This window comes from Bactrocera tryoni, chromosome 1 (assembly GCF_016617805.1).
Source record: "Bactrocera tryoni isolate S06 chromosome 1, CSIRO_BtryS06_freeze2, whole genome shotgun sequence".
NCBI classification, from domain to species: domain Eukaryota; kingdom Metazoa; phylum Arthropoda; class Insecta; order Diptera; family Tephritidae; genus Bactrocera; species Bactrocera tryoni.
This window is the reverse complement of record NC_052499.1, coordinates 22,879,613-23,023,791: the sequence shown is the minus strand read 5'-3', so window position 1 is coordinate 23,023,791 and position 144,179 is coordinate 22,879,613. Positions and strand designations below refer to the sequence as shown.

Here is a 144,179-nt window from a genome sequence, read left to right as displayed (position 1 = left end):
CATTTCAAATGAGTGTTTAAGGTCATTTTTCGGAATGTTCTTGAGAATATCGGTCGTCGCCTTTTGGATAGCTGAAATGTCTTGAAACCAGTGTCCTTTCATGGGCAAATGAAGTTTTCCAAATAGGTACAAATCACAGGGTGCCAGATCAGGTGAGTTGGGTGAGTGATTAATGGTTAATATGGAGTTTTTTGTCAAAAAATCAGTGACAAGCGTCGACCGATGACACGGCGCATTATCGTGCAACAGGCGTCAGGACCCTGCCTCACGGTATTGTGGTCGAGCACGACGAATGCGTGACAAAAGACGCTTCTTCACACCAAGGTAAAACACAGCATTAATCGTTTGGCCAGGTGGGACGAACTCTCGGTGTACAATACCCTCGGAATCATATAAACAAATCAGCATTTTCTTTATTTTTGACTTCTGAAGACGACCGACTTCTGATCGTCACAGAGGACCTCACGACCTTCTTGGAATCGCTTAAACCACTCATGCATATTACTACGGGATAGGCACTGATCACCATAAACTTTTTTCATCATTTGAATTGTTTCAGTAAACGTTTTCCTAAGTTTAAAACAAAATTTAATATTTGCTCTTTGTTCAAAATGCATTTTACGACCGATGACCAAAAGCTGCTGCCACTTTTTGATCGATAACATCGATTGTAGTTATCCAATTGTCTTAAAATTTTTACGAAATGTCAACAAGAGATCAAACTTTTTATTTCATACACCCATCAATAGGTGGCGCCACCAGAAACAGTTATATTTAAAAAGTTCTGTTTCTTTTGCGACAGACCTTGTATATGCTACCAAGATTTTACCAGTCTTGATAACATTTAGCATAGGTCATTAGTATATATGTATGTACGTATATTTACAAATATATGTATATCACTCCCGATTATTGAGAAAACTAATTCGTTTTAGTCATTCATCATTTGTGCACCATTATTTTATGCCTGCTAGAATGTGAGGCATTAATGACGACTAATGACAAGGCAGAACCTTAACCTTTGATGTAGCAGGCGCTTGTGGTTGTATGCCTATGTTTAGGTAGGTAGCCAAGCAAGCCACAACCTTCAACCGAAGAATTTGATGAATTCTTGGTGGAGGCTCCCCTGTGTGCGCCCTTACTAGTGGCGCTGCAGGCAAGTGGACGCATTTAGCTGGGCACTTAACCTCACACCGTTGGCATATTGACTAAAAATACAATTATAACTCTAATACCAACAAGCAATACTGAATAAATGTGCGCGGTATTGCCTAAGGTCACTAGAGGAATAAAATAATGTAGAAAATTGCTTACACAACTGGACATTTTACAACACTTTTCCAAGATATGTTTCATTACAAATAACCCACATTTCTATAGATATTAAAAATAAAGTTAATGTACCCCTTGAAATATGCAATAGTTTATGTTAACTTCTTCTCCTTTAGCTACACCTTTGGATGAATTTTATTTTGTTGCATGTCTTTTTAACAAAACGCCGTTATACGGTGTTGCGGGAAGAATGCATGAAATATCTCATAACCATGTTGGTTGAAATAATTGGGTACAGATAAGCGAATATGCCTAACAAACCCTTACATAATTCAGTTAGTTGACCTTTAAATATCGTCTCTGATTGATAGATATGAGTCGATCTAATGGAAATTAGACGTGATATCTAACAGATGTGATACGTGATAGTGTGCGTAAGTGCGGAATTGACATTCTTTGATGTGGGTACTTGTAAAACAAAGGTTGCTGTCAAAGTAAGGGAAGTACCTCTTTCCGCATTTAATTATATTATGCGAACCTTTAGGATTAGATTTAATAGAATTATGAAAAAGAAAAATTAGGGTTAAAAAATTACACTAAGAGACATTTTGGTGGAAGAGTTGCCATCTATATTTTGTTTAGTTAATTCAATAGAATTAAGGAAAATTACAATGTGGGCATTTTGGTCTAAGTAATATTTATTTTCCAAAGCCATTTGGGAAGTCTTGCCATATCTTTATAAATTGTACTTCAATAAAATTAATGAGAAAAGCAGTTTATTAAAATATGGGTACAAAACATGTTGCAGAAGCACTAAAGTTCAAAATATTTTATGTGGCAGGTTGCCACCTTTTTAAATTATTGAATTAATAATTAGTTTGATAATCAATTCGTTATTATATTAAAAAAGGCTTAAGCAGACTTATGTTTAAAATTACTTTTGCGAAGTGTTGCCACATGTTTGAAAATTCGAATGCCATAAAATTTATAAAATAAATTATTTGCTGCCAAATGGTCAAAAACATTAAACCTGTTAGAAATAATTTCTAAAAAATAACTATTTCTATTACTTGTTTAAGTAAAAAAAAATTTAATAAGGCATCACTGCAATAAAAAAATGCTATTTTTAATAAAAATTAATTACTAATTAAGAAAATAAACTTTATTTAAAAATGAATGAGATTCAATTTCCGAAACCATTTATTTACTTTCTAAATTACCAGAGCTATCTATAAAAACCATCGCCTTAGGTAAAATATAAACAACTATTCTAAATAAATATTTCCATTTTTAGTTCAATAAATCATTGTAACATTGGCACGTTTCTTCTTATCTGCTAAAAAGTCATGAAAACATCACGAAATACATAAAAAATATTTTGATGTAATTTCAAATTTGTTTACTACTTTAAATGAAATATCGACAGTGATTTTCCACGAACTCGTTATCATGTTTATTCGTATAAGATATCGCGTAACAATCGTAAATATGCCTGTAGTTCTAAACCATAGGCGCTAAAGTCGTGTTAGAGTTAAGTAATTTTTATAAATTTTTTTTCAAAATTAAGTTAAGCTGTTTTAACTTAGGTTTATGATAGTTCAAGGTTAAGGGAACGTATTGTTTAGATATTGTTAATGAAACAAGAAACAAGAACAGAAACGAAAATAATAGTGTCGTGTTTTTTAAACAAATATAACGGTTATTAGTGGGTACGAGTATAAAAACAGTCATAAAATAACTCATTTACTTAATTACGTAATCGATTTATTGTACATACATACATAGGACTGTAGTCCGCTTCTGACTACTTTTCAACAATTGGAGGCCTCTCAAAGACATATGTATATGTATATCAGCGAAGAAATTTGTCAGAGCGTTAAGATCAAGGAACAAGAAATAATATTAGGAAAAGCCTTGTCAAACAATTTTTTCCTAAGCAGCTGGTATTCCATTAAACAAAAAAAGTTCTTAAACTGTCAGTATGTCACACATATTGTAATATTTCTTTAAACTTCAAATATTAATTGGATTAATTATTCTAAAATGGTGGCAACTCTCAGCAAAAAGCTTTAAACAAATAGTATGTTAGACAAATTGTATTATTTCACTCACCTTAAAATATTGATTGTACTAATTTTTGTAAAAAGGTGGCAACTTTCAAAAAAAAAGTTACACTTTCCTGAGGTCCTCAAGTTTTTAAACCACATTTTAGTAATGTTTATAATTTTTTTTTTTTATTTTACATTTTCAAACAAGTGGCAGCTTTTTACTTCTGATTTGCTTATACTTATATGTAAGTTAACAGCATAATTTAGTTATTAATTTTTTTTCCTTTGCTCCACCGTTCAAAACACGCAGCACAACCTAATCAACTCACCCTGTAAATAAGAAATGTTTGTATCGGGTGATTTTTTAAGAGCTTGATAACTTTTTTTTTAAAAAAACGCATAAAATTTGCAAAATCTCATCGGTTCTTTATTTGAAACGTTAGATTGGTTCATGACATTTACTTTTTGAAGATAATTTCATTTAAATGTTGACCGCGGCTGCGTCTTAGGTGGTCCATTCGGAAAGTCCAATTTGGGCAACTTTTTCGAGCATTTCGGCCGGAATAGCCCGAATTTCTTCGGAAATGTTGTCTTCCAAAGCTGGAATAGTTGCTGGCTTATTTCTGCAGACTTTAGACTTGACGTAGCCCCACAAAAATAGTCTAAAGGCGTTAAATCGCATGATCTTGGTGGCAACTTACGGGTCCATTTCTTGAGATGAATTGTTCTCCGAAGTTTTCCCTCAAATGGCCATAGAATCGCGAGCTGTGTGGCATGTAGCGCCATCTTGTTGAAACCACATGTCAACCAAGTTCAGTTCTTCCATTTTTGGCAACAAAAAGTTTGTTAGCATCGAACGATAGCGATCGCCATTCACCGTAACGTTGCGTCCAACAGCAAAAATACGGTCCAATGATTCCACCAGCGTACAAACCACACCAAACAGTGCATTTTTCGGGATGCATGGGCAGTTCTTGAACGGCTTCTGGTTGCTCTTCACCCCAAATGCGGCAATTTTGCTTATTTACGTAGCCATTCAACCAGAAATGAGCCCTCATCGCTTTGAACAAAATTTGTCGATAAAAAGCGGATTTTCTTTCCAACTTTTCTAGGGCCTCATTCACTGAAAATTCGACGTTGGGGCAGATGGTTCGGCTTCAGTTCTTGCACGAGCTGTATTTTATACGGTTTTACACCAAGATCTTTGCGTAAAATCTTCCATGTGGTCGAATAACACAAACCCAATTGCTGCGAACGGCGACGAATCGACATTTCACGGTCTTCAGCCACACTCTCAGAAACAGACGCAATATTCTCTTCTGTACGCACTGTACGCATTCGCGTGGTTGGTTTAATGTCCAATAAAGTAAACTGAGTGCGAAACTTGGTCACAATCGCATTAATTGTTTGCTCACTTGGTCGATGTGTAGACCAGGTACGGTTATACTTTGGAAATCCCCTAATTCCAAGCGATAATCTCAATAGCGGCATCTATGCCAGTAAAGAAGAAGAAGAATTTTCATGGCACTGAGCAAACTAAAACTCGAAGGGAAGGTATCGGAAAAAGCCAAGAAAAACATGTTCAATGTCCAACTGCCTTAAAGATATTCATTCATTCGATCTTTAAAATTGTGGCGTAGATTGCTTTGGTGGACTTTTGGCAATAACGTTCATTAATGCTTATATCGTATACTGTCAAACACATGAAAGGATTGGAATATATGATCCATTGTTCAAGACCTATCGACGCAAAGAATATTAGTGCCAATAAAGTCAAACAAAAACGTCGTGGTGGTAGTCCGTCTGTTGCAACTGATGCGCGATTAGGTATCTTGGAAGTACATTGGCCAATATTTGTTGAAAGACGAGAAACATGTGAGATGTGGCCTAAACAAGATCTAGGTCCAAACCGCATTGGAAAGAGACAAGAATGCGGCATATTTTACACTGCAATAAAAAGAGCTGCTTCGCCGAATATCATGCCATTAATATGTGCAATAAAAAATATTTAGGCTCCTCAAACCTGATGGTACATCTATGTAAGTACCTATATCCTTTTGTACACTGCGGTATCCTTTGAAATTTATAATTTTTTGTTTTTGTTAATAAAATACGTACATGAATGATAATATTGAAAAAGTCAAGTTAGAAAACATTAATTTTTCTCACCTTTGGTCAACTAAGGGTTATGGCTAGTGCATTTTGCTATCCATTAGACTTCACCTGCGCAAATAAAAGCTGAAGCTTATAGTTTTTACAGATCTACCATCACTATCGAACTCTTGAAGAGAGAGACAAAGCAATGAAAATCTCCACCTCTTAATTTTGTGCCGTGGTTGCCAATCAAATGAAATATTTTTATTAATTAAAACCGACATTTTCAAAATTCGTCTATTAAATGCATTGTTTACGGTTATGTTATTTTATCTAAAAATTTTACATTTAATTTAAACTTGCATTGTTATTTTTATTTTGTTGTTTTTTGTATGTTGCACATTGTGGCATTTCCACCTAAACAGCTGAATTCTGCATTTTTCATGCGAGAAAATTTATGGGCATAGAAAGCGCACTCACCATACATCGCGCACTCACGCACACGTGTTTGGCGCACTTAGGCGCAAAGACAAATGGCAAGTGCAACACTCAGCATAACAAAAGCGCACACGCTCACATACACATCAATGCGAACGCAAGTGAATAACGTGAAAAGCCCGCAAGCGTTTGAATGCGCTTACAACGACGAGGGCGTGTTTACATATAAAGGTAAGTGTGTAGTGTGTGTGTGTGTGTGTGAAGTAATTTTGCAATTAATTGCGCCCAATTTAAAATGTTGCAAAATTAATTCCAACCTCTTCACATACAAATGCATAATACAACGAGTGCACATGAAATGCACTTGCACTATACAAACACACACACACGCACACATTCACAGGCATTCATAGACGTGTGTGGGGAAACATTTGCAAAAACAAGTGAATGCTTTTTCCATACAATTTCGCAACAAGGAATGCAATGAAAGAAATGCAAATGCATAACAACATGTTACTGTCGCTGCACAACTGCACATTCACGCACAATGCACACATACATATGTATATGTGTATATGTAAATGCATAGATAGTGGCATGCAGCTTTGCAAAATATATAATTTGCATAAATGTTTACACATAAGGGAATTTTGTTTGTTTCAGATAATGCAACTGGTTACTTAACTCACTTTTTATGAACTAGTTTCGAACTAGTTACATTGAAAGTAGTTTATGAGTATACATTAATTATGGATTTTTCTTAATAAAATTTTCTTTTTGTAACTTACCAGTTAATTGGGTCGCAGAGGTCAGATCCCAGTTGAAACAAAGAAAAACTGCTTTAACTGCAGCCCGCGATGAAGATATAGTACCCTTCAAAGCTGCATTTTATAGTATAAAAGATATAAAAGATCTCGATTCTGATTTGAACGGTCTGTTTGGGATGACTAGGTGGTCCGAACTGAACAATATATTCGTAAAGTTTAACAATTTCATATATAATAATTTACGCCGAATTTCTTAGAGATACCTCATTAGAAATGAAACAGAAAGACAGACGCACGGGCATGGTTAAAAACGGCACAGCTCGTCATTACTGATCATTTATATATACTTTAGGATCTCCAATATTTCACTTTGAGTTACTACCAAACATGACTTGGTAAGCTTAAAAAGTGAATCTATACGGAGAAAAGCGGTTTGAGATCATTTCTATTCTCTTATTTAGATAAATTCAAGAAGTTAGTCTCTAGTCTCTGAGCCGATGCAGAGTCCTATGTCATACATATATGTGTACCTCAGTATCCACCTTGTAGTTCACACTCCTCATTCTTACCTTAAAACACGCTTGATGTCATGCAATGAGTCGGTAATTTCACCACCAATGAAGCGCATATTTCAATTTCTATTTAGGTCTTTGTGTTGTTATAGTCGAGTTTTACAACCCGTGCCAGTCGTTCTTTCCTTTTGCAGCTTGGCGCCAATTGGGAGATTCAAGCAAACCAGGTCCTTTCTCCACTTGGTCTTTCCAACGGTGTGGAAGCCTTATTCTTCCTGGAAGGTACTGCGTCGAATACTCTTCAGAACTGGAGTGATTTTTCGTAACCATTCTGACGATTAACACTAGCCAGCGTAGGCGCTGTCCTCCAATGTCGTCGTATATATCATCGTTCCATTGAATGCAGTGCAATGTTGTCATCATGCCTCGGCACCATATGATAATGATTGACTTTTTAGAGCTGGTTTTTTCTTCTTCAAGATGACTTTACTCCTCAGTGTCTACTCAGTCTGCAAATTTCCTGACATTGTTGTTGGTACTAATACTGATTACAAGATGACGAATGATATATGACTTCTAGTGATGAATATCAGGATAAGACTTCTCGCTTACACCAGACCAATTTGTTGGTTTCCATATCCGGGCTGGAAAGCAGAACTAACGGGGCGGATGTTGAAACAATGATATTAATATCATCGGTTTACGCCAGCAACTGTACACTTTATAAAAGATTGTACTTGCTCGATTACTGCGGCTCGAATTATTTTCTCCAGCAGTAGATTGAAGAAGTCGCACGACAAGAAGTCGTCTGTCTGAAACCTCGTTTGTTGCTGAGCGGTTCCGAGAGGTCCTTCGTTTATGACGGAGCTTCTGGTATTGCTCAATGTCAGTTTTTGGCCATACAGCCGTATTAGTTTTGCGAGTTACTTTGCAGACATAGCGGCATAAAGCAGTTCTTTTTTCGTTTGTCGGCTAGCTCGAGGCTGTTTTTCCTTTCACGGGTTTTTTCACCCATGCATAATCTTGTGGAGGAAGAGGAATGGTTCAAACCTCTCACTTTAGATCACCTTCAAACGGATGTTTTTACCGTCTGAGGATACTTGGTCTAAGACTGGAAGTCGTGAACCTCTTGAGCCACATGTAAAAGGATTGTTTCCGGTCACTCCCAAGTGAATGGCAATCAGAGAACTTTCCTCACTTACGTAAACTTCTACACATGACTCCATCCTCTGCTAGTCTACAAGTATCCACAATATTGAATTTAATTGAATCATTTGTTAAACTCCAAGTTCAAAGCATATTTCTTTTGGATAACTCTGTGAGATATTTAGTCTGACCGCTTCAGGATTTTTAAAAGAAATTGTATCAGTGACTGTCCCTTCTTTCGCTTGTTTGTCTAGATAGCACTTAGCTTTTAAGCATTTTTTTTACACCGCAGTCAATATAGGTTCTTCTCCTAGAAGAAATAAATGAAAAAGAAAGTGAAACATTGTTACTCAAACACCTCAGGTCTATACCACAGTCTTGTTGTGTAATCATCTGTGTGGATTGCGGAAATGTCCTCTTTCAGTCCCTTCTTAAAGGAAATTTCACTTTTTGACATTTAGAGAAGATAAGACCTGCCAAAATAACACCTGATCTTACATTTGCTATTGAGTGGTTAAGCAGGGGTGCCACCATGACCTTATATTTTAGTTCACAACCTGCTATCTTTTACGAACTGCATACAGAAGCGAACACGATTTCTGCACGGCTGCAACCTTCGCTCATATTTTAGCTCTCTGAAGATCAGATCTGTCTTTCTTAACTATCGTCGCTCCAAAGGAAGCCTAGTTTATAGAAGAAAGGCTTGATCTACGACATACGACTAACTTTGTTCGTTCAAATTCGATGCCGACTACTTTCCATTTTAAATTCAAAAATCTAATTGCGGCTCAATTTGGATCAGTAATATTTTAGTAGAAACCACGAGTCTCAGCTGTCGGGTTTACGTAAATGGCAATACAAAGGAAGTGAATGTGTGTGGAACGGTATGCGTGTCCTGCTGTGCGTGTGAAGCATTAAAATTGCAACGTTGAATAACACGACCACCAGCAACACATTTAGCAACAGCAACAGAAACAACAACAATGGCAACAAAATGACAATAACAACAAGCAAACAACTAGTGCCGCCAGCCGTGCAAAAGCGCATTAAAGCGACACATAGCCAACGGAAACGGAAAAGGAAAAGGAAGACGATGAGCAGCTAGTCGACGACCAGGACCAGCACCAGGCAGACCAAAGAGCAGCGGAGCCGGCTACAAATGCATAAGCATAAGCAGGAACATAAGCATTTTCGCGCAAGTATGAGGAAGAGGAGGAGCGACCAGCACACACACATACATACACACCTGCATGCATAGAGAACAAAGCATAAGAAAAGGGGAGAAAGAAGTGTTCGCCAAAGTAGGCACTTTTAGTTGCTCAATTTCAGCTTCACACTTCCGACAGCAAAGCCTAAGGCAGACGGTGGTGGCGAATAATAGGCGGAAAGAAGTGAGTGGGTAGCAATTGCTGTGCGTTGCGGAGGGAGGGTGCCTACTGCCTGACAGTGCAGAAAGTTGAAAAGAACAGGTGACAGTCGCAAAGTTGCCCGGAGCCGGAGCTTTTGTAATAAGACTTGGCCCATTAGGGGCTTGGCTCATATATTTTCCGCACTTTATGCGGCTATCTATACCGTTATATATACTCTCGTACATACAATCGGCCATATGCAACCAAATTAAAGAGCAGCAGCAGCAGCAGCAACACCAGAGACAAATAAAGAAGGACACAGAAAACGAAGCAGTCATCATTTAAATGCGCAGTCGAGCAATGCATGCACCACGAGGACCATGAGAGGAATTGTTAAAACAAGAAACTGCGAAACTCTTAAAAAGTGGAGGCGACGGAAAAAATTGCATTGCTGTAGAAAATAAACGCACAAGTGTCACTTGTCGGCGACACAAATGAATGAGCGAAATGAACAAACAGAAACTAACAAGCTCGAACTTAGCAAACTGCTGCGACTGCAGATGGGAAAGGCGGACGGACGCAGAGCACATAGTAAAATAAATAAATAAGGGTATACAACAAAAAAGATAATGGAAAGAAATGTTTAAGATGTACCATGAATTAAAAAGCGAGACTTTTCAAAACAGGAGAATTAAAACAAATCATTAAGCAAAATTAGGTTAGTTTAGAATACTGCAGCCTGCTTGAGGAACAAAGCTGTCGTAAAAGTTTTCGAACAGAAGATTTAACGGTAAATCGAACACGACTCGACGTTATAGCATTTAATTACTAGTGCTCGTAAGTGTGGTCCTCAAATGAAGTAAAACTAAGTCAAATATAACGGGTGAACCAAACAGACGTACTTCTTTAGAACAGCCTTACTGACAGATCATGCGTGTGTGGTGTCAAGCAGTCATGCTATTTTTGTTCAATATTGTTTGGGATTTCATCAAGACTTACGACTGAAAAACGTTCGCAAATTGTTATTGTTTATTACGAAACTTCCTGATCTGTTAAAAATGTGTTTCGTGCGCTTAGCTCAACTTATGATCAACATAATTGGCCCACAGGGCGTACAATTCGCAAAACCATCAACCATCTTGAGAACCTGCATTTCATTATTGGATAATATTCAACGGAATAGACCATTTCCAGCACGCAGTGAAGAAAAGAAAGCAGCCGTGGCTGGCAGTGTACAACTGGCAGAAACTCGGACTGACGTATAGAACGACTTCGCACATTTTACGTCGATTTTAAACCGAAAGCGCAAAAAATACAACTTGTGCAAGAACTGAAGCCGCTCGACCCTCACAAGCGACATTGCTTCGCTATGTGGGCGCTTGAAAAGTTCCGAGAAGATCCGACGTTTTCGAACCAAATTATATTCAGCAAAGAGGCCCATTTCTGGATTTTTGAGCCGGTGGAATCATCGATCCATATTTCATCAAAAATAAGGTCGGTGAGAACGTAACCGCCGTGATCTCGTCGAAATTTAGTTTCCACAAGACAGCACAACTTCTCACACATCGCATTATTCAATGGATTTATTGAGAGAACATTTGAGTAGATAACTTCACGATTTGGACCGGTCGATTGGCCACCAAGATCGTGTGATATTATCTTTTAGACCTTTTCTTGTGGGAATATGTAAAGTCTAAAGTCTATGCGGATACTCCGGCTTCAATTCAGGCCTTGAAAGAGATAATCTTCAAAAAGTAAATGCCGAGGTATGTTCTTTCGAATGATGATTAACACTTCCCATTAAATTTGAAGTTTCAGTGTTTTTTTCTTTAAAAAGTAGGGATGGATCACCCTTTATATACCCCAGGTGACATTTTTTTTGAAATAGGTTTTGATTTCTATTTCCCACAGGCAAGAATTCCCTGAATATAAATATTGTAGAAATATTGGAATTCTTATCTTCAGCTTTTAAAAAGCATGATTTTTCCTGATACAAATGGACCCTCAGTTTTCCTTATGAATATCAATACGAAAAAACTCCACAAATAGCAAACTTTAAAAAGAAATCACTTATTTTTGAGTATTGGAAAAACTGAAATTTTACTTGCAAAAGGCAGAGCCAAAAATTGCGTCGATTAGGTATACAATAAAACGTTGATCAAACCTATTTTTTATTTTCAGATTAATACCAAAATACCGTCGATGCAAATCAGCTGATTTCTACAATCATTAAAGCAAGACGTCTTCAGCATTACGAGGTAATTATAAACAACAAAGACATTTAATTTAGAATATTAAAAAAAATACTAATACAAAATTTATGAAAGCTCTATTATCATTCGAAAAACATTCTTTGGCATTTATTTTTTGAAGATTAACTCTTTCTCAAATGGTCCATCCGTTGAGTCAAATTTTCGACGAATCGCTCGAGCATTTCGACCAGTATTTATTCTTTGAAGATTATTTCTTTCTCAGACGGCTCGTATGATTCCAATTTTCGATAACTCGCTCGAGCATTTCAAATGGTAACCCTGATAACGTGTGAATGACACCCGTGATGTTTTGCTCCAAGGTATGAATCGAAGTGGGATTGTTCTTTATAGACTTTGGACTTTACATATCCCCACATGAAAAAATCTAACGTTGCGATATTATGGAGCGATAACGATCGCTATTGACGTTTAGGTTCACACTGGCAACATTTTGAAGAAATATGGTCCGATGATTCCACCAACTCACAAAGACAGACCAAACCATTGCTTTTTTCTGGATGAAAACTTTTGAATTCATTCAGGTTGCTCTTTCATTCCAAATGCGGTAATTTTGCTTGTTTATATAATTAAGTCAGAAATGAGACCTTATCGCTGAACAAAATCTGGCTCGACAACGTCGGATCTTCTTGGAACTTTTCGTCGCTCCGCTAAGCTCCTAGCCTTATACACATATTCTACTGCTTGGAAAACTAAATTCGTATCAAAAGAGAATACAAATATATTGTCTCGAATTTCTATATTCTCACTATTCACACACATCAACCCAAATGTAGTATTATAATAAATATAACGGTATATTTAGCTGCCATCTACTATGTGTGTATGTATGCGTATGAGTGTCTGCGCAATACAACCATTCACACACTCGGGTATTTCGTTCATTAAGTGCAAATCAACGGCATGTATTGCCACATGGGAACAATTTCAACAAGAATATGCATTTTTGCTTTTACAAAAAAAGCCTCGGAAAGTGAGCAAACAACAACAATAGCAAAAGTGGAGAAAGTAGAGAGGACACACACTAAAAGCTAAGGCTTAGTAGTCATTTAATGGGCTGCTGTGCTTTTTGTGGGCTAAAACAAAAAAAACACGTGGACACAAAGCACACAAATCTCATATGAGAGCAGCTGATTAACACACATGCAACAACAACAAAGGAAGTTATATTAACACATTGGAGTTTTTTGCTGTGCATTTGTATAACAGCGACTTAATTTTCCAACTAGGACAACAAATATAAACATCTTGCGCACACCAGCACACCCTGTATTTGGATTAAGGAAAACGAGAGTGTTTCGCCCGCGATTAAGTAGCTTATAGCATTATGAGAGGGCTAGCAAAATATTTGCAGAATAATTACTAAATAAACATTTGTGAGAGTTTATATTGGTAATACATAACAGTATTATGTATACATATATAAATAATCAATTAATTTTTTTTGCAAATCAATTGATTCATAATTATATCACTAACACGGCAATCATGGAAATAGCGAAACGAAACCGCGAATTTCGGCTTCATTGATTGTCATGTTTGCGCTCTGCTCTCTTGTCAAAAGTTTAGTAACAACAAAGTTAGCGAAACTCACTGATATCATAAGAGAATATCAAGCGTGTATATGTCATTTCTATCATTTCTATCACATTTAAAAGATATAATCGTTTCATTATGCCAGTCGTTTTGAGTTATACCAATTGTTTTTTTATACTCTCGCAACAATGTTGCTAACGAGAGTATTATAGTTTTTGTTCACATAATCGCGTTGTTTGTAAGTCCTAAAAACTAAAAGAGTCAGATATAGGGTTATATATACCAAAGTGATCAGGGCGACGAGTAGAGTCGAAATCCGGATGTCTGTCCGTCCGTCCGTCCGTCCGTCCGTCTGTCCGTCCGTCCGTGCAAGCTGTAACTTGAGTAAAAATTGAGATATCATGATGAAACTTGGTACACGTATTCCTTGGCTCCATAAGAAGGTTAAGTTCGAAGATGGGTGAAATCGGCTCACTGCCACGCCCACAAAATGGCGGAAACCGAAAACCTATAAAGTGTCATAACTAAGCTAAAATAAAGATATTAAAGTGAAATTTGGCACAAAGGATCGCATTAGGGAGGGGCATATTTGGACGCAATTGTTTTGGAAAAGTGGGCGTGGCCCCGCCCCCTACTAAGTTTTTTGTACATATCTTGGAAACTACTATAGCTATGTCAACCAAGGTCTACAGAGTCGTTTTCTTCAGGCATTTCCATATACAGTTCAAAAATGGAAGAAATCGGATAATAACCACGCCCACCTCCCATACAAAGATTATGTTCAAAATCACTAAAAGTGCGTTAACCGTTAACCGACTAATAAAAAACGTCAGAAACACTAAATTTTACGGAAGAAGTGGCAGAAGGAAGCTGCACCCAGGCTTTTAAAAATTGAAAATGGGCGTGGCGCCTGCCCACTTATGGACCAAGAACCATATCTCAGGAGCTACTAGACCGATTTCAATGAAATTCGGTATATAATATTTTCTTAACACCCTGATGACATGTACGAAATATGGGTGAAATCGGTTCACAACCACGCCTTCTTCCAATATAAAGCTATTTTGAATTCCATCTGATGCCTTCTCTGTATAATATATACATATATACACCAATGATGATAGCGGAATAAAACTTTACAAAAATACGGTATTTGAAAAATATGTAAATGACGTATAATGAAATCTCGATTATCACTTTATCATGCGAGAGTATAAAATGTTCGGTGACACCCGAACTTAGCCCTTCCTTACTTGTTTTTTTTTTAAGCTGAAACAGCTAGCTTGTTGATATGGAGAAAGATTGTTATATTTTTTCTATTCATTAGTCACTTATAGAAAAGGGAGTGTGATAATTTTTCGAAGAATGGTACTATTCTTCTCTTCTCATAATTTGTATATACGTAGTTATACAAATAAACCGCAAACACTACTAGAGCTATCTCAGCGAACCAATAAAACCTAATATAATAAAATAGGAAAGAGTCGAGTATTAATCATATAAAAGAAAAGTACTAAAAGTCCAAAAATTTTAAAGGCCGACTTTATCTAAAATATCAATACTTAAATGGCGCAAAGCGCTCAGCAAAAGTCGCAAACATTGCTTTAAGGCAAGATCAGGATCTTCTTCGTTATTGGCGAAGACATCGTTTACGCACCTCTTCTTCCTTTTCGCTGCTTGGCGGTCCTTCTCCACCTAGTCTTTCCAACGGAGTGGAGGTCTTCATCTGCTTCCCCCGGCAAGTACTAAATCGAACACTTTCAGGGCTGAAATGTTTCGAGTCTGACATTGTTGTTGGTGTTAATACTTCTTCCAAGAAAGACAAAACTATCTAAACCTTTAAAATTATGACGGTCAATAGTGACGCTCCACACTTGGCGAATGTGAAGGAGCGACTGCAGGCAACTGTAGGCAAAATACGACGGACTTTGAGGAGCGATTGGGGTCTCGGACGTCGTGCTGTCCGCACCATATATCGTGGCTTGTTTGTGGCCTGTGCCACTTATGGCAAAAACTCCTCTCAATCCAGCGTTGTATGATGCTTGCTTGTTTGCCTGTATGTCGCACCGTCTCTACGGATGCGATGCAGGTCTTGTTAGGTGCACCTCCTCTTGACCTGATTGTCATATAGCGGAATGACTGGATTTCCGACGACGATGTGGAGAGGGAGGGATATCTAGGGAGCAAGAGGCTCCTAGATGATAAGGTTAGGTGTAGGTGGCAAGAACGTTGGGACAATAGTCCTAACGACCGAGTGACGTACGAGTACATTCGGGACGTGGGGTTCGTTGTGGATAACCCAGACTTCAGATTTTGTCTGAGTCTAGGTTTCTTGCTTACGGAGCATGGGCCTCTGAATGCATTTTTGCATCAGAGGCACCTTTCGGATACGTCGGGGTGTTTTTGTGGGGCGGAGTCGGAAAATTGGTCGCATTTGATTGCGGAGTGCCCGATGTACTCGGACATTAGGGATTTGGGTGGTATGGGGATCAGCTGGACTGATGGACAATTAGATGTTAGTGGTGTGATCTCCACTAGTCGGAATACCGAACAGTTAGGGTCGTTTGCGTGTGAATTATTTAAGCGGCGAAGGCGGTTAGCTGGAAGTTAGGGTTAGTTTCTGTATGATTGGTGTGTGTAAGTGATGTGTGTATGGGGTCCAACCCCTGGCCACCAGTCCAGAGCCGTATGGAAGCTCACCTGGTAGTAGTTTCGGCTACGAGGTCTGACCGGAGACTTAATTCTGGTACCACGGGGACCAGGAGCCCTCCAGGAGTTCGCTCCAACCTGCTCGTGCGGACTGGCCCCTCTGGGAGTATCGTGGTGGTTGTGGTTAAAACCCAAATCGCGGGAAGAACTGACTTTGTCAGTTGAATGTGGAGTTGCATTGCAACCGGGTGCCGGACCCAAGGCACGGTAGAGGTTTTAGATGGGCCTCGAACCCTACCAAGAGGGTTAGTGTGTCCATCCCACACTGCCAATTGGTACTGAAAATGCTTAGCATTCTCAGGGCGCTGATCAACGCATTGATTTAATCCGCTGTGCTTTTGAGCGCCGTGGAGTAAAGCTGTCGTCAGCAGGTGCCCACGTAAAACACACCGGACGTTATCAATAGTGACGTGGGAGCCAAGTCGCGGGTGCGGCTTCTGTTTGTTTGATGACAGGCGATATTTCGTCTTGGCCTCATTCACTCCCAGGTCCATTTACTTTGCTTCAGGAAAAAACAGAACTACTTGCTGAGACCAATGTCGCCGCATCTTTTCATAGAATTTTCGAACATTACACGTGTCGAGCAGCTTGTCAAAGCTCTCTATACTCACGTATTTCGACATGCCTCTTTTTTTGTCTGCAAATACTTCACCTCTCTCTCTTCAGCTTTTGGTATCTATCCCATCCCGCAAGTGTTGTGGGCGATTGCAACGTTGCGAGGTAGGCAGTCTGTTTTTCCCCGCCGCGACACGGCACTGTTCTTTTGTAATTTCCGAAAACCAATGGTTTCGGCTGCAGCTGTACTTAAGGAGCTTGAAATGCCGTCCCACAGTTCAGTTATACCGAGTTGTTGACGAGTACTCTCAGAGAGCGGGAGTGCAAGTTGTGTAGTAAATCGCTCTGATGGCTATTGTGGTTGCAGCTTCTCATCGTCGAACCTTCCTTGTGTTTGTTGACGTGCGTTTTTCCTGCACAGAGGCGGGTGCGTATCTTGGCTGCAACAAGTTAGTGATCTGAGTCGATGTTAGGAGCTCGGAACGTACGCACGTCTAAAAGACTGGGGACATGTATTCCGTTTATCACAACATGATTGATCTGGTTGGTGATTTTTCGATCCGGAGACAGCAGAGTGGCTTGATGAATTTTCCTATGCTGGAATCTAGTACTGCAGGCGAAGTCGATCAGTCTCAACCCATTTGAGGATGCTTCCTCATGAACGCTGAAAGTCGGGTGCCACAGATGCCTTCTTTGCTGACCCTGGCGTTAAAATCGCAACTGGTACTCCTGGTAGTTGGGACGAAATGCACTCCTGGAAAGTATGACTAATGAGATAAGCGTGGCTCAACCGCTTCAAACCCACAAAATCTAAGTAATACATGATATTATTATAACAAAGCATTTAGCCTCTTCTCTGATTGTTGTCCAATGATGTACAAACGTAAGTATTATAAGCTTTAATGCGCTGCTTAAAAATATACTCATTAAATGTTTTTCCTTGACATACTCAAAGTGCTTTTTTGCCACAATACTTGTAAGCATATGTACATATGTATTCATATAAAAGTATATATTGAACAACCGACATTCATGGTTAGTGAGCAGAATCAAAATGCTAAAACACAATTTCGCTTTACTTTTTATAACAATTACCCTTTTGTAATTTTGAAGAATAATAGCTAGTAAGAGGCAAAGCTAAGAAGCTTAAACGCTTATACTGAAGTACATGCTAACGTACTTACTTGAACACATCAACGCTTGAGAACAAAATCTACCAAGGGTGAAGTGCGTGCGAGAATATCTCGAGCGAGTAATTTTTATTTAAAATTCTCTTGGAATTCTTTTAATCACAAGTGTGTGCAGAAAAACATAAGCATATGCGGATACAATAAGCAACATGCATATACCCAGTAGAAAATATCGCGAAAAGGAAATAGGCGCATTCGACTTTTTTGTAATGAGTTTCGTGACTAGTTGTGCGGCATACACTCTAAAAATTCAAATGAGGCAAATGTTAAATTTGAAGGCTTCAAAATTGAGAACGTGATTAAGATAAAAGATTAAGGAAATAAAAAAAAACAGATTAGAGATTAAAGACTAAGATTAAAAATTAAAGATTAAGATTAAAATTAACATTAAAGATTAAGATTAAAATTAACATTAAAGATTAAAGATTAATATTAAATATAAAGATTAAATATTAATTATTAAAAATTAAAGATTAAATATTAAAGACTATAGATCAGTATTAAAGATAAACGATTAACGATTAAGGAATAAGGAATCAAAATTAAAGGATAACTATTAAAGATTACAATTAAATGTGAAATTTAAAATTACACTTTAAAGATTGAGGATTGAATATTAAAAATTACGATTATAAATTAAATATTAAAGATTAACGAATAAAGAATAACAATTAAAGACTAAATACTAAAGATTGAAGGTCAGGGATTAAAAATTAAGGATTAAGATTAAAATTTACACTAAAAATTAAATATTATAATTAAGGATTAAGGATTAAACTTAAAGATTAAGATTACAACTAATAATAATTCTAAGATTAATATTAAATATTAAAATATGAAAATGAAATATTAAATATTAGGGATTAAGGATTAAATATTAAAGGTGAAAACTAAAGATTATAGACTAAGGATTAAAGATTCTGAGATACATTAAATATTAAAAACTAAGAATAAGATTAAAACTAACTTAGTACAAAGATTAAGATTAAGGATTAAAGATTAAATATAAAAGATTAAAGATTAATATTAAAGATTAAAGATACAAATTTAACAATAAAGATTAGGATTAAAGCTTAACATTAAAACGAAGATTAAAGCGTAAGCTTAATGTCAAAGATTAAATATTAAAAACGAACAATTAAATAGTAATTGATTATAAATAAGAAGTTGAAGAATAAAATAAGATTAAATCTTAAGACAAAATATTAAACAAATTGATTTTTCCGAGATATCAAATGAAGTCGTAAACTTATTTTTACTTTTAAATCTGAAAACAAATTAAGTACCAGTATTACTAGGTATTCCGCTTTTCAAATTCCTATGTAAAAGCAGTATTTAGTTGAGGATCGTGGAGTCGACACGCATCAATGTAACCCGAGAGACAAGCTTGATGAGACAATCTTCTGCCTGCTCAGAAGCTAAGACTGCTGGGTTAATGCTTGCAGCATACTTGCAGACCCCCATAGCCACTTAAAATGGGTTTTCACATAAATATACTCGTAGACAAATATGTCGACACACAATCCAACATACAATAAACAAAGCGGAACAGAGAGAGAAAGAGGAGGGAGCGTACAATGCAAGCTAGTCAACAATGTGGCGAATGCAAATGCAACTTTGAATTAATCGAAAGATAAGGGCGCAGCAAAGACGATACAACAGCAAGCAACAACAAATGCAAATAATACGAAAACAAAACACACATGTAATACAAATGCAAATGTTGGGGTAGCAACACTAGAAAATGGTGACCAAAGCGGAATGGTGAATGATTACAGAATGAGAGAGTTGAGGTGGGCTAAGGTAGGGGCGGCGAAGAGATGTAATATATAGGGAAAGCGAGAGATGAGGAAGGAGCTGTGAGGTTGATAGTGCTTAAGAGGTGTTAAAGGTGCAGAAAGCCGGCAGGATTTCTTTTTATAAACAATAATTCTAACGTAAAAGCTGATTTACAGACAGATATTTGAAAAAAGGAAGAAAATTACAAAAAATAGGCTTCAGAAAAGTGCACAAAAACTAAGCTGAAGTTAACGAAACGAAGTGCAGGGAAGTGCGGAAAGTTGAAGTGTCGCAAGGCAACCTAAGGCCTTTCGATACTGTAGCTTAATAACAATACAACACACAACAACAACAGGAATCACCACAAAAAGTGAAATAAAGCAATTTTACAACACAATCACTCTACAAAGGATGTGCAAAAGAATAATAACCAGGAGAAACACAGCAGACGACGTAAAATCCGGCAGAAAAATCAACGCAGTATGCCCACAGAGAGAACGAAGAAATGCTTTTAGGCAGCCGGCTGAGTTCCTTAGCGTAGCTGGAAAGTTTAGAAAGTAGAATGCAAGCAGTGTTAAGGAAAATACGGTTATTTAACTTGTTGTTACTTCACGCTGTGCCAAAGACTTTATTAGGGTGGTACTGCCAGAAAAATTTCAACAATTTTTTCATACCACCAAATTTGTTTTCTTTGTGCGGCTCAAACTTACCGTGCAGAATGACAGTTTATTAATTTTATGAATATGTTAGATTAAATGACTGATCAAACATCGCAAGTGCAGTTCTGTGAAGCCATAGAAAAGAAGAGCTCCTGTGTTCGAATCTATAACTTAGCAAAACGCTTAGTAGCCACCGCGAGTTCGGTGGGGGTCTGAAGATATCCGCTGAAAAGTGTTTTAGTCTCGACCTCCCAAGCACGGCACAATCAAGAAGGAAGTACTGAGTTGTTTCCACCTCATATCTTTCCACACAGCTTCTATATATGGCGTCTGGTAAGACCGCAGCCTTACAGCATGAACGCCAATAGCATGGCCTGTTAAAAGCCCCACAACTCGGGAGAGGCTAGCCTTACCAAGGACAAAAAGATCACTAGATCTACTACAATCGATCCAGGCCCAGCGCTTGCCAATCTTCCGTGAAGCTCAGCTATCTAGTAGTAGAAAACAGAGGGTTCGGTGTTCCTGCGACCACCTCCCATTCTACCGATAGCGGTTCTAAGGTGCCTTGCCTTGCTAGCTTATCAGCTTTGCAATTTCCTGCGATTCCGCTATGGCCCGGCACCCAAACCAGTCTTGTCACAAAGATACTCGATGCTATTTACATCTCGGTTAGCTAGTATCGCCGCTTTACTATCAGAGTAAATGGCCACTTCTTTGAAGTTAAGTAGTGACTCAAAAATCACCAACATGATCGAGGAAAGATGCGCAGTATTAGCTTGAATGTAGTCACTAGATCTTTGTTTTCAAAAAATCCAATCTTGGCTCTCATAGAATTGCTTTCGTGTAGTTAATAGACGCTTAGAGGCTCGTACTATGTTTCTGCTTGGTTAATGGTTGCAGTCGTACCTTTCTGAGCAGGTAGGCAGCAAGAGACTTCTCTGCATAATTTTCTTTTCTTTGGCAGATGCCCCAACGGCCACTACACTTTTAGGATCTCCTTTCTTCCCTACTTTGTAGCCATATAAGGTATAGTTCCGGCTGCCGCAATATTGTTGCCTTCCTGGAGCTTTCCTTAGGTTCTTAGCTCATTGAAAGCAGGGCTCTCTTCACGTAATAACTAGTTCCTTGTGGATTTTTTCCAGGAGAGATGGGCTGCATTAGCTCCGTTCAAGACCAGACTATTTGAGTGCTCCCAGTCAGGGTGATCGTGGATATGGTTCGCAGGGCACCTTGATCCTGCCTTTTTTGTATCACCATAGTCTTCTTTTTCTACCATGTGATCAAATTTGACCCGGACTGATAAAAAAAGAGCTGCACTTTTACGTATTTAAATACAAATTTATATTATTGCCTTTGAAATAGGGGAAAAAGTACATACGAGCTGAGCCAAATTATTCATGTCCGTATATCTGTCCATATATACGCGAATTAATTCCTCAGTCTTTGAGATATCGATATGTAATTTGGCACACCTCCTTTTCTTCTCACGGAGCTGCTCATTTGTCGGAACGGCCGATATCGGACCACTATAACATATAGCTGCCATACAAATTGAACGATCGGAATCAAGTTCTTGTATGTACAACTTTCACATTTGACAAGATTTATTAACAAAATTTGTTATATGTTATTTTCTAAGGCAACAATGTAATCTCCGAAGAAATTGATCAGATCGGTTAACTATAGCATATAGCTTCCATACAAACTGAACACATAGTTACTAACAGAAATGCACCTGTGAAGGGTATTTAGCTTCGGTGCTACCGAAGTTAACGTTTTTTCTTGTTTTTGTTTTTTAATAAACAGGCTCATGTTGTTGAGGGTATAAATGCTGGGGTTACACAAAAACTAACATTTACTCTTTTACGCCACTTTTTTTACACCCTTCTGCGTACATTTCACTTTTCACATTATCAATGTCGTAGTTGTTGTAATTGTTATTGTTTTAATTGCTTGCGAACGTTGCTGTCGACACTTTTTTCTGGTTCCGGGCGCCCAACATAAATTACTACTTAGCTGTAGAGCCGCTAAGCTCAACGCTATGTCGTTGCAACAATGCGCCACCATCTTTGTTGTAGCTATTTCAATTATCTTGTTGTTGGCAATTGCCTTACGTTGTTGTTTTTTTTTTTTTCTTTTTTTGTTGAGATGCTTACACGAGCTTTTATATAAAATTTTAAGTTTTTTTTTAATGTTTCTACTTTTTCTTAGCGGCCTTTTGCTATTGTGTCTCCAAAATGCTTGTGTCGCGCACGAACTCGCGCCGGCGCCAGCATACACTTCCCGTTCCCCTGCCGCATTCCGGGCGCTTAGTAAAGAGCAGCGGCATTTTTTGTTCGCAATCGCTGCATTTTTTCGCTCCACATTCTTTTGCATTGTTTTCAATAGCTCGTGATGTTCTTGTTGTTGTTGCTGATTTTTACATTTTTGTTCTTGTTGTTGTTTTCGCTATTGTTAGCTTTGTTGGGTTTTTTTGCTTCTCCGTTCTTTCATTGTTGTTGCTGTTTTGGTATTACTGTCGTTGTTGTTGTTGTTGTTCTTATTATTGTTACTACTGTTGTCGTTGTTATTGTCTCCACTTCGTGTTTCTTTGCGTTTGCATTTTTTCATGCTGTCATTGTACTTAATGTTGTTGTTGTCATTGCTGTTAATATTATTGTTGTTGTTTTCGTTGTTGCTGTCGCTTCATCTACGAACAATTTGTTTACACGCCATCCTGCATGCTGCCAACAAGAGTCGGCGATACAATTATCGTAATTGTTCTTTGTTGCCATGACTTTGTGTTGTTGCCGTTGTTGTTGTTGTCGTTGTGTTGTTGGCAATCGAGATTCTTCTTTCTAGTTGTTGCTGTCACTTTTTATTTTGTTGTCTCTCATGCCTTTATTTTCCTATGCCGCTCTGTTGCCAAAGTAAGTGCTTTGCTCCTAAAAGCACGCTAACATTTTTTTCCACTTTCTTTTTGCGACATTGCAAACAAATGGCATTAGTGTTGTTGCAGCTATTGTTGATTTTGCTGCTCATTTGCCATTGCCCAACATAGTGGTGCAGCGAAAACAAAAGTACGGTGCATATAAGCGGGAGGAGGAGAATGTATGGATGTGTCTATGTATGTGCGTGGAAACAACAATAGCAACAAATACAACAAGTATTACACACACATATGCTTTGCGCCTGCATTGCTTCTCGGTTGGTGTGAAAATGCGTCGCTTAACGCCAACTTCGCCGACTGCGACGCCGGCGGCGACGCTGGCAGCAAATCGGACGTGGCCCGAGTAATTGAGGCGCGCACGACCTGTGCACAACTTGCCCTTTGCCATTGTCCCTGCAGTTGTTACTCATTCGCACGCCTTTGTTGTCGCTATTCTTGTTATTGTTGTTGCTGGCATTGCACTTAGTTGCACGTGCTTGGCGGAGGCCAACACCAGCCAAGCCTAGTCTACCAGCCAGGCAGCCAAGCGCTAAACATAACTGCAAGCACGCGTGCATTTCTCTTTCTCTCTCGCCCCCTCGCTCTGAGTGTGTGTGTATGTGTTTGAGTGTGCCTTGCAGTGTTTATTTTAATTTAAATAAATGAGCTTAAGCAGCTGCGCACACAGCCGCGCACAAACGCACACACACACGCACAGGCATAATCATTTGCAAACAAATATGCTGTCACACAAAACAAGTTGACAAACAGTTTGCACAAGCCGGCCAACAACAACAACAACCAAAACACATGCATACACACCTTCGCATATGGTCGGGCAGCCTGCATAAATGCACGGGAATGCTCGTGCAGCTGCCGACACGGCGACAAAAAGCACTTGCAAGCTTGGCTGGCTTTGCTTGCCTACTTTTAGGCGCGCACACACGCCGCCCACTTGACGTTGGTGCTCATTTCGCTGGCTGCTTGACTAGTTGGCGCTTTGTTGTTGTTGTTGTTGCATACGCTACCGGTGTCATTGTCAGTGTTACACAGTCTTTTATTATTCCATGTACTTTGCCATTGTTGCTGTTATTGTTGGTAGACAGTTTACTTTTCGTAGACAGGCCTTTGCGCCACACCGACTAAGCGCTGCAACGGCGTTTGCTCGGCAGCATTGCTCTTTTGGCACAGTGGTGCAAGAAATTAATTGCAGCAGTTCACTTAGGTGATTTTCTGGAAGCTGCCCAAGTCATTGGCATCAACGGGGATTTGGCTGATTTAGAGCCGCAGTGCTGGGCTCCGTAGTTGGGTTAGAGAAAGCAAGCCACGCTTCTGCGAGATGTTGTATGTAGAAATTTGTCGGAAAATAATTATTGCAATAAACAATATTTTTTAAATTTTATTTGAAATTAAAAAGTGGTTGCCATATTTATGCAATTAGGCAGTTGTTAAATGAGAGTTGTTTAACATTCCACGTTAAGACGTTCAACGTATTTGATTTATTTAAGTTTATTTATTAACTAAAAAGCAATACGTAGTTGCCACCTATTTTAAAAAGTATTTGAAAATAAATAATAAGTTTAAAATTGTCGAACTTAATTACGTTCTATACAAATGTATGTATGTATTAAAAAAAAATAATGGAAAATAAATTTTTACACAGAGGTTGTCACATACATATGTACATTTAATTTAAAAAAAGTTATTAATACTCAAGCCTCTTTTACCTCCGAAAATATAAATGTGGAGTTGCCACCTGTTACTATTTAAAAATAAATGATTGGTGAAAATATTAACTTAAAAAGTTTACAGAGTTGCCACCTGACACAAAATAAAAATATTATTCTTCTTCTTTATTGGCGTAGATACCGGTTACGCGGTTATAGCCGTGTTTACAACAACGTGGCAGTCATTCTTCCTTTTTGCTGTCCGGCGCCAATTGGAGATTCCAAGCGAAGCCAGGTCCTTCTTTACCTGGCCTTTCCAACGGAGTGGAAGTCTTCCTCTGCGAGTACTGCGTCTAATATTCTCAGAGCTCGACATGACTTAGCCAGAGTAGACGCTGTCTCTCAACTCGGTGAACTTTGTCAATATTCAATATTATTTCTGATTCTTCTCGTACAGCTCATCGATCCATAGATAACCATAAATTTCGCAGAACCTTTCTCTCGAAAACTGGTAAGGCCGACTCATCAGATGTTGTCATCGTCCATGTCTCTGAACCATATAGCAGAAGGGGGATGATGAGAGACTTGTAGAATTTGTTCTTTGTTCGTCGAGAGAGGACTCAATTGATTAACCAGTCCGAAGTTGCAGTGGTCGTCATCAAAAGGCGGGTCTCTCATCCGAGTCTGCTTTAATCTTTTCATTGGTTGTGCTTTTTTACGTGTCTGGTCCTAAATCCGGCGCACAACCCTGGAATGTTCCGTCTTCTCAGTTTAGCTCTAGAGAATACTTGGTCTAAGTCGTAAGCTGCTTGAGGCATATGTAAAATAAATATTAATGTTAATAAATTAGAATGTGGATAAAAATTTTAAATCTTTTGAAATATTAAAGTCTACGCACAAGAATTAATAGCGTTGCCACCGTTAATAACTTTCTAAAAATTTAAATTTAAATATAAAGAATCGAATAAGAGTTTGAAATTAGTGGTAATCACATCGCTTTTTTCGATGAGGTTTTAAAGATCAAAATATGGCCGCTAAGTGTTGCCACCTTGTTTGAAATATAAAAAGTAATAATTCATCAACGAAAGTTTACTAACAAATGGTTACAAAAACTCACTAATTTTCCAAAGCTTTTTCCAAAGTATTAATTCTAACAAGGTTGCCACCTTTTAATTTTTAAATTAAGGCGTTACTTTAATTATAACAAAGAAATAAAATTGGTTTTATTAAAACATTACTACAAAAATATAACAAAATGGTGTTGCCACCTAATTAATATAAAATATTGAATTAAAGATAGAATTTCAAAAATATGCATAGAAACATTTCTTTTTAAAAAGTTGGTGAATCTTCCTTAACCTCGTCGTCAGATATCACGGAACCCTAGAATCAAATCTTATCGTCAACATTAGGTCTTTCGGTTTTCTCAGTCTTATAGATAACTTCAAAACATATCATGGATTTGTGACCACGCCGGTTTTGATTCTTACATGAACTACAACCTTAAAGAAATTTGTATCAGTTTTTGAGAAAGTATTCCAGTTTCTTCAATACCTCGGGTAAGTAAAAGTAGGGTGTTCTTAAAAAAGGTGCTTAGTTATTATACAAACCCAACGACGGCTCTAAACTGGTACTAAACCTGCCTCCTATAGACCTCTTCACTGAAAGCTGTGCAGCAAAATCGGCGAGTCGAGCACTGGCCGAAGGAGAATTTCCACATAGGACCTTCGGGCATAGCTCAGTGGGTAAGGGCGGTTTGGCAAGTACCGACTACATGATCCCACTGGCTGGCGTAAAGGTATGTTACAGGGTTTGTCCGGAAAGTAATAGGACTGAGTCGATTCAAAAAAAATTATTGCTAAAACACACCACTTAGTGCTAAAGCCATGCTGGGTAAGCCTGACCATATCAAACTTAGCTGCGCAGATTTCCCGATTTTCACACAGAATTTAATCGCGTACCTCTGCTCTTACGAACGCTGTTTGTTCTGACTCTCCAGGTGCTCGGATACAACTGACTAGCCGCTCGTTCATTAGCTAGTAACGCCCTCTACCGAATCCAGTCGGTGAGCGCACGCTGAGAAGTACAGTCGCGGTGGAAGAAAATCAGTTACTATACCTTTCTTTCCTGACCCCTGTTGATACGCGTAAATCTTTAAATTTTAAACGGATAGCTCGAAAATGGAGGGTGGAGTTGGTGTGGGGATATACAGTCCAGAGTTAGGCATAAGGCAGCATTTTGAGTTGCCTGACCACAGCGGTATATTTCAAGCTGAGGTCTTTGCTTGCCTAAGCCGTGAAGAGTGGTGCACTTGTCCCATGTTGGCAAGACTACGTTGTGGGCATCTGGGGTCCACACGGTATGATACACTGAAAGAGGTACCAATAGTGATGCCACAGAGTCTGTTGAAGTGGGCCTCAAGCGCACGCAGCCTAAAGAATGACTACTCCTCATAGACCTAGAAACTGAACTCCATCTGGTACCGCAAAGGACCAAAACTGGTCTATACGTGGCTCATAGGCCTATCAGACTAATCTAACCTACCCTCACCATTATATGGGAAGTGGACGGGATTATTAGCCTATTTCATTCAGTTTCATACTGTCGATAGGAGCTCTTTAATATTGGTGCTAGATGAATTTAGTTATTGTAGCTTAAGTGGCTTAAGAGATATATGTATGCATCCAACTTATTAGAGGGCGGCCACGTCCATACTTTTTCAAAAAATTTTGCCCCTTCCCACTGCGATCCTCTCTGCGAAATTAGTTTTGACGCTTTGTACGTTTTCGATTAATGGCGTTTTGTAGGCGTGGCAGGAGTCCGATTACGTCCATCTACGAACTCCTCCTTATTTTTTTGCCAAAGAACATGTATACCTAGTTTCACCGAGATATCTTGCGATACGTACAACCTTTAGGTGAACAAAACAATTATACTCTGTAGCAACATGTTGCAAGAGTATAAAAAACTGAAAATAAATTAGAGTAATGATAGAGTTATGAACCAAGATCAACTCAGCGACGAACCAAGATCATTTTTGTTCGAAGAATCCTATCCGTCGCAAGGTTTAAACGATTTCAATCAAATAAGATGCATTAAAGTTCTCTTAGTCACAATTTCGTTCGAAACTCCACCCCACAAAGTCATTGGAACTCCTTGCAGTGCAGATATTTCACAACCGAGTGATGGCTAATGAATTATGACAAGAACTATCAATTACACCAAAATTTTATGCTGAGAGTTCTTCATTTTATTTCCCTTTTGTACTTAAACAAAACAAAGAGCTTAAATAATTTGCTCTTGCGAAAAGTAAATATACTCAAATCTCCTTAAAACTAATATGCACTTAAGGGCAGACACACCACCGAAGTGGGCCACAAGCATTTACACGAGTGTACCAACTTTTATATCTCGTCTTACGTCACTGTATACAATTGAGGTTAGGTTGAAGCAGCCTGCATGGCGCCCACAATCTCGAGCGCTCTCTCAACCACCCTCTCAGCCCCTCCGCAACTCTCGTTGTATCACTACACTTGTTATTCTATACACTGTGTACTCTAGCGCTCAGCGTTGATTTTTCGCCCCCTCTTTTGTGCTTCTTTGTGCCGATTCCTCTTCACACGTTCTGTGTGCCAATATTTTAGTTTTTCTAGATTTTTTGCAGATTTTGATCAGAGTTATCAATAAAAAAGTTTAACTCATTCCCGAGTCGCTCGTCGCTTTTAATGCATTTTAAAATTTTCAAGAAAGCACCGAAAAATATTCACTTTAGATCGTTAAATATTTTCAAGCTAGCTCGTGGGTACAGAATATGTGAGTCTCAGACTCCAAAAAGCCGGACGAGTCGAACTTCCAAGGCAATATCGGCCCAGCCGCACGAATCAAACTCTTCCAATAAGTATTGAATGAAAAAGACCCATTTCATTGAAGTGCAGAGTTCGAGTACGAGACCAGTGCTACAGAGATTGGCCTGCAACCGATCGACTACCATAAAATCGAGTTGCAAACACTAGTCGTAGTAGTTCTTTTCTTCTTCTGTATTGACGTAGACACCGCTTACGCGGTTATAGCAGAGTTAAAAACAGCGCGCCAGTCGCTTCTTCTGTGGCGCCAATTGGAAATTCCAAGCGAAGCCAGGTCCTTCTCCACCTGCTCTTTCAAACGGAGTTGAGTTCTTCTTCTTCCTTTGCTTCCACCGGCGGGTACTGCGTCGAATACTTTCAGAGCTGGAGCGCTTTTATCCATTCTGACGACATGACCTAGCCCGCGTAGCCGTTGTCTTTTAATTCGCTGAACTATGTCAATGTCGTCCTATAACTCATACAGCTCATCGTTTCATCGAATGCAATAATCGACGGTGCTAATACGCAACGACCAAAAATCTTCCGCAAAGCCTTTCTCTCGAAAGCTTGTAACGTCAACTCATCAGATGTCGTCATCGTCCATGCCTCTGCATCATATTATATATCAGGAGGGAAATAAGGGCTGTCTTATAGAGTTTGGTTTTCGTTCGTCGAGAGAGGACTTTACTTCTCCATTGCCTTCTCAGTCCGAAATAGCACCTGTTGGCAAGAATTATTCCACGTTTAAGTTCAAGGGTGACGTTGTTGTTGGTGTTAATGCTGATTCCAAAATTAATGAAACTGTCAAAAGTGACATGCGATCCAAGTTGCCAATTGAAAGACTGTTCGATTGATAACAAGAGATATTTCGTATTGTCCTCATTCACAACCAGACCCATACGCTTCGCTTTCTTATCCAATCTTTAGATAGCAGAACTAACTGCGCGGTTTTTTTGTCAATGATATTAATGCCATCAACGTACACCACCAGCTGTACTCTCTTATAGAAGATTTTACGCCGTCTACTTAGCTCTGCAGCTCGTATTTTTTTCTCCAGCAATAGATTGAAGAAGTCAGCAGTCGCCTTGTCTGAAAACTCATTTGATATCGAAGGGCTTGGGGAGGTCCTTCACGATCCTGACGGAGCTTTTGGTATTGCTCAATGTCAGTTTACGCAACCGTAACTGAGGCAACCTTTGGGAGATTGGCAGCAGTTCTCTACACTTTAAATTATATCCGTTGTGAAATAAAGCCAGTAAGTGCGAAATCTTCTTACCAACTTTAGCCTCAAACTGATTTGTGTTTAAAATTTTGACATGAAGTAATATTGGCTCGGATCAAGTTAGTTTTAGTATGTATGTAGCCAGATATAGTTGAAACAAATAGTTCGATAAAACGGCCTCTCCAAAGGTACCCTATACTCTCTATCTACAATCTCCATGTCAATTAGTCTCTTTGTTCTCTGTGAATCAAACAAAACATTCTTACAGCTGAAGGAGATCGATGTTTGAGGCACTCTTTTCCAGTCATAGCACAAAATGTGCCACGCGAAACTCTAAAATAGTCGCTTTCGAATCCAACTAGCCCTGTATTTTGCATATGCACGTGTTCTGTGCTTGTACTTGTGTATCTTCCTCTTGCTCATTTGGATGTCCTTTCCTTTGTTTTCCACGACTATGTACTTTAACTGTTTTGTATTTTTGCATTTTCAACTCACACACTCATACATTCGACTAACATACGGACGTGCTAATGGTAAAGGCGTTGTCTTCCACCGCACAGGTTATAGTATTTACTCAAAGCGATGCGCTGGACTGCCAATCCAAAGACTGCGATGAAAGCAAATGAGCAGTAGACACCACGTCTGTTTGTGGATGATGCAGCGGCCGTAACCAGCGATAATGGCGGCAGCTCGCAGCTTGGCAACCAGGCAACCATGGGAGCCGACAAGTTATGTGCAACCACCGGCGTGGCTGCATTCTCGACTGTCAGCCTATCAACCTGCCGCCTGCCGCTCGGTCTCCAAACCTTACCTCGCTTGTTCTCCAATCAAGCCTTACCTCGCTTGGTCTCCATCCAAACCTTACCTCCAGAAAGCTATCCTCATATTTAACTCCCTTTCTTCTCTAGCTTCTTGTACAACACCTCGCTGATAGTTTTATCCTGCCCGCCAGGACATGCAAGTGTCGGGGATTTTCAGCCGCAGCTAAGCTAAATTGCTTTGTCCTTTGCTTTGGCTGCTGTCACAGTGTCTGAACTCCAACCTTGTTGCCTGTCATTCTTGTTGTTATTACTCTTACTCCTACTGTTGTTGCTGATATGCTTGTTGTTGACGCTTGTGTTGGCTGTCAATGCGTCAGCGGCGTGCTGCTGCTGTCTGGCATCTGTTGTCATCTACACAAGTGAACGAAAGCGCTTCGCTACCCGACATTCGGTACCGTTTTCAGGCATCTAACTCGGGAACGGCCTCCCTTGAAGTCTTTGCGCGCGCGATCAAATCTATTCTTGGGTATGCATATATGTAGTTCTTATCATTCCACACATTGCTCTGCTCAGCTTACATGTGTACACATGTGTGCACACATCCTGCAACTTTGCCACCATCGTCTCCGGCTCTGTCGCGGTCTCTGTGTCAGTGCTGCCCTTCGCTGCTGTCGACTTTTTCACCAGCGTGGCAACGTGTCATGCCATTAAAAAGTGGAGAAAATAGCTTTTCGTTTCATTTCGTTCACTTGGCATCGCCATCAGCGTCAACCGAAAAAATAATGTATCCCACCGTCTTTCTCCCTGAAAGGAGTTGCTAGCTTGGCAATTCCGACGTCTAGGTAAGCGGCAATTATTAGAGTTAAGAGTTGGTGGTTACGATTTTTTGCTGACTTGCTTGCCGCAGATGGCTCTCGTAATGCAGATGGCAGCTGCGAAAGGTCTTTTCAGTGACAATGACATGTCAATGCCAAATCTTAAACTCCGCGCAAACCAAATAGCATTAAGTAAATTTTGGCGAATTATTGTCTAATCAAGAAGAAAGTTGCAGTTAACGAACTGTGAGCACGCTAAGAAGGTCTTAAGATCAGAATGGCAACGGCCGAGTAATGTTTCTATGGTAGATTTATCTGTATACTTGCTGTAAAGTCGGATATTCTCCCTATTTACAATGGCGGTACAGCCAAGAAGGAAGAAGACGATTCTATCTCGTATTCTTATAGAAACCTTTTACATCTAGCATCCAATACGATCTAGACAACTAGTACAAAGCTTACTGAGTCAACTATTTACGATTTACCTCGTGTCAAAAGCATACTATGACTAGGCCCGGCTTCATAGTTGAGCCGCGCTCCGCGGACTCACGTCAAACTTCCAGTAGTGAAACGATCTGCTCTTGTTGCTCTCGTTGAAGTGCTGAATGATTAACTTTACTCAAACGACTGAGTCCATATTTACTTGGCTTCTTTACTATTTTTACACCTGCTTATGTTATCCAATATATAGTGTATGTATATATGCCTGCGGCGGTTGGCCACAATTGCTTGGTGCATAGCCCCTCACACACACTCTCTCGTTTGCATAAACATTCACTTTAAGGATTCTGTGGTCTCTTACGCACAACAACAAGCATATAAAGAGACAAAGTATTCACCTAAGCGTTAACTTGTGTATGTGTGTGTGTGTGTGTGTTTATGGGTTAATGGGCGCATGTGGTGCACGTCTCCAAACACACATGTCTTTCTGCCTTCCTGCTTGCCGTTGATGGCCTTTACAATGGCGTTGATGTCAGGTTTCTTGGCGCTTTGTTGCCTTTGGCTGCCTTCTCTTTTGTTGCCTCTGCTCTCCTTCTTTTTTTTGTTTTATTTAATCGCACAGCTATCTTCAGCCTTCTAGGCAGCCAACTCCGAGGCACAGCTGTGAGGCGTTAATATAACTTTACGCATAAATTCTTTGGCAGAGTTACCGTGACACCGACACAGTCCTTGCCTCCTTGGCTATTGTCCTTTTTTCAGGCATACGTGCTTGCTTGCTTTGCGTTTTTAATGTCCTTTGACTTTTTCTTCCTGTTTTCTTTACATTTTTTTCGATTGCTCTTTTTTGGTTTGGTCTCTCATTCCTATTTGTTTCTCTTTTTGTGCTTAGAAAATATCTGTTTCTTAGCACTTAGTTTCTTTTTCAAATTTTATTCCTTTATACCATTTATGTATATGAAAAAAATATTAAAAAAGATCTTAGAATGCTTTTTATTTCTCTTAAAAATTTGCAAAACCATCCTAGGTGTGTACTGCTCATATTATTTAGTTTTCGAATAAAATATTTTTCTCAAAACTATTAGCTATATGTACGTACATAAGTAACTACTCAACCTCTGTAAATACTGTAAACTTTAAATAATCTAATTCGGGCGATTTTTATTTTTAGCTTCTCTATGATATAGTATATTGTTCGAAAATGAAGCTTTTTGTAATAATTTGTTTAGTTATGCTGCTAAATACACTAAAATCAGTCAAATATTTTTTTATAACAACAAAAGCCTCCGCAGCGAAAATTATTAAAATTGGATGTATGTATATAACACATAACTCCCATATAAACGATATTTCAAAACCGCAATTTTGCATTATAACTATGAAAATAACACACTTAAGCACATCAAATTTCGTGAGATGTATACTTATTATAAGTTCAAGCATTACGCTGAAAAATATCAAAATCGAGCCACTATAACATATAGCTTTCATACAAGTTCGTAGTTCAAAAACGATATTTTGTATTATAACTACTTAAATAAAGCAGCTAAGCGCATCAAATTTCGTGAGATGTATACTTATTATAAGTTCAAGCATTACGCTGAAAAATATCAAAATCGAGCCACTATAACATATAGCTTTCATACAAGTTCGTAGTTCAAAAACGATATTTTGTATTATAACTACTTAAATAAAGCAGCTAAGCGCATCAAATTTCGTAAAATGTTTACTTATCATATGTTAAAGCAGTACGCTGAAAATTATCGAAATCGAGCTACTATAGCATATAGCTTTCATACAAGTTCATAGTTCAAAAACGATATTTTATATTATAACTACTTTAATTGAATAATTTGAGTTACCAAATTGTGCAAAACATTAAATTATAATAGAACCAGTACATGCATATGTTGTTTTTTTTTCTAAGTAAGTTATTATTCGTGCAGGGTATAAAGCTTCCGGAATAACAGCTTGCTTTTGGTTGTTATTATTTCTTAGCCCCTTTACCTTTATTTCTTCACTTTCTTTTCGAATTTCATTTGTTTACCACAAACGTGAGTGTTTTCTCCAGCAGTAATCTTATATGGTACATACACACACACTCCCGCATAGAATTATATTTTTGTGTGTGTGTGAATGCATGTTTGTGCTTTCATAATGCAAGAATGTTTCTTTTTATGCTTGACGCTCAACAAAAAAGGATTTGTGTATCTGGCTTTTTAATTTCTATGCAATTTTCGTTTATGAAAAACTTCTTTTGACTTTACTAAACGGTAGTTTTGGCAGTTTCATGCAAATGTAAATATGTATAGTATATGCGTGTAGTAGTAGTAGTTTTTCCATTTATTCTTCAGATTTTCCAGGGTTTTTCTTTTTTTTTTGTTTGAGTTGTGCGTTGTGCTCCGAAAATAAAGTAGTTACATGTGGGGAAGCTGGCGCTGATTTTTTGAATGCCTTCAATGCCCTCACACACCCGCCGGTGTACAGTGGTAGACACCCACGCTTCCGCTAACATCCTCGCTGGCTTTGTATGTCGACAAATGCGCTGGTTTTGGAGTTTTGTTGAATCTATTCGCAATTGCCTTGCCTTGCCCCAGCTGAATTGCACTTTTTTCGCACAGTTTGTCTTATGCGCGCATTCAGCACGGCTTCTTCCATGCGTACAAGCGTCGTTTTGCTCTAAAAGCCAAAACACAAGGGAGTAATTTGACTGTGCGGTGCTGGTCGGTCGCTTGGCCGAAACTTTTTTAATATTTGCGCTTTTACTTGAAGTTGCATGAAAAATTCAGCGCATTGCTCCGTTAGCCGCAGCCGCTAAGGCCGCTGCCGTATCCTCGGCTGACCTGGCTAGGCCACTGGCTATCGTTGCAAATCTGGGTGCTTGATTTGCTCCAAAATTGCCTTTTCTCTCTATTCTACACTTTTCTGCTGCATCAATCTAGTTGTGTGTGTATTTGTGTGTTTGCAGTTGGTAATTGTTGCTGCCATTAGGCCACTTGTTCGCTTTTAACCGGCTATGTGCTCCTTTCATCATTTTTACGCTATTTAACGGTATTTGAAATTTGAAATGAAAGCTGAAAGTAGCAAGAAAAACATATATTTCACTTGTAATAAAAGCGCAAACAGAAGAAAATTACTTTTTATTTGATTTTATCTACAACAAAATGACGTTGAAAAGAGTTCAGATGAGTACTTAGAAGACATTTTCTTGAAGACACGACAATTTCGAGTCACGAAATACTAATCGATATAAATTGTGGTTATCTAGTGAATTCAAAAATCTTTAATACTAGCCGGAAAAGTCCTTAATACCCACTTCAAGTCTCAATTGCTTCTACTTCGATCCCTCCTAAGTTCTACAAAACCATAGCTCTTCGATAAGTACCTAACATTGAAGAAGTACTATAAACTAACCAATCCGTATTGATCCGTCTTTCAGCATCTTTCATCGAAAAATAGTATTCGATGAAAGTAGGCCTCAAAGTCGAAGCTCTATTTTCAATATTTTCTTTTGAATAAACTATAATTATATAGAAGATGTTTTCTTGAAGACAGGTCAATTTCAAGTCACTGTCTCTCTACTCCTAACTCACTCTGTAGTAACAGTTTTCAACGAAAGATAAAGAAATTCTACTACCTCTCTTACAGAAACGGTAACACCATACCCCAAAAAAAACGGAGAAATATCCAGAAATTAACAGAGAAGAGAATTTTCCAAAACTTTCATTTGTTAAAGGTGTTTTTTAAGACTTGACGTCTTCAAGAAGAATAAAAAAGCATTCAATTTAATTTTAAAGCCAAGAATTGTGGTTTTATTTTAAACTAAGGGTTTGCCATTATCTTTCAAAAATGATTTTGACGAAAAATGATATATTCAAGCCGAGAGACCCAGTTTTCGAACATCTTTTGGAGCCTGCGGCCTTATGTCATCAATAAAGCGCCGAATAATCTCTTCCAAAACGTCAGTCGTCTCGGGCTTATCTGCGTAGACAAGCACCTCACATAACTTCACAAAAAATAGTAAAGCGGTGTTAAATCGCATGACCTTGGAGGCCACGCAACACGCCCACAAAGCGAGATAATGCGCTCACCAAAAGTGAGCCAAGAGCCTTCCACAAAATCTTCCCTTGAATGGATGGACACAGTTCAAATTGTTGCGCGCGTTGGCGGATGAACTCAATCTCGTCTTCTACGATACTCTGCTCCACAACAGCATTAGCGTCTTCGGTGCGCATTATGCGACGTCTCTAAGGATGCGTATTTTCCACTAGAGTAAACTTAGTGCTCGAATAACCGACTCTACTTGCCGATAATGGGTGCGATGCTTTGCTCGAAACGATCATTATTTTGGTAATATATTTGCACGATTTACTACCGTTGTTCCGAAGTCTAATTAAAAAAAAACAAAAAAGAAACACAGAAACTTCAAATTGAATGGGAATATTTATTATCATTCGAAAGAACATTGTTGTGCATTTGTTCTTTGAAGTCTACTTCTTTCAAATGTTGTGTTCTCTCAATAAATCCATTGATTGATGCGATGTGTGCGAAGTGGCGCCGTCTTGTTGAAACCAAATGTCGCCATGATCTCCAGTTCCAATTTCAGGCATCGAATAGTCGTTTATCATGACTTTTCAAGAGGGCATAGAGCGAAGCTATGTCGATTGGGAAGGTCGAGCGGCTTCAGTTCTTGCACAAACTGTATTTTGTACTCTTTCAATTTAAGCTCTCGACGTAAAATGCGCAAAGTCATATCATACGTCAGTCCAAGTTCCTGCGAACGGCGCTGAATCAACTCTCCACCATCTTCGTGTACACTCTCAGCTATGGCTGCTATAGTTTCTTCACTGCGTGCTGGACGTGGTCCATTCGTTCGAATATTATCCAGTAAGGAGTGCAGGGTCTCAAGATGAGTAATAGTATTGCGAATAGTACGCTCAGAGGTCAGACTATGTTAACTTTATGTTAAGCGAAGCGCGCGAAACACATTCTTTACAGAACGATATTCAGGTGTAAGTCTTTCCACGATGAAACAAAGCAATACTGAACCGAAATAACACAGCACTGTATTCGACGCACACAAATTAAGCCAAAACCAATTACAAACTCTTCGCCAAAAAAAGCTCAAAAAGCTCACTTCACATTAGAGGCTTAGAAGCAATTTTCAGAGCAATACGAGTATAAACTCTACTGAGGGCAAGGTATATTAACTCTATTGGAGCTCTTAATTTATGAAAAGACTTCTCAATCGCTCCTCTGAAAAAAGTTCCATAATGAAAATAAGAATTATAACAAAGAAGATTTAATTTTCTTTACTGGCGTGAACACTGCTTACGCAGTTAAAGCCGAGCTAACAACAGCGCGTCTGGCGTTCTTCTTTTCGCTCTTTCGAAGTTGGTATTTGGTCCAAGGCCGGCAGTCGTGAGCTGCTTGAGCCATATGGTCCAATGGCGCCCAGAGAACTTTCCTCACTTGCGTGAACTTCTACACATGACTCCATCCTCCAAAACGAGTATGTTTCAAAAGCATGAGCCCATTCAAATCGGTACAACATGTTCATTTCCATTTGGAAAACCCTGTAATAATTAATAGTACGAAAGTTTGAAATTCAACTCGCGATAATAATTGTGTTAAGATACTTTCTCGGGTCTTTTTTTTACATTCTTCGGGAAAATTAGCGCTCAATGCATAAAAGTTATTATGAAGTACTCGTATTGTTGGTGGTTTCAAGTAAGTCTCGCGTTGCCGTTGAGTTGAATGCGGTTATTTTAACCCTTGGCATGGCGCTGTTTGCCAACCTGTTGGTATAACACCATTTCTTTAATTTGTGTTAGTTTTTTTTTAATTGCAAATTGCTTTCAATATCTTTTACTTTTTGCAATTTTCTTCGCGCCAGCAAATTTTATACACAATTTACCTGCTTACCTTCCGCATACTTTAACCATTTCACTACTAACACTTTTCCACTATTTTAAACATTCACACACACACAAGCATGCATACAAATGCAAACACAAATCGCCACGCACACTTAAACACGCAAACGGTTTTATTTTTTAATTTAAGTTCATTAAGTTGGCTGCGGTCAGCTGAAAAGTGCTTACCGTTAAAACTTGCCGCACACAAGAGAATTGCGCTGGCTCACCAATACACACACACACATATATGTACATGTGAATGAATGCTGCTGAGCTTTCAATGTGAAAAAGAGGAAAAAAAACGCGAAAATTAAAAAAAAATTAAGAAGCAAAAAAATAAAAAAGGGAAAAATAAAAAAAAACCACTTGTCCCGTTGTAAGCTTTGCTCAATTTATTTAACACTTCTTACTTTCTTCGCTTTATTCATTCGTTACAGCTGGCGTTGCGGGCTTTCTTCTGGACTTCAATAAACTACTTGAATAATAACGGAAATGTTGCCGCTGTAATAAGTTGTGAAAAGTGTCAAACAAAAGGAGCATAAATCAAAAAAGTTTGAAGGAGTGCCGAAAGGGAGCGCATGGAAGAAAGAGTAGAAGAAACAGCACTACAAACACTAAAGGCACATAATAAATAGTTACAACACAAATACAAACGCTTAATTAAAAAGCATAAGAGAGCCCAAAGGAAGCTTTTCTAAAGCTCATAGAAAAATATTGTAAACAAAACTCGTTTATAAAAGAGATAAAGCGGCACAAACTAGCAGAAAATTTGCACAAATTTCTACAAAATATTTTCTTTTAATTTTAAAGCAAAAAAGTTTGATAAAAAGCTTAATTAAAAGTTAATAACTATCAACAAAATTAAGAATTATCCACAACTGTGATCGAAAGTTTACGTTTCAAAGAGAAAAAACCACAAAGGCACTGTATTCGACCCACACAAATTAAGCCAAAGCCAATTACAAACTCTTCACCGATAAAAAGCTCAAAAAGCTCACTTCAAACTAAGCACACTAGGCATAAGAGACAGCACTTCAAAAACAACGGACAAAAAATGCCACAAATCAAGCCACTGCTCATCATATTCCTTTTCGTGGCGACCCAATGTCCCAACTCAAGCTCACAGAATCTACATGGTAAGTATGACAACTCTAACTATGCCATCAAAGTTTGTTGAAACCACCGACTAACAGTAATGTAAGCTACTGCTCAATATTAGTTTACACTTATATTACAGAGCCGAATTCGCAGCTCGATCCGGATCCGGAATTCTTGGGCACCATTAGTAATGTCACATATCCGGCGGGACGTGAGGCGATATTGGCGTGTTCGGTGCGGAATTTGGGTAAAAATAAGGTGAGTTTGAGCGCTTAAAGCTTACTTACCAAGCCTAATTTTATGGCATTTTTTCGTAATTGGCTAAGTGAAATCTTAAGCATTATTTTATTAATTTTTTTCTTAATGGTGGAATAGAGACCAAGCTTGATCTTCTCATAGTAAGCGCTATCTTATTCTAGATAGATAGATATAAATTGAGGTTTGCACCGCGACCTAAGCTCTCCCCTCTGTCACAATGACTCACAAATAGTAAGTCCAGCAAACTGATGAATTCCAGTATACTGATGAGTGCTAATGACGCGATGTGATCCCTATTCGGATATATGGATTCAAGAGCCTTAATACTGCTTCTACAGTCTGCTATGCAATCTAGCATCAGGTGCTGGGGGCTTTCTGGCTTCATGGCGCAGAACCGACAGTTTGCAGAACTTTCTGCCAAACCATTCTGTTGGCATTTCAAGCATTGTATGTTCATCTGTTTGCTATTGGCAAGCTTTTGCTGTTTCGATGGTTGAGGTCCTACCGAAGTCTGCGGCATATTCGAAACTCAAGCCTTATATGTATAACAATCGGTCTCACGATTATGGTGTACTATATATCTATCTAATAATTCTTGGCTTGCAGCTCCAAGCCAATCCCAGCAAGCCGTTTGCACACCATAAGTGTTTCTGTAACCTTGACAATGATCAGATCCACATGCTGCTTCCACTGTAGAGAGCATCATATTGAGAGCAACATATATTTAAGCACACTACCCCCAAGGGATGAACCAGGGACCTTCTTTTATTAAACCCTTAGACTATAATTTTATAGATAAAATGATGGGTCAGATTTAGTGAGCTCAAAACTCCTATAAAGCTATAAAAAACTACCAAGTTTAATTTTATTTATAAAAAGGTAGTTTCACTATTCTTACACATCTAAAGTGCTGAAACCGAATTCTTCAATCTTAACATTTTAAGATTTAGTCGAAACCAATGAATATTATTTCGGAAAGCTTATTGGAGAAACATCTGGTTCTACACTGGTTTCAGAGTCATGATCTAACCAGAAGTCAATTCAGGCTATAAGACATTTGACGGACCGATAGAATGTGAATGATTTAAGGTTCTGCCGCTTTGCAAATGATATTTAGTTAAATAAGCCAGCGCTCAGTACTCTCAGTGGCCACTGAATGAAACTAGAAACTTTTGTTTGATTGACTTAGTTTATTTAGAAATGTTTAGAAGCAGATGTATGAGCACCCAATTTAACCCAACCAAGACTTGAAACCATTATTATTATTCTAATGTCGACGCCTTTTTGATTCTTTCTGTCTCTCTCTTTCTTTTTCCAACAGGTCGGCTGGTTACGCGCTTCCGATCAAACTGTGCTCGCACTGCAAGGTCGCGTTGTCACACACAATGCTCGGATAAGCGTCATACATGAAGATGCTCACACTTGGAAATTGAAGATAAGCAAATTGCGCGAAAGTGATCGCGGTTGCTACATGTGCCAAATAAATACGAGTCCAATGAAAAAGCAAATCGGTTGCATCGATGTACAAGGTAAGATAAAATGAAAAGGGTTATGGAATATTTTATGTAGAGTTAGGTTCAACAACTCACAGCTTCCGTCACTCTCAATGCTATAAGCATACAAAATTTACCCAGTTAGATCTCCATTGCCGTCATGCATTCGAGCACTGGACCAATGTGATAGCAGGCGCTGATCGATGATTTGCTCCTGTGAGACTGCAAGATCCTGGTGTAGATCACAGGAGATCTTCTTAGCAAAGATCATCTTGCTGCAATAGTAGCGGTTCTTACATGACATTTTTCAATAGGTATTCATGCTGTAAGGCAAACAATTTTAACGGACGCAAGTTATCAAAGTTGTATGGTAGAGACAGCCGTTGCTAAGACTGAAGCGAATCAGGAGGCAAGGCCGCAAATAACATTGCCCGTCTCAGCAAATATTCCTTAGGGCCAAAGCGCTTTGTCGATTTTTAAGGATCTTACGAGGAGTTGTATGTACTAAAGTGTAGTGGTGTTCCACAATATCCAAGTGAGATCGCTGTTAGCACCGATCTCTTAGTCTAACCTAACCTTAGAGGTTACGTGAGCTTTCACGGCCGAAAAATACCTTTTTTACACATTTTTTCTTCTATAATAAATTCATTAATTTATTACCACCAGCAGAGAGCAGCATTTCAATAATATTTTACGAATTTTTCATATTTTTTTTTTTGGAAATTCAGCCATTGGCAGTTGGTTCCCGGAGATACTGCCCAAAAAGTCTTTTCCTGGTCAGTATAACAGACGAAGGATTAATTTCAAATCAAATTTCATCGGTTAGGACATGAATGTAGGTCGTGGTTTGGAAAAAAAATAATAATTTTAGGTATAATTTTTACCAAAAATTGTCTTGAAAGTGGAAATCGGTAAAATATCTTCGATCAATTACGAGATCCTCTTTTTTAGAAGAACTGTGAAAATTTTCAATAAAATCGTTTCATTAGTTTCTGATAAATCGTGACCACCGACTTTGAAAACGATGTTTCATGAAAAATACGATCAAAGATTGAAGTAGCTGACCGGTCTAACCTAACGGGCCGCTCTCCTAAGAGGTTGAATTTACTTAGCAAATATTTTAGACATATCGTAGTATTAAAAAAAAATATTTTTTAAAATTTCAAAAGCCACCTAACTCCTAAAAATCGATTCGAGAAATCTACTCTTATAATTTCTGCTTCGAATAGAGCATTAAAGGGCCGATGAGCTCCACTAAAACAATTTTGAGTGACCTACGAACTTTTTGGATATAACTATATTCATGTTAGGTTAGGTTTGATTCTTTGGCTGATCCTCGAGCCAAAGAACACAATCTTATCGAGAAAACTATAGGTTAAAGAATTCTTCTATTTTTTAGGTAGAGTTAGCAACAGCGCGCCAGTCGTTTCTTCTTTTTGCTATTTGGCGCCAATTCGAGATACCAAGTGCGGTCAGGTCCTTCTCCACGTGATCTCTCCAGCGGAGTGGAGGTCTTCTTCTTTCTCTACTTCCACCGGCGTATACTGAATCCTTCAAAGTTGGAGTATTCTCTTCCATCCGGATAACATGACCTAGCCAGCGCAGCCGCTGTCTCTTGATTGACGAAATTATCTACGACTTCAAACTTATGACCGTCACCAGTGACGAGCGAGCCAAGTTGCGAATACGATCACTGTTCGTCTTGTCCTCATTCACAACTAAAACCATACGCTTCACTTCCTTATCCAGTCTTTAAAAACATAACTAACGCGCGAATTTTGAGGCCAATGATATCAATATCTTCGGCGTACACCAGCAGCTGTACTCTCTTATAGAAGATTCTACCCTCTCTATTTAGCTCTGCAGCTCGTATTACTTTCTACAGCAATAGAAAAAGTCCCTCCCGATCCTGATGGAAATTTTAGTATTGCTCAACGTCAGTTTACACAGCCGCATTAGTTTTGCGAGGTACCAATGTCAAGCATCCTGAAGATCTGGTCGATTTTTTATTTTCCAATCCGTTTGTTGATGATGGGCTTCAATCTTTCACACACTAAGCTCGATAAGACGTTATATGTGATATTAAGGAGGCTTATCCCACGGTGATTGGCGCAGGTTGTGGGGTCCCCCTTTTTGTGGATGGAGCAGAGCAAACTTAGGTTCCAATCATTGAGCATGCTTTCATCCGACCATATTGATACATGTTCTTTATCAATTATTCGCCGCCGTGTAATCCATCGGTAATCCATCGGCCCTGCTGCTTACTTGTTCTTGAGACGGGTAATTGCTATTCGAACCTTCGCCGTTCCAGATACTACACTTTCACTACCGTCGAGTAGGTTAGAGAAGCGTTCCCTCCATAATTTTAGTATGTTTGGATATCAATCACTAGATCACCTCTGGGGGTTCTACAAGAGTATGCTCCGGTCTTGAAACCTTTCATTAATAGCCCAATCTTTCGTAGAATATTCGAGCATTACCCCTTTCGGTCAGCTTCTCAAGCTCTTCATACTTACGTATTTTGACCTCTCTTTTTTTTGTCTACATATGCGTCTCGCTTCCCTCTTCAACTCTCGCTATCTATCCCACACCGCTCGTGTTGTGGTCGATGGTAACATTGCGGTAGGCCGTCTGCTTTTTTTCACTACGATACGACAATCCTAACGTACCAACTCTTCTTTCGACCTTTACGAAAACCAATGGTTTCGCCTGTAGCTTTACGTACGGAGCTTGAAATGCCGTCGCGCAGTTCCCTTTAACCTAGTTGCTGATGTCGAAGAATAGGTGGCGCTTAGTTCGAAATATTCCTTAACACTCTATTTTCTAACCGATTCCAAGCCGATTCATATTTGGGACCCAAATTAATCAAAATTCTTTGAAAATGATGTGTGTACATATGTATATAGGCATACATGTTGGTCTGGAGAATTTAAATGCAATAATGACGGAATTATAGCACAACAACCACAAAATTCGCATAATCTTTTCTTGTATAGACTTTTCTCTTTGTTGTAAGACCGGGAAACCTGTAGCTTGGTATTCACCATTTACATATGTATGTAGGTATTTCGTCCATTCATCATAGTGAACATAACCTAACATGAACAGCTCAAGTAATACGCCCTACGAGCGCCTTAATATCCTCAATAATGTTACAAATAAAAGTGAACACTCAATAAAAAATTTTGAATTACCCGAAAAGTATGTAAATTTGAACGCAACATAAATGGGCATAAATGAAAAATCTCATTCGCCAATTTGAAGCTCATTACGGCGCTGTCCTTCACAGCAGTTGGCAGCAAGCATTTATGCGAGTCCAAGCACGACAGCTTTATTTAATTATCTGCACAAGAAAAAAGAGAGAGGAAAAAATCGAGGAGCGCCATAATAATTCGTGCGCCATGAAGAGTCAGCAGTATCAGTGCCACTTCACTTTTGCAATGCGCTTAAGTCACGTATAATCTTGAGCATTTTTTCCGAGCAACTTAACCTTCAACGCCACTTTGTATACACTACACGTTCGTGTATGCATTTATCTATATATACAAACACATACAAATATATATCTTCATTGCCTCTTCATATATTGTGTGTTGGCTTGTCTTGCAGTACCACCCGACATCATCAACGAGGAGTCGTCTGCCGATTTGGCGGTGCAAGAGGGCGAGGATGCCACATTGACCTGCAAGGCGACCGGCAATCCAATGCCGCGCGTCATCTGGCGTCGTGAAGATGGTGATATGATTTTAATACGCAAGCCGGGGAGTCGTGAACTCATGAAAGGTATGTACGCGTGTTATTATTGTAGCTCGTCAACTCCTACTCGCACTCGTGTATAAGCGACGGTGGCAGAACGCCGTGGAGTTTGAGTTCGTAAGCGTCGTGTGCGCGAGTGCGAGTATATAAACGATGATTTATAGACACTTTGAAGTCAATAAATCATTCAGGTCGCACGATGTGAAAGTTCTTCAATCACTTTTATTTCAATTTGCATTTTTTTTTCGACTTCCTTTTGTCACTATCGCTCGCTTTTCTTCACTTTCTTTTTTAGTGGAATCCTATAGTGGCTCGTCGTTGCGGCTGGTGCGCTTGGAGCGGCGCCAGATGGGCGCTTACTTGTGCATTGCATCAAATGATGTCCCACCGGCAGTTAGTAAACGCGTTTCGCTCAGTGTACAATGTGAGTTTCAAAAAAAAAATAAAATAATAATAATAAACAAAATTGAAAATTATTTTTTATAGTTTATAGTTATTCAATTACTAATTGACTTTCAAAAAAATTACAATTAATTACAACTTGTACATATTTCCCTCTCTCAGTTGCCCCCATGGTACGCGCTCCCAGCCAATTGTTAGGCACACCACTCGGCTCCGACGTACAACTGGAATGTCATGTCGAGGCCTCACCATCGCCTGTCTCCTATTGGCTGAAGGGTGCCCGCACTCCCAGCGGCTATGCGAGCATCTCCAATTCGAATTTGGAATCGGGACAGCCGGGGCCGGAAATGCTGTTGGACGGGTAAATATTTAAAATGTTAATTTTTTATAAACTAATTTCGTTGTTGCTCTCAAAATATAGTATATAATATATAAAGAAATCTGTGTTAGGGATAGGTGCTATGACGGATTCATGTGTCTGGGTTTCCACTTATTCAGCTAAAGACAAATACTTTGTGATACCAGAAAACTCCTGAATCTCATTTATCGATAAAGTGACTTGAACAGTTGACAAATTATTTAGAGAATAATTTAAATTTCCGCTAGTGCAGATAAGTAGATAAGATGTACGGGAGATAAGAAGACGTGTTACCAGAGGTTTCCAGCCCTGATCCCGCTTAGGACAGACTCACTTCACATATGCGATTTCCAAGCATTGAAGTCGTAACGGAAGGCATTCTTCGGAATAGCCTTGAGAGCCGAGGTGCATGCTGCTTGGATCCCCTCTGTCATCTCAAAATGTTTGTCTTTCATCGGCCTTTTTAGGCAAGAAAACAAAAAAAGTTCGGTTGGCCAAATTTGGGCTGTAGGGCGTCTGCGGAAGCGTTCAAATGCCGGCCTTGGTTAAGTAGCTGTTCACAAGAAGGTGGTGTGAGCCGGCTCGTTGTCGTGGTGCAACTTCCAATCGGCTTGCGCATGTTCAAGTGTTCCGTCGTTAGTCGACGAACTGTCGGTGTTTGTGGAAATCGCATGTTTCCCAGCACGGTCTTCTTTAGCGACCTCTACCCGGCCCTCCAAAAAGGCCTCCTCCGAAACACACCGCTTCTTGCTAAAGCAACATCTGGGTAAGCCAGCTCGATCATATCAACCGCCTCTGTCCCAGATTTTCCGAGTTTCACCAAGAATTTAATTGCGTGCCTCTGCTCTAACGAGCTCCGCCATTTTCGGCTCACAGAAATACGTCGTTAGAAAATGCTCGGAGACAACAGACTAGCCGCTCATTCGTTAGCTAGGAACGCCCTCTACCGAATACAGTCGGTGCGCGCACGCTCCGAAGTACAGTCGCGGCGGAAAAAATTCAGTCCTATTACTTTCCCGACAAACCCAAGACAAATATCAGACCGTATAGCTATGTTTTGTCAATAAATCGGCTTTTGGTCGAATGGTTCGGTTCCACCCGATTCCGTGGTTTGATTCCGCCAGCTTTTGGAACCAGATATCTAATTATAGTATCAAAATTACATTGCGAGATTCATCAATTGAACGGTCACTGACCCAGAAACGAAAAGACAGGCCTCCCGAAATGGATTCTTAGTTCCCACAACAGTGAAGTGATCATGTGATGAGATATTGGATCGCGATTGGATTTAAAAAATTAAAATCTACTGCAGCTCGGTGCAATGTTTTTGCATCACACCCCACAAATTTATATCACTTTATGTGTTGTTGTGATGTGTCGACGTGACGTGTTACTTCTGCAATGATGTGATGTGATATTTTTGCACCAAACAGACATTTTCTATGAAGTTGTAAACTCAAAATTATATAACATGATATATTGTTGTGATATACCGACATGATATCATATCAGCATCATGTGATGTGTTATTTCTGTAATGATGTGAGGTGATATTTTTGCACCAAACAGGCATTTTTTATGGAATTGTAAACTCAAACTTACATCACATGATGTTTTGTTGTGATGTGCCGATATGATATCATATCAAGAGCATGTGATGTGCTACAACTGTAATGATGTGAGTGTGATATTTTTTTTTAGATAGGCATATTTTATATAATTGTAAACTCAAACATGTGTTAATAATTGCAATCACCTAAATTTATACACATTCAAGATACATATATACATACATACATATGTACATTCGTGTGCGAAAGACGCAAAAAACCATATTTACGCAATAAAAACTTTTCCCATAAAACAGTGACATATGCCCTTTACACTTTTTCTAGTCCCAAATATGGCATAACGGAAAAACGTGATGGCTACCGTGGCGTGATGCTGCTGGTCGTGCGCTCGTTCTCACCCTCCGATGTTGGCACATACCACTGCGTGAGCACGAATTCCCTCGGCCGTGCAGAGGGCACTCTGAGGCTCTATGGTAAGTATGAATATTATGATATGGCATTTATTTATGTGGTGATAGAGATGATTTAATGGAAATAAACGCTGTTTTAATGGGTAGTTTTATTAAAATATAAGAATTTTTTATGAGAATAAAGGCTAGATCGGATGAAGATTTATGATATTGTAAGTTACCAATGTATTACATATATAATATCTTGAAATCCATATACTCGTAAATACTTTCAAAAAGCATCATCCATGTACCACGTGCCTTCTATTGATTACAGTGGTCGACACAATTTTTGGGTCTGACTTCTACACCAAAAATAAGAGAGCAGCTTTTTTATTAAGATTTGTTTTTGTATAAATGTTTTTCGTATTTTTTTACTTTCGTATGAGCAAGTCAGACTCATTCGTATCAGACAAAAGCAAACTTTAAGAGCTGAAAATAAAAATTCCAAGATTTTTGAATACCCGAATCCATGTTCTTTTGAAGTTCTTTATTTCTACGCAAGTATATTCGATGCTATTATGTATGGAACTCGATTTCTTTTGGCCACTGCGGGCACGCTTGCAGAAGTCCAGAAGCTGAACCCAATTTTCGACGGTTTTCAAGCATAAATTGGCAGATACTGCTGCAATTACATTTTTGATATTCGTACGAAGTTCATCAATCGTCGCTGGCTTGTTGGTAGAGACCATAAAATTGATGTAGCCCCAAAAAAAAAATAGTTTAACGGTGTCAAATCGCCCTACCGAGGCGGCCATTTCGTGAGATAACACGTTCACCAAATTTAGTTTTCACTAAATCGATTGTGACATTCGCTGTGCGCCGTACGTGTTGGAACCACATATTGTCTAAGTCCATATCATTATCATTATCATTGAGCGGTAGCGATACCCATTCACAGTAGTCTTGATCATCACGGAAAAAGTACGGCACAATGACGCCACCGGCTCACAAACCGCACCAAACCGTAGTTTTTCGAGATGCAATGGTGACTTATGGAGTACGCGGGATTGCTGCCTGACCAATAACGCATATTTTACTTATTGACGAAGCTATTCAACCAGAAATGAGCTTCATCGCTGAAGAGTATGTTGGTCAATTCACGAACATCCGACGATTCTGGTGGTCAAGCTTCAGATCTTGCGTCAATTTGTTAATGTAAGAATGTAGGCCAAGATCTTTTCGCAAAATTCAGCACAACGACGTCACAGAGACACGTTTAGGACAACGTGTAAGAAACTGATTTGGGTCCTCCCCAATTGATGCGCTAGCGGCAGCAATATTCTCGACACTACAGGCACTTCTTTGTCTCACTGGCACGAAAACATTTTGTACTGTGCTTGTGGATTCAAATTTTCCCACGAGACGCTCAATTGTTGATCTGACAGGACGATTATGTTGATCATAAATTGGAAGTGGCGCTCTTAAAGTCAAGACCACTGATTCCGAATTTTGGTAGTAAATTTTAGTAATTTAGACTCGTTGTTGGATCGCATATCTTTCCGCGATGAAATGGTAAATCTGGTTGGAGAGAATTGTCCAAAGAGCAAAAGAGGAATAAAAAAACGTTATATGGAATTTTGGGTAATTCGTAGAATTTTACATATTTTTGACATTAAACTTTAGTATATCCAATATTATACGTTCAATTAATTTTGATAAGATATCTTACATATTGACCGATATAACCTGGTCTAAAGCCAATTGAAAGTTTAGAAATATTATATTAAATATATAGGACATAGATGTTGTACTAGCCCAGTATATTAAATATTAACAGAAACAGATGCTCTCTGAGTTTCATTAAGGTATCCTCACATACAGGGTTTGTCCAAAAAGTAATAGGACTGAGTCGATTTAAGAAAAATCATCGAAGCAATAGTTCCAATTCTTTAAAAACTTTCAAAATAGGCGTCTTCTGCGTCGATGCAGCGCTGCCAGTGCGATTTCCAAGCAGTGAAGCCATCACGGAAAGCGTTCTCCGGAATAGCCTTGAGAGACGAGGTGCATGCTGCTTGGATCCCCTCTGTCTTCTCTCAATGCTTGCCATTCATCGGCCTTTTCAGGAAAGGAAAAAAAACGTCCGGTTGGCCACATCTGGGCTGTAGGACGGTTGCGGAAGCATTGGGATGCCGACCTTGGTTAGGTAGCTGTGGTGTAACTTCCAATTGGCTGCGATGTCTTGTCAAACCCGATTGACCCTTCATTTGAGTCTCTTAAGGACTTCTACGTAAAATTTGTTGTTGACGGTTTGTTCAGGAGAAACAAATTCATGGTGGACGATGCCTTTGATGTCAAAAAAGACAATGAGTATCGTTTTCACTTTGGGTTTGCTCATTCTTCCGGTCTTCATCAGCGATCCCTCCTCGGCCCTCCAAAAAGGCCTGGTGCCACCGAAACACACCACTTCTTGCTAAAGCAACATCTGGGTAAGACTGCTTGATTATATCAAACGTCTCTGTCACAGATTTACTGAGTTTCGCACAGAATTTAATCGCGTACCGCTGCTCTAACGAACGCTGCATTTTCGGCTTGCAGCACTCACAGAAACACGTCGTGTGAAAATGTTTGTCCTGACTCTGCAGATAACTGACCAGCCGCTCGTTCGTTAGCTAGCAACGCCCTCTACCGAATCCAGTCGGTGCGCGCACGCTCCAAAGGCGGAAGAAAATCAGTCCTATTACATAAAATAAATATAAAATCAGCCGGAAGTTCGAAAACTTTTATATTAGGTGTTTGGTGGCTAAGCGAAATATTGACCTGATTCAACCCATTTTCGGCATACAGACATAATAGTTACTATCAGGAAAGAATTCTCTCCTAATTTTACACTTTGACCGATATTTCCGGTAAAATTTCAGCCTTGGTGTCTAGGGTCCACATTTCCGGTGCCTGGGGGCTTGAATAGTTATGTTCCGATTTTGATAATATTTAGATCTGAGATGGCATATCTTAAATTCACCATTCCGGCAAAGTTTTATCCGATATATGAATTAATGCTTGATTTGTATACTGGAAAGTGAAAAAAGTCAGTTGAATTTGAAAGTTTTGTTATGTGGGAAGTAGGCGTGGATTTCATCCATTTTCACACTGCAACATGGGAATGCCAAAATACTCATATGAGCCAATTGTTGAATTGATTGGGTATATTAGCTTCGGTGCAGCCAAAGTTAACGTTTTTTTCTTGTTTTTTATTCAACACATTCTTAACTCCATCTGCTTCAACACTAAAAATTAAATTTTCATTAAATTTATTATTATTATTTTTTTTTTCAGAAATCAAGTTGCATCCCGGCATCGCGTCCATAAATGATGATCATCTCAATTTTATCAGTGGTGAGTTCCTTTGCATAATCCAAAGAAAAATGTCTAACCCATTTCAATTTCTTTTACTTGCGGCTTTTTGACAGGCATCGAGGAGGCGGCGCGCGGTGGTGTTCCGGCGACTTCATTAGCCACAATTCTGAAGCTTCATTTGGCATTTTACATGGCACAATTGCTGTTTTCGACGTCGGTCACAGCACCGGCGGTTGGGCGGCGAGCGTAGTTTATGTTCAAGTTGCGAGACTAATGCATTTATTTAATATATATTTAGGTATATAGATATACGAGTATAAGTATACATATTTACTTAGCATGTTTGCTTGTTTGTTCGTTAGTTGGCTAACTATGTTAATACGATTAAGGCGTAATGGATGCATGGCGTTCAAATCAAAAAGTGATCTTTGATCTTCGAAGTTCTCAAACTTAACTTAACAGTTAATAATAATATGTTTTTATTCAGAAAATTTAGATCCGAAACCAGCTCTCAAATACCGTTGGTTAACTGTTCGAACGAAACTTTTTTTCAAAGCACAGCTTATTAATCGTACAAGTTATATAAGTTCAGGGGAACATTCTCTAAGACAACTCCAAAATTAAACCTTAAACGTTCTCAACGTTAAAATGGTAGAATTTTCAACAATCTGTTGAGAATAAATTATTATGTCTTTCTATGTAATGATTTTTTTTAGATTGCTAAAACCGCAAATATTGACGATTTGCCTTCGAAGATATACAATAAAGTTCGTTGCTTAACGAAGTTAGAAATTTTGATTTTCAAAAGCTTCTCAATAGTTTCTCAACAGTTAGTTAAATTTAGTAATGTCAACAAAAATGTATTTTTTAAAAAAGATATTTCTATTTGTGTCAAAAAGTTTAGCAAATCTACAAATATTCATTCTCAACAGTTTTTCAACAGTTTCTCAAAAGTTTTTCAACAGTTCGGGAAATTTATTAATTTGAACAAAAATGTATTTGTAAGCAATGAAATTTCAAGAAGTTTATCAAATCTAAAAATACTAAATCTCAATAGTTTTTCCACAGTTTTTCAATATTAATTCTCAACAGTTAGATAAATTTACAAATTTGAACAAAAATGTATTTTTTGACATATGATATTTACATTTGCATCAAGACGTTTACAAAATCTACAAATTTTAATTCTCAACAGTTTCTCAATAGTTTCTCAACAGTTCGGTAAACTTAGTAATTTAAATAAAAATGTATTTTTGACAAATTACATTTCCATTTGCAACAAAAAGTTTACCAAAGCTACAAATTTTAATTCTCAACAGTTTCTCAATAGTTTCTCAACAGTTCGGTAAACTTAATAATTTGAATAAAAAAGTATTTTTGACAAATTACATTTCCATTTGCAACAAAAAGTTTACCAAAGCTACAAATTGAATTCTCAACAGTTTCTCCACAGTTTCTCAACAGTTTCTCAATAGTTTATCAAAACCTAAGTGATATATTTTTCATCCAAAAATTATGTTTCAGCAAAATTATTTCAATTGAATAAATTTTTTTTTCATATCCTTTACTGTAGCTGCTTTATGATTTGATTTTGAAATTCCGTTATTATTTCGAAAACACCAATTATTTAAGGCTTAAACGTAAAAACAGAAAAAGCTTCGAAAACTTGTAAAATGTATCTAAAACCAGTAATTAAGGCAAAAACATATTATTTATGATTTACCGTAAGTTAGCTAAACAACAACAACAACTTCAAAGAGTGGCAGAAAGTGCATTTCTAGAAATGTAAATACAGCAGCCAAGGAAAAAAGCAGAAGAATGTAAAGCAAAAAAAACACTAATAATAAATAAGTGTTGCGTGTATAAGATGACTAAACGAAGAGCAAAAAAAAAGGACAAATAAAATTAAAACCAAAACGTATCAAAAATACTTATCGAATTCTTAATGTAAGCAAAAGCAAAAAAACAAAAACATATCTACATAAGTATATATAGTATGTGTGTATAATATATGCAACTAAACGAATTGAATTTAAGTTTGTGTGCTAATTATGTAATTGCAATGAATAAAAAATAATAATAAAATTTAAAAAAAAATTTGAAAAACGAAGATGGACCACAATACAAACGCCAATGTAAATCCACACACACACCCATATATACAAACGAGTACATGAACGAAATGCCAAATATATGCGCCAAATTGCATGAGCAAATATAACGGAACTATCAAAAATATCAACTGCAACGGTAAATATCATTATCACACCGCCAATACATGCGTACATACAAAAACATTCAGTAAATATATTCATATATACGATTATGTATATGTACTTATGTAAAACATATACATATGCATATATAATATGTATGAGTGCATAAGTTTAATATTTAAGTGTAATCAAGGCATACATACATAGTCATGTAAGTGCATATGTGTGTCTGTATGTACAAGCATAACATTACTTGGTAAATAATAATTAATTAATTACACTAAGTTGAGTGAAGAAATGTGCATAATAAATATTATTGCTAAAATAAACATATTGTAATTACTGGCAGATGATTAAGCAGAACCACGATGCTATAAAATAGTAGATAAATATAAAAGATATCGCGAGAAAGTCTGGCATAATAAAATAAAAGCATAACGCATACTTAAAACACAACAAAAAGTGGTTTTATTTTTCTAAATTCTTCTTGCTTAAGGCGGACTCTCATACAAGTCTTTATGTTGGCGCCTAAATGTAGGCAACAAAATATGCTTTCGTTTGTAAAGAGCAAATTTTCAGTGCAATGCGACAGAACAGATGTAAAGTTTTCATAATATCAATAATCCTAATGATGAAAATGAATAACAACAACAATAGTAAGAACAAAACAAACTGTATCGATTTTGAAGCTATAATACTCAACCCAATTAAAAAAGATTGCTTAGTACAACTTGATTCCGATCGTTGAGTTTGTATGGCAGCTATATGCTATAGTGGTCCGAACTGAACCATTCCTTCGAAGATTACATCACTGACTTAAGCAATAACCTTTGCTAAATTTCGTGGAGATAGCTCGTCAAATGAAAAAGTTTTCCATACAAGCACTTAATTCCGCTCGTTGTATGGCATGCTATAGTGATCCGATATCGGCAATTCCAACAAATGAGCAACGTCTTGCGGAGAAAAGAACGTGTGCAAAATGTCATGTAGACATCTCAAAAATTGAAGGACAAGTTCACATATATACAGATGGATTGATGGACATGACTAAATCGACTCAGCTCGTCATGCTGATCCTTTATATACCCACAGGCACAGCAAATCACGGTATATTTTCCGCCCTTTCGACATTTCTTTTCAGTAAGATTTGCCATTTCATCGTGGTAAGTTATACGATCCAACAACGAGTCGTAATTATAAAAATTTATTGCCGAAGTTCCGAGACAGTGGCCACAACTTTAAGAGCCGGTTTTTCAATAAGAACTCTACGAAATCTTTTTTTTTAATTAAACAAAAACGATTTGGCATATCACTGAAAATCTTTATTTTTGTGAAAGTACATTGGTACGTTGTCCAGGAGTCACCATTGCATCCCGAAAAAATTACGATTTGGTGCGGTTTATGGGCCGCCGGCGTCATTGGGCCGTACTTCTTCTGTGATGATCAAGACCGGCACGTTACTGTGAATGGGTATCGCTAGCGCTCAATGATAACTGAATATTTCTGGCCCGAATTGGATGATACAAACTTGGACAATATGGACAGAATGGCGCCACCAGTCACACAGCGAATGTCACAATCGATTTATTGAAAACCAAGCCTGGTGAACGTTTTATCTCACGAAATGGTCCAGCTAATTGGCCACCTCGGTCATGTGATTTGACGCCGTTAGGCTATTTCCTATGAAGCTACGTCAAGTCTACGGTCTATGCCAATAAGCCAGCGGCGATTGAGGAACTTCGTACGAATATCGAACATGAAATTGCAGCAGTATTGGCCGATTTATGGTATTATAAATGATTTCAACTAACTTTTGAATACATTGCCTTCAAGTCTTTCCACTGGAACTGGCACTGTATGCCTTTATGCGTCACCGCAAAAATTACCATCTTGACGGTATGGCGATGATTTCGACACGAACGGGTGTGTTTGAGATCGTCAATGGTCGGAGGATTTCAGGCATAAACTTTATTTTCGCTATAACATATCATATCTACAAAAGTAAGTTATGGAAACTTAGATTTGAAGATCTAGGTGGCCAGCCAATATCATCTATTTTTGATCTCGCAAGTAGGAGGGAAGGTTGGAGCGGGAGTTTTCTGTAAGGAGCTCTTTGTCAACCTTAACTTTCTGAGCATATAAATATATATTCACCGTTGGTGGTTATGAAAAAATATGACCCAGTATCTCAGATAGATTTACTTACTGATCTAATACCTGTAGATAAGGTCCCGCTGAAATTATTGGGGACTTCGAGTTCATTCATGATAATTCCGATGACTAAGTATGTCGTGTCGAGTTTCTTTGTCAGCTTTTTCTTGATGCGTCAATTTTTTCCAAGCTTTTATCTATTCTTTTCATCGCAATGAAAACACTAACACTAGCAAACTTCAAGATATGGAGTGGACGCATTCTTAGGGATGTCTATTCAGGACATATGTACGTATGCGCTTTGTTTTAATCTTCTTAACTGTGTTGTAAATATTTTTAGCATGCTTTAGGTTAATTTACCTAGGTCTCAAGTTGATTCGATGATTACAAATATTATGTTTGAGACAGTTGGACCATCGATTTTTATTCCATTCAATTCGGTCAGTTCATCAAAGTTATGGTATCCAAAATTTTTAACCTCTGTCTATCGAAAGTTGTTCAGTCGAGCAGAAAGTGTCGTGGATGTTTCCTTCCAGTCTTCTCCCGACAACTGGCGTTTGATCAAATTTTTACCTTCAACTCCTTCAGTATAATAGGAACAAGCTGAATCTTGTTTATTTGACCTCTTGCGTTCCACATCTGGATAGAAGTATCTCACAATGGTACAAGTACTTATTGTTGACAAGCGCTCATCGAACTCTGGCGAGACAATTTCGACTAGCAGTACACTGCAGGAGCTCGGACAAATTCCCTGCTATGAATGTCCTTTCTTAAAACTTCATCGACTTTACAGTTTCCATTGACTGGGCTTTGGCCAGGCATCGCTGGTCTTACCTTGAACGCACAACCATCGGAACAGGTTTGATGCTCGGCTTCCAGAGGCTGCATTTCGCGTCCATATACATACATATGTATAGCTTCTTTGACGACAGCCAACATCTGGAGGTTGGTAAATTTATATATACACTAGAAGATCCGTCCACGCTTCACTGTGGCTGACACATAGATAATACTACTACCACCATCTATATGATTTCTATTAGTTGGATTATAACTATTAGTTAATGAGATATAGCATTTTTGCGAAGCAACCTGTGTTAGTTCACAAAAAATGGATCATAAAGCATTTCGTGTGTTAATAAAGCATTGCTTTTTGGGTGAAAATACTGTTGAATGTGGGCTCTGGGAAATCCACCGTTGAAAAGATGTTTGCTAAGCTGAGCACCGAGGACAGTGATGCTCTAAAGAGACGAAAGCTCTAAGTGGATGTCTCGCAAGGCAGTGTTTGAGTGCTCTTTAATCGTAATAAAACCGAATTTTTGCGTCAGTGTGTGATAAAAGAGACATAGCTCCATCATTTCCCACTGGAGTCCAATCGATAGTCATTCTAGTGTACTGCACATGATGAAATGGTTCTCAGGCGTGGAAAGACGAAAAAATCGGCTGGAAAGGTTATGACATCAATCTTTTGGGATGCACCTAGTATAATACGTACTCAACGACTGATTACTGAGCCAGTTATAATTGCACTGCGGATTTAAATACTTAGCAATAGTATTATTTTTAAGGAAGAATCTGTTTAAAATTGTAGGCGTATGTTAAAATGATTCCTACAAACATGAATTTTGAACAAATGCTTATGATTTAAAATAAAAGTTTTGTATTTATGAGTTGTATTAAGTTTTGATATAAAGAGATAAAAGGTATGCTATGTCCTTACCCTGCTTCTAAGCTACCTCCTCACCAATTTTCAGCCAAATCAGTTCAGCCGGTCTTGAGTGATAAATGGTGTAACTAACACAACCTTCTTGTATATGTATAGTATATATAGTACATACATAGATATATGTAGATCCATAAAGCAAACCAATGTGTTAATTTACTAGAAAAAGGAAATGCAAATTTCGAGAGATAACATTGATGAAAGGCTTCCTGCTCCTAAAAATAAAATAAGCTTATAATACAATATATACACCTACCAAAATTCTCCAATTTTCAAAAATACCGGTTATATTTCATTCTCTCCATTTCCAATTCGTAACTACGCGTGCTGTGAACACTGCCAACTGGCGTTTACAACCTAAGTACGATTACCTAATGGAACACACTCCACTCGGAATTCCGTCAGCAAAGAGAAACGCCACAATAACCGCAGCTAAGCTCACATTTTGCATTCTACTTTTTCGCTTTTCCCTTAAACGTATTAATGTATCGTGCGTGCGTTATTTTCCGCATATTTATATAGAAAATGTCATAATTAATTAATAAAACTATTGAAAAAGTGAAAAACAATCACTAAAGTAAGTGGGTGCAGTGAAAACGGCATGAAAACCGTGCAGGAAGTGTATCAAATCAACGAATGAAAATCGAAAAACCTGCTTAGAGTAAAGGTAGTGAGAAAAATTTTTCATCTTTCGTATACACGAGTAATTTAGTGTGTTCGTATGTAGCGAGAGTGCGTGTAGTTGTGTATATTTTTGTGAGTGAATTTTCGGTTTGCGCGAATGGTAACAGCGAGAGCGCACAGCCAACGAAAAAAACGAAAACAAACTATATAAAAAGGTAAATGGGTTGAAAATGCGAAACGGTAGTGAAATATGATAAATATAGTGAAAATAGTAATATTTAAAGCGAATATCAATAAAAAATTAACATAAAAAGGTTGACAACAAATAATATTTGAAACTTTGCAGACAAAAATAAGTTCCAACGCTGCAACAAAGACGGAAATCTGGATTTAAGCAGAAGGTAAGCAAATACAACAACGATGTATACAGGACAAGTATGTGTACAAGAAAATATATGAGAATATCTGTAAAAATCGCAAATAGCTGAAAATCGTAATAAATGATGAAAACAACATATGAAAACAGTGAATGCGAGAAATGAAATGTTAAAGCGTAACACAAAAAACCGAAAGCGAAAAATGTTTTGAAAACAAATGCGCGCGCATAGCGCTGCAATTGGCGGTGAATTTGTAGTTTGTTTTGATGGCTCTTGCCTACTGTTGCTCCCATACAGTGTGTCATTTGTTGATGCTGTTATTTCGTAATTTCTTTTACGAATTCTTCGATATTATGTATTGTGTACAGGCGGCTAACCGCGTTGTAAATAATTGTTTAACTCGGTGTAAAGTTATTGGTTAAATAGAATTTGTTGCTGCAAACGGGGTTAGATTTCACAGATTGGTGTGAAAAATGCTTGCTTCATGAGAACGTGAGAATTATTATAACGAGTATGTAGAAAAACATGCACTGATACCATCTGCATTTTATATGCCTGCATGCACACCATGAAAACCAAAAACAAATAAAAGAGTAAACCAATTCAATATTAGATTTTAACGCTCAGCGCACATTCTATATTATTGGTATTTACCGAAGCACAATAAAATCGCTATCTAGAAGTTCACGCTGCGTCACGTTTACCCTTATTTTTTGTTTACCCTTGAAATGAAGCGAAAACAAGAACAAATAAAGCGAAATATACATACATATGTACATATATGCAAGTACGCAAGTAAATGCGTATGTGTATGCTCGCGCAATGTAGTCGACATCAGCGCAGCGACGACAGCAATTACCATTACCTGAATATGTAATTATCCTTAAACGCAGCCAACCTTTTTCGTTGGCTTTGTTCAACGCTGCTTGCAACGTAGCTTCGACCACTATTGGGGACGACATAACGAGTTTTCTTCGTGGTGGTTACCTTTTTTATACCTTGTTATTGTTTTCGTCGCGCCGTATGCGTTGTTACAGCTTTTTTAGGTATATTCATTTAATTTAGCTCTTAATCGGACAGTCGTCAAGCATGCGTTTAGTCAACTATTGGATAACAACCGGAAAGCAAAAATCAAAAATCGAAAAGTGTAAAGGAATATTAAAAATGTTGAGCAAACGCTTGTATGTGTAGCAATATTTGTACGATACGAAAAATTACGTTAGCTGTATAAAAATAAAGTCCTAGCTGTATAAACATAAATTCCAATAACAAATTGAAATACGACAAAAAGTGCAAAGTATTATTTATGCAAATTAAATTATAATTGAAATTCGTGACAGCAATAAAAATTTGCTTTAAATTGAAGGTAAAGTGACGATAAAGTGTGAGCAAATAAAATACAAATAATAAATTATGTCCAAAAAATCTATAAAAATCGAAACGAACACGCAGCAAAGCGCGCTGAATAAATACGAAAAGAGAATTAAGCAAACAAATAAAAGCAACGTAAATTTTATGAAACTATAACAGTGGAAATACCAATTAAGTCCATAAGCATTGAAAAATATTGAAAAAAAAAACGACAAACAACGTATAAAAATTATAAACCGCAGGCTGTGCTGACATTTAAAGCGATTTATATGCATAAAACAAGCTGAAAAGTAGCACTATAAAATTTTGTGTGTGCATAAGTGTGTGTATATACAATGCATTCGTGCGTGTGTGTGCCTTTAGACGTGTGTGTTGTTGCGTGTGTGGCTACAGCATCAATAAATAATAAATTCATAAGTGAATGGCTACAAAAGCAGCAACAAATCGCTAAAATAAATTAATGACAACAACAATAATAGTAATTGTAATTAAGCGGATATTATGGCTGCTCTCGACTGCCGTTTTATTATTGTTGCGATTGTTGAAACTCGCTCTATAGATTTTTTTGCAATTAAAGGGGTTTCTTCGCAAAACGTACATATGTACATACATATGTATGTACGTAAGCCTATCTATAAATTTATATAAGTCATAATCGGTTTGTGCTTTATTATGCTTTTAATTTTTACTTTTTAGCCGTTGGCAGATTCATGTGATTAAAAAACTTAAACAAACGCACACAATATAATTCCTTTTTCTTCAATTTAATATTTGTGTATGTATAACAAAAGCCGAACTAGTTGCCTATTTAATAAATCGTATAAAAACACTTTTGTGGTAAAAACGGCAAAACCGACAACATTGAAAATTATAGCAATTGTGGGAGAAGAGCGCAAATAGACAAAACGCCTTTTTAATATGTATGTATGTTTTTAACCGTATGCATGGGTGTAAATGTGCGAAGTATGACATACAGTGTTCGTCATAATTATTGCGGCGTGTTAATTGATATTTTTTAAACGAGGGTTTACTTTAGATTTAATTAAAATAATACTTAATTAAATTCTGTTAACTAGTTAAATCTCTTTATTGTGATTTATAATCGATATCTTGCTTAAAAATGCTTTCATCACAATTTTATTAATTAAAAAGGAAAACAAAATTATAATTTTACTCTTTATCCACATAAATTTATAGGCGACTTGCGAAGATACTTCACATTGACTTAAAGTGTTAAATGCGCTTGTGAATTATATCGAATGTACATGCATACATATTTTTAATATTTAAGGTATTTTATTACTTTTTGAGGAAATGTATCTAATTAATTTATACATGTATATTTTTATACCACCAAAATTTAGATATTTCAATGAACATAGAGTCTACTGACTTTTTAAAAAAATCTGAAATTTTGACATCAGAATTTTGATTGAAAATAAGGATTTTTTCAATATATGTAGATATTAGCTCAATATATGTAAGTCGAAAAGATATATATTTTTAATTAAAAAATACAGTGTATTTGGGGCTTATGTTTGTCATTTTGTACCAAATTATGTAAAAGAAACATTTTTTTTTTTTTCAAGATAAAAATAAAAAAACAAAACTTGGTTATTTAAATTTTTTACAAAATTTTTCATGTTATGTTAAAAAAGAGTTTTAGATCTTTCCATTAACTAAAATATTTTCATATTATCCTATTTTCTATAGGCCTTATAATTCTGCCGAAAATCGAGTTATATGTACCTTTTTTTAACTATTAAAAATTCCGTCAACAGATCGCCTGTAAATAATTTTTTCTTTAAAGTTTTCTTGTTTTATCTTTCGTTTCCGATGGGTGTCAAACTACTATAAATTTCTTTCTTTTTCATCATTTTCAAAGGCTTCTTACTAGACTAAAAGAAGAAAATCTTACCTTTTTCGGGCTAGGGTGCAAGAATCTAATGACAAACATGAGAAAGTTTATAAAATAATGAACGAAGGCGCAGTGTGCACTTTATATCCTTAAAAAATTAAATAAAAAATATTTCAGATAGAAATTCGTTTCAATTTTACACATCTGATTTATTTTTTTAGTATTTTTTATGCTTTCAAATATATATATAAAATTCAATATAACTTTTTAACTAACTATTTTTGTAAAAAAAAATATGAAAAGCTTATATAAAAATCTTCCATACAAAAAAAATTTGTCTACTTAATCTTTTCATACGTTTTTTTTTATTCCTGCAAAAGAGCGTTATTTTTTGTGACAAATTCTGAATTAACTATAAAAATAATAACTATAAAATTAAAACAGTGTAATGTTTTTAATATCAATATTTTTGTCACTATAGAGCCAGAATGCTGCATTATTTGCAAAATACTTTTCGAAGCAAATTTAAAATATTTTCAAATTCGTTGAAAATATTCTTTTGGATTATTTACAAATATGTACATATGTTTCGAATTATTTGAAATTTATTTTAAAAATATTTAAAAAAAAAAAACCATATCTACTAAAATATTTTCGAATAAAACAAAAGCTTACTTTAACGCGTGAGTGTTTTTTTTTCGCCACCATTGTATATCGCATATTTATAGATGTATGCGCGATTGTCGCTTAAGTGTAGAAAAACAAGTATTTTGCATTGTAGTTTGTGTAATTTGTCTACCTTATGCCCCGCGCACTTGATGTTTGCGCCTATTGTCTTCTGAGCGAAGATTTGTTTTGCGAAGATATATCGTGTTTTCAGCAGCGATAGGTAGTGATGCGAAATCGAGCGAATATGCGGGTGTGCGATTGCTCGTGCAGAAGCAACACCACATCTTTTTATTGTTGTACTTGTTGTTGTCATTTACACACATTTTTTCATCTGGCCTTTTTAGTTTTTACTACATATTAGCGATTCGTGTACGAGTTTGCCATGTGAAATACATAAATGCATACACATGTATCTTTTAGCGCTTCGGCTGGGCAAGAAATATGAATTTCGTTAAATTGATTTTGTGGTGGTTGTTGTTGGTGCTGAGCACTTAATTTGTTGCTCTTTTCGGTCGTAACGAGTTTTGTATTGTCGCTGACACTGCCGATGACGAATAGATTTTTCCGCTACACGATTTTTCACTCGTCAAATAAAATTTACATGCATACCTACACACCCACACATACATACATACAAGCATGTATACACACAGTGGTGTATTTTTGTTCTTAAAACGATTTTTGATTGTTTTTACTTATTGTTTATTCACTAAAAATACGACAAAATTCGCAATTCGCAATCGGTAACCCCTTTCCCAACCTGCCGCGCTTGGGTAGTAATGCTCCAGCCTGCTATTGTTGTTTCGTATTATATTTATTATATTTCGCCGCGTTTTATCTGGCTTCAATCGGCGTAACCTTATTTTTATTGCTGTTTATCTCATGTCGCCCGCTTTAATTTGTTAGTTCGTTTTTTAATATTTTTTTCTTTCTCCTGTAGTCCACTCTCTCCATAATCACATATTTGCTTTAGTTTGCTATTCGCGCATTTTTCGTAGGGTTTGTGAAATTTCCAAATGCGCATATTATAAATAAACACATACATACATATCTTACTAAAACAACTACAAGAACACCAACAGAAAATAAGAAAATGAAAACCAAACAACAAAAATTATCCTCATATTTGCTCGGACCAAACACATTTTACTCATTATTTGGTTAGGTATGTCGAGATAGTCAAATATAGCTACATACATACACACATGCATACATGTGTATGTTCATAGTATAGACGGTAGGTAGGCTTATACATGTACTAACAACAAATACAACAGCAATTACTGCACCGTTGACAGTCATCTTAATGCGGTCTCAATATTTGTTTGCATTATTTGCAGCGCAAACGAAGAGAAAAATAATAGGAAAAATATAAAAACGATAAAAGTAAGGCAAATAGCAGTGTCTATATGTATGCAGGCACATATGCGCATACACGAGTGCTGGTTAGGCAAACAAACGCAAATCTCGTAAAAGCGGAAAATCGAATTTCAATTTCAATTGCCATTTTTCTCAAAGTGCTTTTATTGCCATTATTATTATTATTTACACATTCGCCTGGCCGATTGCCTGCCCACACATGCCAACAATGTCGTTTGTATAAAGATACTTGCATGGCTATAGATGCAATATTTACCGTTATGACACTCCCCTGTCTACACTGCTATCAAGGTAGTCGCACAGTGTGCCGTGCGTGATAATTTTTTTTTTTAAATTATTAAACAGTTAAACATTTGCGTCGGTTGCATCGTAACTATTAATCATTTCACAAATTCAAAATACTCCATACGAGAATGTGATTTTGATCGGTCAGTTTGTATGGAAGCTATATGCTTTAGTTAATCGATCTGAACAATTTCTTTGGGGATTTGGATGCATTAGATAATTAAATATCCATGCCAAATTTTGTGAAGATATCTCGTCAATTAAAAAAGTTTGCCCCATAAGGTCTTGATTTTGATCGGTCCGTTTGTATGGCCGGTATAGGTGCTTCCGACTGGGTGTGAGCAGCGACTCAGTTCGTTAGGTTAATCATTTATATATCTTCTTCTTAATTGGCGTAGACACCGCTTACGCGATCAATATCATCAGCATACGCCAGCAGCTGTACACTCTTATAGAAGATGGTACCTTCTCTATTTAGTTCTGCGGCTCGAACTATTTTCTCCAGAAGCAGGTTGAAAAAGTCACACGATAGGGAATCGCCTTGTCTGAAACCTCGTTTGGTATCGAACGGCTCGGAGAGTTCCTTCCCGATTCTGACGGAGCTTTTGGTGTTGCTCAACGTCAGCTTACACAGCCGTATTAGTTTTGCGGGGATACCAAATTCAGACATCGCGGCATAAAGGCAGCTCCTTTTCGTGCTGTCGAAAGCAGCTTTGAAATCGACGAAGAGGTGGTGTGTGTCGATTCTCCTTTCACGGGTCTTTTCCAAGATTTGGCGCATGGTGAATATCTGGTCGGTTGTTGATTTTCCAGGTCTGAAGCCACACTGATAAGGTCCAATCAGTTTGTTGACGGTGAGCTTTAATCTTTCACACAATACACTCGATAGAACCTTATATGCGATGTTGAAGAGGCTAATCCCACGGTAGTTGGCGCAGATTGTGGGGTCTCCTTTTTATGGATTGGGCATAGCACACTTAAATTCCTATCGTTGGGCATGCTTTCGTCCGACCATATTTTACAAAGAAGCTAATGCATGCTCCCTATCAGTTCTTCGCCGCCGTGTTTGAATAGCTCGGCCGGCAATCCGTCGGCCCTTGCCGCTTTGTTGTTCTTCAGGCGGGCAATTGCTATTCGAACTTCTTCATGGTCGGGTAATGAAACGTCTGCTCCATCGTCATCGATTGGGGAATCGGGTTCTCCTTCTCCTGGTGTTGTGCGTTCACTGCCATTCAGCAGGCTGGAGAAGTGTTCCCTCCATAATTTAACTATGCTCTGGGCATCGGTGACTAGATCACCTTTAGGGTTCTTACAAGAGTATGCTCCGGTCTTGAAACCTTCTGTAAGCCGCCGCATTTTTTTCGTAGAATTTTCGAGCATTACCCCTGTCGGCCAGCTGTCATCAAGCTCTTTCGTACTCACGCATTTCAGCCTCTTTCTTCTTCTGTCTGCAAATGCGTACTCGCTTCCCTCTTCAACTCTCGGTATCTATCCCATCCCGCACGTGGTGGTCGATCGTAAACGTTGCGAGGTAGGCAGCCTGTTTTCTCCTCGCTGCGACATCGGCACTCCTCGTCGTACCAGCTGGTTCTTTTGCACTTTCCGAAAACCAATGGTTTCGGTTGCAGCTGTACGTAAGGAGTTTGAAATGCCGTCCCACAGTTCCCTTATACCGAGTTGTTGACGAGTGCTCTCAGACAGCAGGAGTGCAAGCCGAGTAGAAAATCGTTCGGCTGTCTGTTGTGATTGCAGCTTCTCGACGTCGAATCTTCCTTGTGTTTGTTGGCGTGCGTTTTTTGCTGCACAGAGGCGGGTGCGAATCTTAGCTGCAACAAGATAGTGGTCCGAGTCGATGTTAGGACCTCGGAGCGCACGCACATCTAAAACACTGGAGACGTGTCTTCCATCTATCACAACATGATCGATCTGGTTGGTAGTTTTTCGATCCGGAGACAGCCAGGTAGCTTGATGAATCTTCTTATGTTGGAATCTAGTACTACAGATAACCATATTTCGGGCCCCGGCGAAGTCAATCAGCCCCAACCCATTTGGGGATGTTTCGTCGTGGAGGCTGAATTTACCGACCGTAGTGCCAAATATACCTTCTTTGCCCACCCTGGCGTTAAAGTCGCCAAGCACGATTTTGACATCGTGGCGGGGGCAGCTCTCATAAGCGCGCTCCAAGCGCTCATAGAAGGCATCTTTGGTCACATCGTCCTTCTCTTCCGTCGGGGCGTGAGCGCAAATCAGCGATATGTTGAAGAACCTCGCTTTGATGCGGATTGTGGCTAGACGTTCATTCACCGGAGTGAATGATAGTACTCGGCGACGGAGTCTCTCTCCCACCACGAATCCAACACCAAACTTGCGCTCCTTTATATGGCCACTGTAGTAGATGTCACAAGGACCTACTCGTCTCTGTCCTTGTCCCGTCCATCGCATTTCTTGGACGGCGGTGATGTCAGCCTTTATTTTTGCGAGGACATCAACCAGCTGGGCAGCGGCACCTTCCCAATTAAGGGACCGGACATTCCAGGTGCATGCCCTCAATTCGTAGTCCTTATTTCGTCTCTCATCCGAGGCTGTTTGCTAATTTTCATTGGTAGAATTTTTTACGTGACGGGTCCCAAACCCAGCGGACAACCCTGCGGAGGGGATGTTTCGCCTTCTCACTTTAGCTCGCCTTCAAACGGATGTTCTTAGGCTACCCAGAGGATACTTGGTCAAAGACCGGAAGTAGTGAGCTGCTTGAGTCATATGTAAAAGAATCGTTTCTGGCCACTCCCAAGTGAATGGCGATCAGAGAACTTTCCTCACTTGCGTGAACTTCTACATATGACTCCATCCTCCAACTTCTACATATGACTCCATCCTCATTTATATATATGTATGTATATATGTATGAATGTATGTATATATTTTATTTTTCCGACGTTTCCCCCAAAATCCAAATTCAAATAATAAAATCAATAATTTTATGTAAACATAGGAGACAATTTCATTTCTTCTATATACCAGAATGAGTCTCCTTGTTGCTGAAAATTTTTACCGCCTTTGTTCTATCGCCAGACTTAGTCTTTAAGTTGGCAAAAATCCAATTTCTTTCCGATAACGTCTCGACAGCACTAGGAATTTATTTTCATCGTCGGTCTATATGTTTTTGTTGCTTTTTGTAATGATATATTTCTTATTTGTTGAATGGAATGCATCACCTATCTGACTGTCCCCTATAGCGAAGGATTGTCCATGAAGTTTTTAGCGCCAGATGAGATCTGAACTCATGAAGCCCTCTGGATTCTGATATTCAGCCATGCATTTGTGAAATGAAAGTACCATATTGAACATAACTGTATCAATCCAATTCACTCTCACTCTCCTACGAGCGGACTTATAACTGACTGTTCCAGCTTGAGTTACATAAAGTATTCGGGTGATACAGGTTGTGTTCGTTTGGATTGTGATATCACGCGGTCCCGTTCAACGATTGCTAGATCGCTACGGAAAAATCTAAGTACGGTACTATCAACTCAGATGGTAAGGGATCCTAAAATTAATGAACCAATAATCAACACGTCAATATACTTTCTCATGTTTGCTTCAATGTTTTTTACCAAAATTAATGGTGAGCTTGGGTTGAAAAAATTCCGACATCGAAAACCGTAGACTTTTGTTACCAGTAATAGAAGGAGGTTACAAAAAATTCTTTTATAACGGGGAGAACCTCGATTGCTTTTTAGAGAATTCTGTAAATACTTAAACTTAAAATAAAATAATATATGTGACCTGGTCTACCGAAAGGGGGCTTAGGTGTCAAAAAATCAATTTTCACTTTTTAGTTGATTCGGATGGAAGATGAGATTTTTAACAGCTGTTTCCCAGAAAACTAGTTTTCGCACGTTAGCTCCCTTTTCCCTTTTCGTAGACCAGGTTACATATAGCCACTGTTTTTAGTACAGCAACCCGAGTTGAAATTCGCAAGAAAGGAATTTTTTTTTTTGCTCCAGAGAACTTTATTTCATGCTAACTTTGCTTAGGCAGATTACGTGACATCGTAATACTGCTTATATGTATGTATGTATGTATTTGATTCCTGGTGATGCCCGAAGGTGCCATTTTTGTTATCAACTCTGACAAAGGTGTATTTAAATTTTATGGATTGACTTCCCCAGTTTCAATCTAGAGTGGACCCTCAAACCGCATAAATAAGAGCAGCGCCATTGCTGCTTTCACTCTATCTGAGTCGTGCAGCAAGCAGCCTTGAAACGGTAACTACTACATACCCATAAGCACCACTATACCCAACGCACCCCTACCATGAAACTTCGTGGTAACAATGAGATTACCTTCAAAGCTCATTATATCTTGAGCGACTGTAGCAACTCTACACGCTAATGCGGCACGTAGACAACTCTTCTAAGTACTTATCTACAAATAAACTAATCGCTCTTTACATTTGTCTTAACTGACGGTTAGCGTAGCAACATTTGCAATCAAAACAAATGACAAAATACCAGAAAAGTATGTGGAAAACAACTAAAAGCATATTTACACTTTATTTCTTCGCTGACAAGTCAAAGGCGCAACCCCGCTAAGCTCCACACACACACACACATACACCTTAAAGGCCTCTACTGACTTTGTTACTTGTGGACCCATAATACAGTTCTACATTTGTAGTTTGTTCCATTTCTCAGTTATCTCCACATGTCCGCAATGTGACAAGTTTGTCAAGGGATTCATATCTAACGCCAAGCGCAGTTGCCTTACGGAACTCAACCCGACGGACGATTAACTACTACTTACCGCACGAATCTCGTAAATATATTCAAATGCATGTGCACAATGTAGATTGTTATTTGCGAAGCAGTTCGGTAGCTATCGCCAGCAATGGGATTAACTGTGATTGACACTGCAGATAAGGCTTTTTGACAATCTGCTCATCATCAAGTTCAGCCGACGCCGTCTAGCGTTTTCATGAATGTGTAGGAAAACAACCCAAATACGCACCTACCTGTGAATGCAGAGAGCCTTATCATTCAGAGCAGGTTTTGAAACCCACGGCTTGTTGGCTCAAGAAAATTTTAGATTTGTGCAGTTAACAGTAGTTGTTAGAAACTTAAAAACTTGGTAATACTATGATGATAACATGAAGAGAGTCGGACAATTACCACGCCCACTTTTTATATAACGGTATACTCGAATATTGCCCAAAGGGTGCCAAATTTCAGAGTATCTTAACCGAAGGTATACAGTAATGTATGTATAGAGCATATCAGCCTTACAAATGTAGAAACTTAAATAGCCACGCCTACTGCTCATTTAAACCTTTAAACTTGGAACAACGTGATTTATTACTTGAATCTTATCATAATATTTATCGTTAGTACAAAAACGACAGCGCTAAAGAAAATATAGTGATCAAATTCAGCTACCCATCATATCATATATGGGTTTATGTCAACACTAGAGAGTATCTGGTCTTATTCTTCCCTTAACCTCAAACTATGTATAATTATCTACAATGCTCTTCATTCGACTTGGGCACTTTGTTTCGTATACAGCGGTCAGTTGTTTGTATATTAGTTAGTTAGTTATAAGTGCATCATATTTCTAACCGAGAGTCTCGGTTAATGTCGATCTAGATCGTCCAAGTCGAGTTGCTCTAATTTGACGCAAAATAAGGCCATTAGTTCCTTTGTTGACCGAAGTGACTTATACAGCGGCGTATTCCAAGAAAATGTTGTAAAAATTGCAAAACCTGAAACTAACTATTTCACTCCGAAATGTCTTGACTTTTGTATTACCATGTTCGGTTGTTCCAATCCCCAGATGTCATGGTTTTTGACTGCTTGAACTGTAAATGCGAAACAATTCTGATGAGTAGAAAATCCACAGATTACTCATGAATACATTCACCTAAAGTGTCAATTTGGTGGTGTTTTTTGGTCCGTACTTCCTTCGAAATGAAGCTGATCACACCGTAACTGTCAATGGTGAGCGGTATAGGTCGATGATAACCAACTTCTTATGTCTGCAATTGGAAGAAGTTGATCTAGACAACATCTGGTTTCAACATCCGAATTATTGCGAGAAGGTTTATAGATTATTTCAAGAAATTGTGTCAGGACGCATAGTTCTTCAACTCATTTTTGGGACACTTGGTGCCGCGAAGGCCTACAATTCCGGAAACCGTTCGAACATGTAAGAAAATATTGCGACTTAAAGCTTTGTTCCTTGTAATCGGACCCGCACCCAGACCTATATCCAGATTTTTATCTGGTTAAGGCTTTGTTAACGCGCTAGCATTCATCGAAATTATTTGCAGAATGTTTTGTGCCGCTACAATAACAAAAACCGGTGGCTCTTGTAGTCCGTTATAGCTAGCTAGCAACCTTATTCGATTCCACCCGAATTTGGTCTTATCTTTCTTTTAATTTATCTCTATTTTGTGGTGCAGCAAAGTTGGATTACTATGTCAATTGCACAACATGAGGCCACAAATCTCTAATCAAATAACCATCAACGGCATTTTTAGGTTATATGTGTGTATTTTTTTTATTCTTTGCTGTTTTCGTGTTGGTCTTCATTTATATCTTTGGTTCGTGACTAAAGTAGCGCGCGAACCCCAAAAAAATGTAAGGAAAATCCTCATAAACCTGTCAATTTGACAATTCGGCTTTTCTTGCTGATTTACTGCCGACACGAGTGTGACGATTATAACGCTAAAGGGAAGTATACAATATATGTAATATGTGTATTTATTTATGAAATAATGCGTTTGTTAAACGACCACATCAATCTGGTGCTCGCAACGATCTCGCTATAAATCATACAACGCACGATAGCACATACATATCTAGCTACCCCCGACTATACATATTTCGGTTGTACAGTTACTGATAACAGAATATTTGTTGATTCTCATATCTTTTGCATTTATAATTAAGCCACTGTATTTAGCCGGGTTGCCAAGTAAATATTTATGATGAAATTTATGCGCATATCATGTGTTATTATTATTATTGTTATTTTTAAATCCATAAAACCCCATTTGGTGGCGGTGATTGTCAGCTTAATGCATCGACTCTTATGCGGTGCACAGACGCTGCGAATTTCCTATTTATTTATGACAAAAAGTTAATTAGTTAATAGAGGCTTCGTCTACAGTGAAGCCTTTAAAGCGCTTAATGTTGATTATTATTTTGATTTTTATTTACAGCGCCATTCCCGCTGCGCATTCGGCGCCTTTATCATTTGTATACGCCATAAAATTCATGCCCATTTTCGACATAAAAGGCGCTGTTAAATGTTTATAAACTTAAAAGTTATAAAGTTATTAACAGCGCCTTTCCATTGTCACACAATTGGCAGTGTTTGAGTTTATTTAAATTTATATACTCCGTAATTGTGCATAAGTCCGCAGTTTATACTACCAAATTGGTACTATTTATGATGGTAAGATAGTATTAAAAATAATTATTTACGCTTATAATCACTTATCGAAGCAATAAAGTAAGAAAAAAGTAATTAAGGGAAAGTTTTTATTTCCAGTATTAATCAGCAGTGATTTATGAAGTGAAAAAAACATTTTTTTTTTTTGGAGATGCCAAGTGTAGCCAGGTCCTTCTCCACCTGGTCTTTCCAGGAAGTGTAGGTCTTCCTCTTCCTCTGCTTCCCTCGGCGGCTAATGCGTCGAATACTCTCTGACCCGGAAGGTTTACATCCATTCAGACGACATGACCTAGCCAGCGTAGCTAGTGTCTCTTAATTCGCTGAACAATGTCAAGCTCATCGTTCCATCGAATTCGATATTCGCCGTTTCCAATGCGCAAAGGACCATAAATCTTCAGCAGAACCTTCCTCCCGAAACTTGTAACGTCGACTCATCAAATGTTGTTATCGTCCATGCCTCTGCAGCATATAGCAGAACGGGAATAATGAGTGACTTGTAGAACTTGGTCTTTATTCGTCAAGAGAGGACTTTACTTCTCAATTGCCTACTGAGTCCGAAGTAGCACCTGTTGTCAAGAGTTATTTTGCGTTGGATTTCTACGTTGACGTTATTGTTGGTGTTATTTCTGGTTCCAAGATACCTACGACTTCGAAGTTATGACTGTCAACAGTGTCGTGGGAGCCAAGTCGGGAGTGCGACGACTGTTTGTTTGATGAATATGATGACGATGATGATGATGATGACGGAAATATTTCGTCTTGCCCTTGTTCACTGCCAGACCCATTGGTTTCGCTTCCTTATCCAGTCTGGATAAAGCCCAACTAACGGTTGTTGAGGCCAATGATATCTATACCATCGACGTACGCCAGCAGCTGTACACTCTAAGCGCCAGTCACTTGCCCCGTCCTAGACTTTTTTCTTCTTTTCATTGGGGGGCGTTTTTTACTGAAGGATTCCATACTCAGCCTCGAAACGGATGTTCTTTGGCTACTCAGAGGATACTTGGTCTAAGACCAAATGTCGAGAGCTGCTTGAGCCGTATGTAAAAGAATCGTTTGTGGTCTCTCCCAAGTGAATAAGACTCAGAGAACTTTCCTCACTAGCGTGAACACAAACACATGACTCCATCCTCCATTTGACATGAGTTATTACCTAAGATAATGGTGCAATCCGAAGAAATTTTTCAGATAGGACCACTATAGCATATAACCATGCCAACTGAACGATGGGAATCAAAAAGAAACTTTTGATATAACGAGATATCTTCCCGAAATTTTACAAGGAATATTGTCTAATGCAACATGATCTCGAAAAGTGCCTTTTAGCGAGTTTTTCTCACGAAAGTTCGACGGTTCTTCTAGTTTGAAGTCGCTTCTAAGGTGCTGACCTTTTGTCAGGTCAGATGTTTGACAGTGCCTGCCAAAGAGCGACATCTATTTGTAAAAAATGGTTTCAAGAATTTACAATTATATAATAGACAAGGCTTGGAAAATATTAAATCCTCGCTATTACGCACTCCCTGTTTTATAAAAACACTATACCTTCAGGTGCCGCCAGTCTGGCAGTGTATCGAATATCATGAGACTCAGGCATGGCACTCAACTACTAAATTGTACAAACCGGATTTATTTATTTTTTTTTTTTAAATATTACGCCATCTGCGGCCTTGAAGGCGACAACCCACTGTGCGCGTATATCCTTTGCCATATGCTCTATTGCTGCATACATACTCATCGCTATTTATATACTGTATATCGAAATAAATTTTATTTAACTATTGTATATCCGTGCACATGCTAGAGGGCTGAAGCCGGCACTTAGCCACCCCAATTTATGGAAAATGTACGTGTGTATTTGGCAGGCGCCGTGTTTTTGACGAAAGCGCCGCCGTAACGTAGCCACACAGCCGTCAATGTCGCCATGGCATTTGTCATAGTAGTCGTCCGTATTGTCGTCCTCGATGCCGTCGTCACCCCGGCCATTTCACCCACCCCGATTTCCGTAATATTATTTGTTTTTTCCTTTGTTGCTGGCGTATACCATGGCACAATGCCCTCACGAGCCTCACACCGCCGCGCGCATAACAATAAGTAACATACATACATATGTATGTATGTATGTATATCTTCTTATATATTTATTTCTACCACTCCGGGTAGTTATAGTATCTGCTCTAAGCGCACGTTTGACCCCACACCCGCTATTCGACATCCGCCATCCGCCATCCGTGATCGCCCATCACCGCCACTCAACGCAAATCGCTTCAACGCGCATTAGTCAAAAGCCGAGTAGTACTTGGCAGCGACTTGTAGCCAGCCACACGTTTGCCGGATTGTTGAACTGTGTTGGACGCTTGTTAATGGCAAATGCTGCACACACACACACACATACCTGGTGTATATTTATAGTTGCTGCTGCTGTTGTTGGTGGTGGTGGCGCTGCCTGGCTGTGTGCTGAGGCGACAGCAACGGCGGTGGCGGCGGCAGTATTGGTGCCCGTCAGCTGCTGCGACAAAGGTTAGGCTGGAGTATTTGATTTGCTGCGCACATTCATTTCGCTGCGATTCGCTTGCGGCGGGCGGCACATTGCGGCAATTGCCAATTGGCGTGCAAATTAAGTGGAAATGTGGAAATGTTGCGCAGTAGCAAATTATTAAACACATTTCATTTATTCTCATGCCGCTTTTGTACAAATGTGTATGTGTGTGTGTGTCGGTGTGTTTGGCTAGCTCGTATTTTTATTTGCTTTCTATTACTTTTGTTTTCCTTTCATTCATTTGGTTTGCTAGTTATTTGGTATAGTTATTGTTGTTATTGTTCTTGTTATTATTTCCATTGTGCACTAAATCAACAGCAGCTGCTGCGCCAAGCACTTCACAAACTCACATGCACATAGAAACACACCTTCGCATACATGCATATGTAGATACACTCTCACATACATATATACATGTATGCGTGTATTTGTTTTTGTTGTTACCTTTGAAAATATTCATCTTGCTTTTATTTGCCGCAACGTTTACATTTGCGTATTGCGGAGGCATTTTGTTGGTGTTGTTGCTATTATTGTTGTTGTCCGTTTTTATTTCATCATGCCATTCTATTGTTTTATTTGTATGTGATTTTAGTGTTGTTTTTATAGCAAATTGTAACATTTGCACAGCGCAGCGGGACCCATTAACGGCAGCGACAGGCATTACTTACATAAATCGATGCAAAAGCACACTTGCATGCATACGTTTGTATGCATAGTAATATTTACTTGGCGATATGCCTGTTTGTAATGCAAAAATTAACAATAATATACATATGTTTGTCATCAAAACGCAAAAGCCGCCAGAATTAGAAGACAATTTCGAGATTAGAACTGTAAGCATACAGTGGCGTGCAAAATATTGTGAACTGATGCAAATGCATACATACATACATATGTTGAGAAGAATGGCTGTTAAGACTATTTTTGTATAATTTTTGTACTCTTTACCCCTTTTTTTGTTCACCTAACGGTTATTTGTATCACTTAAAACTGAATTGAGATAGATATGAGGTTATATACATACATACATATGAATGATCAGAATGACGAGACGAGTTGAATTATATCTGTCCGTCCATCCGTGCAAGCGACAACTTGAGTAAAAACTGAGATATCTTGATGAAACCTGGTACACATGTTCATTGGCCTACAAAACGTCATTAATCAAAAACCGCTAAAGTACCACAATAAGATATAAGACTGTTCCTTAATACAGCGAATTGCATTAGGGCGGGGAGTCTATGTTTAAAAAAAAAATTTAAAAAGTGGCTTTGGCCTCATCTAATAAATTTAATGTACATATCTCCTAAATAGACAACCTAACATAACCGAATTCGCTCAAAGCAAATCATTTTAGCATCCCTACCGACCCTGTGAAAAAGAGTGCATTCGTATTATAACCTAGCTCAGTTCCCATATAACTGTTTTGCTAAAAACTACAAAGAGTACAACAAATTTATAATTAAATGCGTCAGAACGGCACAATAAGGCTTCATAAGAGCCGGAGTTAAAATTAAACGATGGCCGTGGCACCGCCCACTCTTAGATGAAATCACATATCTCTGGGACCTGCTAGACCGATTTCAACCAAATTCGGTACATAACATTCTTTCATGTTACAGTGCGAAATTTGTCGAAATCGGACGACAATTACACCTACTTCCCATTCAACAAAACTTTAAATTCCATCTGTTTGCTTCACTTTCCAGTATGCAAGTCAAGCATAAATGATTATAAAGCCCCTGGGTGCCGAATATGTGGACCCCAGTGCCTATAGTTGACTTTTAACCAAATATATCGGATAAATGTGTGAGATATGTATATAATTGCAATTTTAAGAGAATCCTTTTCTGATAATAGTATGTCGGTATGTCAAAAATGGGTTAAATCGCATCAATAATTTCTTTAGCCCTGTATAATCCATGGTGATCCATTTCAAGGTTGACTACTTTTTTTTAAAGAAATTCAATGTTTTAAATAACATTCTTGGCATTTATTTTTTGAAGCTTATCTCTTCAAAATATTAGCCGCGGCTACGTCTTGATGTTCCATCGGTTGAGTCCAATTTACGATGACTCCTTCGAGCATTTCGACTGGAAACTTGCGAATGACACGCGTGATGTTTTGCTCCAAGGCATGAATCGAAGCGGGATTATCCGCATAGACTTCGGACTTTACATATCTCCACAGAAAGTCTAACGGTGTGATAGCACACGATCTTGGTGGCCAATCGACCGGTCCAAAAAGTGAAATTATCTGAAACCAATGATTCCACCGGCCCACAAATCACACCAGACCGTTATGTTTTCTGGATGAAATGACTATTCTTAAATCTATTTAGGCTGCTCTTCGTCCCAAATGTGGCAATTGTGCTTGTTTACATACCCATAGAGCGCCAAGTCCATACGTCAATCCTATACGCCGTATCGAATTTCCACGGTCTTCGTGTATATTCTTAGTTACGGCTGCTATATTTTCTCCACTGGGTGCTGAACGTGGTCTTTTCGGCCGATTATTATCCAATAATTAATGCTGGGTCTCAAGATAGGTGATGTTGGTGCGAATAGTCCGCCCAGTAGGCCGATTGTATTGACCATAAGTTGAGCGAAGCGCACGAAACACATTCCTGGCAGAACGTGAAGTTTCGTAATAAAGCCCAGACCTTATATGCCCCCAATACGAGTATACCCTATATTTAACCTCTTCGATATGTCTGATACATATGTCTTATTTGAGGAGGATTTAAATATAATCTTCGCTGTCGCAATTTGCAACACTGTTCATGATTGCGCCCAATTTATATAATAACTAGGCAATGGACGTGCGTATAAACCGCCCAAAGCGTCTGCATGTTATTGTTAAAATAAATCCTATTATGTAACCCTAGAGATTTTACGCTCAAAAAGTCTTGATTACAAAAATTCCAACAACAATACGGCAACCAACAGACAATGGACCATTGTCCATGCCATAACTTGGTCCCAAACATTGTCACTTCCATATACCATGTACGTATGTATGTATGTATGTGCGTTTGGCTTCTGCAAATGACCGCAGCCGTTCAATTACCACCCTCATCCAAAGCAGACAACCACTTAAGCCGCTTCTGCAGCTAACGACTTTCCGCTTTGCCACTCTGCGCCAGTTTATTTAGAGCGCCAGCTTGCGTGGCTGCCAATTTGCCTTCCTGTTTGACTATTATCTACCTGCTTAATGCGCCTCTCACGCCCCACATCAAAGCAATATGATCCTTAATCAAAACTTTTCGACTACGTGTGTCCTTTAATAATCGCTGCCGACACGCTTTAGGCAATTATTTCGTTCAAACACCCCCACCAGCTCCACAACTTGCAGTTGCCTAGAGAGTGACATAAATTTAGCCGCCTAGCACTTAGTTACCATCTGTTTATGGTGCCTCGGTTGGTTTGGTCATTTCATGGTTTGATGGTTCGTGGTTAAATGACTCGGCTCGTTCACGCATTTATATCTCCTCGTTTGTTTTGTTGGTTTACTCGTAAGAGTGAGCAACTTGTGAGTTCGCTTTTTACCTTGTTTGGCTCATTCTGCTCATTGAGTTGTCGACTTGTCGTTATATTTGTTTTTGTTGTTTTCCACTAGTGATAAATATTTATTTTATATCGCACCTTTTCATTCAATTTATCGTACATTAGCATCCTACACGCTAATCTACGCAATTACTTGTAATTTGCGCTTGTAGACTGAAACTCATTTAGACATACATTCATCCATAAATCGCTAACGCGGCCGATTTGTCACAACCTCAGAGTCTACTTCGCGTTTCAAACATTTTATTTTAAACCCCAACGCGGTTAGTTTCACGCGGTATTATAGTTTTTTCCAACTCTCCATCACTCTATACGATGGAAATTACTATCTAATATCTGAATATATTCTTAGATGTCCGTAAAAAAAACACGAGATATATTTAAATACGATACGAAAATTGGTTCCAAATACATAGGAATACATACATAAAAATTATTTAAGACTCTGAGAAAATGTATCTACCAAGGCTCGACGGCTTATGCCCTGTGTTTCGTACTCGCAACCAATCGATCAGTCGTCACACACATAATCCACCTTGGCACTCTTTCTCTCAACCAGATTAGGATTCAAATTAAAAATATTACTCGTATCAATTACGACTACCGCCAACATCGCATTGGGTACATAAAGTGGACGGGCTCGCAAACTTCAGCTTTCTTACTCGCTTTTAATTCGATTTGATTTGTTAATATTTGCATTTTTCATAAAATTTCCCGTATATGCGCACTCATTCGCAGGCATGTATTTTTGCGTCTACTTTTTGTGCTCTTGTTTACCCATGTCGTTGTCGTCGTCGTCGGCACCATCAACGCCACATATTGCCTTGGGTTGGCGTTTAGCCGTTTGATGTTTGACGATTTTAAATTGATTTCAGTTCGAGTGGTGGCAATAATGGCCATAAATTGCCCTCAAAGCGCTAACCCCCCAACCAGACGCGTAGCTACCGCTCTACATACGTACGGCAGCGAGCACATCGGCGAGTGAGCGCAAATAAGCGCGGCGCTCTCTTTGTTACTCACATTCGTGTAATGGTCGGTTGGCGGAAAAAAGCAGGATTGCTCGGTGGGGTTTTGCAAATTTTTACATACGATTATGTGACGCGGGGAGCGTTCATGCAAAAACTTATTAAATGCTGTTGCTGCCTTTGTTGCAGACTGCAGTGTGTGACGTTGCAGTAGTTCAGCGAATTGATTTTTTACAAATTTCGAGTTTTTTCGGCTGCGTTTCAAGTATGTCGAGTTCTTTGCTTGGCTTCAATGAGTCACAGTGGCACATTGTTTCCAGTCGAATGGTTCGAGTTATTGAAAAAGGACTTGGGTTACGAAATCTGTGTACCAATTTATTATTTTTTTTTTCTCATTTCGGTGGTTGGTAGTTTAGCTAAAGCGTTTTAAGTGGCGTAAGCACATTAAATCGATGATTTTTGACTCTTGTAAAGTTGATTGAGTTTGCTTATTACGAGAAGAGGACATTCGTTGCTGTGGGAAAGCACAGTTATTTTACGGCAGCTTAAGTAAGCTCTTGAACCAATACAGCGAGTCAACTGGTTGGAAAATTCGCAAATATGTTTGAGATTATCAAGCGGAGAAATATACAACCGCTACCTTAAAGGATCTTCTATATATGTATGTTACTACAGCCTAGTAAATTTTATCTTATACTCAGAAGAAATAATCAAATTTTCGAGTGAAATCAAGTTCTTTTTTCCGATCTTCCCTGGCTTGATGGCATAGTAATCTAAGTGACCTGCCTTAAATTCTCTAGGAAAGCGATTCAATCAGATTCACTTTTCGAGTTCAGGTCATCAAGGAGATGTAATTCCGTCTGTAATTGATTCTTCAAGCTCACAACAGACGTCGTCTGCTGATATCGATGCAAGAAGTTATTTTTTTATACTTTAATACGCATAAAAATTAAATTTATTTATACATGTCTTTAATTATGTCTAAGAAAACCTTCTAACGTTTCGTCGTTCCATTAGTTTCTTTATCGTCAATCTCCGGCTGTTATCGGCCACTTCTTTATGCACTCAGACAACTTTCTAGAGTCTCAAGCAAGGACATTGCTATTTACTTTTCTCGGTAACCGATAAATTCATATCTGTGACTCATTTCACGCGTCTGAAAAGTTTACTCGGCGAGCTGTAATGCGACACATGTTGCGTTGCAAGTTTCATAAGTTGAAGTTCAAATGAAGAATCGATCCAGTGTTGGATCCCCAGATCGTACATACGTAATCCCTTCCTACTCTAACTCGTTGTCTTACGGAGAGCTATATTTCATTGGTCAGATCAAAAATTCCCGTTAGCTACTGATCTTTGAACTCATCGGCCTTAAAAATATTGCTCCAAAGTAAGGTTTAACTGAACAAATTCCATGATGAAGTACCAAACGAACTGATTGGGACACTCCTTAAGCTGTGAACAGACATTACAGCTTTTAAAAGCACAAAGCAGCTCGGATAAATGTTGCTGTAAAAGTTCATCATATTTTAATCGAATTTATGATAAGAATCTTATACCTCTTTTTTCGTGATTTAGGTCTTAATTTCTAGTCTCAGATCTTCGTTCTATTTAATTTAAGTCTAACGCGATAATGTAGGCAACGATTTCTTCTGTATTGGTGGTTTCTGACAACAGCCGCGATGTAGGCAACAGTTTTGTTTTTACGCACAATGCTTGGTCGGCTTTAACTTCTCCATTCCATTTACATTAATATAGCACACTTGGGTGTTTTTGCGTTCTTAAATTCGCCTCCGGTTCTTTTAGACCGGTTTATCAATGTTTTGTTTTTGTTATTCAAATGTTGAATTGTCAACTAATTCGGGCACTTCATTAAAATAACCACATCACAGCTAAAACTCAATATATGTCTGCCCAATTCTAAGCGCTTAAAGTCATTCGCTCATTTAGAGACTCTTTGTTCGTCAGTAAATGGCTCTTTCTGCCTCGCCACACAATGTAAAAGCGCTCCCCAAGTCAAAAGACTTTTATAAATAAATCTTGCTAAGTCATATTATCCGTAAGAGACAACAAAGCAAAACAAACACGAGACAGATAAGTAAAACTAACGAAGAATTTGGAAAGCGTGAATAACCAAACAAGTGGCTTTGTGGCTTCATAGCTGTGGCGTTGCGTGGTCTGCGTAGGAAAGTGTAATTAAAAAGAAAAACAATTAATGACAGGCAACGCGGTGGCTGCGTATTGTGCCACCGGGTATTCGGGGTATATCTTGCATTTCACGCCTGCGCAGTTTTCAACACTTCACCGTCCATTGGCAATTCAAAGAACCACTTTTATTTATGTAAAGTCATTGGGGGCCGAACACGTTTTTATGCATTTATTTACTTTTTATAATTTATTTGTTTTCATGTTTGATCGCGCTGACAACGAATTCATCACGCATATAGTGGCGCGCTCCTCTCATAGGAGATGAATTTCGCTACGGTCCCCCTTTGGAAATGTAAAGAATCTACGCGCATCAATTCATGCTGACTTCTTTGGTACAAAAACAGAGTATACTTTTGTCAAGGAGTGCAAGACCTCATTAGCGATAGCCTCGAGCTACTTCCATATTAGACTTGTATAGGTGTCCGGTCACAGCGGAATCGCTAGAAACCGCAGAGCCGTTGAGCTTGCTAGGCAGATAGTCCTTCCCCTAATCTCATCCCTTTGAAAACGAGTCGGTTTTCCGATGTCTTCCTACGTTTTGGTGTTGTTACTTTGGATCTCCAGTGAGCCCAGCAAGTGCTGGTCAACAATCAGAACATGTGCGAACTGCGAAATACTTCTGGCCTAGAGTGAACCACAAGAGGCCCTCTGAACAATTGGATTTAGTTCAGTGCGGTGCGACTAATTAAAGCTGTATGGAGGAAGGCTAGGTGGCATGATCTTGTAACTTTCTCCTGTATTCCCTGGCTTTCGCCAGACTGAGATTGAAATATCCTTTGAAGAACCTAGCGAATTTGCTGGGATTGATACTAACTGCTTTAATAAATATGTGGTAAACACAAAACTTGTCGATCTATGAAGATCTGGTGATTTACCTCTCGTAGTTTAACCCTACGACTTAACCTAACCTTACCTTGTCAAAGGGTCTGCATATCCTATATGAGAACTTCAGACCAGTTTATTTATTGTTATGATTTCACCTTACTATGTTTTTAGTCGCCAAATTTCCGAAAGGCAGAATTCTGTTTTAGACTATATTTGTTCGGAAAATCAAATGAAAGATGTGGAGCTAGAGTACACAAGAACAAAGAATAGTCTATTTAATTATACCACAAATTAACTTTTGGCTCCATATAGTAGGATTTTACTCTCATACTTTTGAAGTGTACCAAATGCGATCGCCGAAAAAATCAATATTGGACGTTTCGCCAAAAGTAAAGTCCTCTCTGGACAAACAAAGACCAAACTCTATAAATTACTCATTATTCCCGTCCTGCTATATGGTGCAGAAGCGTGGACGATGACAACATCTGATGAGTCGACGTTGAGAGTTTTCGAGAGAAAGATTCTGAGGAAGATTTATGGTCCTTTTTGCATTGGCAACGGCGAATATCGTATTCGATGGAACGATGAGCTGTACGAGATATACGACGACATTGACATAGTTCGGGGAATTAAGAGACAGCGGCTACGCTGGCTTAGTCATATCGTCCGAATGGATAAAAACAATCCAGCTCGGAAAGTACTCGACGCATTACACCACGGAGAAGCAGAGGAAAAGGAAGACCTCCACTCCATTAGAAAGACCAGGTGGAGAGGACCTGATTTCGCTTGGAATCTCCCAATTGCCGCCAAACAGCGAAAAGTAAGAACGATTGGCTGGCGCGCTGTTGTAAACTCGGCTAACTAAGTTAGCGGTGCCTCCGTCATAATTCTAAACATTCTTTCAACGTATATAAATTGGCCTTCAATTGTGCTTCCTTTGAAATTATTTAAATTTACACCGAAAGTTACCGCTATTTTTCCACTTCGTTAGCGATACTAATTTGCAAGCAATTTCCAACCGCTTCCAATTTTCGACAATCCTACCACATTAACACCCATACATATCAAGCGATAACTCGCAGTGAGCCGCATCTGCCAACTCAAAAAGCAAATTACCGTTAAAACTTGCCATGCATCCTCCTTCCACCCTCGCTTTGATTTTAATGCTCCTCAGCGCGTATATTGATGGATATAATATTATTATTTGACTCAATTTGTGCCTTTCAGGCAGCCCTTTGGCTCATGTTTATGGTTTTGCGCAGCGATGCCTTGTCCCGCTGTCACAGTTTGCGGTTGACTTGAAGCCGGCGCATATTACCCGAAAATCTTAACTAATCGCCTCTTTGGGGACCACCAACCGACCAACTAAATCCAATAAGCGCACTGTCGCATTAGCGAAATCTTCAATCATCAAAATTAAATTCCCAACCAATGACGCAACAGCGCACACACAAACGCGCTACGCACAAGGCCGGGTTGAAGGACGGACGGTTCGCACACTGTGTGTGGAGCATAGCGCAGCGCCGAGGCATGTGGCACCGCACACTTGTGGCTGTCATGTTGTGACCAATAAACAACATTTCCGTTGGGACTCGACATTTTCAGCCCACACACATATACACACAGGCAACTATTGTCAGTTGTATGTTGTTGTTGTCGCTGTCATTGTTGGCGACCCATATCTGCTGCTGTTACAAATACCATATTTCGTGTTTTTCGCACAGCAATTGCATCCGAGCGCTGCGGCTAGATTTTTGGTGGTGCGGGTTGGAGGTATAGTTGCTGTTGTTGTTGGGTTGTTGAGCGAACGCTCTGCTCGTTTTTACGGATTTTTGTCATTTTGCGAAATTTTATTGATTAATTCGATAGACAGCCAGCCATAAATCGGCTGGCGCATCGCCACGGCGGAGAGGCAGCGTTGCGGAATGTGCTAAATTGCGTTGTTTTCAGCTGCGTTGCGCAGCGAGAGTCCGTCAGCGGCGTGCCTCAATTGCCAATGAGCTCCCGCTGCCGCGCCTCTCAGCGCTTTGCTTGTTCTACTCTGCAGCCTTGCTTTCATCAGTGTGTGGTGATGCGCGCTCGTGTGTGTGTGTGTATGCGCGTGTATAAGTAAATTCGCTTTCGTGTCGTCGCTATCTGCGGGTGTCGGTATGTGCCTTGGTTACACCGCGGCCTGCGTGCTTTTACGCCATTCTCTAGTCGGCGCTTTTAATCGCCATTATCTGTCTGCCTGTCTGCCAGCCTGCCAGCCCGGCGCAACCGTGCGCCCGCGTCTGCGCTCGGCTTTGGGTTGTTTGTTGCGAGTGATTAATAACAAATTTGATTCAATTTGATTTGTGTGCTAATTTGTCGTTTTATGCGATTAAATTAAGCCGATTATAAGTAAATATATTGTAGTACCCAATGTGTGTATGTATGTCTTGCTAGCTTTGGTGTTGTTGTATATACGAGGATAGCTTTTAGAGTACTAAATTTTTACGTAAAATATTTTCTCCAAAATATCGTTATATTTCTAGTTTTTGTTTACTTTTAGTTTAAGGGGTTTATCCAAAAAAAACCTTCGTTATACTCTCAAGACTGCAAAAACCCGAATCTAACAACTGTGAGCTACCTCTGTGGAAGCAGAACCTTATACCTTTACATTTTTGCTCAAGGTGCTGACAGAACCTCCAAACCACGAGTTACTTAAAGCAGTTATTCGCATCAAAGCACATGACAACGTGTCGCCTACCAAAAAATAGGTTTTAAAGCGCAAAAGACGTTATAACCTTTTCTGAAAACTGGTCATCTGTTACCTTTACCGGCTAAAACACTTTTTTCTATATAGATTTGTATGCGATACCTATAAGCTTGAGTAAAATTAGCAATCTTTCACCTTAAACCCCGGCTTTTAACCCTCTGAGAACAAAGTTTCAAGGAGCTTAATCTGGAAATGAAGTTAGAGATCCTAAAATATTTTAAATCATTTAGGTAAACACTGATTCAAAGTCATATGAACGCCCAGTATCTCAATGTTCTTCGAGGAACAGCTTGTTTTTCTTTGATGTCTGTTCACCCTGAAAGTCCAACCATTTTATAACTGTTCGATCTCTAATATATTATTAACGCTTCTTGTTTCGACCCCAGCTACGAAACGCCCTCTGATATAGTTATTCAGTTATTTTAATATGTATGTGTAAAGGGTTTTGACTCCACGATCACCGGTAACAATTATTAATTGTCACATTTCTTCGTTTTCAAATCAAAAATCTAAAAACATATGGACCCTTCCTCGTACTGTACGCATGAGTGAGTGTGATCGTTATGCTAACACCGTAGTCGAGTGGATTTAGCGCTGTTATTTATGTATTTATTAGATGGCCTTTTGTTGAGCATTATCTTTATGATGGGCACTTATTTATTTGTTGTATGAAACATGCTCGTATATTCACGAAAACGAACTAATGACTTTGGGAAATTATTGCTGACAATTTTAATCGGTAAATAAACAAATTTTGCGTATAAGCTTGTAGTAAAACCCTATATATATGTATGTTTTTAGACCCTTTTTCTTCATCTCAGCTTCTGTGAATCCAAACAGAACATTGCTTCATGGGTTAAAAATTAGCAGTAAATGTGTCGCAGAAACAAAGCACTCCACGGTAGAACCAAATACTACTTTGAGTGTCGTCAGTAGATCTTTGGAACAGTATGACAGCTCGCACAAGTTCGTCGATAAAATGTGTAAATGAGAAAAATCTTCTTCTCGAAGTGTCTCGTTATATAAGGAAGGAGTTTTTGAGAGAGTAATAAAATTTTCCGCGAGAGAAAATCACTTCCGAGATCATATTTGCTGTCAAAATTTAAACGAGAATGTGTTTTTAGCTTAACTTTTTAAAATAAATTGATTTTTCGAACAATTTTGAGGTTATGACTATAAGAAATTTGTGAATGTAAGAACGCAAAAAGTTTTAACGATTTATTTTCTGATAGGAACCAGCTCTGAAGGAACATTGACACATCGAAATGCATTCGCGCAGTTTTTAGAAATACTTCCGACATTCAAACGAGCTGGCTTTCATAAACATCATGTCGAATAACCAAGAAAAACTTTCAGGAATGTCAAAATGCCAAAAGATGTTTTTTTCTTTCAAATATGTCCACGTTTTGATTTGTGGTTTTGTGTATTTCTGATTAAAATCCACATGAAGTCTAAATTTTTGAACTTTTTGTTAGGAAAACGGTTCTTCTTACACCACCTCTGAGAGCATTTTTGTCATGAAAAAGTTTTTCTTTAATCCACGAACAGTTTATGAACTTCAAGATTACATCTTATACTAAATAAAAGAAAAAGCTCTCTTAAGACATTTTTATTTCAAAGACAGCTACTTTAACCCTTTCGGAGCTATTGGGATGTCCCGTATGGTATTTTGAGACTCAGATAACGTTTCAAAACAATTTTTGCGCAGAAAAGAAGTTTTTGTTAGAAAAAGGGTTCTTCGGACACCGTCCCTGAGGGGATTTTTCTCATGAAAAAGTTTTTGTTAAATCCAGTAACAGTTTGAAGACGGCTATGAACTTCACGGTTATGCCTCTATTTCAAAGACAGTTACTTTAACCCTTTCGAACCTATTGAGACACAAATGTACGTTCCTTCAGTAGATTTCTTACAATACTTTCGCCTTCTTTCCTCAAAAATAAGTTTTTGTAAAGTCTAAAAATGAGGAAACCATCGGAGACTCTCTGGAGTTTCCCACATTGCTTTTATGCAAATATCTTCCATAATTCCCATTCCCACCCTCTCCTAACACCCTCTTTTGCTCATCACTCACTGCATTCAGTCAACTTCCCTTAAATTTTTTTTTACATTGTACCAAAACCGTGACCTCCTGTATACGAGGTGGCTTATAATAGACAAAAAACTAACAGTCAAGTTTTTCTTCCACTTTCCATTTCCTAATTTTGTATTATCTATTTCCTTTATTGTCCTTCCGCCCGAACACCCCAATTGATAATTAAGTCAAGAGTTTACGAGTGCGCACTCACGGCCTAATTTGTGGACTTAACGTTTTATTGATTACATTTTCATTTGGTTATGGCACTTGAGTGGGCCTAAATGTGTTTTTTTGGTGATTAGTAGCACTCAGGGTGGTGAAAGTGTTGCACTGTGTACGTTCAACGCAATGGTGGTGTTGTTTTTGTCATTATTATTCTTATTGTTGGTATGCCGGTTTTTTGAGGGCTGCGGACAATTAGCTATTTATTTATTCTGCGGTTGAATCGGTTATGTTCGCCACTTAACACGCTCGCTGGTCATTATTTAATCAAGATTTTTCGTAGCGGACGAGAACAATGGCGCTTGTAAATGCAAAGCGAGCGCGTATCTGTTTACAATAATCAAGTGGATGTGTGTGTGCATAATAAATTTTATATACATTGTATGATTACTGAATTACACCTATGTATACATATGCATATAAATATGTATGTATGTAGATTTGCCGGTATGTAGGCGTGTAAAGTGCTTGTCTCGACTTGAAAGCGATTCTTACGCGCTTCTAGAACAATGCACAGACACGGTTTTCCCCCATTCAATCATATAATATTTTTATTTATTTTTTGCGCCTTTCCACTGTGTTGCATTAATTGCTCTCTATTTATAGTAATCTGATTTGTGTGCTAGTGTGCATATTTCCACCGACATACATACATATGCGCATATATAATCGCGCTTAGTTAGACTAGTCGTAGTTTAGTGGCTGCCCTCTTATTTGTATTGTAAATTAGCAATTAAAAAGCTGTATAATTGCCGCTTTGAATTTACATTAAATAACTGACTAATTACACAGATAAATGTATATATGTATGTTTGTATACTCAAATGTGTATACTGTTGTGCGAAAAAATAGCAGGGCGAATACCAAAAACTGACGTTCTTAACTGGACGAACCTTGTGCATTCAATGAACAATTTATTCGGTGAATGTAACGATAGCTTGGATAATTATATGTGGCAAATATCGTGTAGATATCTCGTCAAAATTGAAAATGTTCAAATTGATATCTTTAAAACTGAAAGACAAGTTTGTACGCTGATGATTGCACGATAATGACCTTGGGCAATGGAATCGATGGCATGTGTTCAAACGTAAACGACAATCTCTCCAACTTTTCTCGCTTACACGCTGAACGGAACGAATCTTGTGCATTAAATGACTAAAGCAACACTCTCCACGCTAAATCCACAGCGATCATATTCACAAACTGGACGAAAGAGGACAGTTTGCACCTTAATATTGCAGTCGATAGCTTTAAGATTCCAACTGTCAATAACCTTAAAATTTTAGGTGTGACTTCCGGCAGTCTGTGCTCCTTCACCCCTCATACGACCGCGATTATCACCAAAGTACAGAGTCGCAACAAAATCTTCAAAGCGCCTGCCGGCGGCACAAAAAGAAAGGACAAAGAAACGTTGCTGCCAACATACAAGGCAATCGGCCGGCCGGTCCTAAACTACGCCGCACCAATACGGTCGCCTGGATGCAGTTAAACGCAGACAAGGAAGGTGCAAACTGGTTAGAACACTGCATTCCGGTCTACGACAGGATGCCTCTTGATGTCTCCCATCGAACACTTGCAAAGTGATGACCGTATGCTCCTAGTTAGGAGCATAAGTGTGCTCACACAGAAATCATCCCTGCAGTTACCTGCTTGAAGCGGAACCGCTTCCTAGGTGTATCGAGAGGTTATTCCTCAACTTCGTCCTCGACACTAAACAATGCGTCGACCAGACTTTGGACGCAACTAACTTCCGACAAGCGCTGACCGCGTTTCACGGTTGAGCCATTAATACCTTCACCGACTCCATCTCAGTGAATAGCGTACGTGGAGTCAAACCACCAGCCATTGCAGACGAAGAGCTCGAGTTGCCGTGAGAAACGAGAGTGACCCATGCGCAGTTTTGTTCTGGACACTGTAGGCAGTTAAACTCCTACTTATCCAGAATAGCCGCTGACACACCAAATATATGTCCGCATGACTCTAACCACCTCCTTACATGCCCTGCTAACCCTGCTCATCTGACACCCTTCTCCCTTTGATCTGACCCCGTCGACTCAGATTTTAGGGCCTACCGTTGGAAGAAGTAGATGACAACTTATCTAATCCTTACCAACCTAACGGGTACTTAACCTGTTACAAAAACAGGACGGGAATAAAGAGAGACTATATATAGATAGTATTTTTGTTCGTCGAGAAAGGAATGTGCTTGTCCAGAGTTATTCTCCGTATATGAGTATCTAGGTTTAGGCTTACACTTCATTTCTATCTATTGTACAACCCAACAACCTTTCTCTCAAAGGCTCATCTCCTTTTTAATTTCTTTCCAGAATCCACATCGTTATACATTACAGTATTTCAACGTCCAAACCTACTTTTTGAAACGAAAAATATATGTTTTCAAGTTTCATAAAATAATTTCGGAATTTTTGAACTTTTTTATGGGGTTTTTTTCTGAGAAAATTTTAAAATTTATTGCTCCCAAAAATTTGTACACATATTATAGGATTTATTGACTCTATTTTAAGATAGTATTAGTAAAAATATTTTTTTGGAAAGGAACTACAGTTGACCTTCGGAAGTTCTTCTCAAAAAAAAAAAACGTTTTGCGATGACCACTATATCTCTGAATTGGAATCCTCTGAAGTTAAAAAACGAACCGATTTCATTAAAGTAATGTTAATTCTAGGAATTAATTCGAGGAATAAGCAAACTAAAATGTTTTATAAAATAGCGGTTTATAAAATAAAAATCTATTTTTTACCGGATTTTTGAAAATTTGAACTGTATAATCCCACAATGGAATTAAATTCGCCTTCCTTTCAAAGGAAAAATCCAAAAAGAAAAGATTTCTTACTCTTGTTGCACTTTTTTTCGCCACTGTATGTGTGTGTAATAGGGTTACACACAGGTTACAGGTTACTCGACTGAGCACTACTAACATCGCTGTACCCCGCTACCAACAACACACATTTTTCTTGTTATTTTTGCTTTTAATTAATTTCATTTTTCACTCAGCACACATAACTCCCCATATTCTGCCCAACCCTTTTTGTTGTGCTGCCTGCCAATCCTCTGATTCTCGCTCTCCCCTATTCTGCTTGTACGTTGCGCTGTATTGTTGTAAACAGGTTACCTGATTTATCAGTATCAGCGCATTTATTTAGTTAGCCATCTAGCGACCGCCCTTTGGTCGCCCGCAAAAATTACCTTACTCACATCAACTAACTACTGTTTGACATTCCACAGCAGCAGCAGAAAACAACTGCAACAACAACAACGACCACGACTGGCATAATAACGCTTCAATAAGCTTCTTTAGTTTTAGTAGCGCGCTTGATATGGTCAAGTTGTGCCGGATAAGTGCTTAGAGGTGGAGGCATCGGCCGGTGAGCGAGTGAGTGAATGAGAAAAATGCGCTAACACAAACCAATGCACATGGTGCGTTTACAAGGCACTTCTCAGCGAACCAGCCAGGCAACTCAAGTCAGCCAGTCAATTGCTAACTTACTTACTTGCCTCAGTTGGTTTAGTAGCAGGAAAATCGCGTACAGTTTGTCAAGATGCAAAAAAGGCCACAACCAGTAGCTAACTGCTGCCAACAAAAAAAAACAACAACGCCAACCAGCAACTACTACCGTGTATAAGAAAAATATCGCAATGGAAATAGACATCTATGATTCCTTCGCATCGCTGCTATTTCGCTGATTGTTTGTGGCTTTGGCACTTACTTGGCGGTTGCCTGCTGGTTGCCGGTTGTTGCTTGTAGTTTGCTGGCAGCTGACGTTGATTGCCCAACTAGCAACACGTTTCCAGTTCAGTGAGCATCACCTGCTGCCGCCCGCTGCTTAAACAAGCTTTTCAAGCATCCTCTTAGTCATCACGGCACTTTCATTTCCTTTCCTTTTCTTAAGTCGCTCTCTACCCCCACACACCGTGCCACAGCAGCAGCTTTTCATGCATTCTGAAGAAGCGGCAGCTAACTGACATTAAATTCAATTTGTCGCCGTCACAGTGCATTGACTTAGAGCCATGCAGAAGAAGTGCTTACAGAATTACACATGAGTTTGTAAGTATGTGTAAGTGCTGGCATTCTCATGTGAAGGCTTTCCGACAGTCAGGAAATAACTAACTAATATGCCAAAGTAATCTCGGCGGACTCAGAAACACTTTATTATTATTTAATTATTATTATTATTCGAAAGCTAGAGTTATGATTAATTAAGCGTAAGAACTCTAACCCATGGATAAATGAAGCTTTCTTCTATGGAAAGCAAATTATGCAGAAAGCCTTTCTGAAAATATTGCCCTGCTTGCGTTCAACTTTAATGTTCGGAAGAGTGAATGTTTAGCTTAAAAAGTATCTCTTTACAAAGAGACAAGTTTTATAGGGATTTTGAGAGGTATTTGCATAACAAATATACATTTGGGCTCTTCAAGAAAGCCTGATTCGCTAACTTCCCAGGAAATGTCGCTTCGGCATAGTTAGATGATCAGATTTATGACGTAAGCGTTTGGTAAAAGAAATTATATTCTATTATCATCTCCAAATCTTCAAACTTCATTTAAAAATCATTGAAAACATCAAAAATCATGAAAGGAAACTGAAAATTACATTATATCAACGAGATCATCAAGTAAAAAAAAGCTCATTTTATTACAAATGACAGCAGAAGGACGTGGCAGAGGCAATGTATTCTCGTCCCAGCAGATGAAACAGTTAAGAGCTACAGTATCCTAGGCCCTTCTCACAAGATACAGCATTACCAAAATAGTTAACTTCACCAAGAAGTCCAAGATTACCCTTGGCAGCAAGTCTGAATGGAATGATTCCACTCTCGAGCTACTGCTTAGGGATAGTATAATCAAGTGGCATACTGACGGCTCGAACACGTCGGATAGACTTGGTGCAGGAGTCGCAGAACCACGCACCAAACTCTTCACACCTATGGGAAGTTTTCCGAGCATTTTTCAGACAGAAGTCTTTGCCATAAGACGGTGTATAGAGATAAACTTCCACCGCAACTGTCGCAACAAACGTTTAACCATACTTAAGGATAGTCAGCGGCACTTAAAGCAATCTCCTCTTATGAGATCAAACTACCCGTGCAGGAGTGCAGAGAACGGCTGATTAGCCTAGGGGAACGTAACCAAGGGCACCTCATCTGGGTGCCCGGTCGCAAAGGTATGGCGGGGAACGAACTGGCTGATGAGCCCGTCGGCTTCGCTGCATCCGCCAGCATATTGGACTTTATCAATATACTGGGGCTATGTGAGTCTTTGCAATCTAGGAGCGGGCACAATAAACCTAAGGTGGCGGTGCATTCCTCGTTTATCAATTGATCAATCAAGGCAACGGTGGAATTTCTGAACAAATTGTTCAAATCAGACCATTATAGCATATAGCTGACATACAAACGGACAGGATCGAAGTCAAGTTCCTGTATGGCATATTTTGTATTTTGTGAAGGTTGGGTTTTATTTCCTTATACCCAACAATCTGAGTGTTTCATATGTTCAGTTAACGAAAGCAGGTGTACTTCTTACTTTTTCCGAACTTTTAAAACGCGTGGAGTCGAAACAACTATAGAAACCTTCAGTTTTCTTGCGTCTATCGTATAAAAAAACAATTTTGAATCCTTTGACGGCTCTATGTCATTACTCTCGGTAGCTTTTCGCCTTAAAATAAAATAAAGAATTAGAAAAATTAATATGCAGGGTTTCATTATTAGATTTTCAGACGTTCTTGATTTTGTTACTCGTTGTTAATTTCAATCATGTCTCGATTCTCAATACTTTCTCGCAGATCCGCAGATCTGCTAACCAGTTTGACATTTTATACCACCCTTGTCATTTACTCCACTAGTTTCCAAGCACACACCCACAAAAAGAACGGTAGTTACGCTCTCGCTCAAGCCAAAAACAGTATTCGAATAATTACTAGATGCTATATTTTGTTAAAAATGAAAATTGTTCCATAATATTGTATGATTTATTTGTTTCAAACATTGTCTTTTAAGCTTCTTTTTCTAATCCGTAAAATTTTCTCACCTTCTTCTTTGCAGATAACTACAAAAATAGCGTTTGCCACAAACCAGCACTCGAAAAACATTTATCAAATCCCCAGAAAGCGCTCAGTAAACGCTTAAGCAAAATCTCACAGCCAAAAACAGAAATATGGTCAAAATGTGAGGCAACGAAAAGGAAAAAAACAAGTTAAGATCTCGCTAAAAAATGCATAAACGCAAGAGAGCAAAGTGAAAAGAAACATTATTAAAAAAAACGTAAACACAGGGTATAAGAGAGAGCCAGAGAGTGAGTGGTAGAAAGAGATAGAAGCCAAACCAACAGAAAATATTAGTGGAGTAGCAGCGAAATTCGCTAAGAATTTGCGACTACGCAAAACCGAGCAACAACACATCGTTCCCAGTCCTTGCGCCGTCAGCCGTTCAGGCACACAGAGTCTCGATTTACCCTCATTGCATGTTCCTTGAGATTGAACACATGCAAATGTGAGACGAAAATATAACAAAAGCAACAACAGCAAATAACGACGAGCTGTCATAACGTCAAGACGAGGAAGATGCAAAGGAAAGTAGTAACGACGGTGTGAAGCGTCCCGATTTTATAGCAAAGAAAATTCGAGCTAAAGACAGCAACAACAACAGCAAGCAAGCACACGCGGTCGGTCAACGTGCCTGCAACAATAGCGAAGCAAAAAAAAAATACAACAAAAAACCGTACAATTTTCGGTGTGTGAGAGCGCGAGCAGAGCGCTAAGCAGAAACACGACGCTACTATAAAAGTCAGCGGGCTTATACTCACAACTCAGCTGCAGCTGCAACCACGGTGAGGAAAATTAATTTTTTCCCTAAAGTTGTAGCGCATAAAAACAGGTATTGTTTGCAACAGAACGAGGGTGAAGCGAGAGCACGAGCAGCAGAACTATCGACGTGTCAAAGCAGATAAGGCGAAAGAGTGGGAGAGCGCGCGCTATAAGTATACGAAAAGTGCATATAAACGCATTGAGGAGAGCCGAAACGAACGCAGTGTGAGAGCATTGCTGGGAGAGAGAGAACGCGCGAGTGAGAGGGAGTTTTTAAAACACCAAGTCTTGCAACGCGAGCAGCTTGCCACAACTGGAACTGTTTTTAGTTGCACCGCGCGATTGTATTTGTAACGACGGGTGGTGTGGGTACACAACAACTGCAACAAAAACCAATAGTCGTCGGGCTGGTTGCAAGCAAAAGGTGGTCACGCAAGTCAAAAGCAACATACGAACCAAACAAGCAAGCAACGAACGAGCTAAATAACAAACCGCCACTCAATAAGGAAGCAGCGCGCGGCAACACAACACACCGAACAAAAAGGTGCAAAAGAAAAACAATAAAGCCAGCTGTCGGCTAATACCGTGTGCTGGAAACGAAACACGCACACCACATACACATACAGCAGCATTTACATACGCAAGGCGGCAACACTACACTTTACACCTTTTATCCTACACAAAGTGGAGTGGAATAGAGACTTGGCTGACGGATTGACTGAAAAGTGTAGCACGGCAGAATAGTTTTTGTTTTTGAGGCGCGTGCACGCTCAAGGAATTGCAGCAGAAACGTGTCGGTTGTGTTACGAAAGAAATTAGCACCCAAACGGGGTGGCCAAATCGACGAGTAGTGAACAATTGCACACAGGGACGTGACGCGCATATCCCTGCGGTGCGCTAAAACGGGTTAAAAATAGTTTAAAAAAAAGTAATAACGACAACAATAATAACGTGTGGTGACTAGTTTACAGTTAATGCTGACGCATTCGCAAATGCAAATTTCATACGAGTATTATTATGGGCCGCTCCAAGTTTCCCGGGAAACCGTCCAAGTCGATTAATCGTAAACGCATCAGTGTATTACAATTAGATGAAGATGCGTCGACGACGGCGGCGACCGAGCCGGAGGATGGTGTAAGCGCGTCGGCAACGACGTGTGTGGGTGGTGATAAGCGCGGCGGCGGCGGCGGCAACTGTGATGACGACGAAGATGGACACAATAAGAAGGGTGGTGGCCCCGGCAGCGGTATCGGTGGAGGCGGCAGTAGCAGCCAAGCCGGTACGAGCGGTGGCGCCGGTGGCAGCGGCGGCGCACGCAATGGCCGAAATGTGAATGGCAATAGCGGCGCCGCCAACAACGGCAGCAGCAATGGCGCAAGTGGCAGTAGTGGCGCTAGCGCTGCCGATAACGTTGCCACACACAAACAATGCGCTGCTGCGAAAAACGCTACCGAGACGGCAGTGAAGAGAGCAGCGCTGAATGGTGTGAGCGGCGGCAAAGGCAAAAGTAGAAGCAGCAATCGGGGCAAAAGCAAGCACAAGGATACAACAGATAAAAAGCTCCCAACTGCACTTGATGACAACAAACAACGTGATGAAAGTGTGGATAAAGCAGACGATGAAACGCGCGCAACGCGCCATACCACAGCAGCGAATGATAAAGTTGATGCTGATTGGACGGTGACTGTGGCAGCGCATAATGCGAAGAAGCAGCAAGCTGCCATAATGACAACACCAACTGAAGATGTCGATAAGATGGATGCGCACACAACAGATATGCCAGAGTATGCTGAAATGGATGAGGATGATGCTGATGGCTGTGATGTTGAGCGCGTTGCCGTTGCCGATGACGATATCGACGAGGACGAGTACGAGGATGACAATGCATCGTCTACTAGTCGCAAATCACAGCAATCCGGCTGCTCAACAGCCTCCACGACAAGCTCCTCCGCCACCATTACAACAACCATCAACAGCAGCAACACAACGACGGTGGCATTGTCATTTAGTCGCAGTAAGCGTGATGGCAAATTTAAAAACTTGAATCTTGCCAAGCCCGAGGTGATGTTGCCGTCATCGGCCAAATTACGGCAACTGCAAAAGCAAAACCAACTTAATTGCGCATCACCGCCACCAACGGTGAACGGCAGCAGCAGCAGCGGTGGCAACAACAATGCCGCACTAACAAGCTGCAACAATAAAAGTACAACAACAACGCTACCCGCAGCGACAATACCGGCCACATCGCTATTTACGCGTATCTCGAATCCCTTCGCGGTGGCTGGCAAACTTTGCGCGACGACAAACGACACGGATGACGACGAGGCATCGTGTATCATGGCCGTTGATGCGGTAATAAATGGCGCTGGTGTGGGCACAACTACTGCGCAGCACGGTGACAGTAGCGTTGGCGGTGGTGGTAGGGGTGCTGCTACTGCCGGTGCGGAAGACGGTTGTGTTGACAACGAAGGCGGCGCTGCAGTGGTGAGTGTTTTTGATTGCATTGCGTTTCCTTACATTGCCTTTCATCATTATTATTATTTTCGTTTCTTTTTTCTACACATTTTTAGTTTGCAAATACTTCTTTGTTGTTGTTTTTATTTGCGCTGTAATAATATGCATTTGCGCGCGTCTCAAAGTTGGTGAGACTAACTTTGTCTGATACTGCTGTGGAAGCTCCTTTAGGTTGTTTGCTCCTTTTTAAATTCCTTAGCTGCCGGTTATCCACAAGCCGCATACACACACACACACACACACACCAACTTTATTTCAGCTCCTTTATTTTATTTTAATTCGATTATTTTCTGCCTTGCAGCTTTAATGTGTCTGTTGTTTACGCTTTTGTTTGCCTTCCGTGCTGTTCTTGTTTTCTTTTGCGGCAATCGTCCGCACAGGTAGCCGGTTTGCCTCACCGTTGATTGTGTTGATCTTTTATGGCATTTAGAAGGATTGATTCATCGTTACAAATTGCTGCTTCAAATTGGTATTTGTTTTTCATCGTCACTTTGTTTTACGCAAACTTTTTGACCGTTTAATGTGCGAGGTGTGGCCCGATTAAATGGGTGCTTTTGTTTTTGTTTTCTTTCCAACATTTAATGTTGATTTTGTTAATGAGCTCATTTATACCATACAAAGCAAGCAATAAGCTTAACTACCATACCAAAATAGCAGCGTTGATAAAAATACAGCTTTCACTGAGTGTTTTGAGAGCTTTTGGAGGGATTTTTAAAAAAAAAATAACACTTTCTTTCAGTGACGTTGAAAGATGCGGGTTTTATTCAGTATTTGGAAAGCTTTTTAAGAGATCATTCAAGTAATCCACATTTCGCTTAATGTTTTGAGAGCTTTTGGACGGATTTTTTGAAAAACAACTCGTTCTTTCAGTGGCGCTTAAAAATGCTGTTTTTACTCAATGTTTGGGGAGCTTTTTAAGAGATCGGTTTGAAAATACCGCTTTCACTGAGTGTTTTGACAGAGCTTTCGAAAAAAAACTTTTAATTTTTTTGTGATATCGATCTGAAACTTTGTACATGTGATTTCCTCCTCAAGGAGCAGCTTATATCTCGGAACTGCCGCTATCGCACAACTATAAGATATAGCAGTCATACACACTGAATGATAGTAATCATCAAGTACTTGCATGGAAAACTTTTTTATTTGACAAGGTATCTTCACACAATTTAGCACAGGTTATTTTAAAAGGCAGTGTTATAATCTGCGAACAAATTATTTAAATCGGAAAACTAGCACATATAGCTGCCATACAAACTGTTCAAACAAATACGAGATAAAATTTGTATACCCTTTTAAGCTATAAATGAGCACCTGTGAAAGGCATTATATTTTTGGTGCAGCCGATGTTACCATTTTTACTTGTTTCATTAATTCATTATTAAAGCAAAAAGCCTTTTGTAGCTTTACAACTTAAAGCTTTCTATTTAATCACTTAATCAGTCACCTGCTCATCATTCACGATGACTACTCATGCATTGTTATGGATGGATTTATGCATAGACAAACACATAAAATTGAACAATTAACTTAATTATACAATAAGCTTAATTACTATTCGTTTCCGAGACAACAATGTCGTGCAACGTAAAGTTTTTTTTTGTTTAATTTCACGCTAGCAGCGTTCCTTTTTAATTCATTAATATCTCTGAAACTATGATTTTTCTATAACTGTGTTCGTTTTTAACTCATTTGCTTAAATTTTCCTATTTTCTGTTTATATTTTATTATTGCGAAAGTTATACTGAAGAGCTTTTAGCTTGTAATTGCAATTAAAAATAAAATAAAATTAATTGTTATATCTTGTATCATCAACTGTTTGATTAAACTTATACAATCATTATCTAATTGATCACCTGAGTGATAATTTTCATTCATGTTATGATTATTAACTAATTCATATTGTGATAATCAACTAATTGACCATCTGATTGATTATATTATCATCACTTAATTATAAACTGATTGGTGATTTAATAATGAGTGTTGATAACAGTTGTTATTCAACACTTAATTTATCGATCGTTCCACGTTTATGCTCTGCTTTATCTTGTTTTGAATTGGTCCTTATTATGGTCACACAAATCTTTTGTTACTCTCACGTACTCTTCTTATTGTTTGTTCTGACATGTTCGTTACCACAAATACTTTCGTCTCTTATTGTTTTTTTCATATTCATTTTTATGCATTTTATCACTTCAATCTGTACATAAAGATTTTTTGTGATTCAGACTCTTCATAAAGCCCATTTATTTCGTGATTCAACTGAAAGATGCGTCATGATAACAATACGAACGTGTCATCCCCTCAAAAACGTTATGTACTCAATAGGAGCCCCAATTTGTTTGGTGCCCAATGGGAGCATGGTGAAGCTTTCTACATTGATTGAAAAAAAATTAGATTTTCTTGCGATTTTCGGGACTAGATTGAACTATTGTCTTAGCTATCTGCTTCTGAAAAAGCAGCCAAAATTTAATGTTTGCAAAGATACTTCTGATTTTTTTTGATAAAAGACCGATTCTTACGATCTTTTCTAAAAATCGTGGTCGATATTTGCTGACAATTTGTCGATTAATGTATATAGTTTGCCATATAAACGGCAAAAATTTGATGAGTGCAGGGTAAAAATTTCGAATAAAAAAAATTGTGCTGAAAACCATCTAAACAAAGAATAGAATTTTTATTATCATATTTCAATAAAGATATTTACTAATAAACAAAGTGTAAAAAAAGAGGTGTCTTTAAAAAGTGGGTGTCTCAACACATTTCAAGCAGAGCCGAACAAGCCGAGTTCTTTATCGAATATATATGGTCCGGCACTCGAAGTTTAAACAGCTTCAGACCGTTCGCGCAGCTGTCGCACTGGAATCAGCTGTTTATAAATTTACTGAATGACAGTTCGGATTATTGTTCACAAGTGTACAAAAGCGTTTTGTCAAATGTGAACGCAAAAAAAAGTGATCAGCGATGGAATTCAAACGTAATAGTGTGATTGCTTTATATTTAGCTGGAAAATCACAGCCAGCAATTGTTCGTGAGCTCAAACACCTTAATGTGAACAATGTTTTTGTTTATCGCACCATCACTCGTTACAATGATACTGGTAGCATCGCTAAACGCCATGGAGGTGGTCATCAAAAGACTGCAACGTCACTTGAGATGGTTCGGAAAGTGAAGAAGCGACTTGAGCGAAATCCACGACGAAGTGCCAATCAAATGACTAAAGAACTGAAAATATCCAACCGCAGCATCCGGCGCATATTGAAAAATGAGCTCAAGGTCAAGCCTTACAAGATCCAAAAGGCCCATGATCTAACACCGAAGCAGCAACAAGTATCACTCGAGAGAGCGTAGCAGTTGCCTCGCTTGGCCGAAAGCGGTCAAATTCCGAACATTGTGTTTTCTGACGAAAATATTTTTCCAATTTAGCAATTCGTAAACTCTCAAAACAATAGGGTTCACTTCACCGACCGTTCATACGAGAATCTATGTCATCGGTTGGCCACCAGGAGGCAGCACCCGCCACAAATAATGGTTTGGGCCGCTGTCACCGCAAATGGGCGCTTTCCAATTGTTTTCATCGAGCCTGGCGTCAAAGGCAATGCGACATATTATCGGGAAAGTGTTCTGGAGGCTGCTTTGAAGCCGTGGGCAAACAAACATGTCTGTCGCAAAACCATGGACGTTTCAACAAGACTTAGCACCGTCTTACAAAGCGCGAGTGAACCAAGAATAGCTGAAAAACAACGTTCCGAACTTCATTACGACCACACAATGACTCACGAATTCACCAGATGCGAATCCAATGGATTATTCTCTCTGGGCCGTTTTGGAGAGCAAGGTCCGAAGTAAAGAATACACCAGTCTAGAGATGCTGAAGAAAGCCATTGTCCGTGAGTGGGCCAAAATACCGGCACGTCACATTCGGGCAGCTTGCGATTCGTTTTTTGACCGTCTCAAGGCCATAGTTAAGGCAAAGGGGGTCATAATTTTCCAAACCGAAGTTATGGGTTTTTGAATAGGTTACACTTCCAGTGCCGGACCCTGTATGTTTAAATCAGTTCTGCTTATGTAGACCGTATTTTGGGATTTATATTCTACATTTTCTTATATTAGGATCATACTTAGGTCTTATAAAGACCTATAAAAAGAAATCCATTATTTAGCATAGTTAGAATCAACCGATTTAGGTCAAATATGTGCGCTTTTGTTCGCTTTTTGCCATTTTGGTAGTAATTTCATAATGCCACTCTCATAGAAACCGTCGTCCCTGACAAGAAAAACTGAGCAGTACATTTTTACCCACTCGCTTTGAGGCGACCAGTTGCAAAGCAATTGCCATAGACCGGAACAGTAATCACTTGATGCCAGGTCTGGACTATGAGATACTGTAGATGCATATGTACCACCAAAGCAAGTTTCCTGGACTTCTGGCGAGCGTTGTGTGCGTGGCGTTGTTTTCAAGGGACACGACTCGTCACCTACTGGCCGCTTCTGGGCCATTGCCTCCTTCAGACGGTCCATTTCTTGATAGTCATTCTGAATTAAAAACTGTTTTGCGTCAGCTTACAGCGATTCTGCCCAATCCAATACAGAAATGCATCGATTTCGTTACGATTAGCAGATGGTAATTCAGCCCGTGAGGTTTTTTTAACTCGTGTAACTTCCACACATCGATCGTCATTTTGTCAGCCTTGCAATGTTGAGCACCTGAATAATCGAAATGGTCCATACGTGATTATCGGACTCGTTGATTTCCATTATTTTAATCGTTATTTTCGACAAAACGCTTTCTAAAACAGAACAGAAAAAATCAAAACTACCCATGATTGGCTTTTACAGTATCAGGATCATAAACAGTATTTGCAGCCTAATGGATTTTGTTTTCGGCTTTTTCGAAGAACAACTGGCGTATTTTCTCTTTGCACAACGTCTTTTTCTCCTCAAGATACTAATCATTTGTCGGAATCGGTGCTTTCGAACCATCTTAGAATATGGTTCTTTTATAAACTGAACGATCAAAAGCAAGTAGTTATTTGACTAGATATCTGCACGAAATTTGCTATGGATTTTTGGTCAACGCAACGGTACAATTTCCGAACAAACTGTTCAAATCGGTTGGTTTTTTGGTTTTTTATTTTTATTTTTTTGTTTGTTTATCTTCTTCAACTGTGTCAATACAAAATTAAGCTTGCTTTATTTTAATTTTAATTTTCCACTTGAAACATATACTCCGAATGAAATCAAATACTTGACAAATAAGTAGGTATGTATACATTTGGAACTCTATCAAGAGTGTCCATAATGAGTTTGCCGCCGTGCGTGCACTCCAAAGCACAACCATTCCAATTTTGTCACGCATGCATCCTTTTCATAAGCATATTATTATTCAAAGCCCGCTTTGTTTACATTCTTAAGTGCTCACACATACACTTGCATGCACCTATACATGCGCGCATGAGCACATATTTACCATCACAACAATGACAGCGCAAATAAAGGCATTTTCATATCCTTCCCCATGCGCTTGCCATATTATTTTTATTGTTCCTTTTGCACGCCCTTCTTTACACGTCTGCCTTTGTGTTTGTATTCGGGCTAATCAAATAATATGCGCTCTTGCAGAAACCCAACACGAAGACGAATGAAATGCCTACAACCAGCTGCAGCAGTAGCCAAAGGCCCAGTGATAGTACGACCACAGCAGCAGCAGCAGCTACGACCGGCAACAACAGTATTGGTGAGTCAGCCACTTCAACCACAACGACAAGCGGCAAAAACAGCAGCAAAGCAGCCGCAAGTACAAGTAGTGCAGCAGGAACCGCGGCCGTCGTTAGTAGTGTATGCTCCACAACGGCCGCGCCATCAACCGTGTCCTCGTCATCATCATCGTCGTCGTCGTGCTCGTCGTCTGCTTCCTCAACCGCATCGGGTAGCAAGCAGAAAAAGACCGTCACATTCAAGAATATACTCGAGACGAGCGATGATAAGAGCGCCGTGAAGAAGTTCTACAATCCCGACAACCGCACGCCGCTCATCTCGATCATGAAAAAGGAGTGCATGAATAGGCCGTTATTGTACTCACGCAGCGGCGAATGCATTGTGCGACCGTCACGTCTAACCGAGATACTCAAGAACAATTCAAATATCGACAAACTGAATTCCTTAAAATTCCGCTCCAGTCACACAATCGGTAGTGCTGGTGTAGCGACGGCAACAACAACTTCAATGAGTAGTGCCAGTGCTGTTGGTGGCCATGCTGCAGCAATGGCATCGGTGTTCGGCGGTACGGCACTTGCTTGTGCTTTTGGTGCACCAGCTGCCTTTGCCGATGACCGCAAGCATGACACAGTGGCCTTTAGGCTAAGCGAGACCAGCAAGCAGACCGCAAACGGCTATACAAACGAAATAAACCCCAAGCGTGAGCATGGCGCGGAAGGCGCTGATTCAAACGGTACACACGAATTTATAGCGGAGGAGCTAGCTGGCGATTTCCCTCGCGTTGATGACGACAGTGAGAATGTCAAAGCTGCTGAGGACGAAGATGAGATCGCGCAGGAGGAAGACGAAGAGGAGGAGCAACAAATTGTGATGGATAAGCATTTTGTGCTGCCAAAGCGCAGCACACGCTCCTCGCGTGTTATCAAGCCCAATAAATGGTTGCTGGAAGATGGCATCATTTGCAAGAAGGTGTCACATGCAAAGACGAAACAAACACACGCAACCACAACAGCGACGGCGGTATCAACAACAACAACAACTACAAGTAGTGGCAGTAGCGTTGCTGCAGCGAAGAAGGAGCAACAAAACTATTTCGGCTTGGGTGACTATACGGAGACAGGCAACGGCGCTGGCGATACTTTAGGTTAGTATGTCAATTAAGCTAACGGTTCATGTGAAATTCCTAATATCTATGTATGCTTTTTCTACCGGCAGGTATCAAAAGCGGCAAGGATAACAAGAGCTCCGGCTTCGGCGCAACCACATTCGGTTCGAATTTCAGCTCACTGAAAGCGAACAGTTTTGTTTTGCGTCAGCCACGTTTGCAATTCGACTCGCTCGCCGAACGTAATGCAACAGCGACTATTACAAAATCCTTAAATAACCCAGCAACAGCACCGTTGTCCATTACCGTGCCGAAGACGCAGCCAGCAATGTTGGGCTTGAAGTCTTCATTACCCAGCAGCACAGCTGGCGCCACTTTTGGCATGAGCAGTGTAAATAATTTGGGCAAAAGCTCACCAGGTGCGTAGAACAAACCGCAAATGCTTATTTGAACAATTCATAGTAAATGTTCGTGACTTTTCTCTCTTACTTTAGTTTTTAAAACCGAATTTTTTTATAAAGTATTGACTTGTAAAACTTCCTCAGTTACAAAAACGCAAATTTAGTAGCAATATATTCTTATTTTATATAACAGTAATTTTCACCACTACAATATTTAATAAAAAAAAAATCAAAATTCTAATTATCCCATACTCTCCACCAGGTTCTTCCTCCGCCCTGTGCAGCGTCTGCAATACACCCGTGCATTGTAGCAACTTGCAGCAGCCACGTAAGTATGGTGTTCCCGCGTGCATCGCCTGTCGCAAGTTCATCTCGAAAATCTCAAAAAACAGCTCAAATACATCACTGAAGAACTCCCAACTGCACTGCAAGGGAGATGGTAAGCGCTAAATTAACTATATTAACTGTGCTTCTAACGCAACCAATTTTCCTATTCCTCCCCACACACTGTTCTCTAGGTAATTGCGCACTGCAGCCGCATACCAAAATTCATATCAAGAATTTCAAAAAGATCTACAAAGAACGCTGTACATCGTGCTGGCTGAAAAAGTGTCTGCAAACTCTACAATTATCACCCGGTGACAAATTGAGTTTGAGCGCCGCCTTGCCACATTCACTGCTCAAGCAAGTAGAGGCAAAGCGGGAGCGTGACCACGAAGATGATGGCGAGTCAGCGGCACGCAAAGAAACCGATTTGGCCGATCTCTCACCGACGGGTGGACTCTTTGGGACGGCACGTTTCAACTGGAAGTCCACATTGGATGCCACAGCTGAAGGTTTAAAATTGAATCTAAAAAGTAATCCACTGGCGGAGAATAATGCGACGTTCGGCAGTTCGGCTATACTGCGACCGCCAATACTGGAGAAGCCACTCTTCCTGAAGAGTCCAATTGAGGCAACGCCGTCATTGCAGCAGCAGCAACAACAGGAGAAGCTCGAAAAAACACACAGCATAAATAGCAAAAATGAAGCCAAACCGCAAGAGCCGGTGGCAGCTGAGAGCAACACACAGCGTGTGGCAAAGAACAAGCGTAGAGAGAAGCTAGAGAAGGAAAAAGAGCGGGAAAAAGAAAAGGAACGCGTCTGTAAAGCGCCAGAAAAGGAGAAGGAACGTGAAACAAGTCAACAAAAGTCAGTGGCGACTAATAAAGTAACGGTAACTGAGGCCGCTACGCATGCGTTAGCCGTCAACACTAAACCAGAGACTAATGAGATATGCACAAGATCCGCCAAAGCAGCATCTCTATCGCCAACAGCGGCAGCAACAACTGCTGCTGCTGCAGCAGAGACGAGTAGCACAGCGTTAGTTGCTAGCAGCACGCAAACTCTCTCTGCTACAACCACAACTGGCAGCACAACCACAACAGCAACCAGTGAGCTGAAACGCCAGCGCATCGACTTGAAGGGGCCGCGCGTAAAGCATGTCTGTCGCAGTGCGTCGATTGTGCTTGGACAGCCGTTGGCCACCTTCGGCGAAGAAACCGAAGAGGATGACGAAGATAGACTTACCATAGCCGAGTGCGAGGTGACTGCAGAAACACAGGCAGACTTAACGTCAACACCCGCTAAACCCGATGAAATTGTAATCGAAAGTAGTAATGAGGACACGACCACCACAACAACAGCTGAAACGCCGCACACGCACAAAATTCAGCCAACAAAAGATCCGATAACAATTCAGAGCGCAGAGGAAACTCCTAATAAGAAAACGGTGGCGCAGCAACCTGAGGCAACCGCGCAGCCTACACAGCCACCAATTGCGGCGAAATCAAATGAAAGCGCTAAGACCGCGGCAGTTATCGAAAGTAGCGCACCAAAGGCTGAACCGAATGCCGGGCAACCTGCGGCCAAAACGCCGAAAATCAGCAACAATACAACAGCTGAGAAGAAAGAGGTTAGCGCTGTCGATGAAACAACAGTCGAAGCAACTGAGAAGTCCTTGTTGCCACTGCAGCCTTCCAAGGCGGTCACACGTAATTCAAACACGAGTAATATTAACTTGCAAATACAACGCAACACTACAACGTCCTCCTACGCTACGACTTTCGGCAAAAAGCCGATACGTCAAATCAGCAGCGACGCCAACATAGCATATCAACAACAACAGCAACAGCAGTTATTGCGTCGCAAAGAGCCACAAAGGCCGAAAACATTGATCTCAATCGATTTTTGGGAGAACTACGATCCAGCTGAAGTGTGTCAAAGCGGCTTCGGCCTAATCGTCACCGAAACGGTAGCACAGCGCGCACTCTGCTTCCTCTGCGGTTCAGCCGGCTTAGAGCCACTGATCTTCTGCGCCTGCTGCTGTGAGCCATATCATCAGTATTGCGTAATGGATGAGTATAATTTGAAGCATTCCTCATTGGACGACACCATGCTCAGCTTCATGGATATTTCGACAATGGGTCACAGCACCGCTGCGCCCACACCCGAGCAACTAAATCAAATTACAAATCGCCTTAATTGGCTTTGTCCACGTTGTACTGTCTGCTACACGTGCAATATGTCGTCCGGTTCGAAGGTAAAATGTCAGAAATGTCAAAAGAACTATCATTCCACATGTCTGGGCACTAGTAAGCGCCTACTGGGCGCCGACCGCCCACTCATCTGTGTGAATTGTCTCAAATGCAAGTCTTGCGCCACAACGAAAGTTTCGAAATTCGTCGGCAATCTGCCCATGTGCACGCCCTGCTTCAAACTGCGGAAGCGCGGCAACTACTGTCCGATCTGTCAGAAGTGTTACGATGACAACGATTTCGATCTGAAGATGATGGAGTGCGGCAACTGCAATCACTGGGTACATTCGAAGTGCGAGGGACTCTCCGACGAACAATACAACCTACTGAGCACATTGCCCGAGGCCATAGAATTCATTTGCAAGAAGTGTGCGCGCCGTAACGAAGACTGCAAAATGAAGGCGGCCGAATGGCGCATGGCCGTATCGGAGGAGTTCAAGAGCAGTCTAATGAGTGTGCTGAAGCTGCTGAGCAAGTCGCGACAAGCGTGCACGCTACTTAAACTAAGTCCGCGCAAGAAGATGCGTTGTGTTTGTGGTAATAGCACAGCGCAGTCAAGCCATCGCGCACAGCCGAAGAGTCTACAATTCAGCAATGAGGCCGAGCGCTTGCCACACTCGTTAGCGGGTAGCGATGGTGATTCTCAATGCAGCGATGTCTATGAATTCAAGGATAAACCCAGTGAAGGCAAGCTGCAAGACAAATGCACTTGCCAGCTAAAGACGTCAAGCTACAATAGTGTGTATGTCAATAGCAGCGCGCAAATAAACACGCTTAGTCTAATGGATATTAAAAAGAAAATCAACAATAACGACTATGTTTCGCTAGCCGAATTCAATTACGACATGATCAATGTCATCCAGAGTGTGAACTGTGATGAATTGGTAATTGCATATAATGAAATATTGAGTGAGCAATTCCCGTGGTTTCAAAACGAAACAAAAGCCTGCACCGACGCGCTCGAAGAAGACATGTACGAGTCCTGCTCCTATTCATTGGGCAATTCAATGGATGCACAAGATGATTTTGTCGAAGAAGCGCACAATCGTTCGGTCATCGATCTGCCCGACGATATCGAAGAGGTGTTGTACTCGTTGAAACCGCGTGACGATCTGCGTACCTGTCTTTTCTGTCGCAAATCCGGTGAGGGTCTCTTCAACGAAGAATCGCGGCTACTCTACTGCGGTCATGATTGCTGGGTACACACGAACTGCGCCATGTGGTCCGCTGAGGTGTTTGAGGAAATCGATGGCTCTTTGCAGAATGTGCACAGCGCCATTGCGCGGGGACGTATGATAAAGTGCACCGTTTGTGGGGGACGTGGCGCGACCGTCGGTTGCAATGTGAAATCGTGCGGTGAACATTATCACTACTCATGCGCACGCAACATCGCCTGTGCGTTTCTCACCGATAAGTCAGTTTACTGTCCGGAGCATGCGCGCAATGCGCTACGCAGCAATTCGTCACTGACAATCGAGACGAATTTCGAGGTGGCGCGTCCCGTCTATGTGGAACTAGATCGTAAGCGTAAGAAGCTGTTGGAGCCCTGCAAAGTACAGTTTCATATCGGCTCGCTAGAAGTTAAGCAATTGGGCAGTGTCTTTCCACGTTTCTCCGATACTTATGAGGCTATTATACCGATTAACTTTATCTGCTCACGTTTATACTGGTCCTTCAAGGAACCATGGAAGGTCGTCGAGTATACGGTACGCACAGTTGTACAAAATAACTATTCCACATTGACAGCGCTCGATGCCGGTCGCAACTTTACGGTGGATCACAGCAATCCGAATCTTTCACTGGTTCAGCTGGGCCTGGCGCAAATCGCCTGTTGGCATAGCAGTCTGGCGCGTGGTGAATTGACGGACTACGACGCGGTTGAGTTGCGCAATTCAACGCTGACAAAATTGCTGCCCGAGTACTTAATACAGAGCCAGAATTCTTGCCCAGCACCAGATGAAAATACCGAAGAAGAGCCGCAAACCAATGCCGACTTATTACCGCCGGAGATTAAGGATGCCATTTTCGAAGATCTGCCACACGATTTGCTGGACGGCATTTCAATGCTTGATATCTTTCCGAAATGTATGATTTATGAGGAGATGTGCGGCACAAGTGAGGGCAGAACGGCTGAGATGTATCTGAATGAACAGTCGAAAGACGGCGCTGTTAACTCAACAACTGTTGCAGCCGCCTTATCTGCATCAAATGCCGCCCATAGTGGTAATTGTAGCGCCTCTAGCGCACAGGTGTCGGATGAGGATACGGCGAATTCGTCACTCAGCAAACAATTGGAGCTCAGCAATTCTTGTTCGTCCACCAATACCAACATAGCCATAGGTCATGTGGAGGACGCGTTACTGTCGTGTACACGCACCACAAGCACACAGTTGAAGCGTGCAATGTGCGCCTCGGAGTTGCAACGCAGCACCGCCGAATTGCGCAAGAAAACCTTCAGCAAGTTTGAAAGCGCCAACACAGCCGCGGCAGCTGCGGCGATTAAAAAACGCAAACTAAACAAAGGTCTACCCGAGCTACGTCTTACGGAGAGCATCCTGCAGAGTCTGAGCCAACACCGCACAAAGAAAGACAATGCAGCAATTGCTGTGAGCGCTTCACGTCGCCAGTCGGTTTCCAGCGAATCGGAATGTGCCACAACGCTACGCACAAAGCAATTCACATGGAGCGCCGCTAAGCGTTACATAGAGCCGCATACAGCCGATGAAAAAGATGACACGAAAATTAAGCTGATGCAAGTCGACGGTGTAGATGACTCGATTACCGAGTACCGCATCATCACTAGTGACGCGCAGTTCACCGGCACCGTCAAGTGTGAACGCTGCCAATGCACCTACCGCAACTATGAGTCCTTTCAACGGCATCTTGCCACCTGTGAACCGCTCTCGACCAGTGAATCCGAATCCGAGGCCACCTCGCGCTCGCCGGGTTCTGCAGTAAACGGCAGTCCACCGCTGGCCGGAATGGATGCCAACATCGATCTGAGCAAACTGGGTCAGGCACAACGCACAACTACGCTCACCAGCAGCGCCAACAGTTTGCCCTTTCTACAAGCCTTCTCGCAGGCCATACCACTCGGCAGCATACAGGCGAATATCAATGGCATACCTATAGCAAATATGAGCAATGGTTTCCAGAGCGTACAAGGGCTGCAAAATATACAGACCTTACAAAACATACAAGGTTTGCAGAATATACAACTGCAAAGCTTGCAGGCGCCCCAGCCACTTGGTGGCGGTTTCTTCATTTCACCAGCAAATCCAACCACATCAAGCACCGATGAGGTACAGCTACTGAATTCGCTACAAGGTTTGACGGCAAATTTGAATGGCACCTACACCTTGGCGCCCACTGCCGGCTTTGGCACCACCACGGTACAGGCCGCGCAACAGCAGCCGCAGCTCATCGCCGTCTCCTCGTCACCTGATGGCACACAACAGATCATACAGTTACCTTCGGGCGTCACAACACAATCAATGACCAACCAGCCGTTGCTGCAAGGACTCAACGCCTTCCAAACACTGCAGACGACAAGTGGCGACAAGAAAATTGTGCTGCCGATCGCGAGTGGCAAACCGTTAAAAACGGTTGCCACCAAATCAGCGCAGCAAGCAGCCACAGCTGCTAAGCATAAGCTGAAGGCCAACAGCCAAACCGTAAAACCAATACAGTCAAAGTTAAACGCAGCCACTGTAACAGTTTCACAACCCTCCATACAGTCGTTGCCCACAGCCACGCCCATCACAGTGCTAAATACCGGCAACAACGCCACACAATTGCTCAATCAGAATTTGCTACAACAAATGCAGGCCGCCGGCTTGACGGCAGCCACCACCACCGCCCAACAGCCGCAGTTGCTCTTTCAAACCGGCAACGGGCAACAACAGCCGATCGTCATGCAACAGCTGAGCGCGCCGAATGCTACGGTGCCACAGAATATCATTTCGTTTGTGACGACCGATGGCACACAAACGCCGCAGGTGCAATACATGACCATACCCACAGCTAATGATTTTAAGCCCCAAGCACAGGCGACACCATTTATAACGGCAACCGCAGCACCGGCGCCGACAAATCAATTTCTACAAGGCGCATTTCTTCAAACCGACGCCAGCGGTAATCTGATGCTTACCACTACCCAGACGCCGACCGGCTTGCAAATGCTCTCCGCTACACCGTTAAATATAGCAACCGCAACGCCGGCGCCCCCGCAACCGCAAGTGATCGGTACGCTCATTAATCCGCAAACGCTGCAATTGGGCGGCAATGTCATAGCGACAACAGCAGATCCACAACATCAGCAACAGGTGATAATTGGTGGCAGTGCGACGGGTTTGGAGATGATAGCCGCTTCGAATGCGGCCGCACCACAAGTCATACTCTCCACCCAACCCATGTACTATGGGCTGGAGACGATTGTGCAGAATACGGTAATGTCTTCACAGCAATTCGTGTCCACCGCCATGCCGGGGGTGCTCAGTCAGAATGCCAGCTTTTCAGCGACCACCACGCAGGTTTTCCAGGTACGTACTTCCCTATGAAAAGTAAAATTATGTTTAGAGACTGCAATCTGATTAGCATAAATTGAAAAGCCAAAATCCTTGCCTTACACAAGTCTTAATTGGAATCTATATTACCGTAAGCAACGCGAGTTATATCAGAAGTATAAGGAGTTATTTTAAGGAGGGAAACTTCTGACATCAGAAAAAGATATTACTTAACCTTTTCCCTACACATAACTACCACTCAGCAGTCGCTGATTCAAAGACCAGCCACGATAAAATTCAAATTATTAAAAATTTTTCTTCTGGTCTGAAAAAAGTATTGTTAAAACTCCACGTAGATTTCTGAAAAGGAAAAATACTTTTCAAAAATATGCCAAGAGCGGGAGATCGCTCAAAGAGAGTAAAAAATTCTTAAAACTTTCTAAAAAGCCAAATTAGAGAATATCTAACTTAACATCGGGGAGTGCCTAGAGCGTTCTAAAAGTCACTAGAGAACATCTAACATAACATCGAGAAGTGCCTAGGCATTGTAAAAGGCGTCAATATGATTTTATTGTTTATGAGAAGCATTTCATTGAAGAGGATAGACGATAAATAAGTTAAATTTTTTCGATAGAGAATTTTATATTGATTGTTAAAATAAAACAGTTATTTAACTTATGGTAAACTCTCATTTACAGTATTACATTTAGTTTTCGGTGCTCCTCTGATTATATAAATATTTGCTCCTCACGTAAAATACCTAATGGTTTTTAATTACACATAACCTCACTTAAGACATATTAACACATCTCACATTTATCTGTCTCTAGGCCAGCAAAATCGAGCCCATTGTGGATATACCAACTGGATATGTTGTACTCAACAATGTCGATACGACGCCAACAATCGTACAGCAACAACCACAAACTACAACACAACAACCGAATTTCCTTAATGCTGCCGCGGTAATACAACAACAACAGCAAACCACACAAAACAATGATTTACAAACCAACGAGCAACAACAAATATTCCGCCTACAAACAACCGAAAATAGCGTCTCCGCCACAGTGACGGCCGCGACCGTTACGCCAACTGTGACAACATCCAGATTCCAATTTCAGCCACAATTGGTTGAACAGCAGCAACACCAAACACAGCAATCAAACAACAATGTGCACGTAGTTACAGCAAAGGTGCCACCGGTTGCGCAGGTAAAACGCAGCAACGCAGTAAAGGCCACGCCAATGTCGACCGTTACGAAGGTGCAGCCGCAGCAAGTGGTGAATAAGGTGTTGCCCACCACAGTGACGCAATCCACGCAGCAGGCGTCCAAATTGAGTAACAACAACAAGGCGCAGCAGCAACAACAACAAGCGTATGCACGAAACGTTGCAGCCAACGTGGCAGCCACAGCCACAGCGGTGGCGGCAGCAGCAGCTGAAGCGCATATCACACTGACGCCAGTCACGAAAGCAGCAACGCCGCAGCAGTCCAACACAGTTGCTTACAGCAAAGTGTCCAACCACACCGACACGGCAGCCGTGTCCATATTTGTAACTTCAGTTACTACAACAACAACGACAAGCAGCATCAATCAGGCGACAACGGTGAAGGCCTTGTCCAGCGTGCCGGCAACGATGACGACAGCAGCGCGCAAAACTAACCTGATCCGACCAATCACCGCCAATAAGGCAGAGGTGAAGCCGAAAGTGCTGAAGACGGCTGCAAACACAGTGAACAAACAGCAGCAGCAACAACAACAACAACAGTCAACGCAGTCACAACTGCTGCAGCAGCAGCAGCAACAGCAACAGTTGCAACAACCGCAGCAGCAGCAATTGCAAACGCCGCAGGCGCCCGCGCAGCAAGCGACGAAAATGGCAATGCTGAAACCACAACCACAAACAGCGCAGATGTGCTTGTCACAGCCACAGCAACAGCAGCAGCAGCCACTGCAACAACAGCAACCGCAGTCGCAAGTGCAGCCACCACAATTTGCCACGGAGCCGAGTCATAATCTGACGCCAGCCACCGTGCCAGCGCCCACCATGCCAATGCCACACGGCACCGGCAACAACAACGGCAATAACAGCAACAAATTGCTCGAATACCAGCAGCCAGCCCCGTCGTTGCAGCCGCAACATTTCGCCGAGGCGCCAGTAGTGCCACAACAACCGTACAACAATGCGCCCACAACGATGTACAGCAGTGGCGGTGTCGCACCGGAGGAGCAACATCCCCCCGCGCCGCACCTTACCAACGGCAATATGACGCACAGCTACGACTGTAGCCATCAGCAACAGCAGCCGCAGTTGCCACACACGCAACAGATAGAGTTTAATAGTCTAAGCTTGGAGCAGGTGGAGAGTTTTCCGCCGCCCACGCCGCAGCAACAACAGCCGCATGAACAGGAGAACAGCATTTTAGCGGCAGCGCACACCAACACTAATGCAACTCTGGCGGGCATTACCAACAGCAGCAACAACAACGGCAATGCGCGTTGTCTGCAATACACGAATTCGGCGTTCGGCAATGTCAACGTGCCGACGAACATCGTGAATCCCTTGCAACAAACACTGCAATACAACAACAACAGCAACAACGGCAGTAATAGCAACGCCACGACAACCACAATGGGTTCCCGTCCGACAAATCGTGTGCTACCCATGCAGCAGCGGCAAGAGCACATAGTCGCCACAACGCCGCCGCTGCAAGTGAAGCCGCCCACCGGTGTCATGCCGAAGATGTCCGTTATGAACGCTGTGGACGCCAAGTGCTATGACAGCAGGAACGCGGTGAACAGCGCCAAAATCTATTATGAGGCCGAGGTGAAGAAAGATGAGCAAATGCTGCACATGCTGCACTCACCACAACACCACCACCAGCAGCAGCAGCAGCAACAACAACAGGTAATGCAAATGCAGCTGCATGAGCCCCACCAAGAAACGGCAATCATGATGAAGTCGCTATCGCCGGAGCCGCACTTCGTCGACGACAGCATCAAGTGTGACTTGGACTTAATTGAAACCGAGACCACGCTGTCGACGACTTGCCAACAGCTGCAGGAAATGGTGCACAACAATTTGCCGCGGTACACTGGCACCTGTCTGGTGGCAAACGAAAAGCCCAAAGAGCTAACGCCCACACCGGAGGAAACGTATACGCTCAATGGTCACGTGGACGCGCTGGCTGGCAGTGATATATGTGAGCATGATGGTGATTGTATGGACGACATGGATGATGATGAGGACGACGATGAGGAGGATGAGGACGAAGATGATGATGGTTTTAGCTTGAAAATGCCCACAGAAGATGGCGATCACGATATGTCCGACAGTGATGAGCCCGCTGTGAAAGAAAAAATTAGCAAAATACTCGATAATTTAACGAATGAAGACTGTGCGGACTCACTGGCCACGGCCACCACAGCAGAAGCGACCAATATTGAGTTGAATAACGTCAGCTATCTAAGTGGCATGTCAGGCGTCAGCGCCAAAATGGCTGCCGACACTATCAAGTATCAGAATGGCATGCCCAACAACTACAACACAAGCGTAAACGCTGATGATAATGCCGATGTGGCAGCTGCCGCTACGGAATACATCACACAAATGGCCGCCAAGATGAGCGCGCACATGCCAAATGGCTCGCTCGAAGTGATAGGCACTAACTTCGATTTGCCGAAACTTGCGCCTAAAGTGCTAACGTCAATGGCTATGAATACCACGAATGGAAACCTCAGCGCTGCGCGACAATGTGACGAAGTAGAGCGGACCGGCGCACTGGCCGCACGCACACAAGAGCCTTTATTGGCGACACGCAAGCCGACACCACCGCCGCCGCCACCACAACGAGATCCGAAGAAAATCAGTGGCCCACACTTGCTCTACGAGATACAAAGCGAGGATGGCTTCACCTATAAATCCAGCTCGATTGCTGATATTTGGGAGAAAGTTTTCGAGGCAGTACAAGTTGCACGTCGCGCACACGGCTTGTCGCCGTTGCCAGAGGGTCCACTCGCCGATATGGCCGGTGTGCAAATGATGGGTCTGAAGACGAATGCGCTGAAGTATCTAATTGAGCAGTTGCCGGGCGTAGAGCGTTGCACCAAATATACGCCTAAATACCATAAGCGCACAACAACAAATACGCACACAGGCGCAACAAATGGCGGCGCATCATCGACGGCCGGCAATAACGCTGCATTGTTGAGCGCCACGCTGGCTGGCAGCAATATTGAACTGAACGGTTCACTTGACTATGCGTCCGATCCGGATGAGCTGCAGGAGAATCCATACGATTCTGCACGCTGCGAGCCATATGCGACGCGCTCCGAATACGACATGTTCAGCTGGTTGGCATCCAGACATCGCAAACAACCCATACAGGTGTTTGTGCAGCCCTCCGACACTGAGCTTATACCAAGGTGAGTGTGTTGCAAATAAACCGTTAATGCTTTGATTTTTATTAAATGCACTTACATTTTCAGACGCGGCACGGGCAGTAATCTACCGATGGCTATGAAATATCGTACACTCAAGGAAACCTACAAAGATTATGTTGGCGTCTTCCGCTCGCACATACACGGACGCGGTCTCTACTGCACGAAAGACATCGAAGCGGGTTGGTTGCACTTTTGCATCAAATTTTATTCATTTTTACTAAATTTTTTGTATTTTGGTTTACACAGGCGAAATGGTTATTGAATATGCTGGCGAATTGATACGTTCCACTTTAACCGACAAGCGCGAACGCAACTACAACAGTCGTGGCATTGGCTGCTATATGTTTAAGATTGACGATAATTTGGTGGTGGACGCAACTATGCGCGGCAATGCGGCGCGTTTCATAAATCACTCGTGTGAGGTGAGTACAGACTTGAAGCAAAAACGATTCACTTTTAATAAAACCGACGACTCACTTGTTGGATAATGCATGTAGAGTTTATACTACTTGATCTTATTAAAGATTAGCATATTAAATATTTTCTTAAAAAGAAATATTGTAGGCATGTATTTTAAGTGATCGTGTTAAAAAATATCGTTGAGATCGTTTCGTTCCTGACTTTTTTTTTTTGACAATTTTAAAGCAGGGCCTTGCTGTTATTGTGTAGGTATAGTATATATTGCTCAGATCCGTGAGAATATCAATTTTTAACTCCTTGCTGCTGCTATTGTTGTTGTTGTGTTCATTATATATACATATATCGATCACATCTAATGGTAGATATGTTGGAGCTGTTCTAGAGATTTGAAGAAGCATGCGAAGATTATCTGTCTTCAGATGAAAAGTTATAACTGTTTCAGTAACGGCAGTAAACATTCTTGTAGTAATTTCGAGAAATGGTGCCGAGTTGACAGCCGTTAGCCGACGGTTACCTAAACCCGACTATCGTGGGAAAAAATTCTGATTCTTTCGGTATGCTTCCAATCTGATTCACTTTTTTTATTACTATTTGGCAAATATCTAAACTAACGCGTGTCCTTGGAGGTATCCACAGTAAATTACTCGACTCTGATTTAATCGGAAATTTATAATATTTTAGGTTAGGAAACCACGTTGAGCTACCTTTCAGAAACCACGTTGAGCTACCTTTCAGACCAACGCTGTTTATGTTTTTACAATGGATAAAAATATCGAAAAAATAATTTGTCACAAATTTTGTATTTCTAACCAAATTTCGTGTGTGTATTACATCTGCTGGGGATTACTTTGAAGGCGACAAAATAAATATTAATGAATAATTAAATATATCGCTTTTTATTTCCATTTCCGGGTACTTTTTTGTCACAAAGTATATACTTTATATGATTTCCAATGTTTCTTTCTGAGAGTTAAAAATTTCGTGGCAAACTTAATACCTGTTCAGGGTATAATTATTTATAAGTAGACAATATTTACTTTTTGTGTGTTAAATTTTTGCCATCGTAAATTATATATTAAGGCTAATTTACGCTTCCTCCTTTTCCAGCCCAATTGCTACTCCAAAGTGGTGGATATACTCGGTCATAAACACATAATTATATTCGCCTTGCGACGCATCGTACAAGGCGAAGAGCTAACCTATGATTACAAATTTCCCTTCGAGGATGAGAAGATACCCTGTTCCTGTGGTTCCAAGCGTTGCCGAAAGTACTTAAACTGAAGCGTTATAAAGAAAACGAAACGAAACAAATGTAACAGAACAATAACAAAAATGAAAGAGAGCTTCGGCCATTGCAAAGTGCAGTGCAAAAAAAAACACATAATATTTGTATATACATGCGCCTGTGCGGGTGAGCAACAAGTGCTCATTATAAAATCAAAAATGGTTTGTAGACCCTTTGTTAGACACATTAAACTCCGCGCTACACTAGTGTGATAAAAGTTTGCAGCATGCGGCAAGCGACACGCGCGGACGATTTAATCGAATATGTTGATATTATTGATAGATTGCAGACATGTCAGTATTCACCAATAATAATTTTTATTTTTCATTTAATATATATAATTACACACATATACAAACACACACACACATACACATACACACCACACAATTAACAAAACGTGATTATAATGGAAACTTAATTAACTTAGTTTTACTTATTGACTACTAAACTAAACATAAATACATATACATATATATGAAGAAAGCATATACTTAGTTATATAAATATGTAGGCGAAATGTTATAAAAGAAATTAAGCAAAAAATTATACATTGCTGATGTGTTTGTGGCAAACAACTGAAGAAAGCAGAAGAATTTTATTATGTCTATACAAAGTGTATTTATTATTGAGTAAAAAATTAAATAAATAAAAAATATATGCATATATACATACATACATATGTATATGTAATATTGCTATTTAAAATATTAACAACTTTATGACTTAATGTTATAATTGATTAACTAATTGATAATATACACAAACAGACACACACATAACTAAAGTTAAATGACTTAAAAGTGTAAACAAAAATTATTGATTGATAAAAATTTATAAAAAACAAAATTATTAAGTAACTGTAATAATTTAACTGTGTATGTTTTAAAAATTATGTAAACAAATATATATTAAATCTAATTATGATTTCACAGTATGCTTTCACAATACAAAAATTATTAGAAATAAAAATAGTTGTACTATAAAAAATAATTAAACATAAAAATAATTAAAATACAATAAAAAATAATTAAAATTAAAATTACAATAAAAAATAATTAAAATTAAAATTGAAGAATAGTTAAAAATCTACATATAGGCGCTTAGCATAGTCTAGAATAAAGAATGTGTATGTGTGCGGAGCAGTGAAACCAACAAAATAAAGCAAAAAATGTTTAAAGTTTGTCATTTTCAGTTTTCAAAAAGCGTTAATAGAAATTTCGACAAAAAAAAAATTAGCATTAAGGTTGAAAACAACTCTTTACAGGGTATCATTTTGTTTTTTGATTATATTACCATTAATTGATAATGTCAATTGTAAATATTTGCAACAAAAAAAGTTATTTATACATATACATACATATATTTTTATTATAATTTCTATGTGTTAGGTATTATTGTAGGGCGAAATTGGCGAACGAGATTTTTATGTTGCGGCAAGCCAAGCGCAACTTGTATTGTGAGACTTAAAATTGTATAAGAAATTAAGAAAAATATATACATACATATATACATATGCATATGCAAAAACAAATAAAACAAAGCAAAAAAAATTGTATGTTATTACACACCGTTAGTGTGGCATGAGGGCGCATTCTAGCTTGCGGAATTGCAAACGGTACACAATATTGCTGTGGAGGCGAAGTAGTGGGTGACATAAAATAGCAAAATAAAATAAAAGTTAAAAATTTATTGAAAAAAGTATAAGAAAAACTGCGTAAGCATCACAATAACACAGCGTAAACACATTTATACATTTACATTTATTGCAAGTGTCTTATAATTTATGCATGCAAACTTTTATAAGTAATATTTTTTGTATTTAATATATTATGATTTATTTTTATTATTTTTAAATTTTTTTTTAAATTTTATTCCTGTTTTTTTTAATTTTTATTTATTTTTAATTATTAGGTTAATTTTTTTTATATTTTTTATTACATTTTTTATAAATTTTTTTATTTTTAAGAACATTGCTTATTTAATTTTCTTTATTTTATTATTATTTTTTTTTTTAATCTTTTTATTTTTTTTTTGTCCTTTTTTTCTTTTTTTATTATCATTTATTTGGTATAGCCTATTCTATAATTACACTCATGTTATGTTACGTATAATTGTTAGTATTTTCTTTAAAAAACACACTTTAAAAAAATTAAAACGATATTCAAAAAAGGACTTTAGTTGGCCTTGATCCAAACGCATTTATTTGTAAAACTATAATTCCCCGTAAAATATATGTTTTTGTTTTTTTTGTTTGCCCCCCAACATATATGTACATATGTATGCACATATATTGTCTGTTTTGCTTTTCAAAATAAAAACAAAAAACTACACATTACCTTCAGGCATTATTTTATAAATGTAACATTATTATTTTATAAATATTTACAAAATAATTTAATTTTTTGTTTATTTAATACCATATATTTTTAATTACTTTTTATTGTAGTTCCTTTTTTTGTTTGTTTACCAAAATCAATTTTTAAAATATTTAAAAAAATTATATGCAGGCATTTTTTTGTATTTAATCATTTTTTTTTATATTTCTCTAATTATTTTTGTATAATTTAATTTTTTTTTATAACTTTCATAATTATTTTTTTTTAAATTTTTTTTTTTTGCATTATTTTTTTTTAAATTTTGCATTATTTTTATTTTTTCTTAATTATTTTTGTTGGTTATAGTGTTAAACAAAAACATTACCTACAAACGCTTTTTAGTTTTTTTTATTTTTTTTTACATTTGTTTACGCTCTTTTATTACTTTTGCTTTTTTATTATTTTTTGTTTTCATTATTATTTATTTTACTATTTTTATTTTTTTTTATTATATATTTTTTAAACATTTTATTTATATGTATGTATATCTATACATACATATACATATATTTTTTAATTTTATTAAATTTTTAATTTAAATTTTAATTAGGTTTTTGAAATTGTTTTAATTTGTGCATATCTTTTTAATTATTACTTTTTAATTTTTATCGTCAGCCTTATTTATTTCTTTTATTTTCTTAAGCAAATTTTAAAATAAAATGGACAAAAAATAAAATTTTTGCTTTCAGAACAAATTTTTAATTTGAAATCATCTAAAGATTATATGCTTTCACAGAAATTAAAAATAACTAACGATAAAATAAGCTGCATTTCCTAAAACTATTCTCACACACATATATGTATACACCGTTAGACCTGACAATGGTTGCAACTGAATTTGTATAATTTCTCCAAAGCAACTCTACCATAGCCCCCCTTACCCCTTTTATTTATTTAAGCCACAATAGTAAGCTAACACACACACATACACATATAAAAATACGATTATAACGTACAAAATACATACATATGTACATATGTATGTATAGGCACAGCAGCATACACACACACACACACACAACTGTTTGTGTATTTGTAATGTATTATTTAATTATTGTCTTTGCATTGTTTCAATTTTTGTAATTTGAGACCAAAAACGAAAATTCAAAAAATCAAAAAAAAAAATGAACTCTACAAAAACAGTTTGTGTAAAGCATAAGAAAAGCCGCAAAAAATGCTAAATTACTGTAAATGTATGGTATCCTTTAGGCGGTTACCCATTTTGGCAGCATGCAAAGGAATTTTAAATTTTTATTCCCTAAAGAAAAAAATTTTACAAAAACAAAAAAGCATAAACGAAATCGAACGAACTGCAACTGCAACTGAAATTGCTAATTTAAAAACAAAAACAAAAAATAAAGAAAACTTTAAACACAAAATTTACATTTAAAAATATGGATTTATTACATTATAAGTTCTAAGTTATGTATACATACTTATATATCATTTGTACGAAACAATAACAAAATAAAAACAACTATTAAGTATCATCTAAAAGCAAAAAAAAAACTGCAAAACGATTGTGAATAAAGAAAATAAACTTTTTTCTTTGCAAATAATATAAATTGGACTTTTTGTTGAAAGCCTTCTGGATGTTATGTTTTACGTGGGAGTTTGAGAAATAAAGTATATGTAACTTGCAGTCAACTAAAACATTCTCTAGGCAACCACAGGACCGGACCTCTTTGGCAGTACCTCGTGGTGGCGTTCCATAATTCTCGTCTTAAGACTTACACAGTTTTACCTGCATCCAATTCCCGTTTTCTATGTAACTTTAAGGTTTTCCAGTTTTTCATGTTGTGAAGCATGACAGTTATGTTGTCCGTATTCAGGGGGGCTAAAATGTGGAGCCTATTTCGCTGTGTTTGCCAGCGCAAGCATTTGAAAAATGTGTGTTCAGCGTCATCCTCAACGGGAAAATTTAAAGGAAAAACACAGAAACTTCCAATCAATAGACAATGCTTATTACCAATTTTCGATGACTCGTTCCAGCAGTTCGACTAGTAACCAGCGAATGACATGCGTGATGTTTTGTGCCAAGACCTGAATCGAAGCGGGATTGTCTGTCCGCATAGACTTAAGACTTTACATATGCCCACAGGAGAAAGCCCTACGCTATGATATCACATGATCTTGGTGGCCAATCGATTGGAATAAAACATGAAGTGTTCTCTTAATAAATCCATTGATTGAAGCAATTGTGTGGGAAGTGGCGCCGTCTTGTTGAAAGCAAATATCGCTTCAATTTCAGGCTTCAACAAGTTGTTTTTATATTCTAGTATAGTTTATATTATAGTTTTGTTCACCTAACGGTTGTTCGTATCACCTAAAATTGCCCGAGATAGGTATAGGGTATATACTAGGGCGGGTCGATTTAAAAATCGCCGATTTTTTTGCCTCCCCACAAATCGACTCGGCCTAGTATATACATATGTATACTAATGTGATCAGGTTGAAAGGTGAATTTTGTCTATTTCAGCTCCTTCAAAGTAATCCCCTCCCGCTCCAATACACTTATGCCAATGAATTTTCTGGTCATCATAGCACTTGGAAAAATCCTCCATCGTGATGGCCATCAGAGCCTTCTTCCATTCAGCTTTTATATCCTCAATTGAATCAAAACGGTGTCCTCGGAGTGGTCATGTGAATTTGCTGAATAGCCAGAAGTTACACGAAGGTGTATGCGGTGATTGCGGCACGATATTATTGAAAATTTGGCGAACTGATCACGAATAGTCAATGCAGTATGAGATGGTGCATTTTCGCACTTCTTTGTTCAATAAATTCAGACATAGTAAAAATCGAAGAATTCACTTTTAGGGCCTAACAAAACGACGCGTATCTCAAATACTAATAAATATTTTGACGTGAAATTTAGCATTGATGTCACTAACAGTACTACCAACTTACAGAACAAATTTACCGTTTCGAAAAACACGTGTCAGTATAAATTAAAAATTCACTTTTCAATGTTCACAATAGTAAATGATCAGGATGACGAGAAAAGTTGAAATCCGGTTGACTGTCTGTCCGCCCGCCCGTTCTTCCGTGCATGCTGTAACTTGAGTAAAAATTTAAATATCTTGATGAAACTTGGTACGTGGGCACCTTAGTACAAAAAAAATCGAGTTCGCCCATTTGGGCGTAATCGAACCACCGCCACGCCCACAAATCGCCATTAACCGAAAATCTATAAAGTGCCATAACTAGGACTAAATTAAGATATACTTGTAAAACTGTAATTTGGCACAGTGGATCGCAGTAGCAAGGGGCACCTGTGGATAAAAAATGTTGAAAGAATGGGCGGGGTAACGCCCCCTAATATGTTTAATGTACATATATATCTCCTAAACCACTAAAGTTACAACAACCAAATTCGCTCAGCACGAATATTACAAGAACTACTACCGGTAGTGTGAAAATGGATGAAAACCCCGCTCACTCCCCATATACTACTAAAAGCGCGATAAATCAATAACTAAATACGCCTGAAACGTAAAAATTTGCCGTCGGGTTGTTATAACAAGGCTTTATAGGGACCGGGGTAAAAATTGGACTATGGGCGTGCATCGCCCACTTTTTGGTGCAATTCCATAGCAAACCGATATCCCGATCAAACCGATTTTGACTCAGGCAGAATCGTTTTCCTGCAGTAGTAATTCTGTGTATCCAAAGGGGGTGGAATCGGGCCAATACTTTCCTGAGCTTCCATATACCTTATGATTTTCGAACTTCCTGGTGACTTTGTGCCAGATATACCGGCCATATTTGAGTTATCTCAATGAAAATTTCAGAACGTATTTAACTCATAACAGTATATCATTTTGCCTAAAATGGATACAATTGGGAGAAAACTTGACCTAGCCCCCATATAACCATTACCAAGGTTTTCAAACATCCGGCTGATTTTATATAATGACTATGTATAATAATTTTGGTTTTTCTAACAAATCGTATGCCGAAAAAATAAGATGACATTGTATTTATTTTGAAAATTCTTTATTTATTCTTCCAAATCAATTTCATCCCGATGCAATGCACTTATGCCAACCGATTTTCGAATCTTCGAAACACTGGTTGTAGTCACTTTCCGGGATGACCTTCAGTTCCGTCTCCGCTGCGGCTTGAATCTCCTCTATCGTATAAAAACGGTGTCTCCGGAACGGTCTTTTGAGTTTGATGAACAGCCAGAAGTCGCACGGCGCCAGATCAGGTGAATACGATGGTTGCGGAACGATATGGGTTGAGTTTTTGGCGAAATGATCACGAATTACGAGGGCAGTATGGGATGGTGCATTATCGTGGTGTAAAAACCAAGAATTGTCTTTCCACAATTCCGGCCTTTTTAGGCGGATAGCGTTACGCAAACGACGCATAACGTTCAAATAATATTCCTTGTTGACTGTTTGACCGGTTGGAAGGAATTCATAATGCACAACACCACGATAATCGAAGAAAACAGTCAACATGACCTTGATTTTTGAGCGACTTTGGCGCGATTTTTTTGATCTCGGCTTTCTTTTGGCACGATATTCGCTCGATTGATCGGTTGTTTCGGAGTCGTCAGCATAGATCCAAGTCTCGTCGCCAGTTATAATGCGTTTCATGACACCCTGGTAGTCGGAAAGCATCGTTTCACACACTTCAACGCAACGCCTTTTTTCCAAAAAAATCAATGTTTTCGGTACCAGTCGATATTTGACATCCTTCATAATGGTATTGGCTGAGCCTTTCGATATGCCAACTTCATCAGGTCTCTACTTGTCTAATTGTTAATCGACGGTTTTTCAACACCAAATCTTTGATTTGTTGAACGTGAGCTTCGTCGATGGAGGTTGATGGTCGCCCTGGACGCTCTTCGTCTTCGACACGTTCACGGCCGGCTTGGAACTCACGATACCACTTGTAAACATTTTTTTTAGACATAGCCTCATCACCAAAAGCTCTCTGCACCATCCTTAACGTATGCGCAGCAGAAATTTGATTCCGTAAACAAAATTTTAATGCAAATTCTTTGCTCAACAAAATTCGACATCGCAAAAAACGAAAAACTCACTTTTATCAACTCACAAAACGACACGTATATCAAAAATTAAATCATTTTTTGACATGAAATTTGACATAAATGTGACTGACAGTACTACCAACCTAAAAAAAAAAATAATTCTCCAAATCCTTCGACGCGCGCAGTTTAAATTCAAATGTCACCTTATTTTTTGGGCACAGTAGTATATGTAGGTCAGTGGATAAATTATATATAGTGTATGTTTATATCGTAAGATATTCCCCTGTCTTTGATTCCTGCAAATTGCAAGAGTGTAAAATATTTGGTTGCACCCGAACTTAGCCCTTTCTAACTTGTTTCTGTATGAAATGGTAGCTCTTGAATCTCTTCAGATTGCTATTCATTCCAAATGTGGCCATTTTGCTTGTTTACGTACCTATTGAGCCAGGAATGGGCCTCATCGCTGAACACAATTTTGCTCGAAAACGTCGGATCTTCTTGGAACTTTTCAAGAGCCCATAAAGCGAAGCGATGTCGAATGTCGATGAAGTCGAGCGGCTTCAGCTCTTGCACACGCTGTATTTTGTACTCTTTCAATTTAAGATCTCGACGTTAAATAAATGCTGCGATCGGCGAATATTATCTTATAATGAATGCTGGTTCTTAAGTTGGGTGATGGTGTTGCGAATAGTACGCTGAGTAGGTCGATTTTGATGACCATAAGTTGAGCGAAGCGCGCGAGAGATGTTATTTACAGAACAGGCGTAAGTCTTTCATGATGCAATGCCAAACGATACTAAAAAAAATAACATGAGAGCTTGACACGGCTCACGCGGGATTTATCAAAAAAGGCTATTGAAAAATATACCTCTACTTGGATTAACCGCTACAAGACGGCTTTTCGACTTTTTCCATTTTATATATGTATGTAGATATGTATTTCCTAAAATATTCGTTCCTGAATAACAAACTCAAAATCACCATATTTGCTGTTCGACCACTCTTTTATATTTCTGATTAGCGTGGCCCTCCAAATACCACCTTGTCCCAGCTTTTAACAGCCCAGCTTGCCATTCGTTTTTCGAGGGAACGGCCTTTGTTTGATGTTGTTGTTGTTGTAGCTGCAGAAAGCAGCTATCCTAAAGTAATTTCGTGGAATGGTGCTGATTTGACATTCCTTGGCCGGATAAAAATCCAGATTCGTTTCGGCTACTTAGACTCGACTAACGTGGGAACGGTTCTTTATTTTCTCTTTTGTGGTGGTGGTATTTGTTCCTTGTTTTTTCAACGTAAATATTTTCTTTCGTTCAAATGCTAGTAAGTCGTTGGGCGTGCTGCCGCTTATTACTGATACAGCTTTGCCTGAAACTAAGTGGAAAGCAGATACTACTTCTCTGTGATACATTTTTTCTAGGGCTTTGCATTGGTTATTTTTCCTCAGCAAGACATTCAGTGTTGTAGACATCAAAAGCACCTGTCGCAGTCCTCCGATGTTGGCCATCAATCTGATAAATCAGAAAGTTTTTTTTGACGCCTTTTCCGCAATATGTTGAGTATTGTGCTCAGTAAGCACGTCTTTAGTCTTTCATACACCCAGGTAGTTGAGAATATTTTGTGTCTTTAGAGTTCTATTGTTATCATTATGTCTATTATAGTTGGGAGGCTCAAGATTGTGAGTTGTCGGTAACAGCCTACGCTGACGAAGTAGCTGTTTTGGAAAAAGGAAAATTTAACAACCGTCTACGAGCTAACCGAAGGGTAACTCAAAGTAGTGTCCAACTTAGCGACTCGGAATTCAATCCAAGTAAAATTAACATGCTTTTATTTACCAGTTGGAAAAAAATCTCAGACGTCCCTTTCCCCTCATATGGAGATTCAGTTCTTCAACCTGTTGAAAATGAAATACCAAGGGTTTATCCGTGATAGAAAGGATAAGGAAAGGATTCAAATATTGAAGAGGCAGTAAAGAAGGCATCGGTTGTCTTATATGGATTACCATACAGAAACTTTAGGAAAATAAGTGTTTTGGCTCTACGAAACCGTCAAGTTAATAAAGGTTTTAAATCTAACATATCTGATGGCGGGCGCTCGAAACGGTTATACTCGCTAAGAAGCTTAAAGGTGCTCCTTCAATTGTATCGCTTTAAATTTGGACCACTGTGTCGCAGAAGCTGTTCATTGGGCCTTTTTTTGCTCACATACGGACGGGGAGAAATCGTTGGAGAAGAGGCCCTGAAGTTTTTTCACGGAGGAGTCGAAACTAGGAAACTGGAGACCGAGTTTTCTATAAGGAGCTTTTCGTCAAGCTTAACTACCGAATTACTCTAGTATTTTTCAGGCAATTAAGGCAGCAAAAGACGTTTTCCGAAGTGCAGCTTCTTTTAACCACGTGAGTATACAAAGTTAGCTAAGGAGTGTTTTTCCCCGCTAGAAATAGCATCAAGTGACTTTATTCTTAGTCTCACTTGCGTACCTGGTCTTAACGAGTTCGCAGGTACTGACAAAGTTGATGAGCTAAAAATAGAGAGCACCCTTGATCCGCTTACTTCAGAGTAAGAATGAGCTGGATCACTGTTCTCATCTTACGTTCTAGCACTGGACCTTGCGTGCTCTGAGCGCGCGTTCATTGACGACCAACTTCTCAGCGACTGCAAGTTCCTTTTCGCCAGAGGATCTATTGAAATACTTTCCTTTAACAAAGCTACAAATGTAGAAGTTATTACTGGACATTGTTCAATAGAGAATTATGGGGTAATTTGTCAAAGTTATATGGAAGAAAGTGAGGTGAGAATCATCCGGGAACTTTTTTCGCTATCGTCCGATTTTTGCAAGATTGAGGTTGAAACATCTCAGTAGCCTTACTTTCGGCGAACCAGGGAATGTAAACGAAACTGACATTATCCGCCTTAACAAATTTATGATAGGCTCAAAGGGCTTTGTGGATTCATGAGAGTCTTATAATCAAATATATTAGAAATGGACCGCCGTTCCAAGCTGTCCAAGTGAGATTTGAGTAACGATCGACTTCTTAGCCTAACCTCATCCTGTGTCTAGGACAATATATCTATGCAGCCTTACTCTACTTTCATTGATATACGATTTCTTCCTTAGCGAAGTGTTAATTGGAAACCAAAGTGGGTATTTTATAAAAGCAAAATAATTTTATGTCGTTTTGATGACTAAGTTAATTAAGGAAAAATTAGACAAAATAACAAAGTCGTAGATATATTATGAAGGATGATGTAACAAGTCATCGAGAGCGCTATTTTTGAATTCTTCGCCTAAACGGTTCGCTCATTCACACAATTACAGATCATTCAGTGTCGCTGTCTATGCGCCAACAAGCGATGTCGCTTGGCCAACAAACGTGCTGTCGCCAAAGAGCGATAACACCGACCAGGGCTCGCATTCTGCTTGGCTTCATGTGCCGCAGCAGCCGCTTTCATGGCAGCCTCTTTCGTTTTGGCATAATCATTGCGCGCCGCATTCAACTGACCCAACAACTGTTCGACACGTGTCTTGGCGGCATCGAAGAGCTGTGTCTTTTCAGCTTGCTCCTGTTGTGCACCCTGTGCTGCCTGTTCTGCATTGCCGACATTCGTCTGAGCCATAACCACCGCCTTCGTGAGTGTTTTCAGCTGCTGTGCCGCATTCTGCGCCGCCTGCATGGCGGCATTAACATTTTGTTGGGCGTCCTGCAGAGAAGTGCTCTGCTCCTGTACTACTGCTTCAGCCTCGCGAACCTCATTCTGGAGTTGTTGTACGATTTGCTGTTTGCCGGCAAGCGCAGCCTCTGCCGCTTTTGCCGCCGCTATAGCTTTCTCAGCCAGCTGTGCCTTGACTTGCATGGAGGCGGCTTCACCGGCCGCTTGTTGTGCGTCCGAAGCAGCCTTAGCCTCCTTAGCTGCCTTCTGAGCGATATTGGTAGCCTTCTGCTTGGCGCTGCCTGCACTCATTTCGTTCTTGCATTTTTCGGCGGCACCACTGTTGCTACCACTGCCGCTGTCGCTACCACCGCTCCCACCACTATCGCCCACTTCGTTAGCGAGCGAAAAGTCGGTGTAGAGGCTCGGAATCATTCGTTTGACATTCTTGCGATGTGGCTGTTAACAGCATGAGAGATGTGGACGTAAAACTTGTGACTGGATGTATAGAATTTCATGGTGCTCACCTGATGAATGTAGGCGCGCGCCGTTAATAATTGTAACGAAACTATTATCGAGAGCAAAAAATATATTTTCAGATGCATCTACTAAGTGGTTACATATATTGTATGTTTGTATATATAATTAAGAAAATATAAACAATATTGAGTTCTCCTTTCGGTATTCAATTGTAAATTGACTGGTGTCAAAATGTCTTTCTGAAAATTATTGAGATTTTTATCAAATAATTTTACTAGAAGCACAGTACTTTGATGACGGCGAGATCCTGATACGGTGCTATATACGCCTTTGGACTGCTAAATGTTGGCGTCACTCGAATTAAGTAAGGAATTAACTGTAATAAAAGTGAATTCTTATGACGAGATATATCTTCAAGACTGGCTGATTTGTTTTCTGTAATACTCTTTTAAGACTCGCATCTTTTAGTTGTGAAGTTTTGACACAATTTGAGGTTGAGGCTTTTGGATCTTCTCTGTAACCCTTAACAACTCTTCGTGCTTCATTATTTCGTTGTCATCAATGTGCTGTAATAAGAGTATTGGCATGTCCCGTCATTAGATTGTGGCTTACTGAACGCCTTCCACTTCAGAACCAATTTGTTTCTACGAACACTGCAAGTTACCCTTTTCAGGAAATATCCAAGCTTGGTTTGTGGAAGTTCTGACCCTTTTAGCATGTACCGATCTTTTAATTATCTCTTTTCTTATGGAACTCGAGTTTGCTGATATGTGAACACACTCCAGTTGCCTCCGGTTCTATGGGCTTGGCGCCGCCACTTTCATAGCCAAGTGATCAGCCGTCAAGTTTCCTTTAAAGACTTGTTTTCAGGGGAGTTTAGTATTACCCTACTTTGGAATCTTGAAATATGTAAGTCTGAAACAGAATATATCGGATGCAAAAATTATGGAAAAGAATTAACAGAAATATGATCAGTAGTTTCTTATGGTTGAAAACGTAGTAAGCTTGGAACCCAGTGGAACATTCACTGATGGTGTTTTGTTTAGGAAGCGCCGGTTCAATAAGATACCAACATTCAGTTTACTATTTTGAAGTATTTCTCTCTCATCCCTTTTAGGAAAGATTGTAATGGTGTATTTGTGTTCGATGGAAACCCCTGACTCACTAAACATTACAACAACCTAAGCTCATCTAAGCTCTTACGCGTCCGAATATAAACTCTCTACTTGTTACCAATTTCAACCATTCCCTTCACATCGCCAAAGCCGTCAAAGTTTTGATGTCGAAATTAGAATTTTTTATCGGAAAATAAATATGAATTGGTTTTGTATATTTTTACTGATTTATTTAACAGCGCACTCGGCGGTTGGACAGCACTGTTACAACAAGAGGCGGGTACGTACACAGCACTTCAAAATCTCGAAACCCACTTACCCATACCACTATGTTTGCAGATGCACCATCGCAATGCGCGTCACATGCTGCAAAATATGTATGCCGAACTCATGCCCGGTGAGGGTGGAAGCGGCGGTTCCGAAGGCAACAAGGATGATGAATGCAAGAAAAGTGGCGTCACCTCGGGTAATCCGAAGCAAAAAGCCACTAATATCGCACAGAAAGCCGCCAAAGAGGCCAAAGCCGCCTCAGATGCACAAGCAGCGGCCGGCGAAGCAGCATCACAGCAAGTGAAGGCTCAGCTGGCCGAGAAGGCGGTTGCTGCGGCAAAGGCCGCAGAAGCAGCACTGGCGGGAAAGCAGCAAATCGTACAACAGCTGCAGCAGGAAGTGCGCGAAGCCGAGGCGGTGGTGCAAGAGCAGAGTAGCTCGCTGCAAAATGCACAACAAAATGTCAACGCCGCCATGCAAGCGGCACAAAATGCCGCGCAGCAGCTGAAGACGCTCACGAAAGCGGTGAGTATGGCACAAGTGAATGTCGGTAATGCAGAGCAGGCAGCACAGGGTGCACAACAGGACTTGGCTGAGAAAACGCAACTAATGGAGGCAGCAAAGAGTCGTGTGGAACAATTATTGCGTCAATTGAGTTCGGCACGCAACGATTATGGCAAAACTAAAGAGGCCGCTATGAAGGCGGCTGCCGCTGCGCACGAAGCTAAACAGAATGCGAATCCGGGAAATCGTTGTGGGCGTTCATCGCCAGGCAATCGCATGATGGCAAAGCGTCACTTGCGACTTGCACAGCGACAACGTCATTAGAGTTCATAACAACAATTGACAACTGAAACATATTTCAATTTTGTGAAATCGTCCTTTTCTGTTGAATGTTTTTATATTTTTTCTGTATTTTACAATTATATAAATGAACATATATACCACGGTTGTTATAGAAAACGTATTTGATTGCTTGGAAATGACTTAGTGCAAAAATTTTTCGATCCTTTTCAACGAGGCATTTACGAGTTTGTAAAGAATATAGTTTCAAACAATTTAGATCGTGAAGGAGAGTAGAGAGGGGAAAGTATGGCTCTATGATGCAAAGGATTGGTCTACAAAAGCTTTGGAAATAAACTTATTTTAGTAAAATATACATAGTCATATACATATGTATAATACGTAGATGGAGTCGTGTGTAGACGCAGGTGAGGAAAGTTCTCTGAGCGCTATTCACTTCGGAGTGGACAGAAACGATTCTTTACTTCTGGTCTTAGACCTCTGGGTAGCTAAAAAACATTCGTTTAAAGGCAAGCTAAAGTGAGTCCCTCCCCAGGGTCGTGCGCCAAACCCAATGAAACGTAGAACACAGCCTATTTTTAATGACAACCAGCAAACGTATTAAGGATTTTGATTTAAGGGCATGCAGCTGGGATGTCCGGTCCTTTAATTGGGAAAATTCCGCTGCCCAGCTGGTTGATGTCCCTGAAGGAGTAAAAATGCCTCGTAAGAGTAAGTTCGGTGGACGGGACAAGGACTGAGAGGAGTAAGTCCTTGTGGCCTTTACTACAGTGACCATATAAAGGAGCGCAAATTTGGTGTGGGATTCGTGGTGGGAGAGAGATTCCGTCGCCGTGTCCTGTCATTCATACCGATGTATGAACGTCTAGCTACAATCCCCATCCAAGCGAAGTTCTTCAACATAATCGCCTTCACGGAAAAGATTGACGATGTCACCAAAGATGTTTTGGAGTGCACCCATGATAGCAGCCCCCGCTATGAGGTCAAAATCGTGCTTGGGCACTTTAACGCCAGGATGGTCAAAGGGTTTAGACTTTCGAACTATACTTCCTAGGCGAGCCTGCAAACTGAACCCATTTCGGTGGTCGGTCACCTGTGTAGAGAACTGAGTGAATTTTATAAACTGGAGACAAAAAGTTACGCCTATTGTAAAGTAGTGCAGAGCTGGTACACGGCAATGCAGTTGATCATTTCGGTCTGAGCTTTTGGCTTACATCAATAACTTTCAATGGTAATGAATTACTCTTTATACCACACTTCGGATATTTACAGGGGAAATATGGATCATTCTGCAAATCAGCTCGGAATCTCATTGAAATTAGAGAGGTTTTTGAATATGGAAATCAATGAGAAGGTCTTTGAGACTGATTAATATATCTTAAGCTGTAATAAGTATTGTATATCTTTTGAGTCCAGCTTTAAGGCTTCCTATAAATCTTTTCTTAAAAATTTATATATATTGGATATCAAAAAATATATAGATAAAAAATAGTCACGTCTTTTCAAGAGAATCGATTTACAAAAGACTAAACTAAAAATAAACATTTTAACAAATATATATATATATATATATATAAGTATGTATATAAATAAAATGTATCACTGCTTCGCTTGTGGCGCTACAGCAAGCCGACGCTTACGTGGCACACGCATCATACGACGGCAACGACCAGTCGGTGATGCATTCACCTTAGCCTCGTGCGCAGCTGCAGCCGCTTTCATGGCCGCATCCTTTGTCTTATTGAAATCCTGTCTGGCGGAACTCAACTGCCGCAACAGCTGTTCGACACGCATCTTAGCCGCCTCCACCAGTTGCGTCTTCTCGGCGAATTCCTGCTGTGCACCAGTGGCAGCCTGCTCGGCGTTGCCGACATTCGCTTGCGCTGTCTGCACCGCCTTCGTGAGCGTCTTCAATTGCGATTGTGCTTGCTGTGCCGAGCTGACGGCAGCATTGACATTCTGCTGTGCGTTCTGTAGTGAGCTACTCTCCTCCTGCACGACCGCCTCGGCTTCGCGCACTTCCTGCTGCAGCTGCTGGACGATTTGTTGTTTGCCTGCAAGCGCTGCCTCGGCCGCTTTGGCAGCTTGCATAGCCTTTTCGGCAAGTTGTGCCTTCACTTGAAGTGCAGCAGCCTCGCCAGCCGCCTGTTGGGCTTCGGACGCGGCTTTAGCCTCTTGAGCTGCTTTTTGTGCGATGCTTGTGGCTTTTTGTTTTGCATTTCCCGCCATCATGGAGTTTTGCTTGCACTCACCTTCTGAACGGTTTGCGCCGCCCTCTTGCTCGCCTCTCGCCTCGGAATCCTCTGAATATTGTGAGTACAAGCGCGGCAACATTCGCTTCATTTTTCTGTGCTGCTCCTGTGTTGGGGGCATTGAATATTTAGTGAGTCCATTTAGGGTTTTAACACGCGTCCACCTACCTGTATACGATTGTTGTCGAAACTTTGCGCGATGAAAAACTGACAGTTTAAAAGGACCAATAGTAATATGATCGAACGCATTTTAAATATTTTGCGAAATTTAAAAGCTAATCTTAAAACTGTTTCATAGTTATTGCTTTTGTATACATAAGTTGTTGCTTGCCTAGCGGAGTTGTCAGATGATCGTTCAAATCACTTCAGCGGTGGTTATTTTTATTTTGTTTGGATTTTGATACGACTTTGTAAAATTCAAATATCAAATTCTGATAAAGTTTTCGAAGTGACAAATAACTTGCAGACCTAAAGAATTGTGTATATGAGACAAGTTAGACATAAATGATTCTTTGAGTTGATATTTATATTCCATAAAATAAGGGAAGAACTACCATAGCGTGCAAAACCGCGCAAATTTTTTCGAACTTTATTTTGAAGTTCTATAAATACGCTACCGAAAAAAAAGGTTTGTATTTTATTCGTTGCACATTTTACAGAAAATAGTCTTGCAAAATAACTTAATATTGAAATATGAAAAAAGTAACTGAACAAAACTTTAAAAAATACATATTTGCAGAGTTTTGCACGTTTCGCATATATAGAAGTACTGTTACATTGAGCAAATGAAAAATATTTGCCGTTATTAGTTTTTCATGCTTTATTTGAACATTACTCGCTCTTTACTTTATATTTTATTTGTAAAAAAGTGTTTGAAGTGATAGCATCGCTATTTAATTGGCAGGATGAAAAAAATAAGTGTTGATGTCCCAAAAAGGCGAAATATTGTACGTACGCGACAAACTGGCGGTCGGCCTATTGACGGACTCTGATGCACGTTTAATGGAACGAAAGATGCGGAAAAACAGTTCGACGACACCAAAAAAGCTGCACGACGAGCTTTAAACAGAATCGGGTTGTAATCAGCTATTAGGAAAAAGAAACGGCTTTATCGACGAAAAATATTAAAGCTTGTCTAGCTTTCTGCAACCAACACAAAAATTGGAGCAAAGAGAACAGGAAACGAGTGATTTGGTCGGACGAAGTGAAGATTAACCGATTTCAGCCTGATGGGATAAGCTATTACTGACACCGTCCTAAAGAAAGTATCCAAAGGCATCATGTAAAAAAAACCGTTAAACACGGAGGAGGCAATTTGATGGTATGGGGTTGCTATACATGGTGGTGTATTTGTCCTTTTGTCAAAATAACTGGTATAATGAAGAAAGATGACTACCTGCTATAAGCTATTACTGACACCGTCCTAAAGAAAGTATCCAAAGGCATCATGCAAAACAAACCGTTAAACACGGAGGAGGCAATTTGATGGTATGGGATTGCTATATATGGTGGTGTATTTGTCCTTTTGTCAAAATAACTGGTATAATGAAGAAAGATGACTACCTGAGCATTTTGCAGACCAATTTGCCAGACTTCATAGATTTAAGCGCCTACCCTGAACACGAAGTGATCTTCCAACAGGACGGCGATCCAAAACACATTAAAGTAGTTAAGGAATGGTTATCCCAGCACCGTTTTCAGCTAATGGATTGGCGGGCACAATCCCATTGAGAATTTGTGCCCAATAATGAAAAGATGAATACGAAAGTATCAAAGAGCTCCTGGGAGCATCGTGTACAATATGAGTGGAAACAAATCCCCACAAATCATATGCAAAATCTTGTTGAAAGCATGCCGAAAGGTATTAAAAGCGTCATAAAAATCAAAGGGCTATGGACCCCGTATTGAAACCAGCAGGAATACGAATGTTTGCGGAACGTGCAAAACTGAGCAAATGGGTTCGATTTTAAGTTTCTTACTTTTCTATCGCGGTATGCGACGGTGAATTATCGCGGTGCAAAAACCAACAGTTGTCGGCCCATAAATCGGGCCTCTTTTTACGAAGAGCTTCACGCAAACTACACATACCACTGAAACAGTATTCCTTGTTGACAGTTTGGCCGGTCGAAAGGAATTCCGAGGAATTCCGAGTGCACCACACTAGATAATCGAAGAAAATTGTCAACATAACCTTGAGTTTTGACCTGCTTCGACGAGATTTTTTATACTTCGGATCACCTTTGCTACGATATTCGATCTCTAATTCCTAGCCGTAAGCATAGATCCTCATAGCCAGTAATAATATATTTCATGACATCCTGGTGGTCGGAAAGCATTCATCAAAAAATTTAGTAATTTTGGAACCAATCGGGCTTTCGCTTTTCTTAGATTCAAATGATTTTCACTGATCCTTCTGATATTCCAACCATGTCAGTAAGATCTTTGACTGTTAAGACAAGCGTATACTAAACACTAATGATTATTTTGACTAGACATTTTGCACAGATTTCAGTGAGAGTCATACCTATGTACTTAGAAAAAAATACTTCAAAGTGTGGGTTTTCGCGCGAAATTGAAATTAAAACATCCTACTGTGTTTTCTCTACTACTCATAATATTTTTATTTACCGTAGTCGTATTCACCCAATTATTATTATTCCAAGTAAGTAACCTCTCTGTTCTCCATTGTTTTCAAATCAGGATTTCACTTATAAAAACTTTCAAATTAACTATAGGTTCCCAAAGAAAATATATTGTAAACCACTTCCAGAGGAAAAGTGCCTGTGACAGAAGAACTGCCTTGATTAATGTTTTTTGGTTAAAAGGGGCTTCCATATGTTTAACCGCAAGCGGCTGAATTTAAGCCTAAGCTAAACACAATTCAATAACTCGGTACATCTGATGAAATTTCCAAGTTATTCCCAATTTAATTCGTGAACATTGGATTTGTGAATTGAACTCTGTCATACAATGCCATCAAAAAATGGTAAAATTTTAAATTTTGGTATACTATTTTTAAAGATATAATAAAAATATGAAAAAGTTTTTTTTTTAAATACCCCACTAGGTGTGCTCCTTAAAACAGAAGCCTGACTTCTTACTAGCTGCAATGCACTACGAGATTTTCCATTAGGGATATATCTACGTATGACCTTTATATTTCAAGATTTTACAACCCTAGTGTTACAATCTGGCAACTCACTTTATCGTAAAGTTTGACATACACATGTTACACATACTCAGAACATTTTGACATATAAGCGCTATTTGTGTTGTTTACAGTAACTTAAAATATTCTTATTAGGCAAAAAAAATTAATATAAATTGCAAACATTTTCGCGCAATTATTTTTTACAACTTTGGATGTGGATTGTTTCAGCAACAGTGCATCGATGAACTTAAAAAAACTTTTGGCCATGCAGTTTCATCAAGGGCCAGTGTTTATCGAGGCTATGGTGAATCCTACCGATATGGTAAATCACTCTAATCTGACAAATTTCTGTATTCATCTTAGATCCCTTTTAGTTAATGAAACCTTTTTCGAATACTTGGTTTTGAGATAACAGGACTTCGGTTCGCCATATGTATATATTTACCGATGGATTGACAGTGTTTAAGATGAACCTTCTGACCTACTGTTAGGGAAGCATGAACAATTTTTTCAAAATCAATTCGGTTATAGGAGATCCAATTCAATTATAAGGTTGTTCTTATAATTACCTTTTACTTTAAACTATATACGAATATTACATGTGTTAGACTATCTTATTTCTCCATTCTAGGTGCCATCAAGGTCACAATAATTCTCAACCGTTTAAAAGATACTTGAAGTTATTTTCACCTAAAATGAACGGCAACGCCATCTGCCATTGGAGGAATCGCTCGAGTAGACACTGAAGAAGCTCAAAATTTTCGTTAAAAATTCCTAACTAAATTAGGAAAGTGTAAAGTAAATTAAAATCAATCAAAAAATACTCATTATTTAGTCATTAACTCAATAATTTATAACGCAAAAATGACGGAACATGACTGAAACTTAAAGAGTTTAAATGTTACACTGTCATGCACGTAATACAACGACCTGTTAGTTACGAGAGCTGTCTGCTAAGTCCATATTTCTTATTATAGCGAGAATATGTGCTTTAAATAAAATAATCTTGCAACATTTCTTTCCTTTTTTAGAATTATAACCGATTGAAAGATTTTATTAATGTCCTCGTTGCTCAGGCTCTGTGTAGCTTCATCAACATAAAACGCTTGCAGTATTTCATAACATAACTTCTACTCTACTTCTGTTGAGGGATATTTCGTTAACGGATTTATCAATATTACATAGAATACATACTTAAATGAATGGCATAATTTTAGTGGAATAACTACTGAACTCTTTAAGCATCATCTTTTCGAACGACCAAAGCATTTTTGGGCCTTTTAAAATATGTTTCTGGTTGGTGTATACTCGAATATCACTTATTTCCTCTACGCGACTCTTTTCATCTTCAGAGTGTTGCTTTTGAATTTTTGAACCATAGATCCGGCCACTTTTTCAGTGCGTTAAAGTCGGCAACAGTTATACATAGGTCTGCCGGTGTTGGGGATTGCATTTATTAGCCAAACCGTTTTACATCTATTCTAACTCCACAAAGATTAAAATAAAATATTCGGAATCCACTCCCGTGAATGTCGAATCTACATAACTGGAACGGGTCTGGATTTTTAGCCGGTCAAGGAAATGTTTTCTGTCGCTACAACAACAACCCTTCCAAAATAAATGTTTTGACAATCTAAAAGGCTTTAGCCGCAGGAAAAAGGCTGAACGAGATTTTGTAACCAATAAGACAGCAGTTTACCGAACCGCGCTCGTACCGTAATCTTATCCGCAAATCGCTTCAACGGCACTGAATGCATCGCCGTTGAAGTGGATTTTTCTAGCGAAGTGAATTTTTCTTCATAAAAACGAGTGCATGAGAAAAGTAACTGCAAAAAATCGCCACGCGAATGACGAAGGAAAGCAAAGTAACAAAAACGATCTTGCACTTTCATCCAACTTAGTGGTCAGCAACACCGGCCGCACCGAGAGCCATGCATTGCTAATAAAATGCATGCAAAAGAAAGTTGGGCACACGTCTGAACTCAGGTGTTATGACAGAGCTAAAGAAATGCAACAAAAACAATTGCAACATGCGCAATCGAAGATGCTGGTCAGCAGCCAAACGTTCATGACCGGCCAGCGAGAGCAACGGCTGCTTACGGTGGCGCTACACCTGCCTATACACAAATATCTAGCCTTTTCACTCACTCTGCGCCGCGGCAACAACTTTATAAATATGATTGCTGGGCGCGCATGCGCAACTTCTTTCCTACTTAACGTATTCGCGTGCGGCTGAAAATCGATAGCAGGCAACGCGCGCTTCCACATATCAAATTGTAACTGTTGCGCGTACTACTGGTGTTGCGGCAGCGCATTCGAGTTCCGTTCACACAGGCTCACTCCGGATATACAAGTATACATACATACGTATATACGCATGGGATTGCGAACGAAGCTGAAAGTGGTTTTTCCTGAAAAGTAAAAGCGTCCAACTACTACATAACCTGACACTCTTGCCACCACGCCAGGCTTTCGGCATCCCATTACGCCAACATCGCCTTGGACTTGTACGCCTGACGACATTGAAGTCGCATTTGAATTTTGAACGCGTTCACAACTTCAAGAAGTAAAAAAACGTATTTTTTTTATTGTGGAAAATTGTTACAACAAAATTGTTCGCATACATTGACATCTGAGAGCTAACGCATGCGCAGTGCTTTGTTATTTTTGCGCGCAACTGTACGCGTGTTTAGTCAGTTGCGATTAGATATTGACAGCGTCAGGACGCGATTAAAAACTTTGCACGCGCATTGCTCAAACGGGAAGTAAATATTCAACAGGAAATAACTGTTAAGGACTCATTTGCAAAAAGTGTGCGGAAATCAAATAAGATAGCATTGTTTGTTGTAATTTACAATAACAATCCAGTGCAGTGTTATAGAGAGACATTACAGTTAAGTTTGAATTAAATACTAGGAAGTGCTTTAATAAAAGAAATTCCCAATAAATATTTATAAAGACAGTTTTGAGGTTCGTAATCGATCAACGGTGACTTCCGAACAGTTAATGAAATCCCGCAACTTTCTCAATGCATTATTCATATCGATGTGTTCACTTGAGAGTAATCCCAATTGCTATCCGACAAATGTCTTACTAAAAATTTGTAAAAGCTTTTTAATGATAGAAACACACCCGAAACAAATTTGTTTTTTTTTTAATTTAGCCGGAAGCGAGATCGAAGTCCTTGTATTGAAACGTATGGGCCTGAATATGTACAGCAACGAGCAAAACCGAGTAAATGTCCAACATTATATACAATAATACTAAAACGGAACCGAATTCAATGAAATATTGAGTGCTTAATTTCATAAAAAAGTATAAAGAAATATTTAAAAAAACCCTAAAAATAAAATATTAAAAGAGATTAAGTAAGAAACTTATGCGTTACTTCGTTTTCTCAGTTTTGCCCCTCCGGCAAAAATTAGCTGTTCACGTGTTTTTAGGACTTTGTCCAGAGCTCTTTATTTTTACCTCCACGGCATCAAACTCCCTTCTTCATGCTTTATCATCTGCTTGAAATTGTGTCTTCGATGCTTTTGCCAGTAATAATTTATAGCGTCGCACTGAAATTGGTTAATTTTCACTTCGTCTGACCAAATCATACACTTCCAATGCTCAACGCTCCACTTTTTACAAAATTTGGAAAAAACTAGACGAGCTTTAATATTTTTGGTCGATAAGGCCAGTTTTTTTGGTCCGGTTAGCTGATACCAGTCCGCCTCGAGCAAGGCTCTAAGCACTATCCATTCGCTGACTTTATTTAACTTTGTTTGGTGTTACCATACTATTTTTCCTCATATACCGTTCCAGTGAACGTGCATCTTGGTGTGAGAGGAGTTTCAGATATCCTCCGACAATTCTGTCACATACAATACCGCGCCTCTGGAGAACATTAACCACAATGCATTGGCTTATAGTTAATTTTCGGATATTTTTCCGACGAATTTCCATCTTTCATCAACACTTGGATGCTATTTTCTATCTCGGCATTTATTTTTCTCATTATTTATTTAGTTAGTGAGTGAGAAGTCAATATTCCAAAAAAGCGAACTAAACTAATAACGGCAAATATATTTTGCTAGTTATCATGATCAGTACTACTATGTAAATCTAAGCAAATCGTCCTTCTTTTAAAATTTTCTGTGGTTTTTTAGTTTGAAATTTGTTTCCATAACTTTTTAATAAGAATTGAGTTACGAATGAGTTGTTAAAAGTTTATTTAATTTTGGGTGTTCTTTAATCTTTATATAAACAGTTAAAATGAACTCCTGTTCGGGTTTAAACGGTACTGTTTATTACTATAATTCATAATTAAATCGTTCATAGAAGGTTGGCTTGGTATATTTTTTTATCATACAACAAATTTTAAGCGATCTTCGAAACAGGTCTCTCAAATATACATTTCTGCTTTCGTGAAAATCAACAAAAAATGTTTCGACTATGCCAGTGCGTATCTTAGAATACACCATAAAATGCCTTGAGAGCTTTATAGAGATAATGACGTTGTTTTTCATTCTCTCAGTGAGAACTGGATATCTCGCACGGTTCGGTACATTTTTCCTGATTTCGTCGATGACTTCGGGAAGACCACACACTTATTGAATTTTGCCCATATTTAGACCTCTGCATGAATTCCATTTGGGTCACCATTTAAGAAATTTGAAATTTTTGAAAAATAGTAGACGGAAACTTGTCTCAATTTATAGATAGATAATATTTTATAAAAGCTAATGTTTTTGTTTTTCTTTGAAGTATAATTTTTAGTTCCGGAAAACGTCCTTACGGAAACTTCCTATTCCCTAAAAAGATAACTTCTTTTAATTTGTTAAATAAAAAAACAATAAAAACGTATAAGATTTTGGTTATAGATGCAGCTATGGCGCTCATGATTACCTTGAAAACATCAAACATGGCTCCTAAATCGTTATACCATTTAGTTTTAATTCAAACACTGTGCATTTCGATAAATTCCCACTTTGATTGTACCTGAAAAACTTCTTTTACTAACATTTTTTCAAATATTTACACAAAGATAGTGGAAGTAATTATTTTGAGGTTTGCACCGCGAACTAAGGTCTATTGTGGCCTCTTCACAAAGGCCCAGCACTCTCATACAATTTTTGCCTCGAAGAAGAAAATCTGCACGTAAGAAAAAATGAACACAAGGTGTGTTCCAAAGTAAACAGGACTTTAAAAAAAAAACAGAAGAAATGGCTTTTCGGCAAAATCAATTTATTTTATTCAAAATAGTCTCCTTCTGCTTCAATACAGCTTTTTGCACGGTCCAAAAGCATGTCGAGTGTTTTAGCTCGTTAGCCGGTACGGTATGCCGGTGCAAGCCTTTCCTTTCATGGGCAAATGCATTTTTCCGAAAAGGAAGAACTCGCACGGTGCCATATCAGGTGAATACGGGGAGTGGTTAATGGTTAAAATACGATTTTTTGTCAAATAATCGGTCAAAAGCGTTGATCGATGAGATTTTTTTTGGTCGTCAGTTAATTTGTGCGGAACAAACCGTGCACACACCTTTCGTAAGTCCAAATGCTCGGTGAAATGCCATAAATTGATGTTTTGGAGATGTTCAATTCCATTTCCATGAATTTCAATGATGATTTCGGCTGATTTTTGATGAGTTTCGATGGAATTTCCGGGGATCATGAATTTTGATTTTCCCACATGTTGATCGTCATTTACATATGTCCTCACGACCACTTTGAAAACGTTGAAACCACTCGTGCACTCTGCTACGGGGTAGGCAATCATCGCCATAAACTTGTTTCATTAATTGAAACGTTTCGGCAAAAGTCTTACCAATGTTAAAACAAAATTTATTGTTGGCTCTTTGTTCAAAGCTCAAACATACTGACACTTAAAACGCAATAACTTCACTTCCAATCTATGAAAAGTCATGAATCGAATCTATGAAGTATCTGGACAATCGATAAAGATAGCAGATTCTAACGCACCAGTCAACATATTCATAGATGGCACCACCAGGGGGCGCTAGATTCAAAAAGTGCTGTTTACTTTGGAACGCACCTTGTATAACAAAATGATGTCAAGATCGCTAAAGTACATTTTTTAATATTCTGTCAATAATCTTTCCGCAAAACTTAGTTGGTCTCGAAAAAAAATTAATATACTTGAACAACCTTAAAACCATATATAAAATATTTACAATTTCATCTTTCTGTACTGATTTTTTATACTTTGCCGGTGCTTTATCAATGAAGATAAGGCCAGGCTTGCTGCGTCGTTTAAAATACTCTCGAACAAAAGCACTGATAGGCCTGTCCTCGAACACATGTAGATTTCGATCTAATTATACTTGCCGATCTGGAGTTTTGGAAGTTCAGGAAGTTTATAAAAACTAATATAGTTAGAGTAATAGTGGGTTATAGTTTAGTTTAGACAATTATATTATTAAGGACTCGGACTCGAACAGCAGATAGCCTCCATTTAGGAGTTTTAAAACAAAACTTAAAAAATTTTGCATATCTGCGGAAATACCATGTCATTGGAAACCAGATGAGTTCTAATGAAGAAACCTTCGAACCTTCGAACGACCTTTGAGGTCGGATACCGAAGTATGACATGTCTTCGTGAGGAAAGTCCTTCAATATATAATACATTTCTTGTACTATGTATGACATTTATATAACTTGAGGTGTTTCTTAAGGTAAACTCCAATCGATCACTTTGTTGTCAATACAAAATATCTTTCAAATGAAAACCCCAATAAGTTTTGACCATCCTAAGAATATCCCATATTTATATGACTTTAGCCTTAAAATTGTATATTATTAATAAATAACGACCTCATCCCTAATTTCAGATTACGACAGAAATTTTGAAATTTTCCATAATCTGTATTTTAACTTTATTTTAATCAACAAAGATGTCACGCCTCTATATTGTCACAGTGCTACTGCTACTTGGTAAGTGCTTTGCAGTTTATTTAGAAAAATAATACAAACGTTTTTCATATACAGTTCCCTCGGTCTTGTCAGCGAGCACATTTTTCACCGTTACGTCACGCAAAGTAAAGCGCACCGGAAGCTATTTAAGTGTACCACCTCCACTGCCACCACACCCCCAATCTCAATCACACGCTCAATCTCAACCTCACCATCCACCGCCACCTCAACCACAGCCACAACCATCCCCGGCCACTGCTGCCTCACATCGGGTGGAACACGAACCTTATCCCTACGAAGACATTAACGAGCACGATTATCACTCTCAGCCAGAAATAGACCATTACGAAACCGATTTCAAGCCCACACAAACACTTTCACACTCCAATGTACACAGTGCCCCCACCTCTTCGAAATTTCTCATTGACAATGGTCTGCGTAGCATAGCCAAGGGGTCCGCCGATCAAGCAAACTCTGCAGTTGCCAGTCAAAATGCTGCCGGCAAGCAAGCCGCCTACGTGGCGAAGAGTACGCTAGCACAGGCGGCCGCGCAAGCAGCCGGTACCGCAGTGGCTGTGCTCAAAGGTAAGGAGGTACTTTTGCGACGACTCGAAGATCAAAATGTAGACGAACACAAAAACTTGGAAGGCGAATTGTCGCAACTGCAACAGGCGAAACGTTCGGCCAAGACGGCACAATATGCCGCACAACAAGCCATTAATCACGTATCGGTGCTAACGGCGACGCTTAACAATGCACAATCTGCTGCGGAGCTGACACAGAGGGCAGCTTCTGAGGCAGCTGCAGAGTTGGCCTCACAAATTGATATGGTGGCACAAGCTAAATCGAAGTTGGAACAAATAGAATCGCAACTCTACACGGCGCGTCTGGATTATGAGGAGACTAAGGAAGCGGCAGAGAAGGCCACATCGTCGGCGCAAGAGGCGCAAATCAATGCTAACGATGCAGCAGTGCATGCGAACGTGGAACTCAGCGAGTCGGTGAGTGTGGATGCGCATGAAAAAAGCGATTACAATGTGGGCACGGTGCTTGCTGTAGACTCCGTGCAACATGACAACGTTGGAGGGACGCATAAGAAGAAATAATCTCGTGTGCGAAGGCAGAGCAATAAGCTTATGTTTAAGTTTGTAATTTTTAATACTTTTTATGTTAACTTACATTCAAATGTACCTAATAAATTTTTATTTATCGAACAATAGAGACAAATAATTTATTTTTGACACGCGAAAGTGTAAATAAAGTTAAGTAACAAGTCTGCGGAGCTTAGCTTATTAAATGAACTGGCTACTTAAATTCTCATTGAGGAATAACAATGAAATATTTTTACATTGATACACTTATGCCAATGATTTTTCCAGCTTTTCTAGACACTTTTTGAATGGCCTTCAACGAATTTTGTTTTATTTCTTCGATCGACTGAAAAAGGGTTCCATTCCGATGATTGTTGACTTGTTTGCATGTCAAACTCATAAACTCATGTCTCATCGGCAGTTTTAATGCTTTCCATGAATGTGGGATCAGAATTCGCTCGATCAAGCATGTCCTATTTATGGCACACTTTTCGAAAAACCTTTAGCTTTATCAAATTGAGTCGAGCAAGAACGCGTTTCATACCCAGAATATTTACCAAAATCATTCGAACGGACTCGCGAGAGATGTCGAGCTCTCTTGCCATCTCCCTAACACTTGCCTGACGATTTTCAAGCAGCATATCCTCTATTTTCTGCACACGAAAATTGGTTAGAAATGTAAGATTTGAGACAAATTCGATATTCGATATTTTTATCCAATGTAAAAATCGCAACGCACAGAATTCAAGGTTGATCAGCGACTCGGAGATCACCAAGGTCAAGCGAAAGGGACCACGATAGAGGGATGAATAGTTTTTGAACTTACTACAAATTATAGAACTAAACTACTGTTTCTTTGAAGATATCGCTCCCTTGTTGTTTTGACCTCAGTCTGTTGAAAGCTGTATACGAGTAGTCGAGAAAAAACTGCCGAGATACATATTTCCAAACACTCTCTTGAACATACAGTCAACCTCCATTGGAGTCAATTCTGTTTAAAAGTCATTGCTGTGTACTGATCAACTGAGCTGTCGCGTCGTTTGTATACTCAGGTTGGATACTGCCTTGCCAAGATGGGTAGTTTATAAAAGGAGCAGAGACTGCCAAATGAGGACTTTCAAACATCACGCTGAGAAGAAATCCGAATTGTGTGTTAATTCAAATATCCACACTGTATGGAACCAAGTGATTCAATTATCAACTAGAATCCTCTATATTCATCTATGAAATCGGAAAAAGTTTAAAAGGCAAGACCCTTAAGGTCATCTATCAACTCAGCCTGAAATCTAACGAGCTCGATATATTATACACACTCTGCAAACCAAAACCAATCTCTCGAAGAGTTTACAGAGGATGTGCTTCCAGTGTTCGTCACAAATCGGCATATTGCTGAAGCCAAAAAATGTCCAACCTTCTCTTGGAAACAAACCAAATTGGTTATTGTCGAACTGTAGAACAC

The 144,179-nt window shown here is 39.4% G+C and overlaps 6 protein-coding genes across 7 annotated transcripts; 4 read left to right on the top strand and 2 right to left on the bottom strand.

Moving 5' to 3' along the window:
- The first annotated feature begins 11,806 nt into the window (after positions 1 to 11,806).
- On the top strand, positions 11,807 to 52,954 carry LOC120766480 (lachesin). 2 transcript variants are annotated; one of them, XM_040092022.1, is made up of 10 exons: positions 11,807 to 11,884; positions 38,333 to 39,031; positions 39,133 to 39,251; positions 40,573 to 40,780; positions 44,354 to 44,527; positions 44,796 to 44,924; positions 45,065 to 45,263; positions 47,156 to 47,304; positions 50,557 to 50,616; positions 50,691 to 52,954. In XM_040092022.1, exons 2-10 carry the CDS (start codon positions 38,950 to 38,952, stop codon positions 50,825 to 50,827), a joined length of 1,257 nt encoding a protein of 418 aa, XP_039947956.1. In that variant the 5' UTR covers positions 11,807 to 11,884; positions 38,333 to 38,949; the 3' UTR covers positions 50,828 to 52,954. The 2 variants fall into 2 exon arrangements, with proteins under 2 accessions (XP_039947956.1, XP_039947955.1); XM_040092021.1 differs by having other exon boundaries at positions 39,115 to 39,251.
- A 4,202-nt stretch (positions 52,955 to 57,156) lies between these two features.
- On the top strand, positions 57,157 to 115,704 carry LOC120767050 (histone-lysine N-methyltransferase trithorax). The gene is made up of 10 exons (XM_040092904.1): positions 57,157 to 57,692; positions 91,882 to 95,126; positions 100,779 to 102,018; positions 102,090 to 102,398; positions 102,643 to 102,819; positions 102,899 to 109,497; positions 110,292 to 113,890; positions 113,954 to 114,087; positions 114,155 to 114,330; positions 115,436 to 115,704. Exons 2-10 carry the CDS (start codon positions 93,660 to 93,662, stop codon positions 115,607 to 115,609), a joined length of 13,875 nt encoding a protein of 4,624 aa, XP_039948838.1. The 5' UTR covers positions 57,157 to 57,692; positions 91,882 to 93,659; the 3' UTR covers positions 115,610 to 115,704.
- A 10,464-nt stretch (positions 115,705 to 126,168) lies between these two features.
- LOC120782765 lies at positions 126,169 to 127,322 on the bottom strand. Its single transcript, XM_040115226.1, has 2 exons — positions 127,168 to 127,322; positions 126,169 to 127,099 (listed from the first exon to the last, which is right to left on the bottom strand). The coding sequence occupies exons 1-2, from the start codon at positions 127,243 to 127,245 to the stop codon at positions 126,314 to 126,316; spliced, it is 864 nt and encodes a 287-aa protein (XP_039971160.1). The 5' UTR covers positions 127,246 to 127,322; the 3' UTR covers positions 126,169 to 126,313.
- Positions 127,323 to 128,380: 1,058 nt separating this feature from the next.
- On the top strand, positions 128,381 to 129,448 carry LOC120782576 (mediator of RNA polymerase II transcription subunit 15-like). The gene is made up of 2 exons (XM_040114919.1): positions 128,381 to 128,515; positions 128,575 to 129,448. The coding sequence occupies exons 1-2, from the start codon at positions 128,435 to 128,437 to the stop codon at positions 129,331 to 129,333; spliced, it is 840 nt and encodes a 279-aa protein (XP_039970853.1). The 5' UTR covers positions 128,381 to 128,434; the 3' UTR covers positions 129,334 to 129,448.
- Positions 129,449 to 130,908: 1,460 nt separating this feature from the next.
- Positions 130,909 to 131,956, bottom strand: LOC120782728 (chromosome partition protein Smc-like). The gene is made up of 2 exons (XM_040115156.1): positions 131,730 to 131,956; positions 130,909 to 131,667 (listed from the first exon to the last, which is right to left on the bottom strand). The coding sequence occupies exons 1-2, from the start codon at positions 131,808 to 131,810 to the stop codon at positions 130,909 to 130,911; spliced, it is 840 nt and encodes a 279-aa protein (XP_039971090.1). The 5' UTR covers positions 131,811 to 131,956.
- Positions 131,957 to 141,610: 9,654 nt separating this feature from the next.
- Positions 141,611 to 142,735, top strand: LOC120766335 (POU domain, class 6, transcription factor 2). Its single transcript, XM_040091760.1, has 2 exons — positions 141,611 to 141,650; positions 141,705 to 142,735. The coding sequence occupies exons 1-2, from the start codon at positions 141,611 to 141,613 to the stop codon at positions 142,733 to 142,735; spliced, it is 1,071 nt and encodes a 356-aa protein (XP_039947694.1).
- Positions 142,736 to 144,179: the final 1,444 nt, after the last annotated feature.

Coding starts and splice junctions, on each gene's coding strand:
- LOC120766480 (XM_040092021.1), top strand. CDS start 38,950: ATGCCACAAATCAAGCCACTGCTCATCATATTCCTTTTCGTGGCGACC. Junction 39,252..40,572: donor GGAATTTGGGTAAAAATAAG/GTGAGTTTGAGC, acceptor TTTTTCCAACAG/GTCGGCTGGTTACGCGCTTC. Junction 44,528..44,795: donor GAGTCGTGAACTCATGAAAG/GTATGTACGCGT, acceptor TTTCTTTTTTAG/TGGAATCCTATAGTGGCTCG.
- LOC120767050 (XM_040092904.1), top strand. CDS start 93,660: ATGGGCCGCTCCAAGTTTCCCGGGAAACCGTCCAAGTCGATTAATCGT. Junction 102,019..102,089: donor CGGCGCTGGCGATACTTTAG/GTTAGTATGTCA, acceptor TTCTACCGGCAG/GTATCAAAAGCGGCAAGGAT. Junction 102,399..102,642: donor TTTGGGCAAAAGCTCACCAG/GTGCGTAGAACA, acceptor ACTCTCCACCAG/GTTCTTCCTCCGCCCTGTGC.
- LOC120782765 (XM_040115226.1), bottom strand. CDS start 127,245: ATGCATCTGAAAATATATTTTTTGCTCTCGATAATAGTTTCGTTACAA. Junction 127,100..127,167: donor CGCGCGCCTACATTCATCAG/GTGAGCACCATG, acceptor TGCTGTTAACAG/CCACATCGCAAGAATGTCAA.
- LOC120782576 (XM_040114919.1), top strand. CDS start 128,435: ATGAATTGGTTTTGTATATTTTTACTGATTTATTTAACAGCGCACTCG. Junction 128,516..128,574: donor ACTGTTACAACAAGAGGCGG/GTACGTACACAG, acceptor CTATGTTTGCAG/ATGCACCATCGCAATGCGCG.
- LOC120782728 (XM_040115156.1), bottom strand. CDS start 131,810: ATGCGTTCGATCATATTACTATTGGTCCTTTTAAACTGTCAGTTTTTC. Junction 131,668..131,729: donor TCGACAACAATCGTATACAG/GTAGGTGGACGC, acceptor CCCCCAACACAG/GAGCAGCACAGAAAAATGAA.
- LOC120766335 (XM_040091760.1), top strand. CDS start 141,611: ATGTCACGCCTCTATATTGTCACAGTGCTACTGCTACTTG. Junction 141,651..141,704: donor CACAGTGCTACTGCTACTTG/GTAAGTGCTTTG, acceptor TTTCATATACAG/TTCCCTCGGTCTTGTCAGCG.